At 43.0% G+C, this 142,565-nt stretch overlaps 3 protein-coding genes and 1 pseudogene across 3 annotated transcripts; 2 read left to right on the forward strand and 2 right to left on the reverse strand.

Annotated features, from left to right (window-relative positions):
* The window catches only part of LOC118842094, an 8,752-nt pseudogene extending 6,712 nt beyond the window's left edge, over nt 1-2,040 (forward strand).
* Nucleotides 2,041-34,101: 32,061 nt separating this feature from the next.
* Nucleotides 34,102-43,387, forward strand: FABP6 (fatty acid binding protein 6). The gene is made up of 4 exons (XM_036752726.1): nt 34,102-34,233; nt 38,108-38,283; nt 39,053-39,142; nt 43,265-43,387. Exons 1-4 carry the CDS (start codon nt 34,167-34,169, stop codon nt 43,316-43,318), a joined length of 387 nt encoding a protein of 128 aa, XP_036608621.1. The 5' UTR covers nt 34,102-34,166; the 3' UTR covers nt 43,319-43,387.
* Nucleotides 43,388-49,309: 5,922 nt separating this feature from the next.
* CCNJL (cyclin J like) lies at nt 49,310-100,498 on the reverse strand. Its single transcript, XM_036753020.1, has 6 exons — nt 100,327-100,498; nt 99,823-99,936; nt 71,311-71,521; nt 54,864-55,163; nt 52,651-52,810; nt 49,310-51,655 (listed from the first exon to the last, which is right to left on the reverse strand). The coding sequence occupies exons 2-6, from the start codon at nt 99,883-99,885 to the stop codon at nt 51,223-51,225; spliced, it is 1,167 nt and encodes a 388-aa protein (XP_036608915.1). The 5' UTR covers nt 99,886-99,936; nt 100,327-100,498; the 3' UTR covers nt 49,310-51,222.
* Nucleotides 100,499-111,406: 10,908 nt separating this feature from the next.
* On the reverse strand, nt 111,407-125,749 carry C1QTNF2 (C1q and TNF related 2). The gene is made up of 4 exons (XM_036751633.1): nt 125,566-125,749; nt 121,285-121,333; nt 113,477-113,729; nt 111,407-112,298 (listed from the first exon to the last, which is right to left on the reverse strand). Exons 2-4 carry the CDS (start codon nt 121,285-121,287, stop codon nt 111,685-111,687), a joined length of 870 nt encoding a protein of 289 aa, XP_036607528.1. The 5' UTR covers nt 121,288-121,333; nt 125,566-125,749; the 3' UTR covers nt 111,407-111,684.
* Nucleotides 125,750-142,565: the final 16,816 nt, after the last annotated feature.

Genomic DNA, 142,565 nt, shown 5'->3' on the forward strand with positions numbered 1-142,565 from the left:
ACAAAAAGATACAGGAATAGCGAGGCAAAGACTATGACCCAGAGTCACAGACCTCATAAGCAGCAGAACTGGGATCTTACTGCAAATCCAGTGCTCTTTCTACTTTTGCCTTTTTGTTGTGCTGTTTTGGCAGTGGGATCCTAGATGGGGGCTTTTCTGCTTATTAGAACATATTTTCCCCTACCACCTTCTCAAACCCCAAAGAATGCAATGAGATAATATGATAATAATAAGCGATAATAGCCAGCATTTATATATCACTTTAAGGTTTTTCTTAGTGCTTTCTAATTATTACCTCATTTGATCCCTGTGAGGTAGGGGCTATTATTGTCCACATTTTACAGATGAGGAAACAGGCTGAGAAGTTGAGTCATTTTTTGCAGAATCACATTGCTTGTAAATATTTGAGGAAGAATTTCAGCTCCAGTTTTCTTGACTCCAGTTCCAGCATTCTATCCACTATAACACATTTTGTTCTACGTAACATATATTAAAATGGTTTTGAAAAGATAAAATATGACTATTTAAAAATTTAAATATAAAGGAATATGGAGTAAATAGTAATTATATAAATACATATTTCAATAATTCAGGGATTCATGATTTCATTACTATGGGTACCCTCTGCAGTGACAGAGATGGCCAGTCTTCTAACAATCCAAGAGTTACTATTGCCACAAAATTCAACACGCTGATAGCCAAACTGCTAATGAGACCCTCCGTACTTAATAAAGCTGACCCTTTGACACTAGGCTTTAATTAATCCTTGGTCCCTTCCTCCAAACTTTTTCAGCTTGGTCAAATCTGTCAGGGCTTGTGCTCTGCTGACACTTTGAGAATCCAGGATCACTCCCATACCACAATGATGTATCAGAATAGAATCTTGGTGGAGTTCTATATAACATATAACATTTTATATATGCCTGTCATCTCAGGAAGCTAGCTCAACATATCACCAAAGTCCACCCATTTCCCCCCACATACACACCTAGGGAGACCATTCACAGTGTAGAACTCTGCCCAGGACCCGGGAAGTAGGCTCCCCCTAAGGATGGATCTACTTCAGGGTCAAGCTATGGAGAACAGCTTCCTCTGGAGATTCTGTTTTGAATCTCCCAAGTGTTGATGGCCTCTGAGGGAATTATGTTCTTCTTCCCCTGCCTCCCACTCCCATAATATGGCAAAAGCTTTCTCTGGCCCCACCTTGGGCTTCCTGCCTAAAGGGTCACTCATAAAGGGAAGAGAAGATTCTCAGCTCTCTGGAGTGGCTAGGGTCCCACAGGTTTTCATTACTCCGGGAGATCTTTCTCTCCCGCTCAAAAGATGATGACCTTCTGGTGCTGAAAGCTGTCAGTGTGTCCTGTTTTCACTTCACATCTCTCCTGCTTTCCCATTGTCAGTCTGGGACAGCAGAGGTCTTGGTTACTATGCCCAGGCTAGACAGCCTCAAACTGCACACCTCCCAGTTGGAGTCAGCAGCAGTGTGTGGCCTTCTGAAGACTGAAGGCACACAACTCTGGGAGCTGTGACTGACATAGTAACCAAATGACTGCCATCATAGTCTTACTGTCCAGCGGCTGCTGCCCCCAGGTCCAGCTCCTGGAGATGGACACAGGGATAAAGTCCAACATTTAGTGCATTTAGCTACACATTAAGGCATGGCAGGTTGGCTGTCCCCAGCTCTAAGTACTACAGCTAACGGGAGGGCATGTGATAGCCTAGGGGCCTGGATTCCCAGAACTGAGGGCTACCTCTGCCTGGCTACCTCCAGCATCACCTCTATAAGCAATGAGGCCCCATGATGTCTGCTATACTGATATACTTGCTTTGGTTGTGGACTACCTTGCCCCAGTTGGCCTGTACACCTTTCCCTGCCTCGAACTACTAGGGCAGCTACATTTAGGCCTATATGGCTCAGTTATTGGGGTGGCCCTACCCAAGGAGGGAAGTCCCTTGTTTATGTGGAAACGGCATCAAAAGCTACAGGAGTTAGATCTGAATGACCAAAGAGGACTTCAAGCAGGACTTGGCAGTTTTTAAAAATACAGGCAGTGTTAGATACAGTGTAGATAGAACATAATCCCAGAGGGAAGGCAAGAACATATGTCTCCTTATATATTGTGGGTAACATGCTCTGTAAACCTTAAAAATATAAATAAATATGTTACTACTAAAAAAAAATACAGGCTGTGGATACAGCTCCATCCTTCACTCTCTTAGCCATCAGGGAATGCAAGTTATTGGGCAGTTATCAGGTCCATGATGTGTTATAAGGGCTGCCTGGCCCTTTGCTGTGTCAATCTGTCCTCATGCTAATATCTGTCTTTGGGTCTGAAGAGAAGGCAAAGACCCAGTGGTGGCTAGACCAGCTCATCACCATGCCCCAGGACCCTCTGCTATTTCCTCTGCCTCTGTATTCCTTTCTAGGGGTCTCAGCTTGAGGGCGTTTCCTATTTCCCCTCTTATTTTCATACATACTTATTTTCAAAATATTAAAGATTTTGTAAAACTAAAATGACTTTTTTTCTTTTAGTTCACTTTTATAAGATTTGTAAGCTCTAAATTCCCCCCCCTCCCCCATCCCCAGATGGCACGCAATCTGACATAGGCTATACATATAAAATTACTTTCTAAAAAATGACCCTTCCTAGCTCGAGAAGGCAGACATTTCAGGAAGCTGAGGGCAATGCTTATAACTCAGATAGGAGACAAGATATGTCGTATCTAGGGCAGTAGGGGACCGGCAGTCTTGGCTGTTCCTCAGCCCTCCCTGCCCTAAGTATTCAACTATCTTAAGAGTCTATCCTATTGGGGGCCATGCCTGCCACTGCCAAGCCTCACCATGGTTTAAAATTGACACAGTCCTCCTTATTAATTTCCTGTTCCTAGTCTCTAACTCTCAGCTCATTAGCTGAGCTGAGATTATGAATGACCCTTAAGCACATCCATCACATTTTCCTAGCTCACGTTGTCAGTTCTCTCTACTTCCCTAGGTCTTTAATAACATTCTTCAGATGTCAAAAGTTGAGGGCAGAGTGCCTTTTTTTTAAAAAAAAAAAACAATTAAATTTATTTCATTTTCAAGAAGATACTCATTCTTTCCCTTCTCCCTCTGGCACCATCACCACCCCCATTGAGAAAGGAAGGGGAAAAAAGACCCTGCTACAAACATATATGCTCAAGCAAAAACAAATTCCCACCCTAGCTGTGTCCAAAAAGATCTGCATTCTGGGTCCATTGCCTTTCTATCTGGAGATGGGTAGCCTGTTTCATCATGAGTCTTCTGGACAGATGGCCGGTCATTGTGTCGATCAGAATTCTTAAGTCAGATTTAGTTGTCTTTATAATATTTTCATTACTTCATACTTGTTCTCCTGATTCTGCTCACTTCACTCTGTATCAGTTCATACAAATCTTAATGTTTCTCTGAAACCATCTCCTTCATAATCTCTTTTAACACAACAGTATTCCATCTCATTCGTATATACCATGACTTGGTCAGTCCTTCCACAACTGATGGCCACTGAGGGAGGTGACTTTCCAAAATTCTGTCTTAAGTTTGTGCTATCTCAATTTGCATAATAGTGATGAACATTTACATGACTTCTAAAGGTTTACCATTACTACTATTAATAATACTCTTCCATTACTCCAGGGAATACGTTATTTTATCATTGTGTGTCTCCTTGTCAGTTTATGTTGTTTTTGTTCAGTCATTTTAGTTGTGACAGACTTTTCATGACCCCATTTGGAGTTTTCTTGGCAAAGATACTAGATGGTTTGCCATTTCTTTCTCTAGCTCATTTTACAGATGAGGAAACAGGCAAACAGGATGAAGTGACTTGCCCAGGGTCACGCAGCTAGTGAATGTCTGGGGTCAAATTTGAACTGAAGTCTTTCTGACTCCAGGCCTAGAGCTCTATCCACTGTGCCACCTAGCTACCTATTCTCCAAAGCTGCTAATTATCTGTTCATATTCAAATCTGATGGTCTTTTCGCCTCCTTAATCTTTCTCATCCTATCTACTGCATTTGCCATGGTTGATCATCCTCTAAGAACTTCTCTCTAGATTTTTGTGACCCTACTGTCTCCTGGTTCTCTTCTTACCTGAGAGCTACTTCTCAATCTTGGTTGTTGGATCTTCATCTAGCTCACACCCACTAACTGTGGATTTTCCCCAGGCTTTTGTCTTCAGTTCTCTTGTCCCTTTAATTTTTTTTCCTAGTAACCTCATTAGCTTCCATGGGTTTAATTATCATCTCTCCGCTGATGACTTCCAGATCTATGGATCCAGTTCCCTAAGCTTTGGTTCTGTATCACCAAATTGGATATTTCAAATGAGATGTCTGGAGATATCTTAAACTTAATGTACCTAAAACAGCTGAGGCCTCACCTTCTGTATGAAGCCTTTGCTAATCACCTCAAATGTTAATGCCCTCCCTCCTAGGTTATCTAGCATTTAACTATTTTGTATATATTGATATGTATTTATTTTATATTTATGTTGTAGATCAGAAGTGTAAAACACATTGCCAATAGCACTTCCAAGTACAGCCAAACTTTATCAAAATGTAATTGGGAAATATTTTACAAAATAAATAGATATATAATAATAAATAAAAACAAATACAAAAATAAGTCCAATAGAACATAGATAATGTTAATATGTGATTTTTAAAGTCAATATGCACCAGCAGGGATCCTTATGTGTGATTTAACCTGCATTTCTATTTGAATTTAATGTCGCTGTTGTAGATACTTTATATGTCCTTGTCTCTCCCAACAAATGTAAGCTCATTTAGAATAGAAATTGTTTCATTCTTTGTATGTATTCATTCTTTCTTCTCTCATTTCCGTATCAGAGATAACACTTGAGCCTTTGATGGTATATGGATAGAGAGCTGGCTTCAGAGTAAAAAAGATGTGGGTTCAAGTTTGACTCTGACACAGGAATAAATGAATAAATTAGCATTTATTAATTAATGTAATGTACTCTATTGTGCCATATTAAGGCTGCTAGATCCCACAGTAGATAGAGCACTAGGCCTAGAGTTAGGAGGAAATTATTTCAAATCCGGCCTCAGATATTGATGTGTGACCCTGGGCAAGCACTTAACTTTTTTTGCCTCAGTTTCCGCAATTGTAAACTGTGAATCATAATAACATATATTTCTCAGGATTGTTGGGAGGATAAAATAATATTTATAAAGCTCTTAATGTGGTGCCTGGCACATAGTAGACACTTTATAAATGCTTACCTTCCTTATTCCCCTCCCTCAAGGGAATGGTTTCAAAGAAACCTAGGAAGAGCTATATGAAATAATGCAGAGTGAAGTGAGCATAACCAAGAGAACAGTTTATACTATAACTACAACATTGTAAAAATAAACAACTTTGAAAGATTTAATAATTCTGATCAATTCATTGACTGACTGTACTTCCAGAGGACAGGTGATGAAGCATGTAACCCAACTCCTGAATACAAGGTAATGAACTAAATATATAAAATGAGACACACAATTTTTGGACGTGGCCAATATGGAAATTTGGTTTGCTTGACCTCACATATTTGTTAAAAGAGTTTTGTTTTTCCTTTTGTTTCCCCCAGTGACTGGGGTAGGCAGACATGAAAGAGAAAATGCTTGTTAATTGGGAAAAAAGTAATAAAAACAAGGAAAAAACATTTATTAACCACTTGTTATGGGCAGACACTGTATTTAAACACTGGGGATGCAAATGCAACCAAGCCAAAATAGTCTCTGCCCCTGAGGAACATTCTAATAATTGGACACAGTGTATATAGGAGAGTTGGAGTTGGAAAAATGGAGGCGTGTATATGCACAGTGGGTGTAGTTTAGACACATTGAGGAGGGGCAGGGTGTTTGGGAAGGAACACAGAGGCCTAGTGGCCTGATTTGAGGCAAGATAGGGTGAAAAAAACTACAAGAACCTGGCTTCCTGAGCTGGAATCTGAGTTCTTGTGAAAGGAAGAGGAATACCAGAATGTAGATGACATAGTTTGAAATTGGCCTGGTTGGGCCGAGTCACTAATCTCTCAGAGCCCCTAGGCAACCTACTAAGACAGAGGTTGTTGCTTTTTTAAAAATTTTATTTCCTCCCCAATTACATGTAAAGACAATTTTTAACATTCATTTTTAAAGAATTTGGAGTTCCAAATTTTTTCCCTCTCTTCTTCATCTCCTCCCTCCCTAAGATAGTAAGCAATTTGATATAGGTGATATGTGTACAATCATGGAAAATGTATTAAAATTTATGTAAAACTTACTAGTCATGTTGTGAAAGAAGAAACAGACCAAAAGAAACAAAAACGCCATGAAAAAATAAAGAAGGCAAAAAATAGTATGCTTTGATCTGCATTCAGACTTCAGTTCTTTCTCTGGAGGTAGAGAGCATTTTTTATCATGAGTCCTTTGGAATTGTCTTCTATCACTGTATTGCTGAGAATAGCTAACAAAGATAGAGATTCTTAACTTTTTCTCATAGGCCCTTTTGGTAGTCTGATAAAGCCTCAGAATAATGTTTTTAAATACATAAAACAAAATACACAGGATTACAAAGGAAATCAATTATATTGAAATACAGTTAATCGGAATGTTTTTAAAAGTTTGTAGACTTGTGAGTTAAAGTCCTGGTTAGACAAGGAGGAATAAATGGAGTTAGCCTTGCACCCTGGTCTTCTGTGTGTAATGTAAATAGGATGTGAGATCCTTAAGGGCAGGGACTGTTTTTGTCTTTATATGCCCAAGCTTTCGGTGCCTAGTAGATGGTAAGTGCTTGAGAAGTGCTTGTGAATTAAATCATCATTATGTATATTTGTAATATAGAATGCCAGTGATGGATATATTTGCTGAGTAAGGGGACTGAAAAGAAATTCAGACTTGCAAAGCAAATCCCTACATTCGTTGATAGAGGGAGTTTCTTGGCTAGGAGTTCCCTATAGTGATGATGGGCAGCTAGTTGGTTCTGTGGACAGACTCATCTTCCTGAGTTCAAATCTGGCCTGAGACACGTATTAGCAGTGTGATCCTGGGCAAGTCACTTAACACTGTTCGCCTCACTTTCCTCATCTGTATAATGAGCTGGAGAAGGAAGTGGCAAACTACTTCAGTATCTTTGCCAAGGAACCCCAAATGGGGTCACATGACTGAAAAATGACTGACCTGAACTGATATGAATGTCAGAATCAGAAATTTATACTTAATTTCGTAGGAAATGAAGAGCTACAGAAGGTTTTTAAGTACAGGGGTGCTCCTTAATGGCCATATCCCCCTTAGGGAAGGGAGTGAGGGAATAATCATGTATAGAGAACCTACTATGTGCCAGGTGCGTGCTAAGTGTTTTAGAAATATGATCTCATTTGATCTTTGTACCAACCCTGGGGTGTTTTGATGCTGTTACTATCCCCATTTTAAAGATGAGGAAACTGAGGAAGAAAGAGTTAAGTGACTTGCCCTGGGTCACAGAGCTAGGTAAGTCAGGTCTTCCTGACCCCAGGCCCAGCACGCTACAGTTATCCCTTCCACATTGACACTTTTTCCTATTGTGGTTTTGATATATATTGCAAGTGGGAGTAAGAAATTGAATGGGAATTTGGGGAGAGATTTTCAGAAGGCCAGGAGACAACACAGAAAAAGCATTTTTACTTAACATTGACCTACATATAGCCTATGACCAAATATTCAACCCAAATTTTACAATAAGGTATTGTAAACACCCCATAAAAGAAAAAGAAAAAAATTCAAACCTTGTCTGGTAGGAAGAGAGGGCCAAAATACATTTTACGTGAGTTTTCCAGATGGAGGGGGCGCTGCGCCCTTAACCCCTGCAATGTGGAAAAGATAACTATCTACTTTGCCACTAGCTGCCTGTCCTCCTACACAGGATGCTCCTCTAACGGGCACTACAAAGAGACAGCAGGAGCAGGGGACAGCTTGCTCACTTCTGAAATAAAACATGATACAATAGGGGGGACTCCCTTACCCTCTAGCGAAAAGGTCAATGGATTTGGAGTCTCTGAGTAGATTTGGGTTTGAATTCCTGTTTTGCAACTTACTAATTGTGTGACTTAGTTTCCTCATTTATAAAATGAAAGTATCTGACTAGATCAGAGAATTAATAAACAGTGATTTAGCCCCCTACTACATGCCAGGCTACAAAAACAAGAGTGAAAACAGTCTAGCCCTAGCTCAGGTGCCTCCCACTTTGTAAATGCTTAATTAATGTTTGTTGATCGCTTCTATTGGGGAGATTGTACACACATGCATAAATATATAAAAATGCAAACTTAGGGTGGGAATTGGCCCTTGAGGATTCAGGAGCATGCCAGTTGGGTAAGACTGTTCCTTGAAGTGCCCAATGACTGACCCTGTCATGAATCAGATTTTCCCCCCTCCTCCCCTTACCCAGAATATATTCAAAACAAAAACAAGGTCATTAGAGAAGGGGGAGCAGGAAAGGCATCTTGTGTAGAAGGTTGCCTTTGAAGGAAACAAATGATTCTAAAAGGTAGAAGTAAGAAGGGAGCACATTCCAGGCATGGAAGATCCCCGGTCTGGGTAAAGGTGCAATGAGGGGAGATAAGAAGTGGGGGGACAGCGAGAAGACCTACCAGTGCATGCAAGGGAAGTAACTGGGAGCCAGAAGTTTGAGAGGCTATCTAAGGTCTAAATCCTACATTCCTACGAATGAATGAATGAATTCCTGTGAACGCACTAGAACTTGGCATCTATTGTCTCTGTCTAAGTGGCAGTTTCTATGCACCCCCACTAGAGGGCAGCTGGGTTGCAACATCACCACTATTTCTGTTGTCTGCAGAGCCAAGGTGGTGGATACTCCCTGAGCAAATTGTAGTTTGTTCTAAAGACCTGTCTGTTTGCTTTTCGTATCTTCCTGCCTCAGTCTGTCTCTGTCTTTCTCCTTCTCGTTGCTCAGTCCATTTCTCTAGCTCTTGCTTTCATTTCTCTCTGCACATATTTGTGCCTTGGTTTGCCTGTCTCGTGATTTGTCATTCCTCCATCTAGCTGTCTCCTTTTCATGGGAAACTTGATTACTCTTGGTGATGTAACAGAAAGAACATTGGGCTTATAAAAAAGACACGAGTTATAGTCCTATTTTTCCACCGAACAGATGCCTGAATGCAAACATAATCACTTTTTAATCTCTCTGAACCTCAGTTTTCAAATTTGTACAATGGCCCGTGATGAAATATGATGGTTGCGGTCAAGACGATATGAGAAACGGTGCTCTGTAAAATAGTTTGTACATGGGAGCTATTAGGAGATTAGGAGTTACTTCGGCAGATTATAGACTCCTTTCTTACATTTCTCTTGTGCTGTGCTGAGCCCAGAAAGCCTTAGATCAAATAAAGAAAATATTTGTGAAAAACCTACTGTGTACAGAGGGCTGTGCGAGGCCACAGAGGCAGTCTCTACCCTTGGGAAGCTTGCAGGCTAGTAGTTGGCAATACAGATAACTAGTAAACTATATCATATAAACATATTAAAATTCGAAGGAGAAGATCATGAACAACTGAGGCATCAAGGGAGGTTTCCTAGGGGAAGTGATATCTGATTTGGGCCTTAAAGTATTAGTAACAGTTCAACAGGCAAAGGTAGGGAAAGAGGATAGAGAAAAGGCACAGAGGTGGGAACAGAGCTTTCTTGTTCAAGGGGCAAAATGTCATCCTATTTGCCTGGAGCATGGAGTCCATGGAGAGGAGTAATATGGAAGAGGGTGGTGCCCTATTGTGTAAGGCCTTGAATGCCAGGCACAGGAGTGTGAATATTACTAAGGTGCAATAGACAGTCATAGAGATTTTTGAACAAAGGGGATGAGATAACCAAATTTATGGTTTTAAAAAAAGATTATTCTGGAGGTAGAATAAAGGAGAAATTAACAGAAGGGAGAGGGCCTAGGTTCATGGATCTAGAAGGAACCTACAGCCATCCAAGTTTAACCCTCTCATTTTGAAAGGAATACAGGGAGTCCCAGAAAAGTTGAAATGACTTGCCCGATATCACACACACAAAAATAAGTGGTAGAGGGAATATTTGAATCCAGGTCTGCTGACTGAAAGTCTAGCTCTGGTTTCCACCTTACCATTCTGTCTCTAGGTAGAAAGGTCTGTAAGAAGCTATTGTGGTAGCACAGGCAGCTGGCAACAAAGGTCTGAAGCAAGATGCTTAAATGGATTTGAGAAAATTTGCAGAAAGATCAGCTAGGTGGTTGCAGTGGACAGAGCCCTGGGCCTCGAGAGAGAAAGACTCATTCTCCTGAGTTCGAATCTGACCTCAGACACTTACTAGCTGTATGACTCTAGGTGAGTCACTTAACTCTGTTTGCCTTTGAGTTAGAGAAGGAAATGGCAAATCACTCCAGTGTCTTTGCCAAGAAAACCCCGAATGGGGGCATGAAGAGGCTGGCACCACTAGAAAGTGACTGGACAACAGCATTGGAAAGGATCTGGTAACTGATGGGACAGGAGAGGTGAATGATAGAGAAGAGTCTAAGAAAACCCTACTGCTATAACTTGGGGGTGGGGAGATAGCCATTAGGCAGATGTTTAGCTAATGAGTTCAGTTTGGGACATGTTTATTTTGAGGTGATAGTGGGCTATCCAAGTATAGGTGTCCTAGAGTGACTTGGAAATGTGGGTAGGGTACTTTGAACAAGTCAGGGCCGGAGATAATAGATTTTAGTCATCCCCATGGAAGTGGTAGCTAAAGTCATGGATGTTTGTCTAGAGCAGGAGTGGGAAACCTGAGGCCTCAAGGCCACATGTGACCCTCTAGGTCCTCAAGTTCGGAATTAGTCAAAGGGTCGTACTTGAGGACCTGGAGGGCCACAGGTGGCCTCAAGGCCACAGGTTCCCCACCCCTGGGACTCTAGAGTGTGGATATGACTCATTATTAGAAATGGAGTATAAGAGAGAGATTTGTATGACTGGACAGCTGGTAATCCCCAAGGCCTCTTCACAATTCCATGAATATACCATATGTTCATTTCTACCTTATACTGTTTGTTCAATGTTTCCTCTGGAATCCCTTCTCCTTCTTTCCAACTACCCAGATCCCAGTGTCATCTCCTCCAGGAAGCCTTCTTTGAATACCACCAGTTCATCCTGATCCCTCCTTCCAGAAACTCCTATAGCAACTCTCATTTGTGCCCTCAGACTTTTCAGTAGATGATAGAGACAGACATTAGCCCCCTATACTGTTACACCCTATCTCCCAGTCCTTGAGGGTAGAACTTTGCTTTATAATTTCTATCTGTCCTGTAGTAATTGGTGCTAAGCACGTATTAGCCCCCCAAAAATAACCTGTTGATTTGCACTAGCAACACAGTTTGGGTAAGAGTTGTTTCTGGGGGCTTGTTGCTTAATTGAAATCCAATTCAAATCCATGAATGGAAAGATAGAGTTGCTGGCTGAACCTGGAGTCAGGAAGCCCTGAATTCAAATTCAGTCTTACACACTTATTTATTGTATGGCCTTGGGCAAGTTTCTTAACCACTACTTGCCTCAGTTTCCTCAGCTAATAATAGCATCTCCCTGCCAGGGTTGTTGTGAGAATAACAGAAGGTAATTTTTTGCCAAGTGTTTTGCAAACTTTAAAAGCCCTTAGTAAATAAATGCTAGCTATTAGTGTCAGGGTAATGGGTTGGGGGTCCTAGAGGGGAAGAGGTTTGAAATCCATAGGCCTGACACTGACCTTCTGATACTCACCGTGCAACATGACAAGTTTGGTAAATCTTAATTTAGAAAGGTATTTAGGAATGTAAGTTCTTCCTTTATAGAGTATAATTTCTGTCAAGAAATATTCCTGTTCTTCTTTACTGGTTGCAGGGGTGGTAGAGGGAAAATTGTGGGGCTGGGTTTCCTTGAATGAGGGCAGCTTCTGTCTTTGTTTGTCCAGTGACTTCTTGGGCTGGGTATTCTTCGGCAACACAGGAGGGACTTCTGGTGTTGCTTGTGGCCTTTGACCTTCTGGGCTCTTCCTCTATCTACCTACTTGGCAAAGTTGCAATATCGGAGTCCTTCTGTGGACCCCTGGGAGTATATCACATCTAGAAAGTGAGTGAAGGAGAAGAGGGCCTGCCCCTTCTCTTTCTCCTATCTCCTCTTCCTCTTTCCCTCTTTTTTTTCCCTTTTCCCCTCTTTCTTTTCTTTTATTCTCCCATCTTGCCTTTCTCTTCCCCTTTCCCCTTATTCGCTCTCCTTTTCTCGCTGTCTCATTTTCTTTCTGTCTTTGTCTCATTTCATTTTCTCTGCCTTTCTGTATCATTCACTTTCTGTCTCATTTTCTCTGTCTCTTCCTCTCTTCCTCTCCCCTCTCCTTTCCTTCCACTACAGTTTCAGAGAAAGAAAAAGGGAGGAGGCCCTTCCAGGAAGAGCAGCAAAAACAGAAAGAAGCTCAGGGCAGCTGTCTGACTTCTCAGGGCACAGCAGAGCCTTATAGAATACAGATTAGCCAGCGAGGCTCAGCAGTTCCATCCCAGGGGATGCTGGAGAATGGTCTGTGGTGCTCCTGTTCATAGGTCTGCAGAAAAAGAAAGAGGTGGGAGTCTGCCAGCCAGATTCAGCAGAGCCATGCAAAAGATGCAAAAAGTAGAGATTTCACTTCAACCTTGGTGTTCTGGGGTGGGGATAGGAAGGGGAGGAGTGAAGTAAGGTGCTTGTAGGGCCTTATGGAGTGTGAAGAGGAACTTGGTACTGTCCACCAAACACATCTTACTTTCTCTGTCCTTCAGCTCTTAGCTTGAGTTATTTCTCTATCTGGGATGCCTCTGGCTCTCCTCTACTCTCTCCAGATTCTACCTCTCTCCTTCCTGATGTCATGATCCTCTCTGAGAATGAAGGACGAACAATAACAATCCTTCAGGACTCATCCACCTGAAACTGCTCCTCTTCCCGGCCCCCAGTGGTCTCTAAACTTAGTGTCTGCACCAATAATTTGACTATTAATCACATAGTACCTTGTTTCATCTGTTGTATGGTCACATGGAACTAGAGAAAAAGACATGGGTTCGAGTCCCACTTTTGACACGTACTGACTGTGCGGTCATGGACAAGTCATTTAACCACTCAGGGCTCCAGCTAACTTTTTTCCTCCACTTAACAATATTTATTTTTTTCCAATTACACGTAAAAATGGTTTTCAACATTCATTTTTTCTTTTTCTAAAAAAATATTTATTTTTAGTTTTCATCATTCACTTCCACAAGATTCTGAGTTCCAAATTTTCTCCCCATCCCTCCCTTCCCTCCACCCCAAGATGGCATGCAATCTGATACAGGCTCTACATATATGTTCATATTAAACATATTTTCACATTAGTCATCAACATTCATATTTATAAGAATTGTGAGTTCCAAATTTTTCTCCCTCCCTCCTTCCTCTCACCCTCTCCAAGACAGCAAGCAATTTCAGGTAACTTTCTAAGACAGTAAGCTGCAGAGGAGGAGATGAACTGTACCAGTAGAATGAGTTTTCTCTCCTGGTAGTTCCCACTACAGATAAACCCACAATTCAGGGTTCTGTCCCTTGTGCTGTTATTTTATTTTTTACAGGGCAATGGGGTTAAATGACTTGTTCAGGGGCACACAGCTAGTGACAAGTTCTGAGGTCAGATTTGAACTCACGTCCTCCTGGTTCCAGAGCCGGTGCTCTATCCACTATGCCACCTAACTGCCCCTATGCTGTTATTTTAAAAATGTTTGTTGATTGCTAGATTAATTGAAATCCAATACAACATTAGTAATAGAGGCTAAGTACCAAGAATTGAATTCTAAAGATGAAATTACAAGAGAGGCAAATAAAGTATCTGATTTCAGTGTCTGGAAGACCTGTGTTCAAGTCCCACACGGTTCTGACACTTAATGGCTGTGGGTCTGGGTAAGTCACTTTATCTCTCTATGGCTCAGGCACCTTCCTAAGGGTCTGCATTGGTAGAACTCTGTCACTGAGAGCTCCCTACACTAATGAGATCGCAGGTCTAGTTTAAAAAAAAAAGTCTAGCCTCCTTAACTGGACTTTAAATTCCCTGAAAGCAGGAAGAGTGCTAGTGAATGTATATGACTCTCTCAGGGCTCCTAACTTGGCGTTTTCTATATATTGTGTATCCCATGTATGATACGTAATTACTTTTGATATGTGTGTTAAAATTGTATCTTGTTCTGGTCCTCCTGACCACTTTCCCTCCTTCTAGTCAGTATAGTAAGTTTCTAAGTAACCAGTATAAAGGAAATAGCAGGAAATAAAATTGCAAAAGGGAACCTAGAAGTTACACACAAACCACCTCAAAGATCAAAGGAGCATAATTTACAAATTGTATGAGATATTAACCAAAATTCACATCCTGGTCATATATGATGAATCAGCAGAAGCCATCTAGGTACTTCTGTCAGGGTTCTGGTCAATTCCAGACAAATACCAGACTTCCACATTCCAGACCAGCAGAACATCAAAAAGGTACTGAGAACTTTGAAGTTTTACAGATAACTTTCAGCTGATTTGGATATGTTAATGACCTAACTCTAAGGTAGCACAGATAGGAGTTGGTCTGTTTCCAAAAAAACCCTATAAAAATGAGACCTCGAGCTCCTTTCCTCCCCACCCCCAACACTCCTCCTTTTCCATGGGTCCATGCTGCCTAGGGCTCCCAACCCAAATCCATGGTTACATGAGTAATAATCTCTGCCTCTCCCCGTCCCCGTTCTCTTTCCCACATTGCCTACCTCCCTTCACCATCCTGTTCCCTGTCCCCACACAGTTATCTGCCTCTGTACCAGCTTTCACCACTTGTCCTGCTTTTATGGTCTTTTTACCCCCATGCTCTCTGTGTTTAATTAAAATGTGATCTCTGCCCTGTTTCCTGCTGCTAATTGTGGTCGTTCTCAGAGAGTACCCAGAGAACTGGGTGTGCCTGCCCCCATTTTATAATTTCATAAATTATAAATTCAATATGTTTGCTGACTGATATAAAATAGACAATGAATGTCTGTTGATGGATTAATTCTATTCAATACAGTAAATGTCTAACAAGAATTTATGTTTTGTACAGCAGTGGACTCGCAAGGCCTATGCCAGTAGAGGGCTAATGCCAGCTAATCTCATCAAGCTAGAAGAGGCTCCAATAAAGCATCGTCCATCTGCCATCTGAGGACCAGCCTAGCACAGTTCAGAGCCTCATCTCCAGGCTGACTGCAGAGCAATGAATTTTTCTAGCATAGATTTGTGGAGAGTGCTTTTCTTTGTGTCCCCAGCTCTTAACACAGTGTCTGGCACACAGTAGGTGATTAATGAATGTTTATTACCTGGCTGAGAGGTGGCCCCTTCACCTAGGAAATTAAAGATGCTTGAAATACTAAGGTACTGAAGTACGACTGATAGGCTCACAGCAGTTAAAAATGGTACAGGTCCTGATCTCAAAGAGTTTACATGAGACATTCAAGAAACTGCTTCATTCAGTGTTGAAGAATTCTTCTCCTTTATTTGAGGGATGGAATGCTAAGCACTAAAGACCTTAAATAGGGTCAGGAGAGCCCCAAACTCACTCCCAAAAGGTGATCATTGCTATTGTTTATTTGTGTCTGGCTCTTCGTCACCCCATTTGGAGTTTTCTTGGCAGAAATACTGGAGTGGTTTGCTGTTTCCTTCTCCAGCTCATTTTACAGATGAGGAAACTGAGGCAAACAAGGTTACACAGCTAGTAAGTATCTGAGGCCTTATTTGAACTCAGGACAATGTGTCTTCCTGACTCCAGGCCCAGCACTCTATCCACTGCGGCACCTAGCTGCCCAGAACGTTATAATAACAGCTCCCATTTCTGTGGTATTTTTTTTTTCTGTGGTATTTTAAAGTCTACAAAGGGCTTCAGGTAGAAAGAACTGAATTCACTAGACAACAAGGGCACTATAGATACAGCTGGGGGTCTATAGCAGGGACCACGGAAGGATCCTACTTCGTGGATCAGAAGCATGGATCTCCCCCTCCCCCGCCTCTTTGTAAATAGCATTGTATTATTTCCAATTGTATACAAAGATAGTTTTCAATACTCATTTTTTAAAGATTTTGAGTTCCAAATCTTTCTCCCTCCCTCCCTCTATGCCACCCTCCCCAAGATAGCAAGCAATCTTATATAGGTTATACATGTGCAATCACGTTAAACATATTTCCACATTAGTCATGTTGTGAAAGAAGAAATAGAACAAAAGGGGAAAATCACAAAAACAAAAACCAAAAAAAGGTGAAAATAGTATGCTTCGATCTGCGCTCAAACGCCATAGGTCTTTCTCTGCAGGTGGATAGCATTTTCCATCACAAGTCTCTTGGAATTGTCTCAGATCACTGTATTGCTGGGAAAATCTAATTGATCAGGGCAGCTGAGTGGAGCACCGGCCCTGGAGTCAGGAGGACCTGAGTTCAAATCCAGCCTCAGACACTGGACACGCTTACTAGCTGTGTGACCTTGGGCAAGTCACTTAACCCCAATTGCCCTGCCTTCCCCCCTCCAAAAAAAAAAAATCATAATTGATCATCATACAATGTTACTGTTGCTATGTACGATGCTCTCCTGGTTCTGCCCATTTCACTCATCATTGACTCATGTAAGTCTTTCTAGGTTTTTCTGAAATCTGCCTGTTCATCATTTCTTATGGTATTCCATTCTATATATATATGCCACAACTTGTTCAGCCATTCCGCAATTGATGGGCAATGAATCCTTCTTTATAACATCCCCAAAGGGTACTTGTCCAGGCTCTCCTCATTGAACACTTCCAGTGATGAAATGTTTACTACACATCTCACATAGCCACCTAAGTTCTATTTGTTTGCAATCTGCTGCCCAAAATTGCTGAAATCTGTGTCCCTATAACTTCCATCCCCAGACTTTAAGTCCATCCATTTGTGGACATAGAGAATAAGTTAATGTCTCTTCCACATGGGAGCCCTTTAAATAATTGAAGATGCAATCATAATGTTTCACACACACGTCCACGTCCCACAAGACTCTCCTACTTAGTGGCTCCTCGCAGTATTTTCCTCTAAATATTAGCTGAGTGACTCTTTCTCTGAGTTGGAGAAGGGTGAATGATGAGACTCAATCTCTAGAAGAGCAGTCTATGATACTAAAACCCAAATAATTCTATAATGCTAGCTTTTCAAATCTATTTATCATTCCATTCAGCCTTTAAGAAATGTTTATTATTTTATACAGAGGTCAGGTCCAAGGGTGTGAATCACACATATAATGTCGGATTTTTTCAATGTGTTGATCGTTATACTAAACTTTATTTTTTTCTTTTTTTAAAAAAAATTCTTTGTTGTATAGGACGGTTCTCTGGGAATGGGGTAAGGAGTGTTAGGTGATGTAAAAAATAAAAGATTTCAATAAAAAAGTTAAAAACAAATTATTGTCTTCATTTTACCAAAGAGTCTAAGAGATGTTTATGAGTTGCCCCAGATCTCCTTTGTAGGAAAACTGGGACTAAAAGCCATTGAGTGCTTTGACAAACCTCTACCCACCTTCATGAGTCAGAGCTGCTTGGTGTACTGGTCGCCACTCTCCTCCCCTTAGATCCTCCCCATATTCACTAAGTACTCTATGTACTCAGATGAATATGAATCTGAGGCTTTTGTGAGGTGAGGAGTCAAGGCCCAGACTCATCCCTCCTTTGTCTTCCCTCTCCCTTTCATTTTTTCTCTTCCCCACCCTTTCCTCCCTTCCCTAGATGGGTTGAGTTTAAATATGCCAAGGTCTTCCCCTCCTCTTCCTCTCCCCATCCCAGTTGTAACTGCTGTCTCTGTAGTTTTGTGTCATAGGATAAGGGCTGAGCAGTGAACTCAGCTTGGCTTTGAGCCCAAGGCCTTTCAGCCAAGGACAAGATCCTGGTAATGATTAGATCATTAACTCCCAGCAGGTTTTGCTATCTCAGCATATCAGCTTAAGCAGATGCAGCCAAGAAGTGAAAACTTAACACCACCTCCCCAATCCCAGTCTGAACTGATGTATGCACAAGTAAGCTATATCGATATAGATTTGTATGCACATCGGTCCCCCTTTCCCCATAACACTGTACATGCACATGCCACACACATACACATGTAGAGGCCGGCACATACAGCCTGTGGGGAATTCAGAGAAAAATAATAGGACTCATTGCCATCATGGAGCTGTAGCAAATATGCTCTGAGTTCACTATTCCAGAAGTAAAGGATTTTTCCTTCTCAAGATTTTAGGGGTAACCCTGAAAGATTGGGGTGTCAGCTCAGGCCCTGTTTGGGGTATGTTCCTCCTCCAGTGCTAGCCACAAGTGATTAGAGCCCTAATTTTATTTAACCAATTAACATTAATTAACTTTTAAAAAGGCATATTTACATCAAAGATATAACAAGAATAAAAATACAAATGTTTTCCCTTAATAACTCAGAGGCACACTCTTCCCTATATCACTTTGGTCCCTAGGGAAAGTAGGCTCAGATTTAAAGCAGCTTCTACATAGCCTTGGTCCTACCAAATTCATGTCTGAGTGTGGTACTGCTGCCAAATGAGTCCTCATCTCAGCTACCTGTGGACAGGGTCCCTAAGGGTGCTTCCTATTCCTTGGGGCATTGATGCTGGGCCTATGGAAAAATCAACAAAAACAGCAAACACTTGACTCCTGGGTGCCTAGACTCTCAAACTCTTAAATGACTCACTTTCCTGACCTTTTGAAACCCCCAAGGTCATAGACTCCCAATTCACCTCCTTCACCTAAAATAAAAGAACAAATGCTGAGACAAAGAAGCAGAACCCACTTTTACGGAGCTGTATGTTGGCCTTTGGTGAGGAGAAGACCTGAGACCATTCTCTTCATTGTCTCTTGCCAAAAGTCATCTATCAGGAAGAAGTTAGCCAGAGAAAACATAAAAAGAAGAGAAAGAGCCTGAGGCCGACTAAGACTTTTTGAATGTCTCAGGTCCATCTCCACAACTTCGACTAATTGTGAGGTTGGATTCGACACATAATTAGCAGACCAGAACAGGTTACAGAATGTCTATGAACAATCCAAAGGTCTCTAAGACACTTCCATTATATTTCAACTCAACTGTTCCAGAAGCAGGTTCCTCAGACTCTCCCACGTAGGGAATTTCATCAGCAACTCACCTCACCCTTTCACAAGGTCCCCTCCCATCTCCCCTTGTATGAAGGGTCCCAGACTGGTCTGCCTTCATCTCCCTCCCAGTCCTTTTCCTGACCTCGTGGACCTCAAAATCATGTCTTTGCTTCTGTCTTTCCTAAGCCTCAACTTACCTAAGCACCTAGAGTCTCCTTGCCTTGAAACAGCTTGCCATTACTTTGGCCCAATCAACATAAAATATTGTTCCACAAGGCCCACACTACTTTCTTGGAGCCTCTATTTTGTGAAGGGGCCAAGGTAGGCCTCTTCATTCCCGTCTTAGCCTTGGTAGACTTCAAAATCATGTCCTCTGCTGGATACCTTTTATCCCACAACTCCCCCCTTTTTAGCTCCCTTTTTTATGTTGTCTTTCCTCATTAGAATGTAAACTCTTTGAGGGCAGGGAATATCTTTTTGCTTGTATTTGTGTACCTGGAGCTTAGCACAGTGCCTGGCACAAATGCTTGATTTCTTTCTTCCTTTTTCCTTCTTTCTTCCTTCCTTCCTTCCTCCCTTCCCACCAGCTCACTTCCCCTTTTACCCCCAATTAGTCCTTTTTCTTTCCTCAGTGGTCAAGTAGAACAAATCAGAGAATCAGACTCACAGATGTGAGAGTTGTGAAGGACCTCAGTGGCCATCCAGTCGAAGTCATACTTGAAAGGAATCCACACTGCAATACACCTGAGGAGAGGTCAGCCAGTCTCTGAAGACCTCCAAGGAAGGGGGATCCATCACCCCTTGAGACAGCCTACTTCACATCTAGGCAGCTCTAATTACTAGGAAGGTTTTTTTTTCTTAACATCAAGTTTAAATTTGCTTTTTTGTAATTTCCATCCATTACTCCTGGTTCTGCCTTCTGGGGCCAATGCTTCTTCCACATGACTGCCCTTCAAATACTTGAGACAGCTCTCATGTCCTCCTGACTTGTCTCCTCTTCAGGCTAAACATCCCCCTTTTCTGCAACTGATCCTTGTATGATGGGACTCAAACACTTCATTTTCCTGTTTGCTCTCCCTTGGATGTCCTCCAGCTTATCAATATCCTTAACCTGTGGTACCCAGAACTAAACACACTATTCCATGTGACTTCTGACAAAGGCCAAGTGTAGGGAGACTATCACCTCCCCTTTCTGAGAGCTATGTCTCTGAGCTATATCTGACATTGGGAAGTAATCAGCCTACTGCATGCTCTGGTTTGTTTGGGTGATATCCCGTGCAGCTCCCTTGGATCCCTTGCCTAAGATACCTGGCGCTGCCTCTGATTTCTACCACCTATAGAACCAGACTCTCCCCAAGACTCCTCCCAGCCCTAATTTTCTGTGTCTCTAAGTCTAAATGCCTGGCAAGTTTCTATATACTTTCCTTTCCCTTGTTTGTTGTTGTACAGTCCTTTCAGTCATGTCTGACTCTTTGTGACACTTTTTTAGGAATTTTCTTGTCAAAGATACTGGAGTGGTTTGCCATTTCCTCCTCTAGCTCATTTTACAGATGAGAAACCTGAGACAAACAGGACTAAGTTTCTTATCCAGGGTCATAAAACTAGTGTCTGAGGCCAGATTTGAACTTAGATCTTCCTGATTCCGGGTGCTGTGCTCTATCCACTGCACCCCAGCTGCTCTTCTATTGGTTATTTGGCCACAAAACAAGAGGTCAGCAAGGGAGATGGTTTTGGAAAGGAGTTGCTCTTTGGGGCCACTGACCTCATTTCCATTCTCTAACATTTAGAGGCAGTATATCTTTTTAGTGTTTCAAAGTATCACATCACTTCAGGTGGGGAATTGGTGCCCAGGGAAATCAATCCATTCTGACTGTGTCACAGAGATAGTGGAGGCTGACTCAGGAAGTATAACTCCTGGCAGGGTGGTGTACCTGGAGGAGGGCTATGACAGGAAGAGCTGAATGCTCTGACTCAACAGAAACCCCCCGGTTTTTCAATAATTCAGGCACATGTGCTCTGCATAATTACTTTTCTCCTGCTTATGAGCTTAGAGGAATACCACCTCCCAATAACTAGATACTTAATAAGGCTAAATTGTAATGAGGGTTCTGTGGAATTACACATTACATTAACACCAAATGAGTTTATTAGGAATTCATTAGGAATGACTGCTGTGGTGGTCACAAGAATTCATAATGGTTAGTCAGACACAATGGAGAGGGGCTGAATCATTGCGCAGGGAGTGGCATGGAGACCTCTCCAGTTCCAGCTTGGGCCAACAGTCTCTATTTCCAGGGTCACAGGACTGGCAAGGAGTTTCCAAAGTTAATGCTTCTTGGACATAGCTAGATCTACTTTCTTCTGCCCCTCTTCCTTCTCCCCAGTCTAGCCCTGACTAGTTCCCCTTCCCAAAAGGAAACAAAGAGGCCTTATCATTGTTTACCATTCCTAGCCTTCCAGGTCGGTAAGTCCACAGGTATTTATCAAGTTTCTTCTCTATTTCTAGCCCTGTGCTTTGTATCATGGAAGATTCAGAGAAAAGTAAGGCACGGTCCCTGTCCTCAAAGAATCTGCTCTCTACCTGGGGCGATAGGACACAAATACATAAAACCTAAAAGGTAGAATATAATTTAGTGATAAATTGTATGGTGCAGACTATGTGCTGTAGGAATCCATTAGAGAAGGTACTTCATATAAGCACAAGATGGGAAAGACATGGCTGGGTAGCATTTCACTGGAAAAAGATTGGAGGGTCTTAGTGTTCTGCAGACTCAGTGAGTAGACAGTGTGACAGACCCTAGCATGCTAATAGATTTGTAATCTTATGGAAGTGGGCTTTCTCTCCAGTTACTCAAATCCATTCATACCTGCCTATCCTTTTGTGAATCTTGTCCATGTCATTCCATCAATCACCGCCACAGACCCTCCAAATTCTCTTCATGTTGCATGTATGCTTGTGGAGCATGTGGACTGGCTATCAATTATTCCTTGCTCTTGTGATAAGACCAAGCCATTGTTTTTCCTGGTCATACCATTCTCTGATGACATCCTTTACACCACTTCTCCTGCATAATTTCTTATTCATAATGTATTGTAGCCTACTTAAACCCTCCATGCACCTCTCCATTTCCCTTTAGGTGAACTTCAACTTTCTCAACAGTAGCCCTCCAAAAATATTGCAAAATTAAACCACATTAAGAGATGTATGTGAAGCAGTATTGTTGATAATGAGAATTGTCTTTGGGTTCAGGAGTACTTGGGCTCAAGACCTGCTTCTGACAAATACTAACTGTGTGTAAGAACAGTGCTACTTGCTGCTACTGTAGCTGTGTAAGACCAATAACACCAGTGCGCAGGAGGGCTGTTAGCACTGGTTCTTTGATCTGCTTTTCTAAGGAAAGCAACTTTAAGGGGTTTACAGTCTCTCTTTAATTAAGCATGCATATATCATTCACTTAGTTCAGGGGAAAAAGTCAGCACCCTGAACTTCAGAGAAAACACAAACAGAAATTACAAGCAGACATTATATAAAAAGAGCAAAATAACACAAATCAGCAGACAGGCTTCTAGCTGTCTTCCAAGACATTATATACATAGTTACCAGAGAGAGAAGCACCAACATCTGGGTTTTTCAAAGCCGAAGGGCTCCAATGGTTATCCAGAGTCTCATCTGGTCAAATCGCATGACACTCTTTCAGTGAGTGAGCCCCAAAGCAAAATGCTAATCTCCAAGCATATATTGGCTTCTTCAGGGTCAGAGGGAGTCACAACCATTTGACTCAAACCCATGTGACCTAGGCCTTCCTGTGACTTAAGCAGGTCATCAAAGATTCCCAATTAAATCAAAGACTCCTGATTGAAACAAAAGCAAAACTCAAAGACACTTGATTGCCTTAGTGCTGAGAAGCACTCCAAAACAAAAGACAACAAAAAGTCCCACTTTACTTGCCAGTACACTGTGTGACTATGGGCATATCACTCAACTCCTCAGTGCCCCCAGAAAATGCTCTAAGATTATAAGTTATAGACAGGTTATATATCTTTATAGGTGGAGGTAGGCTCTATACTGGCAGTTTTATTCACTGATGATACCACAGACTTGCTTGCCATGTGGGCTCCCCTTCCCCTCTCCAGCAAAAAAAAAGGAAAAAAAGAGGGAGCATTGTGTCTAGAACTAGGGAAATCTCTCTGTACCCTGACATGATCAGACAACACCTGGAATACTATGTTCAATTTGAGGTACCACGTTTCAGGAAGGGCTTTGAAAATTTACAGAACGTATCAAGATGGCAGAGGCATTCAAGATGGTGAAAGGCCTTGAGAGTCCATGTCCCAGGAGGACGGGTTGACCAAAATGGTGGCATTTAGCCTAATGAAGAGAAGACATTGGTGGGGTGGAAGGAAGGTTAAGGGTAGACAGGGGTAGTGGAACATAGTGATTCTCTTTAAGTGTTTGAAGGGTTGTTATATGGAAGATGACTTAGACTTTTTATGCTCAGTCCCAGAGGATAGGAGTAGCACTAAATGGGTGGAAGTAACAGAGATGTTACAACTACGTAAGGCAAAGCTTCTTAAGGATTAAAGTGATCCCAGAGTGTTATGGGCTACCTCCCTGAAGGCCTTCAGGCAGAGGTCAGACAGCCAGTTGTTGGGATTCTTGATCTCCAACAGGTTTGAGCTAGACATTTTCTGAGGACTCTTCTAAGGTGGAGATTCTAGGTAGGATTCTGTGAGTTGGTAAAATTGGGCCTTAAAGGGTGAGTATGCTCTTTAAGCATGACTTGGGAAGTTATATCAAATAAAAAATGGGAAGAAAATCAGGTTCGGGAGGTGGGGACATCAAGAGCAGAACAAAGGCTTCTCTTTTTATGGCTCAGAGACAAAGGTTGGGCATGAATCGAAGGCTGTGAATTTATAGCTCAACTGCTAAGGGTTCTTAACCTGGGGTTTGTGAACTTGGATTTTTTAAAAAAAAATCTTGATAACTGTATTCCATTAAAATTGTCTTCCTTTGTAATCCTATGCATTTTGTTTTATGCATTTAAAAAACCTTATTCTGAGAAACGGTCTGCAGGTCTCATGAGATTGCCAAAGAAGTTCAGTAAGGAAGTTTCCACTCATTCTTAATTATCCTTTGGAGTTAGTGGGTTCCCCATTACTAGAGATTTTCAAGGGAAGACTGAATGGTCATTTACTGGGGACACTATAAGAGGCATTCTTTCTAGATGGGGTGTGGGTTGACCAAGATGACATTTAAGAACTCTTCCTGCTCTAAGATTCTCTGTTCCTGAGAGCCACTATTAAGTGATGAATTTATAGGAAGGCTTAATCTCAGTTCATTTTTCTCTGCCAGAACTCAGCCCTCCCAGCCGAGATATGTAATTTTATTTTATTTTTTTTTCAATTAACAAAAATCTACCTTCTCTCTGCCCCCCCCCATATTCTCTCCTTTTCCCCAGTGAAAAAGAAGGGGAAGGGAACAAGTGCTTATTACGTGCCAAGCACTTTTTAATAAATATTATCTCATTAGATTCTCACAACAACCCTATGATATAGGTATAATTTTTATCTCCTTTTTACAGTTAAGGAAACTGAGGCAGGCAGAGGTTAAATTACTTACCTAGGGACTCAAAAACTTGTGGAACCAAGTGTTGTAAACTAAAAATAAAAAAATAAATTAAGTATAATTACTTATCCAAGGTCACACATCTAGGAAGTATCTACCACTAGATTTAAACTTAGACTATCCTGACGCCAGGCCTGGTGTTCTATCCACTGCGCCAACTCATTGTCGCTAACAAAGACCTTGTAACAAATACAGTCAAGCAACAGAACTTTCTGCATTGGCATTGTCTAAATATCTTTATCTATATCATCTATCTCTCCATTTCTCTTTCTATATCTGTATGTCTCAATCTGGACCCTGAGTCCACCTCCTCTCTGTCAGGCAGTGGGTATCAGCCTTCGTCATCAATACTTTTAGAATGAGGGCTGGTCATCTATTGCTTTGTTCTTAGTCTTTAAGTTCTCATGTCTTTCAAAGCTGTTTGTTTTCCACGATGTCGTTGTGTAACCAGAATGGCCTTTGTTTTCTTTGAGTGACTCCTTTTATCTCAGTGAGCTTTACTAGGTGCTAAGCCCCAGACCCAAACCCCATTAGGTGTTAATGTAATCCATATGGATGTGAACCTCCCAGGGTCCTAAGGGGAGGGGCCAACTCAAGAACCAATCACCAGAGCCTGAGCTCTGGTGATTCAGATGATGTTTAATGTCTGAAGCCCTGTAAGAAGGGAGGAGAGAGCCATTGCTGCGGGGCTCTGGAGATGGTGTTGATGAGGAGACTCCGGGCAGCTGTAGTTAAGGAGCCCTCCAGCTTGTAAACCCGGATGTTGAAACTTTGTTGAACTCTGGTAACTATCTGTTGGGACTTGAATCAGACAAAGTCTGTTGATGTCTGTAATTTGTTTGCATTTTGTTTTGAAGTTCAGGGTGCTGGTTTTTTTCCCCTGAACTAACTGAATGATATTTGAATTAAAAGTAAGCCTGTCAACCCCTTCACCTTGCTTTCCTTAATTAAGCAAATCGAAAGAAACTGTGCTGTTGGCAGCTTTCTGGGTGCTGGCTGTGGGTGAATCTTATACCCCCACAGAAGCTGCTACCCGGATTGTTGAAACACATTGTTACTGTATAAATTGTCCTCCTGGTTTTGCTCCCCTCACTCTGCTTCAGTTCATAAAAGTCTTCCAGGGAATGTACTCCATGTTACCACACTATACTAACCTTGGATCGTAGCTCTATGTACCTGCTAGGCCCTATCTTCAGAGCTAGGTTGTAAACTCCCTGAGGATAAGGTTCACCCTCCAGAGCCTATCTCAGTACTCTGAACATTCAAGTACATGGTAAATGAATGAGTCAATGGGTATCAGTCTAAATACAATACCAGGTAATCATGTAATGAGTTCCGATGCCTAGTATGAAGAGGGAGAGTGCTGGGCCTAAAGCTCCGATTATCAAGTTTAAATCTGGCCTTAGATACTTACTGGTTTGTGACCCCAGGCAAGAAATTTAATCTCTGCCGGCCTCACTTTCCTCATCTATAAAATTTGATGTGAGGAGAAAATGAGATAATATTTGTAAGTCTTGATGCGCCACCTAAATCCCATTACTAGTAATCTAGTTGGTGTTTTCATGTAAGGGGACTGGCTTGACGTGCTCAGCTGATGGAATCGACCCAGTGAGAGGCTACAGAGCCTGCTTCAGGGAGAGTTGGGGTGAGTGGAATGGAAGGCCTGGCACCAAGGCCAGTCCCACTACACTTGCTACAGATCTCCCTCTCTTACGGTAGACCAACCAAGGATTCATCATACTTCTCAAACATCAGCCTCTTGAAGGAATATCTGGAATGAATGAAAGAAAAACATTTAAGAAGTGCCTAATATATTCCAGACACCAAAACAAAAGTGAGACAGTCCCTGCCCTCAAGGAGGAGGCGGTAGACAACACATACAGAGGAAAAGGGGAGTTTGGGTCAGTGGATTTACAGGAATGGTGACTGAAGCCTTCAAAAGTGTATATGAAACTTTTCCCGAAAGCAATGGGAGGATTGATTCAATTACTCTTCTCCAGTTATGCTGGAAAGGATGGGGTGGGGTGGGTGGGCCATGCACAGGCCGTAAAAGACATCAAGGCATCTCTGGGGGATGGAAGAATGGATGGCATGTGAAGCATGGTCTGGGTCCAGCTAGATATGGTGTTGCACTCATTGAGGACTGCTCGGCTGCAAGGTGGGAACTCCAAAATGGAGTGGATAAACTTTTCCTGAAAAGTGAGGTTTCATCTCAGAGATTTTGTGTGATCTCTGGTTAGTTTGTGTGTGTGTGTGCGTGTGTGTGTGTGTGTGTGTGTGTGTGTGTGTGTGTGTGTGTGTAGAGGGTGGGATAAATGAACCATAGGCTAAGGTGATGGATGGCAGAATGGAATGACCAGAATTTCTGTTTGGGGGGTAGGGAAGTTGGTTTGGTCAGTCTATGAAAAGATAATTATTGAGTGCCTTCTTGGTGAAAGATACCAAGCCAGGAGTGACCCCAGGAGAACACAGATCTTGCAGTTCTTCTAAGTTCACCCATGTCACATGTTCCTAAGCCCCACAAAACCCTGACGCCTGGGTTTTGATTCTCTTTTGTTAAGTGTTGAAGCATGCCCTGAAAGTTTTTATTCTTTCTACTCTGCAAGAGTGGCTGGAAGAGGTATCTGTCAGTCCACTCCTCTAAGACCCCACTCATCGTCCAAGAAATATAACCCTAAACTGTCTCTCCCAAGCCACCACATAGAGCATATGTGTGGATTTTCCCCTAATAGAATGTAAACTCTTTGAAGACAGAGCTAGTCTTTGGTTTTGTTTTGTTTTTTAATATCCTTAAGGCTTAGAACAAGACTTTGCACATAATATTCACTTAAATTTTTTCATTCCTTTATTCATTTGCCCTGCCCAAGTTTACAGTCTAACCTTGGGAAGCTAGGTCTAATCTGTTCTAGGGAGGCACAGCTGTTTTGGTCTTCATCAAAAAAACATCTTAGACTTAATCTTAGACCTTAGAGGTCATCTACTCCAACCTTTTCATTTTACTGAGAGGCAAAACGATTATGTGGTTAAGTGGCCCAGGGCCACATAGCTTATCAGTGGCAAAACCAGTATTGGGACTGAATTCTATCCTTGAACTAACCGAAGCACATAGAAGGCCAGTGATTTGCCTGAAGTGACACAAAGAGTAGATGGCAGAACCAGGGCCTGAACCAGCCTCCTGACTCCTAGGTCACTGCTCCTTCGTCTACACCACACTGAACTTGGGTACTATTGTACTCGATCAGTTATAATTGCCACATAAAACAATAGGTAACTAGGAAGGGTTGAGTTCATCTACCTGGCTACTGAAATTCTGTGGGATGGGAGGAGGGAGTGGGAAGGGAAGGGGTGGGAATGAGGTCTTGAAAGCAGACCCTTCTAATTCTCCAAAAGCAGAGCAAGAATACAGCTGAGTTATCATTGATACTTGATGCCCTCAGGAATCCTCTCCACACCCACCTCAACCTTGAACTTGAGAGTACCAACTGAAAAGAAAACAGCTTTGACCTTAGGCTCAATTCCAATTAATAATGACGGCAAAGAAAAAGAAGGAAGTTGGAAGGTGGGAGAGAGGAGTGTGTGGGGAAGCTAGCCATGGCTTCTACTATTCGTCCATCATTGTGCTTTTCATGCAGACTCCTAGAGCCTGTTCCAGGAGGATCAAGTCGTATCAAATATTTATTTAGCACCCACTAAGGCAGGCTTTTTTTTGACTTTTTGGTATATCATGGATCTAGTTTGCAATCTGGTGATTCTTATGGACTCCTTCAGCCAGTCAGCTAGCTTTTGAAGTACCTACTATATGCCAGTACAGTGCTAAGGTGGCAGGAATAGCAAGGCCAGTGTTGTTGGATTGTAGAGTATGTAGAGAGGACTAAAGTGAAGAAAGACCAGAAAGGTTGGATGGAAGGCAGGTTGTGAAGGGCTTTAAATGCCAAATGGAGCATTTTACATTTGATCCTAGAGATTAGAGGGAATCACTGGAACCGATGACATGGCTGGACCCATGCTTTAGGAAGATCACTTTGGCAGCTGAGTGGAGAATGGATTGGACTGGGGGGAGACTTGAAGGAGAAAAACTAGTTAGGAGGCTTTTGTAATGGTTCAGGTGTGAAGTGATGAGGGCCTGCAACAGGCTATATGAGGGGAGTGAAGGGGACATGTAGGAGAGATGTTTTGAAGGCAGAAAAGGTAAGAAAAGACAATAGATTACATAGGTGAAGTGAGTGTGAGTCAAGGATGACAATAATAATAGCCTGGGTGATTGGGAGGGTGGTCGTGTCCTTGTCAACAATAGGGAAATATGGAAGAGAGGGGAGTTTGGGGGCAGGAATAATAAATTCAGTTTTGAACACTTTGAGTTTGAGATGCCCGTGGGACATCCAGTTCAAGATATCCAAAGGGCATGCTGTAGAATTAGAGCTCAGTAGAGAGGTTAGGTCTGGATATGTAGACTTGAAAATTATCTGCAGAAATTAGAACTGAACCCAGGGGTGTTGATGAGATCACCAAGCAAAATGCTATAGAGGGAGAAGAGAAGAGGTCCCAGGATAGTCTTAGGGGACACCCATGGTTAATAGGCATGGCCTGGATGAAGATCCAGCAATGGAGACGAGGAAGGGGTGTTCAGATATATGGGAAAGGAACCAGGAGATAGCAGGAATATGAAAACCTAGAAAGGCAAGATAATCCAAGAGAAGAAGGTGACCAACAGTGCTAAAGGTTGCAGAGAGGCCAAGTAGGATGAGTATTGAGAGAAGGCCATTGGATCTGGCAATGTAGATATCGAGATCGCTGGTAATGTTGGACACAGCAATTTCAGTGGAACAATGAGGTACAAAGTGAGATTGTAGAAGGTTTAGTAGAGAGTAACAAGAGACAAAGTGAGGGACCCCAAGTGTACACAGCTTTCTCAAGGGGTTTAGTCAAGAATAAAGGCCAGAATAAAAGCACGGAGACAGGAAGAAGGTACTGTGGAAAAGATGCTGGATTTGGGATCAGAGGACTTGACCCCAAAATCTTAGCAATGCTGGTTCTCAATTATGATCATTTGATCACTCTGGGTCTGTTTCTTCATGTGTAAAATGAAAGAGATGATCTTATGAAAGGACAAGCTTTGACACTAATTATAGTAACTGACATTTAACTCACTTTGTTGTTGTCTTTTTTTAGTTGTGTCCAACTCTTCATGGCCCCATTTGGGGTTTTCTTGGCAAAGATGCTAGAGTGGCTTGCCATTGCCTTCTCCAGTTCATTTTATAGATGAGGAAACGGAGGCAAACAGGGTTAAGTGACTTGCCCAGGGTCATACAGCAAGTAAATGTCTAAAGCCAGATTTGGACTCAGGAAGATGAGTCTTCTTGATTCCAGGCCTGGCACCCACTGTGCCACCTAGCAGCCCATTACCCCACTTTAGGGCTTGCAAAGGGGGCAGTTATTAACTTCTCAGTGTTCCCTGTCAACTTTCTAAGACTGTAGATCACAGAACAGTACCTGATCTATTGTGATAGAGGAAGATCCCTGGCTAGTAGTTCCCAATACCATGTCCTTCCCAATACAATTACTTATTTATTTAAAACCTACTGGGGTGGCCAGATTGCACAGTGGATAAAGCACCAGTCCTGGAGTCAAGAGGACTTGAATTCATATCTAGACTCAGACACTAGCTATGTGAACCTGGGCAAGTCACTTAACCTGATTGGCTCAAAAAAAAATAGAAAGAAAGAAAGGAAGGAAAGAAGGAAGAAAGAAAGAAGAAAGAAAGAAAAAGAAACTACTATGTGCAGCCTATTATGTGAGAGGCAGCATGGTGTAATGGATAAAAAACAGGCCTCTGAGCCAGGAAAACTTGATTTCAAGTCCCCACTCTGGAACACACACTGGCTGTGTGAACCATGGGAGAAGTCAAATAATAATAATAATAATAGCCACTTTAAGGTATACAAAGCACCTTACAGTTATTATTTATTTGATCTTCCCAACAACCATGGGCGGGAGGTGCCATTATAATCCTCATTTGACATATGAGGAAACTCAGGCAGGCAGGAGTTAAGTGATATGCTCAGGGTAACACAGCTAGGAAACGTCTGAGGCTGGATTTGAACTCAGGTCTTCCTGACTCCAGCTCTAGCACTCTGTCTACTCTTGACACCTAGCTACATGTTCTTGATAGCTCTCTAAGACTTTAAATTAGAGACAAGGTGAATTGATGCTACTTGCACTGCTGGAGGGGGTTCCCTCACTATGGAATTCTCTCTATACTAGAGAAATCACAACTATGGATACTATCCCTAATACATGTCAGGACCCATGAAGGGTAATGGGGATACCAAAATAAAACCAAGAGTCATTCTGAGCCTCAAGAGGCTTACATTCTACCGGGAGTGGGTGAGTCCAGATAAAACTATATATTATAAGGTAATTTTTGGAGCTGCACTAACAACTGGGAAAAGCAAGAAAGGCCAACTTGAACTAAGCCTTGAAGTGAGGCAACCAGTGAGGAGGCTATTACTTTATTCTCAAGAGAGACTGCAGCGAACAAGTGAGACCACTAGGTGAGTAAAAACAAGGGAAAAATGAAAGATTGTGGAGGTAAAATCGACAGGATTTCCAACCTGATTGGATATGGGGTGGATTGGGGTGGAGATGGAGAGTGAAGACGGGAGCATGGTTCTGAAGTTGTTCACACAGGTAACTGGATGGTAACTACCGTCTGGGAGTGTTCTCAAGAGAAATAAGGAAATTAGGAATAGGGATGAATTTAGGGAGAAGGATGAGTCCTGTTATTGATGTGGGCAAAAAAAGAGTTTGCAAAGCACTTTACATATATTGATTTGTTTGCTCCTCAAAACTCTATGAGATAAGTACCATGAGAATTATTAGAATTCAGAAGAAGAGAAAAGGGAGCATCGGAGTACTTATGATGTATCTATTGTGACAGAGGTAGCATTGGAGGGGGAATTTGAACCTTTCCCTTTTCTGATTTCAGGCCCACTGTTCTTTCTACTATACCACTCTTTTTCTCAATCAGCACTTGATTTTACATTCAGCTCCAGAGTAGATGCTGCAGTTTACCTCAATTGTATTTCTGTCCAATTAATGATATTAAATGTCAAGGAATCCTACTTACTGTCTGACTGACTGAGATCTCCACAATTCTAGATAAACTCATTTCTTTAGGTTAAGTGGTCAGGGGAGATGCCTACTAAACCAATGGTATGGTACACCTAGACAGGTATATAATAGCACAGTCCCTCTTGGTGTTTTGTCCATTATAAAGAGTTCCTTATGTTGGTTTTCTTAGTACAAAATAAGTCCCTTGAACCTGTGCCAAGTTTTCATAGTTGGGAAACTGAAGAAAGCGGCAAAAATGTTAGTTCAGAAAATCCCTGGGACCCAACAGGTGACTAGGAAGGAAGCTGTTTTCCAGGACTTTTGTCAATACCCACACACCCACACCCACACCCACACTCACACACACACACACAAACACACACACACACACACACCCCACACACACAGGAAGTCATTCTTACTCTACTCAACGCTGGGGAGACCATGTCTGGAGTTTGGAATTCACTTCCAGACATCACATTTTAAGAGGGATGCTAATGGGCTGGAGTGTGACCAGGACAATAAAGAGGCTCAGGTATGGTTGATGGAACTGGGGATATTTAGCCTCAAAAGAGAAAAAATTTTAGAGAAATGATAGTTGTCTTCAAATATCTGGAGTATTGTTGTGTGGAAGAAGGTTTAAATTTACTCTGTGTTGTGCCAGAGATTAGGACGAATAAGACAAATGTGTGGAAGCTACAGGAAGGCTAATTTTGGATCAATGTGAAGAAAGATGAAAAAAGTCAACCATTAGAACTGTCCAACAATGAGGCTCCCTCTTGAGATAATGAGATCCACTTCGCTGAGAATGTTCAACAGAGACTGGTTAAGCATCTGTTAAGGGATGGGAATTTAGACTAAATGTCTTCCAATGGTTGGAAGAGACCATAGAGATTCTACAGTGGAGCTCTAATTACTTACAAACTTCTAGAAGCAGGGGAGAAAAAGTACCAAGGATTTTTATCACTATTGGTAATTAGAGCAGTAACATCTTGTGTTTGTGGAATGCTTGCTTCTTGTTTGATCTTCACAGTGACCCAGTTTTGGGTCTGGGCTTATTTATTTTTTGGCTGAGAAGTATGATTTCATTGAGTGGGGAAGTCCCCATGAGAAAGCTCCGTGTACCAACGCTGATCTGCTCAGCAGCGATTGTTCCGCAATTCAATGTTGTCAAGAGTTGCCTGTCATCTCAGAGAGGATAAGATTTTGTTTAGGGTCACGAAGTCAGCATGTGTCAGAGATGGGGCTTGAACTCAAGCCTTTTTTACCCCAACATTGGCTCTCTATCCAATACTACAGGCTGCTACCATTTGGAGATTAACCAAATTTTGTTTTAATTTTTTTAAATCTTAAAATGTTTATATTTTTAAATTATATGTAAAAACAATGTTTAACATTCACTTTTTAAAATTTTGATTTCCAAATTCTTTCTCGCCCTCCTTCCCCTCTTCTACTCCTTAAAAAGACAAGTAATTTGATATAGATTATGCATAGAGTCATGCAAAACATATTTCCATATTAGCCATGTTACAAAAAAAGACTTCCCTCCCCAAAATTAAGAAAGACAAATAAAGAAAAAAATATGCTCTGATCTGCATTTAGGCTCCATCAGTTCTTTCTCTGGGGACGGATACCATTTTTCATCATAAATCTCTTGGAAATTAGCCATATTTTAATTTTTTGTTTCTTTTATTTTTTTCACATTTTAAAGATGATGAAACCAAAGCCCAGAGAGCTCATGGTCCCATAACCCTATAACTTGCTCCAGGCCAAGGTTGGTGCACCAGAGCCAGGACTATAGAGAACCCTCCACTAGTGTTGATAGTTGCTTGGTTGGTTGCTACTGTTGCTTGGTGTTATTTTTGCTCAGTTGTTTCTCAGTTGTGTCCAACATATTCAATAGAATGTAGATTCGTTGAGACAGGGACTCTTTCATTTTTTGTCTTTGTATCTCCAGTATCTAGCAAAGTACCTGGAACATAGTAGACAGTTCACAAATGGTTGATGATTGACACTGGTCTCCATCTAATGCATTAAAGCAAATGGATCTTCCAAGGCCAAAGAAGAGCAGTGGGAATTCAGCCAAACTGTAGGTTCAACAACCTCAGGATTGAGGACAGCTTTTTTCCTCCTTTTGATTGACCTCCCATAAAATCCAGAGGGTAGGGTGGGGAACCATGGGGTGATTTGGGGGTTGGGCAAAGGCTTCACACAGAGTTTATAAACCTCTAGTGGGGAGTCTCTTCATCGAGTCTCCTCCTAAGGTGTGCGTGAGGTTGCTTTCTTCCTCCTGTCCACCCGACTTTGCTTCGTCATGAGCTTCACTGGCAAATACGAAGTTGAGAGTGAAAACAACTACGAAGAGTTCCTGAAAAATTTGGGTGAGTGAGCTTGTCTGGTGCTTTTTCTGATAAAGTCATCCTGGGAATGGGGAATAACAATCCCCTTGCCCCTAGTTCGTAGGGGGGGCTTGGTATTTTTCTCTTTTTTTAACTTTTTTTTTGCTTGGTATTTTTCAAACCACTTCTGCACACTTGCTTTTTTGTAGCTAACCTGGGATCTAGGCAAGGCAGCAAGTACCCATTTAACTGATGGACGGATTGAGGCAGAAAGAGAACTTGGGGAAGTGAATGGAGAGCTAACCTCAGATTCAGGAAAGCTTGGATTTCAGGTCTATTTCTGATACATATTGTCTATGTGACCCTGGGAGTTTATTTAATCTGTCAGTAATCTTAGGTAAATTTTTAAGACTAGAAAGTACAGATGAAATCATAGATATGGTCCAGGCGGAAAAGGGAGTGAATTAGTAGTGTAATTGGGATTAAAACCCGGTCTCCTGAATTGACTCTGGTACTCTTTCCTGTATATTGCACCTTGGATCCTGCTCTGTTCTAGATACTGAAGAGGAACAAAGAGAGATGTTCCCAAACTTTCCCTGTTTACAGGCTCTTGGTGTCAGTAGTTTGTTTTTTCCACAATGCCCCTAGGCCAAAAGAAATACCTGCCATTTCCCTTATTAAGTAGTTAGGTCCAAACAACTTAATAAGTGTTTATATCCTAACTACTTAATAGAGGCTTAAAAATACCCATAAAATGAAAGAAAAAAGAATATTTTAAACCTATTCATAAATTGCTACAATTAATTACTCATGGGATATATGTGCCCTTTGGGCACTGCACAGCTTCTCAAGTCTTGGAATCGTGTGAGCACTGACAGCCTCATTTTTTCTTCCACATTGATTTCCATATAGTACTTACTTTTTGATCATAGTAACCACCAAAATCCATAGAGATAACTGGTTACTCAGTGGATAGAGCACTGGGCCTGGAGTCAGGAAAATCTGAGCTCAAAACTGGCCTCAGACACTTCCTAGCTGTGTGACCCTGGGCGAGTCACTTAACCCTGTTTGCCTCAGTTTCCTTAATCTTTAAAATGACCTGGAGAAGGAAATGGCAAACCACTTCAGTACCTTTGCCAAGAAAAACCCAAATGGGGTCACAGAGGGTCAGATACAACTGAAAAATGAGTAAACAACAACAAAATTAAAATCCATCTTCACAAAGGTAGGTGATCATGACTGGAAATAGGGTTTGCTGAGCTTTAGCATTTAACAGTGGACTGTGTTTCCCTTGGGAATTTAAAATATCCTGTGTCCCCTCTCAGTTTGGGAACCCTAGAACTAAGTCCAGTGATTGGTGGACACCAATCCCACCTTCCAAGTATTTAAATAAATGGTAAAATGCTATGGAGAAGCACAGAAAATTTCCTATGGTAGCCTGGGGAGGTCTTTGAGGCCCAGCAGGAATGCTGACCTTGCTACAGGAAGGAAGACTGGGCTATCAAGCCTCAATATCATCCAGCCAGGTAGGGGAAGAGACAGGAACGCTGATGGAGTCTCTTCCTCTGTCCTCTATCCATGCTGCCTTTCATGCTACAAGATTAGGGTTTTTGTCAGATGTGAGAAGGACCTGGGGTAGGAGTCAAGGGGCCTGGGCTCCACCTTGAGTTAGTTAGCTGGGGGTCCTAGGTGATTCCCTTGACCTCCCTGGGCCAAAGTTTCTGTTCTACCTCACAGGGGGGAGGAAGCAGATATGAAAATCCTATGAAAAGCTAAAAGCCTTCCCCAAATCTGAGGTGGTATTATTATGGGTCTTTGTGATGAGTCAGTGCTAGGTAAAAGGAGAGACTGCTAAAGGACTTTGGAATGTTTGCCGGCTACTCTGGGGAGTAACTGATGCTGTGGGGATTTTCACCTCAAAGAGTTAGCTAATGGCAGGTGCCTTGGCCTGGCACTGCCTCAGTCAAACTGAGACTTGTTAAAGACCTTAGCTTAAAAAGGCCAAAGTCTCCTACTGCATCCTGGGCCATCTCCACTGGACCCAGAGCCACTGGACCCAGATGGCTCTGGAGAAGAAAGTGAGGCTGGTAACTTTGCACACTCAAATCTAATTCACTTGCAAGTCATGGCATCACCTCCCTGATGTCTGATCCTCTTCAAGAACAAAGGACAAACAATAATATCCCTTCCATGTCAACACGCCAATCAGCATTTATTAAGAGAGCCCTGGGCTAAGCACTGGGCATACAAAGGAAGGCAAAAACAGGAGCTCACACTTGGATGGGGGAGACCACACATACCAGCAACATGTGTTACAGAGTAAATTGGAGATAATCATAGCAGGCACTTAGAATTTGTTGAATTAAATTGAATTGCCTACAGGAATCCCAGGAGACAGCATAGTGTGGGTGCCCAGCTCTGTCTGCTCCTGACTCACCCCCCCCCCTCCCCCGTGACCATGGGCAAACAAACCTCTTCTCTGACCATTAGCTTCCCCACCTATAACATGGAGGAACTGGACTGCATCAGGGGTGTCAAATTCAAGTAGAAATGGGGGCCACCTGTTGACTTAGAAAAACACAAATGAGTGTTATCTATGTTGTATTGTATTTCTATTTATTTTGTTAAACATTTCCCAATGACATTTTAAGCTGGTTCTGGTGCACTCAGGAGTTTTGCTGGCTCCAGGTTTAAAGACGAGATGATCTCTATGGTCTCTGAAGGCTTTCCAAGTCTGTGATTCCTTGACTGTATCTTCCCTTTGATTGTGGGGGGCAGGGAATGAAGCCTGTTTTGCAGAGTTTTTCTTTCACCTTAGGAGGGCAATCAGTCAGTCAACAAGCACTTATTAGTTGTTTTCTGTGTCCTGGGTATTGTGTTAAATGTTGGGAATTTTTCATTTTTTAATCATACCTGACTCTTTGTGACCCCATTTGGGGTTTTCTTAGCAAAGATCTTGGAATGATTGGCTATTTCCTTCCCCAGCTCATTTTACAGATGAGGAAACTGAGGTAAACAGGGTTAAGTGATTTGCCCAGGGTCACAGCTAGTAAGTGTCTGAGGCCGGATTTGAACTCAGGAAGATGAGTCTTCCTGACTCCAGGGCCAGGGCTCTTCCCACTGTGCCACCTAGCTGTCCAATGTTGGGAATACAAAGACAAAATGGAAGATGTTCCTGCCCTCGAAGAACTTGCTTTCTCTTTGGCCAGACAGCAGGCACACATAGATACATAAGCACCATATATCCAAAAAAGATGTGGTTTTGGTTTTGGTTTTTTGTGTGTTGGGGAAGGTCGGGGAGAGGAAGGCTGTAGCAATTGGGATGAATCAGGAAAGGTCTTATATAGGGTGCTTGAACTAAGCTTTGAAGGAAGCCAGGAATTCTAAGAATTTGGAGGTGAAAAGAGAGTGCATTCCTGGCATAGGGGACAACCTGTGCAAGGCTGTGGAGACAGGACATGGAATGCCTCATGTGAAGAACAGTGAAAAAGCCAGTTTGACTGACTATGGAGCATATAGAGGGGAGCACAATCATCCCCATAATAGCAGATGGCATTTATATAGGGCTTACACTGCACCAGGCACTGTGCTAACTGTTTTACAGTTATTGTCTTATTTGATTCTCACAACAATCCTGTGAGGTAGGTATTATCATCTTCCTTTTGCAAATGAAGAAACTGAGGCAAACAGAGGTTAAGTGACTTGCCCAGGGTCACACAACTAGTACTCATCTGAGGTCTTGAGTTCAAATCCGGCCTCAGACATTTATTAGCTGTGACTTATGGGGGTTAAGTCCCCAATTGCCTCAAAAAAAAAGGAATCAAATGAGGAAACTTGCTGGGTTCCTAGGGAAAAGGGAAAATTTCTTTTCTTTTAGAAAATTCATTGTAAACAGCAAATGTGTGGGTTTTTTTAGGACTGTCCAGTGAAACTATTGAAAAATATAGGAACTTCAAGACAACTACTGAGGTGGTTCAGGATGGGGACAACTTTACCTGGATCAATACCTACCCAGGTGGTCGAACTGCGACAAACAAATTCACCATTGGCAAGGAGAGTGAAATGGAGACCATGGGAGGCAAGAAGTTCAAGGTGAGGGATGACAGGGCCACCCTAGGGGCATCCTCCCTCCCACAGCGTAGGGAGCTCATCAGGGGCTGGTGTCTTTCCATTGCCAGGGACACGCACATTCTTATTTTCCTAATTCTCTGAAAGGTCAACTTGCTCTGTTCCTATTTGTCTCAGGCTCCAGGATAATTGTGAGGGTAGGACGGGGGCCTGGGGCATTAATCAAACCAGATTCATAGATCTGTTGAGAAGTATATTCCAGGAACCTCTATGAATCCAAGCTGTACCATTGTTACTTACTGTGTCCTGGCTATGATTGGCTCTTATTCCCCGGGAAAGCAATATTTGGGCAGTTGGTAGCAAGGAGTGGGGGGGGGGGGGCGGGGAATTTATCACTATCCCTTCTTCCCCCCAACCTATGTTCCCTCAGTGTTGCTCTAGGACAGGGGAGGGGAGCCTTCGGCCTCGAGGCCACATGTGGCCCTCTAGGGCCCTTGACTAAATTCAAACTTCATAGAACAAACCCCAAATTTCCCCACCCCTGCCCAAATACCCAAGGCTTGCTTGCTCACCTCATCTTAGAGATATTTAATGCCTCTGTCTCCCTGAGCTCCCCTCTGCCAGACTTCACCCTAGAATTCACTCCCCTAGACCTTCTTCTCCCATCCCATGCTTGCTTCGCTTTTCATGCCCCTGCCAAGAAGTTACCAGCTGCCTCCCATAGGGCTCTTACAGTTTGGTTTGTACTTGGAGAAACTCAGTGATTTGGGGACTGTGTTTGCTTTTATCTCAGGCCACAGTGCAGAGGGAGGGGAACAAGATTGTGGCTACCTTCCCCAACTATCAACAAAGCTCCGAGATCGTAGGGGGAAAACTGGTGGAGGTAAGTCTGGGGTTCACCTCAAGAAATTCGTGGTGGTCCTTGAGCTGTTGGCAGCTCACAGAGAGTGGCCAGTATAGAGGCCAACTTTGAAGAATTTGTATCAACTGACATTTCTATTTTTTTAAATTGTGTCATTAGGTTTTTTTAGTCATGTTTCCTTTATTTTTTTCCAGTGTTCATTTTTTTCTGTAGGATTTGTTCAGTTTCTTTTCTTTTCTTTCTTTTTTTTTTGGCGAGGCAATCGGGGTTAGGTGACTTGCCCAGGGTCACACAGCTACTAAATGTCAAATGTCTAAGGCTAGATTTGACCTTGAGTCCTCCTGACTCCAGGGTTGGCACTCTATCAATGAATTTCTTTTTCAGTGAATGAAGGGGCCCTTCTCTGGGAAAAAACTGGTACCCTTCCTATTTGTTATCACAGGCTCTAGATCAGCAAATTTTAACCTTTTTGCATATCATGGGCTGCTTCAGCAGTCTAAGGAAGCCTATGGACTCCTCAGAATAACGTTTTTAAATGCATAAAACACACAGGATTACAAAGAAAAACAATTTTATTGAAAGGCTTATCAAAATAAATATATTTTTAAAAGTTAACTGACTCTAAGCTATGAACCCCCAAGCTAGAAGGTACTTCAGAGACTATCTAGTCCACTCCTTTATTTGACAGATCAGGAAACTGAGGCCCTGGGAGGGAAAGTGAACTGTTCATGGTCACACAGGTAGTACCAGAAACAAGATTTGAACCCAGGATTTCTGACTCCAGAGCCAGCACTCTTTCTGTCCCCTCTCTACTACTCCCCAATGCCACACTCTACTTTCTATTCTCTTTTTTAGGAATTCTCAGACAATTCTTGCCTCTCCCCCCAAGCCCTCCTTCTTATAAGAAGGGGGAGGGAATGCTGGACTGCTCAAGATGAAGTAGAAGGAGGCATTTTCATTTCCTGCTAGAGGGAGGCCTTCAGTTCCATTGCACTTTAGAAAGACTCCAGAATGCTTCCTGATTTTTCCCACAGAGCTATCTCTTTCGTTACTCCCTCTTTCCTCTTATTTTCCTCTCTGTTCCTTGGATGTTATGGCTGAAAAAAAATTTACATCCATTCTTTGCTGTTCCATGTTAAGACATTCCTAGTGCAAACAGACATTTCCTAGCTGTGAGACCCTGGGCAAGTCACATCACTCTGTTTGCCTCAGTTTCCTCATCTGTAAAATGAACTGGAGAAGGAAATAAATGGCAATCACTCCAGTATCTCTGCCAAGAAAGCCGCAAATGAGGTCATGAGGAGTCAGACACAACTGAAACGGCTGAACAGCGGTGCAAATTGGCCTACTGTGATATGCCTTGCAATGAGGAGCTTGGCCTGTGAAATGATCTCAATACTCCTGCAGACAGCAGGCTGTGTTGTAAGTCTGTGTTTGGCCCAAGCTGGGTTCCCTCAAAAAGACCAGTGGTAGTGGTTTCCCCGGGGCCTTGGGGGTCAGGGAGGAAGGAGCTCCTGTTAGGCTGAAGATTCCAGCCTGATGGACATAGAAACAACACTGGATTGGGAGCTGGGGGATTAGGTCCAAACCTGACTCTTCAATTTACCACCTTTATGACTTTGTGCAGATCACATGACATCACTGTGTCTCTCTCTCTGTCTCTGACTCTGTCTCTGTCTCTCTCCTTCCTCTCTGTCTCTCTCTGTCTCTGTCTCTCTTCTCTCTCTCTCTCTCTCTCTCTCTCTCTCTCTCTCTCTCTCTCTGCCTCAGTTTTGTCCCCTGTAAAATGAGGGGGTTGGATCGATAAGAGGTTGATTCCCAAGATCCCTTCCACACCTAAATCCTAAGATTCCTCTAGTAGACTAGGGGACAGAAGGGAATGCCATGATTCCACCAGTTTGAGAATCAGAGTCAGGGTTAGGGAAATCATTGGACCATAGATCTGGCACTAGAAGGAACCTCAGAAGCCATCTGCTCTATTTTGTTGTTCAGCCATTTTCCAGTCATGTTTGAGTCTTCATGACCCCATTTGGGGTTGTCTTGGCAAAGATACTGGAGTGGTTTGCCATTCTTTCTCCAGCTCATTTTACAGATGAGAAAACTGAGGCAAACAGGGTAAAGTGACTTGCCCAGGGTCACAAAGCTGGTAAATGTCTGAGGCCAGATTTGAACTCAGAAAGATGACTCTTCCTGACTCCAGGCCCGGCATGCTAGCCACTGCGCTACCTAGCTGCCTTCTTCTCTCTTCATTTTACATATGATAAAACTGGGTTCCAGGGAGTATAGGTAACTTGTTTGAGGTCAGCCAGCTAGCAAGCACAAGAGGCTGCATTTGAACCCAGGTTCTTTGCTTTAAGAGCCATCCGTCTTTCCATTCTATGGGATGCAGCATGGCATGATGGGCAGAGTGGTATGCTGGGAGTCAGGAGTCCTGGGTTCAAAGCTCTCCTCAGATACTAGATGTAAGAGCCTCAAGTGAGTCTTCCAGCTACACTTTCCTCAGCCATGAAACAAAGATAATAATACCCACCTCATAGGGTTATTGTGAGGATTAATCGAGATAATATATGTAAACCACTTTGCCACCCTTAGAGGGCTATTTAAATGTTAGCTATTATTATTAACACTGTCTCCTCCTTAATCTTTTTCCTAGAATCAGGACAATAAAGGTGGGAGCTGGAAGGGCACTTAGAGCTCATCTAGTCTATTCCCTTCACCTTTTAAAAAAGGAGGCTGAGGCCCAGCCAGGGAAGAGGCGTGCTGGCATTCAGCTATTCTCACCAGGGCTTCCTGGCCCTGGAATTTATGGGACAGGTCCTGGGATTCCAGGGGAACAGGAACCAGATTTGCCTGAGAGAATGCACTGAAAATCTCCGGCTTTGCCCCTCCCAGGAAGCACCTATTTCCTGGGTCCTGGAGGCATCTAACAGAGTCCTTTATGGCCTTGGGTCTCAGAGTTCAGGTATGCAGAGCCCACCCCCATCTCGGCCTTCTTTGCCAAGGGAAACAGCCGATTTTTGGACCCTGGAGAGTGGGGGCTTTTGGCAGACACATGAAAGGCAATCATTCCTGCAGGGGATGATGAGGGCTCTTACATAGTATTCTTCTCTCATTTAGTCATAGCTCTGTTTCTTTAGAGCTCTGCATTTTAAAAAAGCAAATCCCTGTGAGGTAATATAAGCTGAGCAATAATTATCACTCCCATCTTTAACCTGGGCCTTAGATTTTTCATCGGCATAGGGAACATCTTGTGTAACTTGAGAGATGCCTAGGGACATTGAGAGGATGAGTGACTGTCCCAGGATGGAACAGTTAGTATTCGAGACTTGGGCTGAATTCTCACCAATGTGCCACGACCCCATTTTATAGAGAAGCAAATTGAGGCTGCCCAAATTCCCACAGTTAATGGGGTGGCAAGAGCCAGAACAGTTCCCTAACTCCAGGCCTACTGCTTCTACTTTGCTGTACTGCACTGTTTCTCTTCGACGTCACAAAGATCTTTTGAGGCAGCTGGAGGATCTTAGATTCGGGACTGGAAAGAACATCTACTTGGGGTTATTCCCATTCCAAACTGAGGCCCAAATGGTCCCAGAGCTTGCTATCTATCCTGTACATAGTTTGATGTACATGTATCTATTTGCATGTTGTCCCCCATTAGATTGTAAGCTCCTTGAGGGGAAGGACTGTCTTTTACCACTTTTTGTATTCCCAAAGCTTAGCATAGTACCTGGCACATAGTAGGTGCTTAAGAAATGTTTATTGAAACTGCTATCAATACCTACTCATCCCCGCCTTGACTAAATTTAATAACTAAACCAAAGCAAATCAAAACAAAAAAAGAAATGTTTATTGAATTGAATCGATAAGCAGCCCTGGCTTTGTGTCCTTTCTAGACTCCTCCCAGTCCCCACCCCAAGCTTTTGCACAGAGATGAGCTTCATTTCCGCTGCCCCTAGCTTCCATCTGTTGGCATGCAGTCTCACTCACTAGATGTGCGCTCCTTGAGGGCAGAAGCCCTGTTTTTTCTTTTTTTTTTCTTTTTAAATTCTCAGCACTTAGCACTGTGCCTGGCACACAGGAAATGCTAAATGCTTCCTGACCTCAGCTTTCTAACCTAACTTTGTCTTTTTTTTTTTTTTTTAGATTGCCACTAGTGGAGGTGTGAGCTATGAAAGAGTCAGCAAGAAGTTGTCTTAGGCAACCCAAATCCTGGAACCCTCCTTGCAAGGACAGGGAAGAAAGCTTAAATAAAGCAAGTTTTAAACATAAACATCCAGTGTTTGGGAGTGTTTGGTGTCAAGAAATCAGGAATTTTTGATGTCCAGAAACATGTTGTTTCTGGGTATTAGGGTTGGACAAGAAGAGGATCTTAGGTTTCTGTGGATTACAGAATTGGGACATCTGTCCTGGGACCTCAAAACTCTATAGTCTCCCAGGAAGCATTAAAAGGTAGAGGGAAGGGGGAGGAGGCAGAATCAGGCAGCAGGAGGAAAGTCCTCGCATTCCACAGGCTCATCCAGAAGGCAGGGGTACTGCCGAGTCTAATTCCACCATTAGCACTGGTTTTGGTTAAGGCACCCAGGTGGTTTGCGTTTTAAAAAGTACATTCCTTTGGGGGCCCTTGCAAATAAGAATGAATGTATTAGATTAATGGGGAACGGGAGCCAGGGCAGATATGCCCAATGGAGCTGAGAATGGGGCACTGCAACCACTGTGAGGGGAAAAGCAAGCAAGAAGCCAGAGGGAGACACGTGCTCAGAGGGTTATGGATTCAGAACTGGAAGGGACCTTAGCCCAGTTAGGAGGAAGTGGGCCCCAGGAAGGCTCAGTATTTAGTTCAAGGTCCCACATGTGGCAGAAGCAGGATTTGAACCCTGGCCCTTTGACTCTTTCTTTTGCCCCATGGATCCCTGTGGATTCACTCCACCCTCCCAGGGCAGTCAGTCATGAAGCATTTATTAATGTGCACTACTGTGTGCCAGGCATTGTACTAAGTGCCGGGGCTACAAATACAAACTAAAAGAGAGTCCCTGACTTCAAAAAGCTTAATGAGGGAAGACTACTTATAGAAGGGGGTGCAGTGGATAGAGTGCCATGCCTGGAGTCAAGACGACCTGAGTTCAAATCTAGCCTCAGATGTTTACTAGCTGGGTGACCCTGAGCAAGACACTGAACCCTGTTTGCCTCAGTTTCTTCATCTGTAAAAATGAGCTGGAGAAGGATATGACAAACCACTCCAGTATCTTTGCCAAGAAAACCCCAAATGGGGTCACTGATTGACTAAACAACAACATATAAAGGGACACTGAAAGGCTAACAAGTGGGGTGAGGAAGAGAGACAAAGAAGGGCATGTTAGCTAAGTTCTAATCCTGAGAGTTGTGTGGACTCTTCCCCCAAATGGAGATTTCTGGAAGATCTCACCCATGGGAGAATTGCCTGCAGGCTTCAGGAATGCTTTCTCCAGGAATCCTCTCTCTGAGACTGAACGGGTCATAAGAAACTGACCCAAGAAACCTTGTTTAAAGTCCTAGATCTATCCATTACTTTGGTACTATGGCCAAATTACCTCACCTGTCTATCCCTCAATTTTCTCATCTGTAAAATGGGAGAATAATATTTCCTTACCTGCCTGCTTGGGAGGCAGCATGGTATGTAGAGAAGGAAGGCTGGTGTTAAAAGGGAGATCTGAGTTCAAGTGCTACCTCCCTAGCTGGGTGACCAAAGAGTGCCTCAGTTTTGCTGTTTGGTCATTTTTTCCATTTTGTCTGACTCTGTGACCCCATTTGGGGTTTTCTTGGCAAAGATACTGGAGTGGTTTGCCATTTCCTTCCCCAGTTCATTCTACAGATGATGAAACTGAAGTAAACAGGGTTAAATGACTTGCCCAGGGTCACACAGCTAAGCATCTGACACCAGATTTGAATTCAGGAAGTAGTCTTCCAGACTCCAAGCTACTTAGTTGCCTGTGAGTGCCCTGGACAGCTGCCTAATTTCTAGTATTACGTGTTAAACCATTTGGTCTTCACCACAACTCTGTGAGGTGGGTGCTATTATTAGCTTTACTTTAGATAAGGAAACCGAGGCAGACAGGTTAAATGACTTGCCCAGGGTCATACAAGTTGTGTCTGAGGCAGAATTGGGTCTACTTCCACCACCTTTTTGCCTCAGATGGTAAATCGCAGATGAGTTACATTCTGCCTCTAAGAAGGGAATTTCCATGCCAGGGAATTTCCTATTCTGGTGCGCAGATATGATAATGACTATGCTTTATGTACTTCATAAACACAAGGGATGATGATGTTGTGTTCAGCCGTGGCTCCAGACCGACTTCTAATGTCCTTTGCTACCTGGCCATTAGCTCCCTAGCCCTCATCTTGATGACTGCCACAATTCTGGCTCATTTCCCCAAGAATGGTCCTTCCCACCACCTCTCAAGTTCATCCTTCCACCAAGACTTATTGCTAATTAAGTGAACGAGGTAGGCATTAAATTAAACGAGCAGCATTGTTCTTCCCCCTCCAGATTGAATAATTACTTATAATGAGCTTGGATAATAAGTCTCTAAATAACAGAGAGTTAGCTGTAATTAGGCTGAAAAACTCAAATTCACTTCTTTGGAACAAGGGCAAATACAAACTGCAGGGTGGAAATTTATCAACCTTCTCTCTGCATCCAACTTGCTGTCCCCACCCGTCATTCCCAATCCTACCTGTCTCTAGTAGGGCTGGGAGGCTTCATCAGCCTCCCAAAATGTACAAGGCTCAGAAAATCCTTTTGTGAGGAACTCAGGTGATCATAGGTAAGTTATTTCATCTGATACTTGTTTTGTCAACTGCAAAACAGCTGCTTATTTTGAAAGTTTATTATATGAATGAAATACAAAATGTAATAAAAAAGGGATCTATCTTATTTAATCATATCACTCCCAAGCTCAAGACCCTCCTGTGGCTCCCTATTGCCTATCACAACGAATATAAAGTCTATTAATTACCATATTCTTCAACTGCACGCCTATACAGGATCTCCCAGAACACATCCTTTTTCCAACCAAACTGATCTTCAGTATTGATACTCCCTCCCTGACCACCAGGTGGGGCTCCATTGCCTATTCCAAACACCTTTCAAATCAATACTTTGCAGGGTTGGCATTTGTTTTTGCATTATCAAGTGGGAGGAGATTTTTGCTTTGCTTTGGAGATGTACTTAAGCTAGTGTTCATAACTATCCAAGGTAAATGTTTCCAAGTCTGCCCCAGTGACTCCTATCACCCATGAAAAGAGGCACCTTTAGACCTGCTACAACCTCTCCTAGGTTCTCTTTTCTCATCTTAAAACAAGGGAGTTGGCCAAGCACTAACTGACTTCCTTAGTTCCTTTCCAGAACCACTACCAAGAGGCAGCGTTAGAGGCACATCAGGGTGAAAATGGCTTTGAGGTGAGGGAGATCAAGGACACATCTCATATCCTTCTGCACCATTCTCCTTCAATATATTTGGGAAATATTCTGATATGGAAACAAAAAAAAAATAAAGGAAAAAAGGGGGCATGGCGCAACTTTGAAAATTTTTTTATTAAGTTTTATAGGTACAAAAATTAGTTGGTCAGGAAGTATGCCTAGCAACAAAAAAATTAAGGCACTAAAACAAATAAAACTGGCCTTTACGTAGTTTGCATCGTGCTTCACATTTATTATTTCACTTGAACCTACAGTGGATAGGCATTGTGGGCAACTGTGCAGATGAAGAAACTGAGGCTGAGGTTAAAAGGTCACACAACTGAGTCATATAGGATTTGAACCCAGGTCTTCTTGACAGATACTGAGTTCAATATTCTGTCCACAATTCCACTGGCTTCCAAATTTCCCCAAGAAATGCTACGTACAAACAGTAGTTCTACAGCTAAGATCGTTTTAATGAATACCTTAACCAGTACTTATAATTAAGTGGGTGGTGATAGGCAAATTTGGAGTTGTCGAAATGGTTTTAAGTGTGTGTGGGAAAGTTTCTTTTGCTAAATTATTCTCCCTGGAAATCCCATTAACAGTAGTGATTAGATTAGCAGAGTCCGTTGTATTTTCCTTAGTAACTTCTGACACCTTTCTTGGGCTCTCAGAAGTCTCCTCTGGAGCATCAGTTAGTCAACATTTATTCTGATTGAGGACTGACCTGCTCCAAGGGTTGATTCTTTATCCTGCTGGAGTTTGGGAGAACATGGATTCCCAGGTGACCCAGGCAGGAGGTTTGCACCACAAGGAGGAGGTTGCTTTTTTGATGGAGAAAGTAAGAGGGGGAATCATTGGATTTGGACCAGGAAAGAACTCATCTAAGTCCAATCTCCTTACTTAAGAGATGTGAAAACCCAAAGAACAGAAAGGTGAATGGCCTTGCCCAGTCTTTTTTTTTTTAAAGACATTACCCCAACTCTATCTAGCCCATTGTACTTTTCTCAGTGATGTAGGTGCCCAGCTGTCTCCTTGCACATTGCACAAACTGAAGTGTTGCCTCCCAGCCCTCAAGGACCACCTGAGTTCAGCGTAATGGAGGGATGGGGACTGGGGTGGAAACGAACACAGGACCACTTGTATGACTTTGGACCTTGGTTTTCCTCCTGGACCTAATTTCTGCATCTGTAAAATCAGATCGTTGTACTAGGTCCCCAATTGGACTAGCTGGATTCATTTTAGATCCCGACCAGTACCAGCGTTCTATGCTACAGCAATTCTAAACACCAGCAGACTGAAGAGCTTACCTGGTTGATAAGTCTCAGCTGGGCCCTGAATGTGACACAGCATTACGGAAATGGGCTCATAAAAGTAAAGAATTGACCTGCCTCCTCCTTTCCCCTCTCCCCCTCCTGATTTACTGGATAGAAATGCATTTCCTAGGAGCACACTTACCAGCAGTCAGATAAATAGCTTCCTGGGCACTGCCACATTGCTAATGTGATTTAGGGTTCCATCTGTGAAGCAACACTCCCCCCCCCCCCCCCGACAAACTCCCCCTCAATGCCCTTTGCAGCAAACTGGCTTTCTCATCTCAGGGTCTGTTTCCCCTGAGGTCTCTCTGCCTGAGTCCATAAAGAATCAGCCTCCCAATAGCCAATTACATGGGCTGTCCATCCTTCCCCCAAGAATGGGCAGTGGAGCGGAGCTTTAGGGAATTCTTGCAAATGGAAAGACCCGGCTTCCTCTCAATCTGAGTTGAGCACAGCTGCCCACGAACTGAACAGAGCCACCGGGGAGGACTTGTTGGCCATGATCACTCACCATCCTGGCTGGTATGAGCTATTCATGAAGAAAAAAAGGCTGGAAAGCTGTTCTCCTCCATGACTGAGTCTAACTGGCCTCAGCATACCTGGCATGACCCAAAGATAGCACTACAGGACCCCATTCATTTGGAACCAGTCAATGCAGGCTTTGAGATCACTAGACCATTTAAGTGATCTAGGGAAACTCCTAAGCCAGTTAGTATCACAAACAAAGAGTGGGGGTGGGTGGGTTCCTTTGAGAAAACTAATTCACTATATCACTTAAAAATTTTTAGCACCCAGTTCTCATTTCAAAGATGTGCTAATTACAAATGCTGTGTGCCTATTCACATCTTCACAGTCTCAGCTCAAATGACAATTTCTCCAGGGAGCCTTCTCGGATCCTCTTAGCTAACAACTCCTCTTTCCAAGTTCTAGGAGCATGTTGTGGCTTTTACACATTTTTCTGTTATTTCTTACACCTCCCAATAAGCTCTTTCGGGGCAAGGACCGTACTGCATTCACATTCACACTTTACAGTGCCTTGCACTAAGCAAACACTCAATGGATTGGGTAGTAGGGGAAGGGAGGCCCAGAAAATTGCACTTAGAAGTCAGGCTGACCTGGCTTCAGATCTCACCTCAGGCACTTACTAGCTGTGTGACCCTGGGAAAATCACTTAACTTCTCTGGGCTTTGGGCCTTCTTAGGTGCCTACCAGCTCTAATTTCATGATCCTGTGAAAACTTGCTGAATAAGTAAGTACAGAACCTCTTGGTTCATAGTGCCCCTGGTAAACTCCTACGGTAGAGAGCAACTAAAATAAGAGATGAAAACAACCCAAAGGCCTTTGCTTCAAATACAACCAAAAAAGACTGATGATTTGGGGTCAGATCTGGTGAGGAAAGAAGTCCAAGAAAAGACTGCACAGAGACCGGACAAATCAGGTTAGCTGTTTATTGGGGGAGCTTTTCCTCCAGGGGTCAGTGGGGGAGGGAGGGAGGGAGGAAGGGAGAGGAAGAGTTTCACCAAATGGAAAAAAAAGGTGGGGCTGGCTGCTGGGTTCTGCTGTCAGCCCTTAACCCCATACCTGTTGCCCTGAGAGGATGCCCAATAAAATAGTGTAGAGACCAGGCAAAGCTCACAAACTATAAAAACAGGTCAGAAAAAAACCAACACCAAATTTCCCAGTGCTAAATGGTTGATGTTGCATCACTCTAAGGCTTTATTTTGCTTGCTTTTTAAGTTTTCATCTGCTCCGCCCAACTTTAACCTATCTTTTAATAAAAACTTCACCTTTTCTAGGCAAGGAAAGTAGGATCTTCAGATTAGATTGAGACCAACTTGGTGACCCACCACGGTGGAGGCTGGGTTAGTGGGAGGCTGTTATGGTCTTAAAGAAGTTGGAAACAAGTCACAGATTTCTCCTAATAGTTACTTTAGAAAAGGACCATAATATGTTGCTGGGGGGAACAATATCCAACATCTCATTTTCTCCTTTCCCTACCTTTCTCTCACCCTCCCCCACCCCAAAACCCTCAAGAACACACTGAGCACGGGCCACACAAGTCAGAGTAAAAAACATATTATTGCACATTGTTTATATTGTCATCCTGAGAGCCCTCTCGATGTACACCAGCCCTCTCCAATACTGCCTTTCAGTCTGACCAATCTGACATCAAATGTCCTGACGGCATTCATCCCCTCCTATAAACACACCTCTGCATTTTTCCAAATGCTCCACCTCTTGCCTTTGTACAAACAGAAACCTAGGCCAGGTTCTCATCCTACACAGAGGCAGGAGGAAAAGCCAAAGGACCCTAAACTGTCGCCTACTCTTCAGAGATCTTATCTAGGGGTTGGTTATAGGGGGAAACTCCACTAGGGAACACAGTTTCAAACAAGTCTAGGGGCCATCTGGAACTTAGAAAATGACCTCTGCTAATTATTCCTCTTCCATCTGACAAAAAGAAAGTCTAGCTATCAGCTTTTAGTAAGCAGGCCATAAGACAGTCCAACTTGGAACACTTTAGCATTATGGGCAGTGCATCACTCACAGACAACACATTTTTTTTTCCTAAGGAACCTTCAAGTAACATTAAATCCCTGATATAATTTGTAAACAAGACATCTTACTGAGCGAAAAAGCTAAGTCACTTCAGGAGGCAGCAGCATCTTAAAACACCTACAAGGCAGAGCGACACTGGAGGTTTAAAAACAAAAAAGTTAAAAAAGGGACCCATCCACCCAATCCCAAAAGGCAGGTACTCAGATGTGTTTCTCTATTAAAACAACAACAAACCAGTGACAAATCTAAACAAGAAAAACAAAAACAAACATACATTTGACTTCTAAGCCACCAACACTCTTGGCATTTCCCAGAAGAACCAAAAAACTTCTCAGTGTCATTTTACAGTGGTATAGCTGCCATTGATAAGAAATAAAGTCTTTTTAACAATAAAAACAGCAAACATTCTTTGACCAGTAGTCTATCCAGGGTCAGGTAGCCTGGCCACCAGCTGGGTCCTTCTGATTCCCTGGGGTCCCTGCATTGGAAGACAGATGCAAAGCCATCTCTAAACAACCAGATTTTCAGAGGGAAGTGTTCCTGGTGAGGTATGTTATTGCATTTTTCCACTTCTCACAGTTTTAAAAAGGGCAAAAGTCCACATAAGTCAGTGCTTCAACAAGGCCCTGGGGAGAAGAGGCCCTAAAAATAACCAAGCTCTGTGCTGACATCCCAGCATGTCTCCCACAGCAGCTGACTGCCCGTGCAACCACAAGATCCCTCTCCTTCGTTCCCTCTTCCACTCAGGCCCCGACTGCTCAAACACACAGTCTTAGGGAGGCTTTACTTTATCTGTCAAAACATCCAGCTGGGAAGGAATGATGTGCACTGAAATAGCTACTCCCATAGGCCATGGAGATGCAGTGTCTCGGTTCTGCCCCAATCTGCCTAGGGAGGGGTCCTGGGATGGTGACAGCCTGGACCGCCGAAGGTTGGAGAGCAGAGTAAGGGTGGTACAGAGAGGGGCCGGTGCTCCCGGAGAGCAAGCTCCCAGACTGGTGGGGCTGGAGTGTGTCACGATAGGCTGAGCATAAGTCTTGCACAGGGGCCTGGATATGGGACAGGGTAGCTGGTGGCTGGGGGAGGGGGTGGTGGAAGGCCGGCTGTTGGAACAGCACCTGGGTGGGGGCCTGATGTGTGCTTGGCACCAGCACCTGGGGTGGCAGGGTCAGTGGCTGGCTCTTCACTTTGTTAGCATCCTTGAAGTCATTGTCAAAAGCCCTGGAGGGGAAGAACCAAATGAGAGTCAGGTAAAAGTCTGGCAGTAAAACTAATCACTAAGTATTTTAAACCTGATTATGTGCCCTATAATAACAGCAATTTACATTTATACATTTTTACATTATAAGGCACCTTCCTCATGACCACTCTATGAGGCAATAAGTGTAATAATTATTCCCGTTTTACAGATGAGGAAAATGAGGCTCAGGTTTAAAACAAAGGGGGCAGAGGTTAAAAAAGAAAAGTTCCTCAACTAGTCAAGTTCATAGAGTCAGGTCTTCTGACTCCCAGGTTTAGTGTGTTACTCTGCCACGATGCCTCTCAAGAAGAGAGCTGGCCTCTGCATAAGCCTGAGAAGAGCGGCTCTCCTCCCCACGGTGTCACCAGCCTCGTCTAACCGGTCAAGCGTCCAGGAAGCACCGCCCAGTGACAGTAGAGTCATGGGGGCTGTGGGTGTGGTGGGTGTCACGAACACAGACTCATTCTAGTGCTTTCTCAGGCCCACCACTACGTGGTTCATGTCTACCTTCAAAGCTAATTGACTGGGGGACTTCTTTTTGAAAGTTTTGCTGTCTCAAGGCTTAAGTCGCCCCAGTGATTTTTCTGATCTTTTGGCCATCAATCACTCACCCCCTTGGCCAGCGAGCATCCCAAGGGCCCTTGAAATAGCATCAAAGACTTAAACATTAACCAATCTGTACATTTAGCTTGCCTAAGATGCTGCACTAATTGACATTTCCATACTAAGTATTTTGCAGAGATTCATTTTTTGTTATTGTGCATATTTTGCTCTCTCCCTCCCTCCTCCCCCCCTCATTCTGAATTGTCCTTGCCTCAAAACTCAAAGATTCCTACACAACAGGATGGTATCATTCTAATGCTAAGGAGCTATCGTGTGTGCTGTACTAGACACACCAAGCCACAGACCCCCTAGGCCTTGCCATGGAATCTTAACACATGCATCCAGACATCATGGGATATGGGGTGAGACTTACAATAGCATGACTTTAACACACGCGCTGATCTGCTCCATAGAATAGTGTGATATTCTCTCCAGGTCTCTGGTCCAGGTGGGAGAGAGCTGCAGGCAAATCCTAGAGGCCCCAATGCAAGCTGCAGCTACCATAGATGGTGGGAAGCTGTGAAAAATATGATCTGAAAGAGAAGATTAAGATTTAGAGAATGATGAAAAATGCCTCCACAAGAGTTCTAATCTCCCTCTGCTTCAAGTGCCTGCCTTAGGACCAGTCAATTCCCCTCTTCCCTCTTCACAAGCAGGTGAGCAACGGTACCTTACCTGCCCCCAAGCTCCAGGTGGAGCTCCACCCTTCTTGTGACAGCTCCCCAGGAGGCTGGAGCAAACCAGCAAACTGTCTCATCCTTCTCACCTAAATCAACCATGAAGCACTGAAAGCCTCAGAACTGCTTTCTTTCCACACCTTTTTCTTCTTTCAGCTTGGGACAAGGGCCCAGGGCAAGGGTGGGGCAGCCCGAATCCAAGTTTGGATTCAGTCAAAGGGCTGCATCCGAGGATCTATAGGGCCAGACATGGCCTGGAGGCTGCAGGTTCTCCACCCCTGCCCTAGGGCTTTAACGGTCTCTAAACCCCCTTTGCCCAGGCATTTGATTAGAAACAAGCACCATTCCGGAGAAACAAAAGAACTTTGTACCTTTTGAACAATTTCAAGCTCCATCAGGCAGGTGGAGGAAGGGCTGCTTTTAGGGAAGGTAAGGCTTGGCTTGGCCTTCTGGCTAGTAACTGAACTGTTTTGTTGTCTTACATTTGTGGAGTAATAGAACTCTAATGTGTGTTTCTAATATCTAATATTTGTTTTCTAAACACTGATATCTGAGAAATTGCCTTCTGTGATTTAATGGGCAGCACCCCTGAGTGAATTTTTTTTTAAATGCCAGGACTACTCTGCTTATTAGATGTTTGGGGTGCTGCTACCTCTTTGGACTGATGCTCAAAAAAATTATGAAAATATCCCTACTGATTAACCCAGAGACCCCACTGATAAGCATGAACCTCAAGGAGGTTCAAGAAATAATGAAAGAAATAACGAAAGGGCCTATATACCAAAATATTCACAGCAGAACCTTTTGTATTAGCAAAGAACTGGGAACAAAGTAGAAGACCTTCTCCTGGGGACAGTTAAACAAACTGTGGTCAATAAATAGAACGTACTCTTACTGTAATGTAAGAAATGACAAATATGATGAATTCAGAGAAACACGGGGAGTCTTATGGGAATTGATGAAGAATCAAGTTAGTAAAACCAGGAAAAGAATATAGTCAATGACCCCAACAAAACAAATGGAAAAAACAAAAAACTGAATGCTATGTGATTATAATGACCAAGCCTGGCCTTAGAGAATGTGAGAAAATGTACTTTTCTCCCCTCCTCTGCAGAAGTAGAAGGCATATAGGTGGAGAACACTGCACACACTGTCACACTTGACAGATGTGTTGGTTAGCTGTACTGAACTGATTTTTCTCCCTTACTTTTTCATTTTTTTTTGTTATAAAGACTGGGTCACGGGAAGTGCTGTACTTGAAAATGAAGGTGATATGGGAAGACCTATATGAACTGATGCAAAATGAAGTGAGCAGAACCAGAAGAACCATGTGCACAGTAACAACAATGTTGTAATGATGATCAACCGTGAAAGATTTAGCTCCTCTGATCAAGACCACAATCACAACAATTCCAGAGGACTCGTGATGAAAACTGCTATCCACCTCCAGAGAGAGAACTGATGAATAAAAGCTATCAAATTTTTACCAAGATACTGCTGTCTCCCGAAGTGATTTTACTAATTCCGTCATTCCCTCGCTTTTGGTTTCTCCTTCACAGCAGAATCAGAAGCTAAGGATTTAGATCTATTCAACTTCCCTCATTTTACAGATGAGGACACGAAGACCCAGAAGTGAAGTGGTTTTTGCCCAAAGTCAGCTGGGATCACAGAGTCAGAGCTGGAGGAGATTTTAGAGGACATCCAGTCAACCCCTTGAGCCATGGTAGTACAGAAATCTGGGACTCTCTCCTTACATGTTGACTCTTTATTCTATGACTCCTCATTTTGCCCTAAGCTGATGCCTGGCTATCATTCCATGGGGCCTTAATCCACCTCTACCCTGGGATAGAAGCCTTGTGCCAACCCTCTGGCATTCTCCCAGGCCCTAGGTAGACTATCACCTCCTTACCTTGTAATGAGACTTCCAGAAAGTAGTGGGCATATTTCTCTAAGAAACCTTTGGTTTTTGAGAAAGAGAAGATCGGCCAATTGTTGCAGAGGTCCTTCTCGCTAAGAGAGAACAAGAGGTAGTAATCCACATAGTGGGCTGGAGTCGGCATGCAGAGGTTCCATCCAAAGGCCTCCAGGAGGAGCAGCTCTGTCTGTAGAAGTTCCTTCTTACTCAGTACCAGTTGGTGGCTGCACAAGAGGCCCAAGCTGTTCATCTGTTCTAGTTTTGGCACTCGGTCCTCCTTCTCTTCAAATTTGCCTGGGAGAGCAAGGGAGGAGGTGGGGTGACATGGACAGACAAGAAAGTGTCTGAAACCCTCCCAAAAAGACCAAATGAAGACTCATTATGCCCAGAGAAGCCATGAAGTACACAAGGATTTAGGCATGGCTTTAAAATGGGTTGGTGCCATAAAGCATGAAGGCCAGGGGGAAAACATGAGGAAGACCTACCTGGGATGTTTAATGTGCGAATGCTAGCTAGGAAAATTACTGCTTCGAGCTTCCAAAAGTCACTATTCTCCCCCCACCCTCACCTCCCGCCCCAATACATTTCCAGAAACCATAGCAAATGGAAATTCTGACCACATATCCGACCCAAGTAGCCAAAAATGTGGGGAATTAAATGTTACTGTGTGTGTATACATATATATATACATACATACATATACCTACTGTGTGTATACACACACACACACATACACACACACACACACACATATATACACATATTTATAGGTATTTTCCAAACCAGACCCATCCTGCTTGTAACTTCATAAGTATAGAAAAGTTCGGATGAGGAACCTTCTCAACCAATGCTGGTCTGTACCTTCTTGAGCAACTTAATAGTCTTTGGGGGTCACGCAGAGCAATGACTTGCCCAAGGTGACATAGCCAGCACCTGGCAGAGGGGGACTTGAATTCTTCCTGATTCCAAGTCCAGCTCTCTACTAGGCCATGTTGCTTCTAGTATAAATATTATCATCTTGGGCTTACTGATAAGAAGAATGAGGTGACTTGTCCTGGGGCATCAAATAGTAAGGGTGCAGGTGCACAATGTGAACCCAGGGCTCTCTGACCTCCAAGTCCAGTTCTCTTTCTACTGTTCTCAGCCCCTGAGTATAAGAATTTATTCTGTTCCAAAAATTCTGCAGAGTATGACTTCACACATATTAACAGGTACCATATTGCTTGTCTTAATGGGTGGGAGAAAGGCTGGAAGTGGGGAGAGAAAAGGGGGGAGAGAATTTGGAACTCAAAATCTGAAAAAAAGAATATTACCCCCTCCAAAAAAAATCCATTTTATGGATAAGGAAGTTTAAGCACATGGAGATTGAGTGACTTGCCAGGGCTACACAGCTAGTGTCTTCTGAGGTAAAACTCGAACTCAGGTCTTCCTGACTCCAAGCCCAGCTATCTCTCTACCTACTACTCTGTCCCCTAGGTAACTTGGGTTATAGATTGTGTTTTGCTTATTAGTATACTGAACCATGTTGTATATTTTGGGGTGCTAAAGATTCTTCTGCTGTCCATTACATGGTGTAGTCACTGGGCATTAGCAGGGCTGTTTGAGCTTTATCACTTGGGCTTGGATAAGTCATGTTTTAGGCCTTACTTATCTTCTCCATGTCATCTTACAGGGAGAAATGTGTGGTTGCTGTTGTGCAGTTGTGTTTGATTCTCCCTGACCCCATCTGGGGTTTTCTTGGCAAAGATAATGAGGAGATGTCCCTTTCCTTCTCCAGCTCATTTTACAAATGAGGAAACTAAAGCAAACAGGGTTAAGTGACTTGCCCAGGATCACACAGCTAGTAAGTGTCTGAGGCTGCATTTGAACTCAGGTCTTCCTGACTCCATGCCTGGCAATCTATCCACTGCTCCATCTAGCTGTCCTTGAGATTGTGTGGATCTTCACTCAATTATTCCCCTTGCAAACTCAACTCGAATCTATATGTTCACCCTGAATCATCCATCACTTCCTCATCGCCCACTGACTTGGGCTCACAACTTCAGTGTCCTTTCTTCACTTTTATTCCAAATATTCAACAGGTTGCCAAATCTTGTCCTTCCTTCCTTCACATGGGCACCACTCTAGTCCAGGTTTTTATCACATCCCACCTGGTTTCCTGAAGGAGCCCCCAGTGGGTGTTCTCCCTACTCCAATTCACTCTCCATTCTGCTGACAAAGTGAATTTTCCAAAGGGCAGGTCTAACCATGACACTTGATGGTTCAATGGGCTCCAGGGGCTCCCCATTATCTCCAGGATCAAACAGAACCTCCTATGGGGCATGTGAAGCTCTTCATAACCAAGCCCCTTTCTACCTTTCCAGTTTCCTTACAGATGGATCTACTCGTTCCATCTTGAATGATACTGTCTTCCATCTGTGCTTACTGGCCATACCTGACAGAGATTATCTTCTATCTACCTGGTTATTTACACACTGTCTCCCCCACTGAATGCTCTTTAAGGGTAGGTTTGCCCCCCCCTTCTATGTATCCTTAGAACTTAGGACAAGGTAAAATATTGCTCATTGATTTAAAAAAAACCCACAAAACTTTTACGTTATTTTGTTTTTTAATTAACCTGGATCTATTTGACTCTCCCTCTCACCTAATTTAAAAGCAAGAAAAAACCTTTGTAACCAATATGCATAGTCAAAAATTCCCACACCATCCATATTTAAAAATGTGTCTCATTTGCAACGTGAATCATTTGGAGGCGGGGAGCATAGTTCATCCTGCATCCTAGCAATCATGGTGAGTCACTGCACCGCTGGCTTCCTTCCTCTTTTCCGCCCTAGGTGCCCATAAAACTGGACCGTGCCAGCAGCCTCTCAGGAGGCTTATCTTCCCTCAGAGCTGAGCTTAGCTCAGGTGCCATCAACATCAAGCCAGCTGCCCCGAGCCTGCCAAGGGTAGTTAATGCTGTCTCACTCCTCCAATTACCCTGCATTTACTTATCTCTGAACATGCTGTCTTCCCCCAATAAAGCAGACGCTCCTTTGAGAACAGAGACTGCTTTGTTTTTGTCTTTGCATCATCAGCAGTTAGGAAACACAGCCTGGTGTTGTAAATAGTAGTGCTGGGCGACGGGGTCCAATCTAATCTGACTGAATCCAATATTAGGAAAGTAATGATGGTTAATAGTGATGGTAACTAAGTAGCGCAGTTGATAAAGTGCAGGCTCCATCTCATCTTCCTGTGTTCAAATCCAGCCTCAGACGTTTACATAGCTGTGTGACCCTAGGAAAGTCACTTAACCCTGTTTGCCTCAGTTTCCTCATTTGTCAAATGTGCTGGAGAAGGAAATAGCAAATCACTACAATTTCTGGGGAGTGGGGGAAGACACATGATGGATGGGGACCAAATAGGGGCAGCTAGGTGAATAGAGCACTGGCCCTGGAGTCGGAGAACCTGAGTTCAAATCCAGCCTCAGCCATTTGCTAGTTGTGTGACTCTGGGCAAGTCACTTAACCCTACTTGCCTATCCACCCCCCAAAAAGAAAATCCCAAGTGGGGTCAACAAAGAGCTGGACACGACTGAAAATGACTTAACAGCAACAACAAACACTATGTGCCACGTGCTTTACAATCACCATCATCATCGTCATCTTAATAGCTAACATTCATATAGACTTTACCATGTGCCAGGCACCATGCTAAGTGCTTTACTATCATTATTTCATTTGATCCTCATAACAGCCCGGGGAGATAGGTGCCATTGTTATCCCCATTTTACAGATGGGAAAACCGAGGCAAATAGAAGTTAAGTGACTTACCCAGGGTCATAAGTCTGGCTACACAGGCAAAAATGCATATTTTCAACAACATTTTATTTAACTGAAATATTAACAGACCTTAGCCCCCTTAACTTCTTTTTCTGGGGTATGCTAGAGGAGAAGGTGTACTCAATGAAAATCACAGCTGCAACACACTTGATTGAACACATAAAGAGTGAATGTGCTAAAATTGAAGGCAGTGTGGAGTTACTGAGTTATTGCATCGAGTTCACATGAATCCTGCAAAGCGCATCAACCTTTGCATCACAAATGATGGAAATCATATTGAAGATGTTATTTGTTAATAGTCCAATTAAATGTTCAAAATTTCATTCATTTCATTTCTTGAAAATGTGCATTTTTGCCTATGTGTCCAGACTTCAGGAACACCCTGTAGTAAGTATCTGAGGCTAAATTTGAACTCAGGTCTTCCTGACTCCATGCACTGTGCTGGGCAAATTGTCCCTGACCTATAAAGGAGTTACACATTCTCACGGAGTAGGATATAAATAGATAAGTATATGCAGGGAGAGATCTCCAATCACTAAGAGGAATGAAAGAAAGGGCTCCCTTGGGAGATGGCACCTTCAGAGCTGAGCCTTGAAGGGTGGTCCCACCACCTTTTTGGTGAAGAAGGAGTGCATTACTGGCAGAAGGAACAGCCCATACAAAGGCCCCAAGGCAAGAGACAGAAGAAAGTGGGGGGGGTGGTCAGGGAATCCAAAGTGGGACAGTTAGGCTAGAAAGTCCATGAAAGGGGTGGGATGCACAATAAACCTCTTTTGCTGAAGCCACGGGCAATGAGGTCGAGAACAAGCCATCTACCTTCCAGCCCTCTAGACAGCTCTCTCTTAACGGCGCCTCTTTGGCAGCTCGGTAAAAACCTATGGAACCCTTCTCAGAACAGCTGTTGCCTAAGTTCATAATTGAAGAAAACACTAAATTTTAATTGGAAGTTAGTAAAAACAAGAAGGCATTTTTTCTCCCCCATTTCCCACTCTCTGAAATCTATCCAAGGTCTTGAGGTTAAGAATTTCTCTGCTCTAAGACCAGTAATCAGAAGACTAGCTGGGGATTTGCAGCAGTGATTGATTAAAAACGCTGAACTTTGGAATGACCTGATGAAATCACCGGTCCACAGGCCAACCCAAACTGTGGATCTTCCCCTGATCCAAAAAAAAAAAATCCCCAAAACCCCAGCACATAAACACCTAGAAGGCACCTTGAATATCCATCACTTTGAATTCAAGGTCTCATTGTTGTAAGGGATAACTCTAGGTTCTCAAAGGCTATGACACAGACTTCTTCCATCAAGCTGGCAAGTCCTAATAGGCACAAAGGCCCAGTGACAGACTCTATTTGTGGACCAAGTATCAGTGAATCAGTGATTATTTCATTTGTCCACAGGAAATCCTGAAAGCCTACTAAGATGCAGGAGCTATACCCACAGGTACAAAATCAGAGATCTGGGAAGCCTGTACAATATAGCCATGTCTACACATTAAACAGAACACATTCTGGGAGTCCCAAATGCCCTTATGGTATCCACAAAGATTAGACAATGAACAGGGGGTGGAAATTCTAACAGCTCTTTCTCTCTCTTCTGCTTGCCTTTTCATGACCCAGTGAACCATACTGTCCATGGGGTTTTCCTTCTCCTGTGGATTAAGGCAAACAAAAGTTAAGTGATTTGCACAGGGTCACACAGCTAGTAAGTGTCTGAGGCTAAATCTGAACTCGAGTCTTCCTAACTCCAGGCCCAGTGCTCTATCCAGCCATCTAGTTGTCCCCTTCCTTCTTACCCCTAAGCAATCACTCTGGGGTCAAAAGTTCCCATTGCTAACAGTGAATGAATAGACGGTATCTTTCTTCCTCTCTAACTCTCATCTTCAGGCTCCTACTAACAAATTTTAAGCTGACCCTATAGGTGAAAATTTTAAGGAAGACTTCCTTGTGCCTTATGCTCCTTGTTAATCATTGGCCAATCCTTCATTTCCTTCTTCCGGATATGAGAGAGAACTACAATACAAACTAGTTTATATTCCCAAGTAGAAGCACAAATTACACTTCACCAAAAGCAGCTGCTGGCCTCTAATAAAAAGTTCAAGCTATTCAGCAATTGCCCATGTACCCAGCCTTCATGTTTTCTCTTAAACCGGATAATCATGAGACCTTGAACTCTTCCAGTGCTTTTAAGGCTGGCACAGTACCTTCTTCAGAAACACCTTGTGATGATGGTAGTACTAATAGAATTGTCTATGTTTTACAGATGAGCAAACTGCCAGGTCAGTCTCAGAAGCAGTATTTGAACCCTGAGGCCCTTGGACTCACGTTAAGCACTCTATGTACCAAACCACAGAAGCAGGATGGAAAGATAACTGGGCCGTGTGTGTTTTAGCCCGGCTGGGATTCAATACCATTTACCAGGACCAACTCCCAGACCAAAAAAAGAGCAGTCTAACTACATCTAACTCAATCACAGTTGAGAATATTTTCCATTTCAAAAGGTCCTTAGCGTGTCTTCCTTAGCCTTCATCCACAATAAATATGAAATACACTCCTCCCTCAAATCGAAAAGAAGGAAGACTGATACCTAAGTTTTTGCTCTTAGTGAGGGAAATATCTGGACCAGATGCCAGGGAATGTCTCCACATCTAACTATGTTACAAGGGCCTGGAGGTGGGAAGGAAGAAGGGCCCCTGCACCTTGGGGAACACAGGGACATAACATCTGAGCTGGAGGCTGCTAATCTACCCTAACCCAGGTGGGAGCCAGACCCATGCCTGTTGGCTATAGAGATAGCAGCTGGGGTCCTGCTGTCCCTCTCTGTTCCCAGCTGTTGTCTAGAAGCTCACCCTTTGCCAACCCAGAGTTCATACGATCTTGGAATAAAATTAAGATTCAAGAGTCAGGGTATGACTCTGGGAGGCAGTCTGGAGGAACAGAAAAATTCGGCCACAAGTCTCCCCCAAGAGTTATAAATAAGCTCTTCCTTGTCTTACTCTGTTCCTCCCCCCAATTCTGTTCTCAGGCGGCCGACTTTAAACATCAAACAATGCACTTCCCTTTAAGGGATGCAGTCTGGGTGAGTGCTATAATTAGCTGCTTGGCTTCTGCACATTTACAGGCATACCGCTCCCAGCTCCCCGCTCCCCGCTCCCCCCTCCCCTTCTCTTTCCCCCAGTCACAATCATGAATCAGGGTGAGAAGCCCATTGTCCAGGCTGTACAAATCTGACTCAGCTGTCTCTGCCTTATCTCCAATCTGCCCAGACACCAGATGCAAGAAAAATTCTTTAGGGGAGTCATCTACAAAGGGGTCTTGGGAGGGTCATGTGCATTCTAAAACACCAAAGAAAACCATAACTTCCCCACAGCCACACTCCTTTCTCTTCCTCAAATGTGTACTTTAAGGGGGTGGGGGGTGGAGGGGAAGGGAGATTTCCAGATCCATATATCCTTTCCCAACCTAGCTCCCTGGTCCAGGACAGAGTTATTGCAGGTGCTGACCTCAGTATTTTACAAACACATAGTGAGTGATCCATCAAGCAGAATTCCAGAGGCCAGTCAACTATGTTGGGGGTAATGACAGTAACAAAGACATTTCTTTCCCTGGATCAGGACTTTGTGTTTGGAATTCTGCTTCAAAAGAGGAAGTGCTGGTTTTGCTACCTTTGTGGGGGAAGGGGGAGGTGGTAGACAAGGGGGCCCTTGGAGACTTGCAAAGGCAGGAGTCAGCCAACTTTCCTGACTTCACAGAGGGTAAGAAGACCCCACACTGTACCCTAACCCCTGGTCGCTCTAAGCACTGAAGACATGAGCTATCCACAGTGACCTTTGCACCTGGGTCCTGAGAATGAAAAATTAAACTGTATTGGGGGCTTAGACCCACTATTCCTTTGGGGGTAGTTTCAGCAACTTAATGCTCCCTTTTTGGAGAATACTATTGTCCTTCTAGAATCACAATGGCTCAAAACACACCTTTCTCACTCTACTCCCTCTCTGTATTTGAGACACTGGCCTTCCTGCCGTTCCTCACAGCCTGTCTCCCAACTCACCTCTCCCTCCACCTCTAACACCTGGTTTCCCTGGCTTCTTTGAAGACTCTGCTCAGATGCCCTCTGCAAGAGGCCTTCCCAGGTCCCCCCAGCTAATAGCACCCTCCCTCTGAGATATCCTTCTATCTATCTATCTATCTATTGCTAGCTAGATGTCGGATCTCTCTCTCTCATTTGTATATAGTTGCTTGCATGGTTGGCCCCCAACTGGAGGAAGCTGAGTGGTGCAGTGGATTGAGCAATGGGCCTGGATTCAGGAAGACGCTGAATTCAAATTCGGCCTCAGACACTTGCTGGTGGTATGGCCCTGAGCAAGTCACTTAACCTCTTTCTGCCTTAGTTTCTTCAGTTGTAAAATGGGGATAATAGTAGCACCTACCCACTAAGGCTGTTGTGAGAATCAAACAAGGTAATATTTGGCACATAGTAGGTACTTAATTAGTTCTTTTCTCCCAAATGGGAGCTTAACACAGTGCCTGGCACATACTGAGGGCTTAATAAACGCTTGGAGAGAGGTCAGCTAGCTTAGTAGGGGGCTCAGTAATCAAGATACCTAGATACTAGTCCTACCTCGGCCAATAATTAGCTATGGGAACTTGGGCAAGTTATCTCACATTGCCCCCAAAGCCTCATTTTCCTCATTTGTGAAACGAATGGATTACATTAGAGGATCTGAAGGTCCCTTCCAATAGGATCCATAGATTTAACACTGGAAAAGACCTCAGAGGCCATACTGTTCAATCCTCTCATTTTACAGATGAGGAAATTGAGACCTAGACATGTGATATGATTTTCCTAAGGTCACACAGAGGCAGTAATGATACTTTAAGGGGGAAAAAGGGGGAGACAGGGAGAAAGGGGGAAGAAAGTGAATGAGGGAGGAGGGAAGGGGGAGAGAGAAGAAGAGGAAGGGGAGAGGGAAGAAGAGAGGGAGGGAGAGGGAGAGAGAGACAAGAAAGAGAAAGACAGAGGAGAGACAGAGAAGGGGGGGGGAGAGAAAGAGAGAGAGACAGAGACAGAGAGACAGAGAGAGACAGAGAACATTTCCCAAGGGAAGACCTCCTACTACTGAAGGGGGCCTGCTTTTCTGATGTTAATTGCAGTTTTTCTGGGCTCAGCCACAGAGGCCAGTGGCCTGAAAGGGCAGGCCAGGATAATGCCTCTTTAGCCTGACAGAATCAACTCTTCAGACTCAGACAACCTATTTCCTGAGGAAGTCAGGGACCAGAAAACAGAATGAGGACCAAGACCCACAGAAATTGTCTCTGGACAACACGGTCACTATTTCAGCATGCAGGGAATCACAAACACGCTCTCTGTAGCGGTGTGCTCTACAGATCTTGACTTGGGAGGATTAAAAGCCTACTCATCACAGAGGCTAACGCAGTGCTAGGAGATAACCTGGGTTGGAGTCCCTGACTCAGTAACCTATATACACAGTGTGAGTGAATAAGTCATTACCCTCAAAGCCTCAGTTTCCTCACCTGTAAAACACATACTGCTTTCTCCCAGATGGAATTACCAAGATCTCAGGGGCAGAGAAGCCTGTGGGCTACAAGAAGGGGGTTAGGGGTGGGATGGGGGAAGAACAAAAAGCCCAAACAAGGTTCCCTTTCTTGTGGCCATAGAACCAGTCAGTAGGAGGGAAAGAGGAAAAGGCACTAATGCCCTCCAGTGGCTTCTCTTACAAATCGGCCAGGGCTTGCGTCCCCAGGTCTTTGTGGCTTCCTTTTTTCCAGGGGCTCCGGTCACTGGGAGGTTAGGAGGAATCTACTCTAACTGAGCCACGAACATAAGTCACTCTTGAGGGATTAGGCCAGCCAATGTATTTTTACAAAGAACTGTTTCTTGGACTTGGCACAATGTCTGCCTGGAACTATTTGCCAACAGAACATTGGTTCCTTTTTTTTTTTAAAAAGCAAAAACAAAACAAAAATAAACCCCAGGAAGCAAATTGCTTTTATTTCCCCCCTCCCAAAATTTTGCTGATTTTTTTTTACATCATTGTCACTCCCCAGTGTCTCTCTTATCTCCCGCTCCATTAAAACTTAACCTGGTAACAACCACTCTTATTTTTCAAAACAAAGTAGATTCCACCCACATAAGTTGGCTGGTTGCTGCTGGCGGCCAATAGGATGGACAGCTGACTTCGATTTTTTACCAAAGATATCTACTTGACAAGGACGTGGAGTGATTTGTAGTTTCTCAAGTAGGAAATTCTGAAAATCTATTCCACATTGGAGGCAGTCTTGCTATGGCTCATTTGCCTAGAGGTTTCTCTAATACCTGGGAGTATTCCCCTAATCTCAGGGGCAGAGGAAATGCTTGGTATATATACCAACCTGCCTTGGCTTCTCAGACTATGTCTCCTTGTTTGCTCTGGCTTCTCATACTGTGTTGCCCCTGAACTGACCCAGATTTTGAGCTGCTTGTGACACTCTCCTCAAATGACCACAGCACAGAGAGACTGAAGGTCACTCATTTGGCTGGGATCTGGAACCGCCAGAGGTCAGCCCTGAGTCCTTTGTTTGGAGAAGGGAGATGAATCTTTTTCACGGTTAGGGTTTTACAGTCATTCCAGTTTGAAAGGGCAAAAAGAGACAAATGCCACCAGCAAGCAAGTTCCACAGGACTATTCAAAGGGGACATGATAGAATGCTTTATAAAGAGACAAGTGGAAAGCCAGAAAAATTCTGCTGTGTTCTCCCCTCTCCCTCCTCCACAACGGAAGAGAACTGTGGCTCTTCCAGCTAAGCCACCCATCACTGAAACAGCCCAGAGGACAGGCTGCCGCCAGCATGGTGGCCCCTTTCAAAACTGGGTTATGATTTAATGCTCATTATACTAGCAGAGACCAAGCACCAATGCTTTGCTCCAGGCCAGCATGAGGGGATTGGACTAGGTGGCCAAAGGCTCCCTTCTGGCTCCAAATCTAGTTTCCCTAAGAAGTACAAAAGACAAGGAGCCTGGGGGGTCCTTGCCTTACTCTGACTCTAAGTTTCTGATCTCTCAGATCCCTGATTCCTTAGTACCTGTGCTAACTTAGAGAAATGAAAAGCTTACTCAGATCTCAGCAGCTCAGTTTAGATTAAATCAGGCAATGGGCTGGTTGTTTCCCTCTCAGACGGTGGTTATCTCTGATACAGGCCAAAGGGAGTAGGCTCAACTAAACCCCACAGAACTGGTCTGGGATTAGTTATGTTTTGTAATACTACATTAGAAAGTTTCTACATATCACCTACGGGGTGAGGGATTTCATTGGGAGTATTGTATGTGGACGTATGTGGCTTCTGAGGCAGTGATACTATTAATTAGCCTGTTAGGCTTGGAATCGGCAAATTCAGGCTTTCAAATGCTATCTCTGACACACATAAGATGGGGATCTTGGGCTAGTCACCTAGCCCTCTATGTGCCTCGGGCAACTCCCTAGGATTTACCTACTAAGCCATAGGTAAGTCAGCATAAGGATTCCCCTCCCACACACGAGTGGGAAAAGTAAGAGCCAAAAACCACAGAAGTGGTTTTTACTCAAAAGTAAAACCCCATAAATTGAAAAGCATTTTAATCAACCCCATAAGCAGAGACAGAGGCAGCTTTGAAGTGGTCACTGTGTGCAGATAACATCACAGGAAATAAGAGATAACAAATCTACAACTTGGAGATTGCAAGGACACAGCTTCCATTCTTGGATCAGTCTCTTTGCATAAAATGTGCTGGAGTGGGTTATCCTCTAATGGCCTTGGAGGCCAACACCCTTCTGCTGCCCAATGTAGTAAGCCTGAAATTTTAATATTCCTTCTGGTCTCTTTAATAAATATGATGAAAACTAGGGTCTGATGTTAAAAGCCCTACTGCTACACTATTAAGAGCTATAAAAAATGTTCCTACTTTTTGAACCAATGAGTCTCAAACCCTGCCCCAAGCACAGTGCCCAGCACACAGCAGGCATTTAATAAATGCTAGCTAGCTTCCTTCATTATTCTACCAACTTTATTCATAATAGAAAGCAATTAAAAATAGCCCATATGCCTAATGACTAGGAAACAGTTTATGAATCTAATGGGAATACCCCATAAGAAGAACAAATATGAAGGTTACATAGAAATGTGGAAAACCTTATCAAGTAATAATGCACAGTAAAGAAAAGAAGACTAGAATATACATGCTAATTACAGCTCTGTTGGCAATATACAACCACAATATAACCTGACAAATATACAGGAGAAAGATCTGAAACGAATGGATATAAGAAAATGGCATCTTTCTTTCTTTTGTGAAAGTTAACATTTAAAAAATTGTAAATAATTTGATGTTTTATAACATGATTTTTAGGGCAGCTAGAAAGCCCAGTGAATAGGGTGCTGGGCCTGGAGTCAGGAAGATCTGAGGTCATCATCTCACCATCAAATCTATCCTCAGACACTAGCTGTTTGACCCTGGGCAAGTCACTTAACCCGGTTTGCCTCAGTTTCCTCATCTGTCAAAAGAGCTGGAGAAGGAAATGGCAAATCACTCCAGTGTCTTTGCCAAGGAAACCCCAAATGGGGTCATGAACAGTCAACCTACTAAAAACAACTGAACAACAAAAAGCACATGATTTTTTTAAAATGAGTATTTCTGTTGATTTGTGACTAGGTTTAACATTTAAAAACAAAAACCCCTACAGGTGCTAAACTAAACATCTCTGGGTCTGAAGCCATCTCCCCTCACAGATTTCGTGTCTGTCACTGTCATTTTCTACATAAATCAAAGGCATTTTCAATACAACATAAAAAGATATGCCCCTGGACAAAGGACCTAGGGCAGCTTTTATCAACCTCCAACAATTACAGCCCCAGAAACAACCGACATTGTTCCCATAGTTCACCATCATCCCTTCAAGGAAAGCTACCATAATCTGACTGAGAACAACCCATTAGTTCATTCCTATCCACCAGAAAGGGATTAAGCTTGCTTTCAAGTCCTTTAGGTCTCAAGCCAGGCCTCCCACAGCAATCAAGGTGAGGAAGGGGGAGGGAAGAAGGAGAGAGGGAAGTTTATTGGGAGAGGAAGATAGGCTGCCCCTGGAGGCTTTAGAGACACTGACATACCAGTCAGACAGGCAGTAACTTTTATAGGAATCTCTGTCCCTGAAGATCTCCTAATTGAGGGGATATTAACACTGTTATTCTGTTTGAGAGCTCACCACCACCCCCAGTTCTTCCCCCTCGTGCCCCTTCAAGTCAAAATAAGGTGACACATGAATCCAACTTATCCAAAGACATAATGGAAAAGCAGAAACTTCCCTGAGACCAAAGAAAGGGATATAGGGGTGGGGGACACACATTTATCTTACCAGCTGCATTTAGGAGACAGGTTTTCTACCCATCAAATTTTAAGGAAAAGGGGAGGATCTACTTAGCTATCAGGCTTATGTGAAACCACAAGCAAGTGAGGAGTAAGACCTTTTAAAATTTCCAAGGACAAAATCATTTGCTGAAAGGTAGATGGGGAAGCTCCACCTCTCTACCCCTGGAACATGTGCCCAAGTCCACTGAAGCCACCCATCATTTGGTGCAGAAGTCAAGAATGCCTTTCTACTGTTTCCACATGGCAATATAACCCCACATACTAAAGAACCACACTGGGTTCCATTTATCATGGTCTAGAAGTAGGGCCATTTTAGAGTATTGCAGTAGTGTAGCGTAATACATAGAGTTGGCAAGACTTGGGTTCCAATTCTGCATTAGCTGCATGATACTGGGTGAGTTTCTTGTTCTCTGGACCTCAGGCTCTTCATCTGTAAAGGAGGGATAGAGGGGTGGGGGGCTGGGTGTTGGATGATCATCTCTAAGGTCCCTTCTGATTCTACATCCAGAATCTCTAAGAGTAGCTCAGCTCTAGATTTCTGCCCTGTGTTAATTTCTGACTTGGCCTTGTAACCCTTGGCTACTTTCTAGGAACAGTATTTCCCTACTTTTGGCAAACCCAATGCAGAAAGTTTGTCTAAGGGAGGGGTATAGCTAGGAAGGGAAGCTAGGTGTCTCAGTGGACAGAGTGCTGGGCTTGGAGTCAGGAAGACCCATCTTCCTGCGTTCAAATCAGACCTCAGACACTTACTAGCTCTGTGATCTTGGGCAAGTCACTTAACCCTGTTTGCCTCAGTTTCCTCATCTGTAAAATGAGCTGGAGAAGGAAATAGCAAACCACTCCAGTTATCTTTGCCAAGAATACCCTAAATGGGGTCATGAAGAGATGGGCATGACTAAAATGAATGAACAACAACACAGCTAGGAAAGGCGCCAGAGGAACAAGGAAGTAAGAGTCATGTGGCAGAGTGGAAAAAACAATGACCTGGAATTTAGGAGACCTGGGTTCTAATCACAGGACCACAGATTTAGATTTAAAAGGGACCTTAGAGGTTGAGTCCAACCCTCTCATTTTACAGATGAGAAAAAATGAAGCCCAGAGAGATTGTGACCAGATCACATACCTGGAAGGTGTCTGAAAAGGGACTGAATCCAGTCTATCTGACTAAAGTCCAGCACTCAATTAACTTTCCCACAACATCATTCAGAACTTATCCTAATTTTGCCATTACCTAGATGTGCATTATCAGGTAAGTCACTTCCTTATCTGGCCTCCTCACCTGTACAATGAGGACAGTACTACTCGTAATATTTAATTCATACCTTGTAGGGAGAATTAAATGACACAAAATCTGTAAAGCCTATTTGCAAGCATTATAAAGGCTATATAAATTTCTGATGTCATTCATCATTATGTGTAAAATTAATGTGTTCTAGATCTCCTAAGTTTCCTGTAGGTCTGATTCTACTGGATGCCTCCACCTTGAGACCCAAGGCTAGAGTCTAGAGGGAGGCAAACCAGCTATTTATTGTTTGTCAGTGTTTTCCTGAATTTCCGCAGGATTCACTCCTGAGGACCTGCTATGCCAAGAGGCTTTCTTCCTATCCTTTATGGTGGACTTCTGGGAGAAAAGAGATTTAAAAGGTGCCTTTCATGGCCAGACTAGCTAAAGGATGCCTCTATAAAGGATCATGATCTGACAGCCCTTGGTGGGATGGGAAGTACCTGAAGCCAAAAAACACAATGTCTTCCTGAAAAAAATAAAAGGGAAGCTGAGCTCAAAACTTCCTAGTTGATAGCCTGCAGATCCATGTGGGAGCAAGACAGTCTGGGGAGGCAGAAGGGAAAAGGCATGAATAGGATTTCAGGGCTGTCATGGAAACTTTTCTTTCCCTGGGCAATGGCAGCATATGGCAGGTGCCCCCCCCCGCCATGTCAATTTCTCCTGCCTCAGGCTGGCTCCAGCCTTCAGCCACGTATGCATACTCTGTCTTCCTTTCAGTCTGAAGCATCTCCCCCTACTCCTTTCCTCCCTTTCCCCTCCCCCTTTACTCAGCCACAGTAGCAACATACTCCCCCCTTAGCTTCACAAACAGATGCTCAGAGGGAAGGCTCATGTAGCCCTGCTGAAACTTAACTCTGTCCCACCCCCTGAAAACACTATTCTGATTCAGCCCCCAATGATGGCGACGAAGAGCTGCTCAGACTGACAGCTGCTGCATGGTCCAGGTGGTGCACCCTGGCTTTTACTGATTAAGACACAGGCAAGGAGGCCAGGCTCATTTCTTCCTATGAACGGGAAGGACAGGAGGGGGAGGGGAAGAGTGAGGAGAGTTAGCTGCTTTTTGGTTTAGAAACACATAATGCAGCTCTATTTGCCTAAGTCTAGATCCTCTCCAATTTGCTCTGTCTAGCAAACAAGACTGCTGTCTAGAAATTTCTCTATGTCAAAGACGGAGGGCTGAAGACTAAAGAAATGGTATCATAAACAGATGTGCAGAACCCATCTCTTTCAAGAAAGGGCTCACCAACCATCCTAGTGGGATGGACTCCTGTCCTTATACTATATTTGTTTGTTTGTTCAGTCATTTCAGTTGTGTCCCACTGTTTGTGACCCCATTTGAGGTTTTTTGGCAAAGATACTGGAGTGGTTTGCAATTTCCTTCTCCGGCTCATTTGCCAGGTGAGGAAACTGAGGCAACCAGAGTTAAGTGACTTGCCTAGCCAGTAAGTATCTAAGGGTAAATCTGAACTGAGGTCTTCTTAACTCCAGGTCCGGTGCTCTATCCACTGTGTCACCCAGTTGCCCAGATGTTCAAAGATGCCCCATATTTCTAGTAATATTTTTGGAAAAGTGTAAACTCCACCAGGGACCATGCCTCTGTTACATGGTAACGTTCGTGGTAGGTAATCAGTGAGTTCTTAAAGATGTTTAAGAAGAGACCAAAGGTTCCTCCCCACTCCAAGTACTCTAGCTAATGTTCCCATTCTCCCCCTACTCTGGGCCCAAGTGACTATGGTATACAATCCTCTCCAATCAATTACTTTATAAAGTCATTCAAGGGGCCTGAATATTGGTGATTAAGTATGTGAGGGAGAGAGAGAGAGGGATAGAGTGAAGTGAGGAGAGGAAGTATTGACATCCATTCCCCTTCCCCCCCTTCCCCCAAGCCCCAGGGAGAAGGACAATGGGAAAGAACAGAAGAGAGAGGTTTCCACTTACTTGCCAGCAAAAGACAGGCGATGGCCACGATATGCAGCTGCTTTGCAGTCACACTGTATCGATCCATGAAGAGGTCCAGCAGGTAGACAGCCAGGTGTCTGGCTGTGGGGCAGATCTTGCAGTGGTTGCTGAGGACAGAAACCAAGTCAACAAAATACCTTCGGCTCTCAAGGAGTGGGGATTGGGCTTTGTAGACTGGCAGCTTCAGCTCCTGGTGGAACAATGAGAGGGGAGAAGATGAGAATCCTGGGGTGTTTATTGAAAGCACCCAAAGTTTAATTTGCTGCCTGTTCACAGGGAACATCCGGCAAGCTGATGTTTTATGAATGAATGATGAACAACTAGGACCAACAAAGACTTTCTGCTTATTATAGTAAATTTCTTATCTGTGGTAGCAGGAGGTGGCATGGAGGTAGTTAAATGACTAAGGTAGATTTAGAGTCAAACAGGTCATAGCTTTGGAACTGGAAGAAATGTTAACAGTTCATCTAGTATAACACCTTTATTTCACAGATGAAAGAATTAAGATCCAGCTTAAGTCCAAGGTCACCCAAGTGGATAAGTAGAAGAACTGGGATTCCAACCCAGGTCCTCAGCCTCCAAAGCCTCTTTTCAATGCATCAGAAATTGTAAGAGTATTTGGGTTTAGGCCTGGATTTTGTAGTGAAAGGACCTGGCCTGACTCCTAGCTTTGCTACTGACTAGCTGGAGAACCCTGGGCATATTGCCTAGCCTTCTTCATTTGTAAACCATTCCACTCAACCACACCACCCCCCTCCATCCTAGCACTATGCAAAGACAGTTTTGCCCTCAAGAAGCTCACAATCTAATCCAGTGCTTCAAATCTAACACTCCTACCCACTCCCACCAAAAATATTGGTTTGGGGAAAATAATCCATTTTTTGAGAGAAAGGCAAAAATCTGTCCTAGGAGAGGGAAAAGAGGACGAATATGGGAAAGGATTAGGGGAAGAATTTTGTATCATACAGGCCACTGTGCCAGGTTATAAATCGATTATCTTCCAAACCAAGCCATCACTCTGGCCTAGGTGTTGGGAGAGGGAGAGCCAGGTTCCAGTTCTAGCTGCCATTACGTGATCTCTGGCAAATCAATTTCCTTTTATGGAACAGCTTGGTGTAGTGGATGGAGTGCTGGATTTGGAATTGGGAGGAGCTAGGTTGGAACTCTCACTCTACTACCTACTGGTTGTATGATCTTGGGCAAGTCACTTAACTTTTCTGGGCCTCTGGGGTAGCTAGGTGGTACAGCAGACAGACTCAGGAAGAACTGAGTCTTAATTGACTTCAGGCTGGGCACTCTATCCACTGTGCCATCTAGCTGCCCCATACATATGTGTGTGTGTGTGTGTGTATGTATAAAAAATATAAAATATATGTACATACATGATCCCCAGTCCCCTTCTCAGTGGAAGACAGAAATATTTTTTTTCGTTTTCTTTGTAGCTTTGTAGCTCCGGTACTTGCCCAGCATGTAGCAATCACTTAATAAATACTCACTGACTAATTTATTGACTCTATACGGGCTGAGAGCATGTCTTACCTACTCATTTTTTTTAATCTCCTCCAGCACCTAACTTTAACAAGTAAGCTTATTTTTGTTGTTGGTAAGAAGGGATCTTTGTACACATATACAGTAGGACTGTGGCTGACCCCCTGTAACCTGTGACTCATGGCAATTAAGCATTATGATAAAGGTTTGAAGATAATTCATTGAAACTATACAAAGTCTCCCTTATAATAGCAACAGACTAGAATGTTTTTATGTATCAAGAAAGATATGTAAATATATTTATACCCTGCTAGATTGTAAGCTTCATGAAATCAGAAGATTGTATGTAGCAAGTGAATTCAACACACTTTCAAATTTATTAAGCATTAGGCACTGGTTTACAGTGACAAAATTAAAAATAGTCCTTGCCTTCTATTTTTACCTACCTAGCACAGCGTGCTGCACATGTTAGGCACTCAATGTCTGTAGAAACTGAAGAGCCTACTTAAATCTTGAATAAAAATCTGTCCTTTCAACTCCAATCTACAGACACCATTACAAAAACTATGAAACTCTGTTTCCAGTGGGAAAGAGAGGCACCAGTCCAGGGATGGTTACCTGTCCTCATCAGAGCTTACTCAGAGTCAGAATGTTAACAGGAGGGATATGGGAGAGTCCTACACCCCTCCTTCCCATCTTACAAATGAAGAAACAATCCTGGGAGGCTCTATGACTTCACCAAAGCCATACAACTGGTAAGCTGGGCTGGAGCTCAGGTCTTCTGATTCAATATTCATTTAGTGTTCTTTTCACAATACCATGTTGTCTTTTCTGTAGAGGGCTATATATTTATTTATCCAAAAGGGAAAACAAGTTGGGTCATCAGAAAAAGAAAAAAAGAAGATACCATTTTGGTTATTGATAGGTCAACTCTGGCTTCTTGACTTCAACCTCACATGCTGTAAAGGTTGAGGGGGTTCTTAACTTTTTTGTGTGTCATGGATACTCCTCCCCTTGGCAGTTTGGTGAAGCAAGCTAAGAATCAACTCAGAATGAGGATTTCAAATGCATAAAATAAAACACATAGGATTACAAAGGAAACCAATTCTATTGAAATGCTATTTTATTGAAGTATTTTAAAACCAAGTTTCTGGGCTTCATTCAGGTTTAAAATCTGCCCTAAGGTCCATTTGGCAGGGTTGGGTTTCCAGGCCCTAGCCAGGACAAAAAGTCACAGAGGCCTTTGCTCTCTAGAGTTTGGGCCTTTCAAGTATTCCTGGACTTCTAAACCAAGTTTCTTTGAAGACTGTCTCAATTCAAAAATATTTTTTTTTCAAAGCAGCCTGGATTTGAGAGACAATAGGATAGTTCCTCAACTCAGTTGGCCCTCAAAGCAATTACTAGGATTAGAAGGGCATTTAGCAGTCAGCTACCAGCAAATGTAGTAACCAGAGAAGAACAAAGTGACCAAGCAGAGCTTCCCCCCGAAAAGGCTTACACAGAGGCCCTCAGGGTCAAAGGTGGGAGGGAGGTTACTGGAGGGAGTGGGGCACTAACAGAGACTCATAGATTTCCTATTCCCTGTGCTGGTTAAAACGGATTTCTTCATTGCATCTGATTAAATTTTGGACACACTTCTGAAATGACCTCTGCCCACAAGCTGGGTCTCAATGGTCTTTTCTACTGCTAAGATTTCTTGGGCAACTTAGTCACAGATACCTTCAGAAAGGGATGAACTCCCACCTCCTGCAGGAAAACTTCTGCACCTGGCTCTCCATATGAACCGTTTTACATATAAATGAACGAAAAAGCATTTATTAAGAGCTCACTAAAGGCAAAGCACTGTGCTAAGCTCTGGGAACACAAATAATAAAATTAAGACAATCTCTGTTCAAGAGGCTCATGTCCTAATTGGAGGAAACAACATAAAACACTCAGACTGCTGCAAGGCTGAGGAAGGAAAGGCAAGAAGTCCTAAGGGTGCCACGACAGGCAAATGGGAAGGCCCAGAGGTTCTCAGGTTAACAATTTATTTAGCTATCTCACAGATAAGTTTAATCTCCATAGAAAGACATTTTGGAACCCATATATTGATAGGAAACTTGAAATGGGATTATTAGATAAAGAGGCTGGTGCAGTACAAGAAGGATCACACAGAGCATCAGAGTGCCTGCTTTGGAATTTTGTCCCATACCATAAGTGACTTAGACAAGTCACTTAACTTCTGGGCCTCGGTTATCTTCTCCCTTTCACTGAGAAGGAATCACCTCCTCTATTTATCCTTCAGGGTGGTTGGGTGGATTTTCTCTCTACTCTGCCCCTCCTTAGGATGTTGGCCACTTACATAGGTTCGATCATGTTTCCTACAAAGATGATTCCCAGATTTATTTGTCTAGCTCTAAATTCTCTCTTGAATACCTTCCTGACTTGTAACTTCAACAGCCTGCTGAACATCTCTACCATCTGGAATGTAACATTTCCAAAACAGCTCCTCTCCCAGTGACCCAGACTCAAAACTTTAGGAGTGATTTTTGATTCTTCCCTTCTTACTCATTCTCCATGAAACGATCAATGATCACATCCTGTCTTTTTTACTTCCATAACATCTTTTCCAATCTGTTCCTAACTTTCTATTCAGTTACTGTCCTAAGGTCAAGACCTCATAACCTCTTATTAGGTCTTATTATTTGGGGGTTTTTTTGGAGGGGGGAAGGCAGAGCAATTGGGGTTAAGTGACTTGCCCAAGGTCACATAGCTAGTAAATGTGTCAAGTGTCTGAGGCTGGATTTGAACTCAGGTCCTCCTGACTCCAGGGCTGGTGCTCTACTCACTACATCACCAAGCTGCCCCTTATTAGGTCTATTATAATAGCCTACTAACTGGTAGTCAATCTCTCCCTTCTATAATCTATCCTTCACACAACTGGCAAAAAAAAAAATCTTCCTATAAGGCATTGGCCAGGCCACGTTCACATGAAAAAATTATCAAAGACTCCCCTGGGTAAAAACAATACAAAGACCTTAGCTTGGTATTCCAAGGCTCTATACAATCTGGCCAAAACCTACTTGTGTGGTCTCATTGCACATTACCCTGTTTGAACTCTCTGGATTCAAACTTAGACTACCAGCAAATTAGGGCTGTACTCTACACACCTGGAATGGAATCCCTTCTTCATTTCTGCCTTTCAAATATCTTACCTTCCTTCAGGGCTCAGGGACCACTTCCTCTATAAAGCCTTCTGTATTCAAGCTCAAAGAGTTTTCTGCATCCTCAAATTTTCCTAGAGCATGAAATCCAGGCATCCCTTTTGTCCCCCACTCAATGCCGCCATCACTTCCATCTCATGTATTATACTTATTTGTATTTCTATTGATCCTCCCAGTAAAATGAAAGCATGACTTTTTCTTAATCTCTATTTTAATCTATTTAACTTTAATCTATTTTAACTTCTGACACACAGGAGTGTAAGAGTCAAGGTGGGTAGAAGGTGAATCAGATTTCAGCCTGATTAAGAGAAAACTTGCTAAGAATCAGATCTATCAGGTTATTACCTTTGGATAGATCTACTGGAAGAAGTTAGGACACCATGTTGACTGTATCCATTACAAGTTTATGTTATCTAATCTTCAACTTGGCCTTCAAGGGATGAAGCACCCTCCTAGTCAATTTTCTATCTCTCTCCCCAAAGAGGCTGTTCCAAACCTCAAGCCTCTCACAATATCCTGTCCCACCTTCAGCTAAGGACATTGCCTCATACTTTTCTGATAAAATTGAGGCCATTTGCCTCTTCTCTACATCTCAAATTCTTGGTTTTTTTTTTTGGCTACATTCTTTAATGAAGAGGTAGGAGCTCTTTTACTTGCCAAGGCTAACATACACATACACACACAGACGCAGACACATGCACACACAGACACACACACCCCTTCATCCATCTTCTCTTCAGCATACTACCATCCTTCTAATCCCCAATCAATCACAACTTTGAAATTATCGTTTACTCCTCACTCTGCCTCACCCCATTGGGTGATCTCCATCTATCCAAATGCTTGACAAACCTTGTCATTTTTATCTCAACAATTACCTGTGGCATATATCCCCTTATTTTTATTCACTAGGCCACTAACTCACATCCCTACTCCCTCTCTAATCTTCAATTTCTCCCTATCTATGATACTTTCTCGGTGGCCTAAACATGATCAGGCTTCCTCCCATCCTTAAAAAATAATTCTTAGCATGCCCTCTCAAGCTAATCCTTTCCAGATCCTAGCATCCCCTCATAATATGAGACATCGTATTATGTCTTTTCTGCCTTCCTCGGTCAAACTATTAGAAAAAATTGCTTGCCTTCCTTTACTTCCTCTCACTCTTCAGCTCCCTGCAACCTGGCTTCCAATCTTACTTGCTGACACTGCTTTCTCCAGTTAGCTATTATCTCTAACGACCTATTCTGATGGCTTTTCCTTAGCCCTCATTCTGGAAATCTTTGAAGCATATGACACTGGTGACCACCCTCTCCCCCAGGTTCTCTTTCTTTGGGGGTCTGGGTGTCACTACTCATGTAGTTCTCCTACATTTCCGAATGCTCCTTCTTAGTCTCTTTTGCTGGAGTCACAACAAGTTCCCAAATTGTAAGCGTACCTTAAAGCTCAGTCCTGGTCCTTCTCTTATTTGACTATATTTTTCTCACTCAATGATGACTTTTCAAATCTATGCATAAAGCCCTGGATTACCTCCTGAGCTCTTGCCCCACCTCACCAGCTCTTTGTTCATACAGGATACCTTATAGGGTATCTTAAACTCAACGTGACCAAAAAAAAAAATCATTTTCCTCCCAAAGACATCCCTATTTCTGTCAAGGGTACCACCATTTTCACAACTTTGTAATTATCCTTGCCTACTTAGCCAATCAGCTGCTAAATTTTGTCATTTCTATAACCACAATATCTATGGCATCTGTCTCCTCTCACAACTACCACCCTAATGCAGGACCTAGAGAGTAATGCAATACACTCCTAACGGGTCTACCTACATCAATTCTCTGACCAGGGGTGGGGGACTTGTGGCCTCGAGACCACATGCGGCTCTCTAGGTCCTCAAGTGAGGCCCTTTGAACTGAATCCAAACTTCACAGAACAAATCCCCTTAATAAAAGGATTTGTTCTGTAAAACTTGGACTCAGTGAAAAGGCCATACTGAAGGGCCTCGAGGCCACAGGTTCCCCACCCCTGGGTCTGACCAAGTGACTCCTCTACTCCAGTGGCACCTTATTACCACTAGGATCAATGATAAACTCCTCTATTGAGTACTGGAAGCCTTTTACAACGTAGTTTTCCAGGCTTATATTCATGCACTCTATGGACCAACAATGGAGGAGGAAACAGAAAAGCACTCAGTATCTTTAACAAGAAAACCCCAAATGGGGTCGTGAAGAGTCAGACAGAAGAAATGGATTGACCAAGATGGCCCCCCCCAATGTTTCCCAAATCTGCAATCAACCAACAAGCATTTCTTCAGCATCTATGTGTCTGCGCACCTAGTGCTGTGCTAGATGATGGGACCAAAAATGAAACAGTGTCATTTCTTCCTCACTTGAATCCCCAGTCTCCTTTAAAACTCGGCTGAACCACCACCTACATCAGGGCTGTCCAACCTTAGGTTTTTACTGAAACAATAGATAATACATTTTGATCTGCCATTTTAGTGACAGCTCTGCTAAAGCATTTATGTAAATTGCTATGCTAGCAGGCGGTCATAGAAATCTCACTGCAGGCCGAGTTTTGGACAGCCCTGACCTACGTGAGGCCTCTCCCAGTGACTAAGCCCCTCTTCCCTCCCCAATTATCTTGTATAAATGTCCCTGTCTCCTCAATAGAGGGCAGGCTTGACGGCAGGGACATTTTCCATTTTATCTTTGAATCTCCGGCATCTACCAAAATGTCTGGCATATAGCAGATGTTTAATAAATTTTTATTGATTGGACTCCCCATCACTAGAGGTCTTTAGTGAAGACTAAATGTCTTGAAGGAGATTCCTATGCGGTCTCACCTTGATGACTTTGGAGGTCTTTTCTGTAATTCATGTGTACAATGAGGGCATGAATTAGATCAGTGGTTCTCAAAGTGTCATCCTGAGACAGGAAGGGTTGGGTGTGGGGGTAGACTCCCTTTCAGGGAATCCTCAAGGACAAAACTATTTTCATAATATGATATTTGCCAATTCCTTGTCCAACTACACATTTTTGTGAGGCTGAAATTTCTTAAAATACTTCAACTAAAACAACATATCACAATACCCAGATGACATTAGAGAGATTTGCAAAAATATGCTAAAACAATACCATTAATGCCAATATTTAGTTATTTTTCATTAAAAAATGTTGTTAGCAAATAATTGGTTTATTGTTATTAAATCAATAAATATTTTAAAATATTTATTAGTTTTAATTTTGAATATGGCAAATATTAACAGATATAACCCACACAAATAAAACACCTTCTGGTGTCCTCAACAATTTTTTAAGAGCATAAAGGGATTCTGAGATAAAAAATTTGAGAACCCCAGCACCAGATAATCCTTTCTGAGCTTTAAAAATCTATAATAAGCAGTTGTTGTACAAGACCCAATAGAAATCTCTCCTTTAACAATCAAAATGTTCCTGTTGAATAACGCTATAGTGACCACCAGAGGCCTAAAAGTTCCCTACGCTGGGCCAAACTCCAAATCATTTCTCTCTTCCACTTCTTATATTTTGATTACACTGGTCTCTTTCAGCTCTTCTTTTCCTGGTTCCCATAACCAAAGTATCTCTAGATACCACCACCCCCCCCCCAGGATAGCTGCCATAAATGGATAAATTGTTTGTTTTCCTCATGAACTGCAGAAGTTTTCTGAGTAAATAGAGGAGATTTGGAAAGAAGACAGGCTTTTTACACGAACAACATTCATTCTGGATGAAAACCTGGGAATGCAGATATCTGGATGTATGACCTGAACTCCCTTTGCTTGACCTCAGCTTCCTCCCTGTAAAATGAGGGAGTTCCCTTCCACCGCTAGACTATGATCCTATCATAATAACCCTGTATATTACCCAGCTCAGGGAATCAGCATTTTTGAGGCTCAAGAGTATTCAGAGGTGGAAAGTGGGGCCCATTGTGGTAGGCCTTTCTTTTTAAAAAACAAAACTCATCCACTTCTATCCCAAAGCTTCTTTCTTTACTGTGTCCAAGTATCCAGGGGATAACCTTAAGTGCATGCATGGCAGCTGAAGACAAGGGAATTCTAACCGACTTAAAAATTCTGTTTCAGGCTCTAAAATGAACAAGGGCATGTAGGTGTGTGAGCTGCGCTGTCTCTATATGTTCCAGTATTAGTGAAGGCTGGGATGCCTCACATTCCCCTCTTCCCCCCCAGTCAAGGTTAGGTACATGGATATTCTCTTTTCCCTCCATCTTTAGCTCTAAGCACTTTGATGCAATCAATACTAATTACCAGGGCCTAAGAAAGGGCCAATCAATACTGTCCTAGTGCCTCCATCAACATCTTTGGGACTTCCCAGCTGTTATCTCCCTTCCTTGGCCCTCCATTAGCTCCCCCATTGGAATGTAATCAAGGGCAGGGATAACATTTGGATCTTCAAATATATCCCCAAAGCACAGTGCTTTGCACTTAGTAATACTTAGTGAATATTTTTTCGTTCATTGACTCAGCCCTCCAGTCCTCAGACATATAGAAGAACCCTCCCTTCTCACCTTGTTTTTTCTTCTAAACTCGTGAAATTGGAGGCGAGACAAATATGAAACGTGGATGTCAAATACCAGAGCGCAGTATAAAATGGAAAGATCATACAATTTGGTTATCAGAAGAGTTGGCTCTCACACTTTCTACCTGTGTGACCTTGGGCAAGTCACAAACTCCATGGGCCTCAGTTCCCCTCAACTATAAAATGAAGGGGTTAGACTAGATGACCTTTAAGATTCCTTTAAGCTCTCAATCTGTAACCTTTAGGTCAGGAAGCTATTTATGAAAAGATGTGGAAGAGGGGAAAAAGAAAAGAAAAAAAAGAAAAGCATTACTTCCAAAGAGCTCATAGTCTAAAGGAGAAGACAGCATGTAAAAATAGAACATTCAAGATATATACAGAGTAGATGGTAAGTGAGTAATTTTAGAGGAGGCCACTAGCAGTAGGAGACAGGCTCGCAAAGGCCTCCTCAGAAGATAAGATTGGAGTTGAATCTTTTTTTTTTAGTAGGGGGGAAGGCAGGGCAATTGGGGTTAAGTGACTTGCCCAAGGTCACACAGTAAGTGTGTCAAGTGTCTGAAGCTGGAGTTGAACTCAGGTCCTCCTGACTCCAGGGCTCTACTCACGGTGCCACCTAGTTGCCCCAATTTGAGTTGAATCTTGAAGAAAACTAGGGCCACTAAGTGGAGGTGAGAGAGCAGGTCATTCCAGTCATGGCAACAAGGAGTGAAGGCTGACGCTGAGGTAGTAAACCTAGGTGAATGAGAGGATGGACAGTGGTACCCTCTGAGAAAGGGAGTCGGAAGAGGGGAAGGTTTGCGAAGAAAGAAAAATAATGAGTTCCATTTTGGATATGTTGAGTTTGACATGCCCATGGGTCCTCCAGCTCAAGATGTTCAGCAGACAAATAAATAGTGGTGCAGCACTGTAAAGAGGATTTTCCTTGAAACAACCAAATGAGGGAGGTAATACAGGTGCTACTAAGTCCATTTAATAGGAGATTCTACCAATAAGTCCAATTAATAGGTACTGATTTAATAGGAGAGTCTACCAATAAGTCCAATTAATAGGTAGTGATTTAAACTCAGGTTTCCTAATTCCCAAATCCAAGGTTCTCTCTGTTACACTATACCAGGTGACAAACTCTCTGCTCATGTAACTGGGAAATATTTAAACAAAATAAATAAAAATACACTACAACAAAGACAATGTTAATTTGTGGTTTTCTAAGTCAATATGCCTCCACAGGGATTCATTTGTATTTCAGTTTGACATCACTGATATAAATCCCTGTAAAGTTACAAATGAAAGACTCGCAAAAATGAGGTGAATTTGCTGAAGGTCCATCGCTCATTGGTAAGACAGGCAGAGGTGTCAGAGGTCAGATTTCTTCATCCCCTACTCTCTGGCCATATCCCCCCCAGATAATCCAACCAAAGTGTTGCCCAACCACCCCCATCCCCTCCCACCCCCAATGGTGATGCTTCTCCCAACTAGACCACTATTTCAGGAAGGTCCCAGTCATAGATGTATATTCTCCACTTTCCCCTCTTCTGTAACCATGAACCCCTATGTTTTCATTCACCATCTCTGTAACTTTGTGAACCAAAATTCCCCTCTCCCTGGCCACCACTCCTCTTCGTGCGTTGTCTTCCCAATCAAAATGTAAGCTTTTGTATTTGTGTCTCCAAAGCTGAACACATTTTTTGGCACGTTGTAAGAAACGTTAATAAGTATTTCTTCACCCCCAGGTCCTCTGACTCAGGAGCCAGGGTGCTTTCTACTTTACCAAACTCATTCTCAGACTATGGAAGGGTCTATCAAACCATCTTGCTGGGGGAGAAGTTGGTTCTTTGTAGCTCTGAACTTAAGTACTAAGCTCCACCCCTCCCCCCCTTTCACAACTTTAAAAATGTTTTTTCCTTGCTTCCAAATGAGCGCAGAGAGGTTACAAAACTGAAATGAGGTCAACACTTAAGTACGACGGGAAACGTTCTTGCTGTCATTATCACCTGACAGAGAGCCTCAGCACAATAAAGAAATTCAACAAAACAACACTTATTTGTTGGGCAGCCCTGTGGCATCATCGCTAGAATCCTTGGCTCATAATCTAGTAATACAATGATTAATGTATTTGCTTGAAGATTTACCAAGAAGCGCTGGATAATTAAGAATCGGTTTCCATCCACAGACCGAGCCGCATAAGAACTTCTACTCAGACACCGTACACTAACTGAGGGTTCCAGGCCCCACTAGATAATAAGCTTCAGGAGCGTGCCTCTTTTTGTATCACCGGCACTTAGGGCAGTGCCTGGCACATTTGCTGTTGTTTGGTCATGTCTGACTCTTCATGATCCTGTAGCGCACCAATACTGGCCATGGGGTTTTCTTTCTTAGCAAAGATATTGGAGTAGTTTGCCATTTCCTTCCCCAATGGATTAAGGCAAACAGGTTAAATGACTTACCCATGGTCACACAGCTAGTACATCTCTAAGCTGGATTTGAACTCAGGTCTTCCTGACTCCAGGCCCAGCATTCTATCCACTTAGCCATCCTGTTGCCTCTGCCTGACACAAAGCAGGTACTTAACAAATGTGTTTATTGATTGATTGAGAGGGCCAAAAAACTATATTTGAAAGGCTGGTGCCTGTGAGATCACAACAGTGCCTAGAATGTTGATTTCCACAGTTCCGTCCATCAACTCCCTTTTCCTAGGATTGGAGGATTGGCTCTATTACTGAAGGTTAATCAGGTTAGAGAGCAACACCAATAATTTATTTTTCTTTCTTAACCTTTGGACAAATGTTTCCAAGAATTAAAAGTATTATGTCCCAAATCCCCATATAACATTTTAAAGTTTGTTTACAAAATGCTTTCCCTACATGAGTTCATTTGATCCTCAGAGTCCCAACAATTGGGCAAGAGCAGCAGGAATACTCACAGGTAAGAAAATGGGGCACAAAGGTACTGTGATTTGTTTATGGTCAAATTGAATTCAACTACTCCATGCCAAGCTGTGTGCTTGATATGAGGAATTCAAGACAAAAAAAAAACAAAGAAAAAAAGGAAAACAGTTCTGGTCTTTAAGGAGTTTACTGGACAGACAAAGTAAATTAACACCAGGGCCTAGGAAACCTAATCCTCTGACTCCTAGTCTAGGATGGTCGCTCCCAACCCCACAGACTCCAAGAAGACTCTTCAAGAGGTCCTAGCTACACACACACATATCCAAGAATACCCAGGGTTCTTTGCACTTTGGAGTTAACACGAGACACAGGGGATGATCAATCACATACTGGAATCACAGCATTCCTGGTCATTCCAAGTGATTCTGCTAGAGCTATATAACATGCTAAAGTTCTGTATCAAAACTGTTAACCTTAAGCCTACCCTCACACTAAAGATGACCTCTCATCCTTTGGCCTTCATTCTGAATCCCTCTTCCAAAGAGACATGGTGTACAGAGCATTGGAGTCAGGAAAACCTGTGTTCACAATGACTACTGTAACCACAAGCAAGTCCCTTAACCTCTCAGTCACTCAATAAACACTTATCAAGGGCCCACCATGTACCAGGCACTGTGCTAAACTCCAGGGATACATAAAAAAGGCAAAAGATAGTCTCTGCCCTTGAAAAGCTCACAATCTACTCTCTGAACTTCAGTTTCCTCATTTGTCAAATGAGGATGGTAAGGCCTATAGTCCCTACAATCACATAGCTGTTTTAAGGCTTAAGATAAAGCAGGTTAAGGTGAAAGGTCTGTGTATAAAATGCAAGCCACTATCATCATAAAAAAGTACTAAACTTCCCATGCAGCTCTAAATTTTGTGTCACACTTGACATTTGCACAAGAGCTAGAAATAAAAGTAGGAAGAGGGTGAAGAAAGAGCATGTGCAACAAAAATGTGGAAACTTTCAGATTAAAGGTAAGAAAAACTGACTTGTCATCATTAGAGCAGCTTGTGGTACACTGTGTACCCACTGCCCCATGTAGGCTTGCATCACCCAGCATGACACTTCTATAAAGCAAGGTGGGAGGAGACTTGTTCTCAGTAAAGAGTTATCTCTGCCAGGGCACGATTTCCACATTACAGAGCATGTTTTAAAAAAAATTTCAACACCAAATAAAGCAGGCATATACAAAGAACAGAAAAGGAGGATTGCATATGAAACCACAGGTCTTTATTATGTACAGCTCATTGTTCTTTTTAAAGTCTATAGTAAGTTCAACCTGTAGCTTTCAAAACTGTCCTTTGGGTTTCTTTCTGACATTCCTACTGGTCTCTTCCCAACATTAAAAAAAAATGATGTCTTGATGACCCCTCTTTTCTTTTTCCACCTTATCCCTATGTCTCCCAGCTCCCTTAAAAAACAGAAAAAGAAGAAATGATTAGGACAACTTTGAGAAGGCATTCTCAGGAGTGTCAAGAGCAGTGACCTGAGAGTCAGACTTGGGTTTGATTTTTCACCACCACTTGCTATCTATGTTGGGGGTACAAGTCACTTCCCCCCTTCTGTTTATTTCTCCACTGGTGAAAGAGAGATAAGAACTTGTCTGGTATATTTTATAGTGTTGAGAAGATGAAAAGAAATAAAGCATTTTAAAACCAGCTGTCATGTGCCATATACTGGGGATATAAATCCCCCCAAAAGCAAAATAATACTTGCCTGATTTTTTTATAATGTAAAAATTCAAAAGGCCTTTGTAAACTGCTATTGTTACTCCAAGAGATTACTGGCCTCATAATACCTTTTACTTATCAGGCACTTAAATTAATTCAATTCTGTTATTATTGCTGTTTATCCTTCATTTTCAAAGAGAATCAGTGACCACATGGAGTGACATCTGGACTTGCTCAAGAACTGTACTTAAGTGAGGCAGGGTGGCACGGTCATCAGCCTCGCTCTCTCTCATCCAGTCATCCAGGATGCATTGGATGACCTTGGAGTCTGATGTCTAACCAAGCTCTAAGTACTCCACTATGCCTGCTTCATGGCCACTGGAACAAATTGTTCTCATCCACCCATTACACCAGGGGGAAAGTCTTCTCATTCTTGGGCCCGACACTCGGTAACTCACCAACAGGTTTGAAGCCTGTCGGTTACCCCATCTGCCAGGGTGTGGCTGCCACACGTGCCACAGCTTCTTGGAGCCACAGGGGAGAGTTGAGTGCCAGATAGACACCAAATGTGTACGAGCAGCCCTGGAAAGGGCTCCGCAAACCCACACACCAGAGGTGCTGGTCCCCCTTGAACACCCCATATGCCCCTAATTCCATCCTATAGACACACTAAATGACTTCCTTCCTCCCTCTCAATCTCTGCTACTGATAGAGAGGGCAGGAGCTCCCATAACTCTACTCTCATAGGATCAATGACATCTGAGAAACTGCTAACAAGGCTTCGGGGTCATCTTTGGCCACCGACTCAAGTTGTGTGAAAACACAGGGGCCTCTAAGCCCATGACCTAGAGCCTCCTTCTAACCAATAGTAAATGACCCAAACCATTGGAAACATAAGCAACAAGTCCTCTGTTTACTTTTTCAGGAAATGTCTCTGTATTTCCTTGCATTAGAAACCTAATGTTTGGAACCAGGCCAAGTTATGCTCGTTGGTCCTAGCAGGGATATTAAATCTTCTTCTGGATGTTCTCCCAGAGGCAGAAATTAAGTATATTTCCAGACCCCAGGGGAACTGTCCTTAAAGGCAGCCTTAGTGGAAAAAGCCTTAAATTTGGGGTCTGGGAACTTGTCCCGACTCCCAATTCTGCCTAGCTATGTGACTTTGGGTAAGTCATGTAGTTCCTCAGGCTGTTTCCTCCCCCATAAAATGAGGCTATTTACACCACCTACTTCACAGGGTTGTTGTAAGGGAAAGTATTTTGTAAGCTATATAAAAAAAATCACTATGGAAATGAGTTACTTTGCTTTCCAGAAATCTCATTATAACCAATAATAAAAGGACAATAAAAACGAATGCTGGACTTGAAATCAAGGGAAACATGGATTTGAATTCTGCCTCTTACAGTAATGAACTGGCTTAACAGGAGCCTGTTTCCCATCTGCAACACGTGAACCAAACTGATAGTATTTAATAGCACAGGATTATTGTATTTAACAAGTGGTTTGTAAACCTTTAAAACATTATGTAAATGTTAGGTATGATTGTAACAATTCTGATGTCTTAAGTTTGTATCTAAACCTTTACTGAGAAATCCTTTTCTCCTCTCAAACATTTTAGGACTCAAAGCTCATGTAGATCTTTACTCTTGTCAGAACTCCTTCTGTATTATTCTAAAATTAAAATTTTTGTTTTAGCATTAAACACTAACAAACATTAACTTTTCAATACTCAAGAAACACAAACATTTCAGTATAACAAAGAGCAGAAAATGGATAAAAACTGTGACCATCTGTGAGTCTTATGGTTTTATCTTCCACATTTTCATAGGACAGCTTATATCCTACTATCAGGCACATTTATATCAATCCTAATGATTACATGTGTCTTCTATTCATTTAGAGCATAGGAGTTCTTAATTTGGGGTCCATGAATTTAAAAAAATATATATTTTTATAACTATTTCAATATAATTGTGCAATGCTATGCTTGTTTTATGAATTAAAAATCCTTATTCTGAGAAGAGTCTGGGTCCATAGGCTTCACCAGACAGCCAAAGGGTTCCATGACATCCAAAACCCCTGAACCAAAAGGGTAAAGGCTACTAGAGGCCCAGGTCTTCTGCAGCTTCTTTGTGGCCTCTAGAGCCCCTGAGTACAGTAGTATTACAACCATAGCGAGTTAACAAGTTTGCCAATATGAACCTCCCTCAATATCCCCATTTAAAAGACATGGAAAATAAGGCTTGGAGAGGCTGGGAGAATTGTCAGAAGTCCAGGTGATAGAATCTAGTGTCACATTAGATCTCAAGGATCCTGACTTAGAGCACAAGAAATAAATGAGTGCCGGGAGCCCTAGCAGGGGAATGGAGGTAATCATCATTATTTTCAAAATAAGAGATTACATTTATATGACACCTACTATGTGCCAAGCACTGTGCTAAGAGCTCTATAATTGTTACCTCGTTTAGATCTTCCCAACAACCCTGGGAAACAGGTGCTATTATGATCCCCATTTTACAGAGGAGGAAACTGAGGAAAACAGAAGTTAAGTGACCGGCCCAGGGTCACACATCTTGGAAGTATCTGAGGCTGGATTTGAACCCTAGTCTTCCTGACTCCAGGCCCAGGTGCTGTCCAATGTTTCCAGTGGTAGAAAAGGACACAGGCAGCAATGCAGCTGCAGTAGAAATAGAGATATTTGCAGACCAGGTCTTGTGGAAAGGAGGGGTAGGAAGAGCTGCTGGGCCAAGGAGAAGGTAAGGCAGAGGAACAGCAAGGGACAGAAACACAGTGTGGAGAAACAAACCTGGATCTCGCCTTTACTACACTGTAAGTTTTATGGATGCCTAAGTGAAGGAGAAAAGGGGCCCATTCTTTATTGAGGACTTTCCCCTCCTTGGGAAGGTTTACCCTCTAGTTAAGTCTAGAGTCTGAGGTTCCTGGAGAGTGGGGGCTCTAAGGACAGAGAGGGTTTTACTCTCCTCAATGGACCCAAATGCTTTTTTTTTTGGGGGGGGGGCTAGGGCTCAACCCCAAGGTGAGCAGAGGCTGATTGGAGGGAGGAGACTTACCTAGAGTATTGCTGCGAGTCTTGTACTTTATGTTCTGTTCTCACATAAAGTCATTTTTATTCAGTGTATTGTTAACCCGAGTGCTTGTGTGGGAGCTTACAGCCTCTGCTTTTTATTGGAGACATATATGTTGGCCGAATTCCAGTTTTCTCAAGAGAAAATTCTGGCTGGGGAGTCCAAGTCGAAGAATTATTATTGAGAGGCCTCCAAGACTGAACCCAGTTCACATAAGCCTACAGCCTTCCTTTCTGGAGCTGGGATTACAATGTCATCAAGTCTCACATTTTGCTTGAGCAATCAAGTCTTTGTGGTATTGTCCCAAATCAAATGCTTTTTACAACATCCACAAATAGCGAATATTGAAGGAAAAAATAATTATTCTATCAAGTCTTGTGTTTTTCTCTTATTTTCCACAGACTGTAAGTATATGCCCATAATTTCTTCCCTCAGCCTTGTTCCAGCTCCCTCCCTGTTCTCCACCCCCTGCCCCCCAAAAAACCAACAGGCATATAATAGATATTCAATAAGTATTTGCTGAAATGATCTAAATTCAGACCATACAGAGGCGTGGGTGGCCCTCTCTGCTGCCAAGAATGTGAAAAATCTAGAGTAATAGCTTTCTAGAGAACACTTCCTGTGACCTATCCACCTGCACGGATGGCAGCTCCGGAGGACAGCTTACATTTGACTTTGAAGGATTCAGTTACAAAATAAACCATATAATTACTCAAGGGGGGTGGGATAGGAAAAAGAGGCTCTGACCTTAGCTGGCATGAAAAGGCATAAGTATAGCTAAGAGGTGAATAAAGGGGAGAGTTTGTTTTCTAGTTCATGACTGATAGAACTTCAAACCACCCACCCAGCCTCTTCTCCTACAAACAGACCACTGAATCTGGTTCCATCTCACTAAGGAAAAAAACAAAACAGTCAAACGGTTTAGAAGTGTCTTTCAAATACATGGAATTTTTTTCTCAATCTTTTTCTATGTGAGAACAGCATGATCACCCAAGACAGTAAGAGCTTACCCTTATTTAGGACCTCATAATTTATAAAGTTAGGGGAGCTAGGTGGCACAGTGGATAGGACACTGAAGACTCATCTTCATGAGTTCAAATCTGGCCTCAGACACTTACTAGTGGGGTGACCTTGGGCAAGTCACTTAACCCTGTTTGTCTCAGTTTCCTCATCTGCAAAATAAGCCAGAGAAGGAAATGGCAATCTCTACTCCAGTATCTTTGCCAAGAAAACCCCAAATGGGCTCAGAAAGAGTCAGCCATGACTGAAAACAAATAAACTAATTTACAAAGTTATTAAAGGAGATAAATCAAGTATTTTACAAATCTTAAAGCACTAAATAAATGCTAGTTTTTATTATATCACAAAGAACATTTTTTAAGAGACTGGATCTCTATCTGTTTAAGGCAAAATATAGTGGCCACTCACAGGCCAATCCCACTACTGATCTGCATGGGAGCTCTGACCTGTTCCCTTAAAAAGTCTTTTTCTCATAGCTACCTCCACCCCTCTTTCAATGCCAGACTTAGGGAGGAACAGGTTGGCTACTTCAAGCTTAGAGCTCCTGAAATCAAGTGATTCTCCAGCCTCAGCCTTCCCAGTAGCTTTGTTACAAAACCTCCACGGAGTGTTGACCAAGTTGCCAGATAGATTGTCTTGATCTTCCCATTTACAGAAGTCAGGATGATAATGTCTACTTGCTTCTTGGTGCCTAACTGAACAGCAGCGGAGAGCCCGTTACAGGTCAGTATTTGCCTTTGAAATGGGCTCATTTGCAAAATTCCCAATGCCTGGGCTATAATGCCCTTGGAATAGCTATCCCACAGTTTGTTATTTGACATCATCACATAAACTGACAAGTCTGTGTTAAAAGCACTAAAGAAAAATACTCTTCATTTACTATTCCCAGGTTCTCCCAGAGATAGGGCCACCCAGACTTTCACTGGGTAAAATCCTGTCTTGGTTGGGGGTGGGGTCTTAAGAAGGGATGGAAAGTAATGAAAAACGTACATATGGAAAAGCAGTTCAGAGACCTTCTGGGTCAGTTATCTAATACAGACCTGGGCCAAGAGGACCCTATGCAAATTCAAGTTGATGAATGGGAAAAGATTAAAAAAATGAAAACAAAACTAGGAGTCCTAGAACCCAGGTTCTGATCCTGGCTCTGCTGCTAACTTGCTGTATGACCTCAATTTTTTCTAGTTCTCCAAACCAAAACTGAGGTTTATAGATACATTATGTTTTGCTGATTCCTGACTGATTCAGAGAGCAGGGGAAGCCAAAGCACGGGTAAGTACAAATTCAGCTGAATGAAATCTCTACCAACTGAGGGAAGAAAAACACAAGGATATTCTTAATTAGCTACCCTACACCTGAAGTACCAGAATTCTCAAATTGGCTACAAAGGGCCTTACCAGTTCCACTCCATAAGACTACCTTTGCACTTCAGGTAAGATGAAACCAGAGGCCTGCTATGGAGCAGAATTCATTTAGTCAGAAGCTCCCAGGAGGCAGGGTCCTGTTTTTGGAATGTTATCATTTCATAGGTTTGCAGAAGCCCATGGGAGAACACTGCCCAAGAGCAGATTATCTGAAAACCTTTCTAAGCTGGAGGTCTCTTATGAGACTAATATTTCTTAAATCACTAGGCAAAAGATCCTTACACATTCTTCCCAGAAAGGTGGTCATTTTCTAATTGGAGGGTCAGATAAAACTCAAGTCTACCCACCAGCCTATTCATTAGCTACTAAAAAGCTTAGTGAAAGAAACCAAAGCCACCTAAGAAAGTCAGCATTTTGTTTTATTTTCCAAAGTGTGTGTGTCTTTCCCTTAGAGTTACTTACTTAAGATCCTTAAATTGTACTTTGGTCCTGACCAGTGCATCTGCTCCTCCTCTAATAAGTAATTTTCTAATTACACCCACCTGCTGAGAGCAATATCTGATAAGGGGAAAATCACTTCCTTCTGGAAGCCTAGCAGATATTCATTGAGCCCTGTGTGACAAATTGCAAGCTTTTATTCCCAGGTTACTCAAGGCTAACCTGTCATCCTCTGTCAGGCCTTGTGGCTCGAGTCCTTTCTTTAGAGACCACCTGCTGCTAAAGGCCTAAGCAAGACAAAACCGGCATTGAGCATTCCTGGGAAGTTTCTTTCCAACCTTTTCCTCAGAGACTAGCCAATCAATCTAGAGAGGACAGATATAGCATTTAAACTAGTCCTAACCTACTTTGGGCCAAAATAACCTTGTCATCCTTTGAGCTCACTGTATTTAAAATCGAAGCTTTCAGGGCTTAAACTGTTTCAGTTATGTGGAACTGCTAAATGCTAACTGTTCTTGGTAATTCTATTCTTAACTAAATGCAAACTCATAAAAGGCATGGTGACTTCATATGGGTAACTTCAAAAGTCATCCAGTTCCAACCCCTAAATCTTATGGATATGTAAACTGAGGCTCAGAGAGACTGTAATTTGTCCAAGGCCACAGAGGTACTGAGGAGCAGAACAGAGTTCAAGTTCAGATTCTCTGACGGCAAATCAGACCTTTTTTCCACCACCCTGCTCCACATATTCATGAAACATCTAAATTTCTTCTCTCTACACTGAGGGGGACAGGCTAGATGACCTCTGATGTCTCTTTGACCTATAGATCCTATGAAATGCTACACATAGTAAATCACTAGAGATACAAGTGTTGCCCTTAAGGAGTTCATAGCCTGACTGGGAGCTGGGTATTAGATATAATACAAGTACAAGATATGGAAGAGAATGAAGGCAGGTGAAAGTTGAGCAAAGTATTGAAAGATTTGAGGAAGGAGGGACCTTTCACTTGGGAATAAGACTGACCCTCAAGAAGCAAGGGACTGATTTCAGGAAGAGATGGTTGAGGAGGGGAGAGCTAATCCAAACATGGTAGTCAGGGGGCATAAGTGAAGTCACAGCGACAGGAGATGGTGGCATGATAGGAATAGAAAGAAGTAAAAGCTGGATAGGTAAGCTGGAGCCAGAATGCAGAGCAAGAGTCCTTAACCTTTTTGTGTCATGGACCCTCTTGGCAATGTCTATGGACCCATTCTCAGAAGGTTTTTAAACAGTCTGACAAAGGAAACAGATTGTATTGAAATACAGTTATCAAAATGAAAAAAAAAAACAGGTTATATAAAGCCTCACTATCTAACAAAAAATATCCGGGAAAACTAGACAGCAATATGAAAGAAATTAGATTTTGACCAATATCTCATACTTTATATATCAAGAAAAACTCCAAATGGATCTATGACCTAGATAAGGTCACATCATAAGCAAATTAGAGGAATAAGGAAGAAATTACCTTTCTGGATCTATGAATAGGGAAAGAGTTAATGACCAAACAAGGAACAAAGGATCACAGAAGACAAAATGGACAAGTCTGATTACATAAAATTAAAAAGTTTTTGTACAAATACAACTGAGAGGGGAAACAACTGGGAAAAAGAAACTGCATCGAGTTTCTATCATAAAGACCTCAATTCTAAGGTAAACAGGAACTGATTCAAATTTCTAACAATAAGACCCATTGCCTAATTGATAAGTAATCAAAGGATATGAACAGGCAGCTCTCAAGGAAAGAAACTCAAGCTACTTATAGGCATACGAAAAAATGCTACAAATCATTAATAATTAGAGAAATGCAAACCAAAGCAACTCTGGGGCTCCACATTACACTGGTCAGATTGGCAAAGCTAACCAAAAATGCGAATGACAGATTTACTTTAAATACATTGATGCACTGCTAATGGCACTGTGCACTGGTCCGGACACTCTGGAAAGCAATTTGGAATGTTCCCTAAAAGTTAATAAACTGTGTCCTCTGACCTATTAATACCTCTAGTAGGCAGTACCCCCAGAGAGATCAAGGAAACAAGGAAAGGTAGCATTACGTACAAAAATATTTATAACATCTCTTTCTATAGTAGCAAAGAACTGAGGGTGCCCATGAACTGGGCAGTGGCTGAACAATATGAATCTAACGGAATACTATTCTGCTATAAGGAAAGTGACCGTTCCCGAACGAACTGGGAAAACCTGTATATACAAACTGACGCTAAATGAAGTGACCAGAATCAGAATAATTTACAGTGTAACATCAATATTATAAACACTAACAATTCTAAAAGACTTAGAACTCTTGTGAACACCAGGATCAGCCACGACTCCAGACGACTGATGAAGAACACTGTCCACCTCATCAATCGAGATTTATTAAGCACCTACTACGTGTCAGGCATAGAGGTAATGGACTAATATGCAAAATGAGAAACGTATTTTTGGATGTGGCCAACGTGGGAATTTGTTTTGCTTGGCTATGCTTATGTGATAGAAGGGTTCTTTCTTTTTCAGTGGGTGGAGGGTGGTTAAAAAAAAATGCTTGATAATGGAGGGGGCATTGCTTGAAAAAATAATTATTTGGAAAAAATAAAAAAGCTCATAGACCTCAGGTCAAGAACCCCTGTAAAAGGTCTAGAATTTAAATTTTATTCAGAAGACAAAGGGCAACCACCAAAGGATTTTGAGCAGTAACTCATACTCATAAAGCACCTTAAGGTATCAAATATGCTTTCTTCACAAGAACCCAGCAAGACAGATAATTCAAGTACTATATGCATTTTATAAGCGGGAAAACTGAGATTAACTGACTTACTCATGATTTCATACAGCAGTCTGTGGTAGGATTTGAACACAGGTTTTCTAACTGAAGTCCTAAACTCTATCCATTACACCAATTCAATCTAACAAGCACTTATTAGGCAATTGCTACACGCTAGGTGATGGGGATAAAAACCTAAAACAGGAAAATAGTTGTTGCCCTTGAGGAACATATTTACATTCTATTTGGAGGCATGCAACATTTACACAGACAATATTTCTAACGCCTTTAACAAGATGCCTGGAATATAGTAGGTGTTACATAAATGCTAGTTATTATGTGCAAGTTAATTTGAGAAGGGAAAGAACCCTTACTCCCAGAGGGAATCAGAACATAGTAGACATTATGTAATTGCTAGCAATTATTATTATCATTGTTATTATTAGCAAGTTAACTCGAGAAGGGGAAGAACCCTCACTCCCAGGAGGAATTGGAACATAGGCACTACATAAATTCTAGCTACTAGGGTTATTATTATTGTGTGCAAGTTAATTTGAGAAGGAGAACCCTCATTCTCAGGGGGAATCAGAGAAAATTTCACATCCTCAGGACAACCTCAGTTGAGCCTGGAAGAAAGCTAAGGATTCTGAAACACGAAAAATTGAGGAGGGAGTGCTCTGCAGGGATGGTGGGGGAATACAGTAGGGGAATCATAAAGCAAGCCAGTTCAGAGGGTACAGAGTGACCGAAAGGAAGCATGTGCAATAAATGTGGAAAGGTTGGCCAAAACCACACTGGAAGGGCTTAAAATGCCAGGCTGAGAAGTTGGCACAGTTGCTTTGACTATAACAACTGTTTTGAAAACTTGAATTAGGGAACATTCTGAGCATAATGCTAACTTACAAGAGCTTATTTAGCTCTTCTCAAGAAACAGGGGGAACACAGAAAACTGAGATCCTACCTATGTCCAAGATAAAGTGCCATGTTTATCTTATATCTTCTGATGCAACGGGAGCTGTAGGCAAAGGACTGGTGTCTCACCCTTGCCATGCACAAGCTGTGAGAGATTTTGCCAGCCTGGACTGAGGGAATTCTCTATCACTTTAGTCTTCATCAATTCATACAGGTCTTCCCATAGTTCTCTGAATTCCTCCTAGTCATCATTTTATTTCTTAAGGTATAATGATAATCATTCATAGGCCACAATTTATTCAGCCATTCCACTGCATTCATTTTGCTTCCAGCATTTTGGCTGCCACAAAGAATGCTATGAACATTTTTTAAATATATGGGGTCTTTCTTTTTGTCACACTTACTACACACATTAACAGTGAGCTCAAAAGGGAGTGAAGAATTTAGTGCCTTTTCTTACAGAATTCCAAATTGTTCTCCAGAACTGTCTAATCAGTTTATAGTTCAATCAAGTATGGACTAAGTATCCTTGTTTTCCCACAGCCCCTCCAATATTGACCTTTGTTGTCTTTTATCTTTATCAGTTCTAAGGAGTTTGAGGGTGTTAACAGCCTTCCATACACTTACTGATTGTATTAATTTCTCCTTTTGAGAACTGTTGGTTCACAGACCATTAGAGACTGACTGACCATTAAAGAATAGCTTTTAATGTATTTTAAATGTCTATTTACTGTAAGGAGGGAAGTGACACAGACTTGTACTTCAGGGAGAGTATTTTGGAGTGGAGACTGGAGGGAGGGGAAAACAACAGAAGTATAGGCTAAATGGGGTTCTAACGCACTAGTCCAAGTGAGGAGGACTGTAACTAAGATGTTGGCAAATGCTCCACAGTCAACAGCGCGTGGAGGGAAGGACACAGATGTGAGAGATGCTGTTTAGACAATTTACAAACCCTGCCAAATGACTAGATATGGAGCTAGTAAGGGAGAGTGAAGAGTCTAAGATGACTCTGAGGTCTCAAATATGGGGGATTGGGAAGGTTGGGATGTCTCTAACAGAGATAGGGAAGTTTGGTGGAGGGGTGGATTTAGGGGAGAGGAATAAGGCTGAGTACCGTGCTAAGTGCTTTACAAATATTATCTTATTTGACCAGGAGGGGCTAGAATCAACCATTTTGGACACATTGAGCTTGAGGAAACTGGAGAAATCCAGGTGATATCTAGCAGACAGTTGGAGATGCCTGACAGGAGGGTTGGGTATATAGTACTGGTAGTTATCTGAAGAGAGATTATCGCTGGACCCATGAAAGCTGAAAAGATTTTTTTAAAAGAACCTTTTTTCCCTTCTTCTTTGCAGAAGTGAGGGACCATGGAGGTGAAGCACTAATTATAAAATTAGAGTTTTTTTTAATATGTTGGGTAAATTTTACAGATCTTTTTTTCTTTCCTCTCTTTTATTCTTTCTTGTAAGGGATGGCTATCTGGGAGAAAAGGACACAATGTGTGGATGATATAAAAGTCAAATCTATCAACAGAAATCTAGAGATTTCTAGAGAAATCTAAGAAGACAAAGCCTTGGAGGATCTCTATAGTGGGGTGGTAGGACATACATGATGATTCAGCCAAGGACACTGAAAATCAGAGAGAGGCAGGGAAGAAGACCAAGAGAGAGCAGCATTACAGGCGGCAAGGTGAGAGAAGAGAGTATCCAAAAGTAGGGGAGTAGCTAAGTGTCAAAAGCTGCAGTGAGGTCCAGAAGCATGAGAACTGAGAAATGGACATTAGATTTATCATATAGTTTATTGCTAATATTGGGGAAATGGAGAAGTTTCAGAAGTGAAGGCAATTTCAGAAGGCAAAAGAGTGAAGGCACCAAGTACAGATAACTTTTCCTGGAAGTTTGCCCAGGAAGGGATAAAAGATAAGGATGGAAAGACTGAGGGGTGACAGCATTAAGGGGAGTTAAGGATGAGGGAGCCAGTAAATAAGGAGAAACTGAAGATGAAAGAGAATGGATGATCAAAGAGTGGGCTTGGGAGGAGGAGGGAAAACAATGAGTTATTTTGTACTTATTGACTTTGGAGGTTCTGCAGGACACCCAGGTGGAGATATCCACTGACATCAGAGTGGAACATTAGGAAAATGACTCTGGCAGTGGTATGAAGGAGAGACTGCAAAGGGCATCCACTCCAAACAGGAATATCATTAGGAGGCAATTAAGATCACCTAGGTAAGGTGAGAGGGGAGACTGAAGGACAGTGGTTGCAGTGGGAATACAGAGGAGGCACTGGATAAAAACGTGTGGAGGCAGAAATAACATTAACTTGGCAACTGATGGGACATGTGGGATGAGGGGCTGGGAAGACTCAAAGCGACCCAAGGTTAAACAGACAGCCCTGGTGTGACTAGGAAGGAATCCTGACCTTGCAGAAAATCCTCATTCTAATTCTCCCCCGTACATAGCAACACTTTGCAGAATCAACCAAAATTGTGAGAAAGTGCCTATAGACTTGAACTCCCAAGCTTTCTAGGCACCTCCTCATCACAATTTCTTATCCAGACTCAGTGGAACGGGACAAGGACCACCTCCTCCCTCCCCTTCCCCCAACCCAGAGCACTGAGCTGGAAGAAGCTCTGGGGTCCCAGCTCTCCCAAGCACAGAGCTCAGATGTCAGCCTCTCAAGCCTGTTCCTAATCACAGTCAAGTTAATGAGGCCAGAGACGGAGCCAACAGAAGGAGGAATTTGTGTGTTTAAAGCATGTGACCATCAGGCCAAGGTGAAGCACCGCCCTACTAGTCTGAACAGGAAGGAGGGTCAGGGAATCTGAAAAGGGTCTCCCAGAATGGAAGGAAAGAAAGAATGTTTCTGATTACAGTGGCCAGTCAATTCCCCATTACCCCAGCTGATGAGAGAATGACTAGCTTAGGTGGTTAGACCCTGGTTCTACTGAGGCCAAGGTCATGGGACTAATCCCTGTGTGGGCTACTTTGCTTCACTGTCTTCCAGGAGCTCTGGTGTGACTATTTATGAAGGCACATTGACCTCATCTGCAGAAAATTCTTATTCTAATTCTCCCCTTCATGCAGCAATACTGAGCTGATTCAACCAAAAATTCAGTTTTAAAAAGGGCAAGGGCCAATGTGTCAGTACCCCTAATATTGCAAAATGTGCTACTGGTTGCTCCAATTATAGCATTAGGTATCATTACTTAAAACAGTGGCTTACATAATTCTTCCCCATTAGACTGCAAACTCCTTGAAGGCAGGAACTGTGTCACTTAGTCTTTATATCCCCAGTATTTGGCATACATAGCCCTTGGCAGAGTGTATGCACTTAATAAATGTTGGTTGTCACTTAATATCTTTGAATCTCAGTTTTCCTCCTCTATAAGACTAAGTGCAGTACTAAACAGCCTCTAAGGTCCTTTCAACTACAACATTCCATAGAATGTGGCTTTTCCAAGAACAGTAAGAGTTGGATGGTCAGTGAAAACTCAAGATGGGGAAAGATTCAAATGCGTAAACCCTCCAGAAGAAGAGTGGGACATCCCCTAACCCCTGGATTATCCTCACTTTCCCAACCAAAGCTCAATGAACCGATTCTTCCTTGCCTTTTAGCTTCCTGTGTGGGGATGGGAGTTGGATTAGAAGAATTCTAAATTCCCTTCTAGCTCTAAATCCATGAGCCACCTAAGGAGAGAGGGAACCATAAGGACTAGATCTGTGATTTCATTAATATGGGGTAACTCCTGGATAAGGAAATTCCCTCTACCGATGCAGGTTGGTACTTTCTCTGCCTATATTGCTGCCTGAGGCACTGAGATTCATGTGTAATGTCAGAAGTGGAACTTGGACCCAATATTCCACAATATCTTTTGCCTTATTTTGGTATTTTAACATCTGTTAAAAAGGTCTGAGGGAAAGAATTTACTGGCAATAAAGAAACCTAGGGATGTACTAATAATGGTGAGGTCAATTTTACATAGCTACTCTCACCTGAAATGCTAGAATGAGCTGTTGGTTCACTTTTTAACTCACAGAGTTTAAGGTACTGATACCAAATGGGTGTCAAAGAGAAATCACAACTAAGGTTGCAAAAAAAAATTCCAAGACTTCCCAACACATAGAATTTAGACAAACATTTTTAACTGGTTTAAATAAAACCGCTCTTCAAGTAGAAGAAAATACTCAGGAGCTCCTATCCCCATTCTCAAGTCAAATAAGGGAAATCTGTTTTTATCAGGCCCACTGGAAGTCAAAGGCAAGGTTAGATCAGGAGACTATAAGTTCTATTTCCTGAGAAGGAGGGCACTGGACTATGCCATTAGGGGAAAAAAATCCATTTTTCCTCACCAATTACTTAAAGTCTAGTAGAAAAATCCTTTATCAGTTTTAAATGGGGGTACTAGCACAGACAGGTGCTTCTAGCATATCTGTTCCATTTTAGCTTTCCAATGCCCATATGGAGATTGGGGTGGGGGTGGAGAAGAGAGGGTGGGATAGAGATCATATTTCATCTTGCTGAATGTTTGGTTACCTTTCCCCACCTGCTTCCCCCTTCTGCCACCGGGCTTTGTGTCTCCTCTACTAACAGCCTAGCTTTCTTTCCCCCAAGGCGTCTGCAGCAGTCAATTTAATTGGCTTGTGGGTTGGGTAGTCACCCCCAGTATGCAGACTCGCATCCCACGGCGATTAGTTGTTTTTTAGGAGAGCTTTTTTTTTTGTTTTCTTTTTTGCTTTCGAAGGTCCCTAATGTGCAAACATCACGAGTTATCAATATGCACAAAGGTCTGGCTAGAATTTCACCAGACAGTCCCTTCTGCCTCATTCGAGATCTTGGACAATAAATGAGCAGGTCGGAGACCACGAATAAAAGAGAAGTCGGAGTTCAGAGTTCTCACCCGGCAGAAGTGAGCTCAAGGACGACCGTGGGAGGGCGAAAGGGAGAGCCAACAATCCAGTCACCCCAGAAGGGCTGCTCAATAAGCAAAGGCGGGAGGGGGGCGGCAAGAAACTGACCTTTTCTCTGAGCGTACAGTGGATATCCAATGCCAGGTGTCCTTCCCACCATCGCTCATCCATCCTCGCTTCTCTCTGCTGGGGTTCGGGGCTGCCGGGGATCTCAGGGCGCACCTGGGCAAAGAGAGATAACTTTAACTGGGGCTGTGGAGCGCCCCAATTCTCCGGTCCCGAGCTCCTGCCCCCGCCCGCAGCCCCGCCACCTTCTCCAGCCTGTGACAGCGCGGCCGTGCACTAGAGGTCCTCGAGCCCCTGGAAGCCTGGGCACCTTCCCCCGCCCCCCCATTTCGCTACCTGCAACGCCCTCTCCCCTCTGAATCTCCTCTCCAGGGCTCTGGGATTTTTTCTTTTTTGCAAGTTTAAAGTGGGAAGAGAGCAAAGAAAACTTGCCCGGTCCGTTAGCTGAGCCCCGGGCTGGTGCTCCGGGCAGCTGCTCTCCCCGCCCCCTCGGGCAGCCTTTGTCCTACTCCCACATCCTGCCCCGGGAGCTGAGGCGAAACTCACGCATCCCTCCTCAGCTGCAGGAGCCGGGGGCTGCAGCCGCGGGCGGGCAGCCTCCCCGCCTCCCGCTCCGGGAGCTCAGCACTGGACCTGGCGCCGCCCGCCCCACGGCTGGCTCCGCTCCGCGGCCGCGCAGGGCCGGCTCAAATGCCAGCCGGTGGCCGCCGCACGCCCAAGCCCACTTTCGGCGGCGGTGCCTCAGCGCACACCGGTCCCGCGGCAGCTGACTCCCAGCCCCGGCAGCCGTCGCCAGGGACCTCCCTCCCTCCCTCACTGGGGGAGTTGGGGGCCGCCCCTCGCGCATGCGCCGCCTCTCCGGATTCCCCCGGGGCTGATGGGGATTGTAGTCTCTCTTCCACCGCGCCTCAAGCGCTCTCCCTCCTCCCGGCCCCGCCCCTAAGCTCTCTCTCGCCTTCCCACGCGGCTTTAAGTTTTAGTGTCGTTAGTCTTAGGCACTGCTCGGCCTTGTCCCTTTCCTTCAAGCACTAAGCTTCCACTCTAACCCTTGACCCTCAGGCCGTTGCTCCCTTCCAAGTTTGCATTCCCACCCTGGGTAGAGGAGGGTGGCATAAACTTGCTGACCTCGTTTGGGAAATGTTCCATTGCTGGCTCCTGCGGCTCTGGGGAATCGCCAGTCCAGGACGGTCTAAAATGTGTCTGAAGTCCTTTCCTGCTACGATTAGAACTGGAGCGTGGCGGGTGTTGCCTTCTACACGCTCAAACAGCAATTTCTCGGTCAGTGACACCCCTTGGAGCGCCCCCTCTCTTTTTCCTTTTGATCTGGACGTCGGATTTCATCTACGGGCAATTAATATTTTAAGAGAGCTGCCTGGGGGAAAAAGCTTCCTCAAGGTCGTTCAGCTTGTAGGGGGTGGAGGCAGAACTTGCACCCAGATCTCACGGACTCCACCCCACCTCCAGACCCCTCCCTGCCGCTCTGTACGAGACCCTACCCTATGACAAGCGTCCACTCTGCTGGGTGCCTTAACGCAATTCTTATATTAGAATTGTTAATCACGGAATCACTAAACATACCACGTGGCTACACATTTTAATGACTCTAGCGGATTTAAATACTTTGAGGTATAAGAGAAGAAACCTGGAAACCCAATTAAAAGGACCCTACCGGACCACCCCTCTCCACTCCCCATCCTCATTCCTGTCCTGCCCATTCTTCTCACCTCCTCACCCTAATAATGGTGGTGGAAAGGATATCTAAGGCTCTGTCAGATGCTGGTCAGGCTAGCTTTTCCTTGAAAAGGCCTCAAAGTTCAGTTGGCTCCGGGAAATAGGTCTCAGGCCATTGACAGGGCTTCCAGGTCTCCTTCAATTCAGTTCAGTTCAATAAACATTTATTAAGCGCCTAGTATGTGCCAGGCACTATACTAAGCACTGGAGATACAAAAAGAGGCAAAAGACAGTCCCTGTCCTCGAGGAGATCACCATCTAATGGGGGAGAAGATGTAGAAACAAATATATACAAAGAAAGCTATATACAGGATAAATAGGAAATGATTAACAGAGGAAAGGCCCTAGGATTAAGAGGGGAGAGGGAAATCTTCGGGTAGGAGGTGGGATTTTAGTTGGAACTTGAAGCCAGAGAGGATTGTAGTCAGATCATTCATGGAGGCAGAGCATTCCAGGCATGGGGTGAGACACAGAAAACACCTGGAGACTCCGGAATACAAAAAAAAAATACTGAACCCAAAACCCACAAAGGGCTCCTTGTTGCTTGACTGATCCACCACCATGATCAACAGCTCAGTTGAATCCAAGAGGTAGGTATCCTGGATGAGGATCTGGGTTGAGAATCCTTACCCTAAGTGAATCTTTTGTTAACTATCCAATATTTGGAGTATTTTGTGCTGAGGGACCAAATCAGAAATGAGGCATAGAAATGCCTCATTTCACCCTGACCTTCCTTGCATTCCATTAAATCTTATGGAAGGCCCAATTAATTGTCAAGAAACTTCACGATACACACACGTATACTCCTTCATATTACATTTCCTCTCACACTTACGTCTCTTCGCAATCAGGGAAGTCTGCTCAGTCATTTTTTTCAGTCATCTCAGCCTCTTCATGGCTCCATTTTCTTGGCAAAGATACTAAGAGTGGTTTGCCATTTCTTTCTCCTAGCTCATTTTACAGATGAGGCAACTGAGGCAAACAGGGTTAAGTGACTTGCCCAGGGCCACACAATAAGTATTTGAGGTTGGATTTGAACTCAGCTGTCTTCCTAACTCCCAACCAAGCACTCTATCCACAGTACCACCTAGATGCCCTTTGCGATTAGGGGAACTCCTTAAATCGGACTTAAGATCCTGTGGCTCTAGCCACCCCCGCCAGCACTGGGTGGCTGCCACATGCTGGGCCAGAGGGGGGAATTTTGATGCTTCTTCACCATCATCACTTGGCTACTTCCCCCTTGAGATTCCCTCCATACAGATATGTTGCCCTACCCAGATAATGGTGGCTTTTTTTTCTCCTGGACCCGAGGTCTCTATCTCTCCTTTTTCAAGGAGTTCAGTCCCTGGCTCAGTCTTCTCTTCATTGTCTTCATTTATATTAGGGAATTTAAATTTATATGTTAAATATCATTGGGTCCATGACAAATTAATGTTACATCATTTCATTTGGGTCCTCGCTGCTGCATGACAATCTTACTCTTCCCTGATTGAATCTCTATTCCATTCTCAAATCTCTTCTGCTTTCCTCAAGCCACCCCATGACCCTTTCCCACATTCTCATCCTTTGGGCCTTGCTTCATGCTTCACTTAAAAAACATTTGAGGCCATCTGTCACAACCTTTCTTTTCTCCCCAACTCTATATTCAAAATCACCTCAACCTAATTCCCTTCCAGATCCTCCCTTCTTCATTTTTTGAAAAGGGGCTCCTTCTTACAAATACCTGCCCTCCTCCCTTGTGCCCTTTTACATCGTGCCAGGCACTGTCTTAAGGGTGTCACAATTATTATCTCATTTTACCCTCACAGCAACCCTGGGAGGTAGGTGCTACACCCATTTTACAGATAAGGGACCTGAAGCAAACAGAGGTTAAGTGATTTGCCCAAGGTCATGCAACTAAGGGTCTGGGGTCAAATTTAAACTCAGGTCTTCCTGACTCCAAGACTAGCACTATTTCCACCACCCTAGTAGTGAGACAGGAGTGGTGGCCCAGATAGGGTACTTAGGATGGTTTAGCAAGTTTCAAGGTTTCTCCTCCTTCTCCTCCAAGTACTTAAATCTGCTAAAGTTCATCAATACATGTGGCTATGTAGTATGCTTAGTGAGTTTTGTGATCAAGATTGTCCGGTGGGCAAATCTGGACACATTGCCATCTGGACTCTAGGAATTTCAGGGCTTCAACTAGGCAACGAAGAAGGCTAAACCAAAGGATCTTCAAGGTGCCTTCTGGCTCTAACTCTCTGATCCATAGGTGATGGCTCTCCTTTCCATCAGCCAAGGCAGCATGGTACAGTAGAAGGAATGCTGCAGTTCGAGTGCTTTCACTAGAACTTACTATCAGTGTGACTTTGGGCAAATCACTGCCTCTGTAAAATGAACAGCTTGGACTAGATGGCCTCTAAGTTCCATGAACCTGTTCCACTTTCACAAGTACATTTCTCCATTTGAGATGTTAACATTTATTTGTGAAAGTAAAAACAGAAATGGGGCATGTACTCTCAAAATACCTCTGTAAGGCATTTTGTCTCGTGTAAGGGATATGTATGCATGTTTAGTATATTGTGGGTGGTTATTGGCTTGGTTTTCCTGGACCTGTGATTTTGTTAGTATAGGGAACACTGGATGTAGAGATCCTCTTCATTGATGCTGAGCAGCAACTGACCTATAATTTACAGTCTTAGAAAGTTACCCAGGTGCCAAGAGTTGAAATGACTTACTTGTCCAGGGTCTGACAGTTAGTATGTGTCAGAGGCAGGAGCTGAACCCAGGTCTTTCTAACTGAAGCCCAGCTCCACTATCCATCAGCCAAGTTGCCTCTGTTATTTTTATTTTTATCATTTCATTAATTTTTATTTTATTATTTATTAATTTTACCATTTTATTTTTATAATGATCTTCACAGCAGCCTTCTAAGGCAGGTACGGCAATTTAGCATTCCTGTTTTGCAGATTAAGAAAGTTATGCCAAGAGAATGTAATCATTTTGCCAGAAGTATGAGAGCTGGGAATCAAATCTAGGTCCTTTGACTGCAAGTCCAGTTTATTTTCCCATTCCTTGATGCTGTATCTCCATAGTGATGGCAGGAGAGTACAGGCTTTTGCCCACCGGACAATCCGGACACCGACGTTGCCTCTGGCATCCAGATGGCAATCACATCATTCTGTGATTGATTACTCCAGCCTAACAATTGAGTTGTTACCCTGCAGAGAGAAGGCTTGTCATAGGGTAGGGTTGTGGGATAGAGGAGCAGGGAAGGGGGCGGGAGAGGGAAGGGCTTGTAGACTCTAAGAGCTGGGTGCAAGTTTTGCCTTCCACAGCTACTAGATGAGTCACCTTGGGTGAGACTTTTAGCCAACTACTAATAGTAGTATTGATTTGATAGCTGGGCCCAGAACTAAAGGTTAAAAAAAAAGTAGGAGTACTGATGACTGCTCAGCAGGCAGAATGAGATGGAAAATAGAGTCTTGGACCAGCCAGATATAAATGGTTCACTGAGTTTATAATTAGGTTCCAATTAGTGGGGCTGTAGGGGCAGCTAGGTAGTATAGTGAATGGAGCGCCAGGCCTGGAGTCAGGAAGGCTCATCTCCCTGGGTTCAAATCTGGCCTCAGATATTTTCCTAGCTGTGTGACCCTGGGTAAGTCACTTAACCCTGTTTGCCTTGGTTTCTTCATCTGCAAAATGAGCCGGATAAGGAAATGGCAAAGTGCTCCAGTACCTTTGCCAAGAAAACCCCAGATGGGATCGTGAAGAATTAGATAGGACCGAAAAATGACGGAACAAGAGACTGCTTCGGGAGATTTCTTTTTCACATGTAAGGGACCTAACTGTATTAAGCCACCAACCATACAGCCAGGCTCATGTGCTGGAGTTCCAAAACTGAATCCTTCAGGGACTGGGGTTGTTTTTCTGGGGGTCTTATACTTCTTCTAGTACTGGTCTGTGATGCTGTTCAATGCTGAGATGAATCATTGATGAGTCTGTCTGGACCCACCCAGGAAGCTGGGCTTTTGGTTTACCAAAAAGACCCCAATACAGGGTAGGTTTTAAACCTCTAACTCGATCTTTGTTATAGCCCTAAGGGAAGGAGGCTCTACAATAAAGAGATCTCACTGGAAATTAAGGGTGTAGGGTGGGGTAGGGCAGGGAGCATCTTTCCTCCTCTCCCTTCTCTCCTTCCTCCCCTTACCCCTGGGCTGCCTGGATCCTATGGGGAGGTGAGGTGGGAAGAGCCCTCAGTAAGAGCACTGCCTTCCCCTCCACCCTTTCTCCTTATCCTCTGAGGACTTCCAGACCCCATCCAGGGTGGCTGGGCAGGGCTTCCCTTGGATGCACTAGAAGTCATCCACTACAATCCTTCTGGTTTTTTTTTTTTTTTTAACATTTTTTATTTTGAGTTCCAAACTTTCTCTCTCCCTCCAGTCCCTCCCTGACTCATTGAGTAAGCACAAAATATGATAGCCATTATATATGTGAAGCCACGTAAAACATTTCCATATTAACCATGTTGGAACAAAAAAAAAAGGAAGAAGAATAAAGTGAAAAAATAAGCTTCCATCTGCACTCAGAGTTCATCAGTTTTCTCTCTGGAGGTGGATAGCATTTTTCATCACGAGTCCTTTGGAGTTATTGTGCTTTATTATATTGATCAGAGTACCTCAATCCTGAAAAGATGGAGGATCAGCTGGCCTTACCATCTACCCTGCCACAGAATCACAAGGGTCTCTAGGCCATCCTACCTGCCCTTAGGACTCTCCGGCATTTCACTGTCTGATTTGAACTCTGCAGCTGAACTCTTACAAGGGCTGTCTACCTCGATTAGAATGTGACCTCTTGCTTCTCTGTTTGTACACCCAGTACTTGGCCCAGTACTTAGCACATAGAAAGTACTTAATACATGCTTTTTTCATTCATTCATTCATTCACTTATTCATTCATTCATTCACTGTTGAGGAGGGGAGGCTGTCTTTAGTAGGAGACTGTTCTTCGTTCTCCCAGAGCTTTGGAATGCTATGGAAACAGCCACTAGGAACAATGGAAGGGCTGCTGAGAACTGGCCAGACCCGGGCAGGGAGAAATGAAAAGAGGTCATTAACTTCAAAGTCTCTGAGCCTCCCAGCCCCTGGCTTCCCCCCTCCTACCACAGCAGACAATGAACAGGAAGGGAATTCTAAACTGGATAGTAAAAAGTGGCCAGACAGTTGGGGTCTGGCTGAATGGCCCTGAGCCAGAAGTTTCTTTAAACTGCTGTCGGCCTGGCTCTTCCTGAGTCATCTGGGATCTTCACAAGGTCATTTCAGCTGGTTCTGGCTTGGCAAAGACACCAAGTGAGTGGAGATCAGGAATCAAAAACCTCCAAGCTAGAGGGCTTGGGTGGGCTGAGGACACGTCCCCGAGGTGGCTTTCCTGCCCCCCATTAGGGCAATCCCTTAGGTTTTTATAGCACTTATACTTTTCAAAACCACTTTGATATCTATTATCTTATTTGGACCCCTATGAGTATCAGAGCCGAAGACAATCATAAAGAACAGCCTTTATGTTTTTATGATAGTCTGCAGCCCTTAACTTTAGTTAATACCTGAGAAGAGAGCTTCCTAGAGGAGCAAGCATGTGAACAAGGCTGTGCCTGCTACATACTCTGGCACCTTCATAGGATCGACGTGGAGTTAGAACTGGAAGATGCCAGGATCACAAGATTACAGATCGAGAACTGGAAGGAATCTTGTTGTTCAGTGGTTTTCAGTCAGGTCCAATTCTCTGTGATCTTATTTGGGGTTCTCTTAGCAAAGATACTGGAGTGGTTTGCCATTTCCTTCTCTAGATCATTTTATAGATGAGGAAACTGAGGCAAACAGAGTTAAGTGACTTGCCCAAGGTCACATAGCAATTAAGTCTCTGAGGCCAGGTTCGAACTCAGGAAGATGAGTCTTCCTGACTGTGCGGAAGGCACTCTATCCATTACACTACCTAGCTGCCCAGAAAGGACCTTAGAGGCCATCTAGTCCAAGCTGTTCATTTTACAGAGGCAGTGACTTGCCCAAGGTCACACCAATAGTAAGTTCTAGAGAAAGCACTCTAACTGCAGCATTCTTTCTATTGTACCACGCTGATGGAAAGGAGAGCCATCACTTATAGATCAGAGAAAGAATTAGAGCCAGACGGCACCTTGGAGATCCTTTCATTTAGCCCTCCTCGTTGCCTAGCTGAAGCCCTGAAATTCCTGGAGTCCAGATCCAATGCTCACGTAATATTTGCCATCAACAGGAGCAGACTAGGATGACCCTTAGCATCCATGACCGACAAATCTGTTGCTTACTCCTGTGCCTTGCATCCAGTGCCTGTTCAGCAGGCTGCTTCTACCAATTCTATCTTATTTATTATCCTCTCGACGCATCAGTGCTCTGGTTTCAAGCCAGAAATGAAAGGAATTGTCTAGCTCAGTGACTCAGTTTTATAGAGGGGCTTGACTCTCTTTCCTTTTGCCCAGGCCCTTCTGAAATCCATCTGCCATTTCACAAAAATCAGAAGCTCTTATGATGCATGGTTTCTGGCAGCTCAACCAAGGAAAGGTGATAGACAAAGTGATACTAATAAGTAATAGTTTTAATAAACTGTTGTGTTTTTTAAAGGCAGCCTGGGAAGCTTCCTGGGAGAGCTCTTTGTGAGCTCTGTCTCTGGGGAAAGTCAAGGTATAAGAATGTGTGTGTGTGTGTGTGTGTGTGTGTGTGTGTGTGTGTGTGTGTGTTCAACAGCCACAGTTCCTCAGAGCCTCAGACAAAGAGAACAGAATGCAAATCTGTTCATGAACCTGTTCCACTTTCACAAGTACGTTTCTCCATTTGAGATGTTAACATTTATTTGTGAAAGTAAAAACAGAAATGGGGCATGTACTCTCAAAATACATACCTCAGTAAGGCACTCTATCTTGTATAAGGGATATGTATGTGTTTTTAGTGTATTGTGGCTGGTTATCAGCTTGTTTTTTCCCAGACCTGTGATTTCGTTAGCATAGGGAACACTGTATGTAGAGACCCTCTTCATTGATGCCAAGCAGCAGCAATTGACTTCTAATTTACAGTCTTAGAAAGTTACCCAGGTGCCAAGAGTTGAAATGACTTACTTGTCCAGGGTCTGACAGTTAGTATGTGTCAGAGGCAGGAGCTGAGCCCAGGTCTTTCTAACTGAAGCCCAGCACTACTATCCATCAGCTAAGTTGCCTGTTATTTTTATTTTTATCATTTTATTAATTTTTATTTTATTATTTATTAATTTTATCATTTTATTTTTATAATGATCTTCACAACAGCCTTCTAAGGCAGGTACGACAATTTAGCATTCCTATTTTGCAGATTAAAAAAGTTATGCTCAGGATGTGTAAGCGTTTTGCTGGAAGTATCAGAGCTGGGAATCAAATCTAAGCCTTTTGACTGCAAGTCCAGTTTATTTTCCCATTTCTTGATGCTGTATCTCCATAGTGATGGCAGGAGAATACAGGCTTTTGCCCACTGGTATGTGCCTTCTGATATGGGGGATGTCTCTCCCATTAAAATGAATTCCTCAAAAACAGGGATTGTGTATCTTCCTTCCTCTGTTCACAGTGAGCATTTGGTGTATCTTAATGACTAACTTATAGACTTTCAGCCCAAGCCCAAGTAACCTAATAATGGTTATCCAACTTGTCTTCAGCAGAAACAAAGAGCTATGTTTTGGAATTTAATGAGAGGGTTGGATATGTCAGAAGCCCCCCACTAAATCCATCTGCCCATTTATTATGAGATTTCAAGAACTGGAGTTATATCTTCCAGCATAACCTTGAAGACAGTTGATACCCATAGACTAGAAAATATCCCTGCCTAGGCTCCTGCCTTAAAAATGTCATATTTCGAGTCTCACTTTCCATTCAGTGGCCTCGTTCCAGGAGGTTTTTTGCTAAAGGTACTCATAGTTCTCATTTTACTATCTCGCGTCATGGAATATCAGAGCTAGCAGGTACCACAGAGAACATCCACCCCCCTCATTTTACAGATGACCGACCCAGAGAATCAAAATGACTTCTTCAATGTCATCTAGGTTAAAGAAATGGCAAACCAAGATTCAAACTCAAATCAGCTTACTCTAAATGCAGTTTTTCTTTCCATTAAAATTACCTGCTGCTCATAAAAATGATTGGCCCTAGTTTAAAAGCAAAGCTAGCTAATAGCAAAGAGAGACAGAGAACTGGGATGTCTTGATTGCCTTGTACTGGACTAACTTCCCCTTTGATTTAGAATTTAATATAAAACAATTTAAAAATATGTTAGTGGTTAAAAAATGGTGGAGACTTGTTTTTCATGGTAGGGAACAAAGTCACACCATGCCTTTGGGCCAGAAATCTCATTTGCTTTCAGTTCTGCACCCAGAAAGGAATGGCAAGAGGACCGCAGGGCAATGAGAAATGAGGCTCTAGGCGTGGGTCCAATGAGCCTTGCGGCATCTCTAGAATTTTGTGTGGTGGCAAGTCGCCCCCTGGAGGGAAAATGTAAGACAGCAGGCCGAATATAGCCCACCCTATAACCAAAAAAACACCGCTGGGTGATGGATGTTAAGAGTTTTTCCAGACTGTTTGTTTTCCAACACAAGTGATTTTTTTTGACTGGTAAAATAACTGATTTTTCTATCGAGGGGCACTCTGCCTTCTGAAGCCTTAGCATGGCTGAGGAAACTATGGTGAATGGAAACCGGAGGAGGAAAGCGTGAATAGTAGGAACTCGACACTTGGGGGAGGAGAGTCAGTTTTTTAACTGCAGGCATTTTAAGAAGTAAGGACAAGTTCTGTGGACTGGAAAACCTTGCAGCAGCATCCTGAAGGCTGGTGATGAGAAACACCGATCTAATCCATTGCCTCCTTTATTACTGGGTAATTTTGGGCCAGTGATTTAACCTCCCTGGGCCTCCTCATCTGTCAAATGAGGTGGGATATTGTCCCTCTGTTGTCCCTTCTAGCTCTATATTCCATAAGATTTCTGCAGAGAAGGAAACTGTGACTTAAAGAGATTAAGCAAAAAACGTTTTCCTTTTTAAAAAGAGATTAAGCAAGCTTGCTTAAGATCACATAGCTAATTGGGGACAGCCTGTCTAAAAGCCAGATTTTCTGGCCAGTACTTTTCTCACTACACCACTGAATTGCAGAGAATGTAGGGCCTTTTCCTGAAGTGCTAAGGGCCAATAACCAACCAGTATGGTCACAGATGTGACCTATGTGAGCAGAACCATGGAGTCCTGTGTTGGACTTCACCACACACACACACACACACACACACACTCTGCTAGGTTAGCCAACAGTGAGATTATCCTTCACCTGTGTCGACTGAGAAGCAGTATATTCTGTGTATTTTTCCATGTCCCGACATGCCTTAACCCCACCTGAGAGGTCAGGGAGGGTCAAGGTAGCAAAGTGGAAAGAGGGCTGGGGCTGGAGTCAGAGAACCTAGGTTCAAATTCCATCTCTGATATTTACTTACTATCTGTGTGCCCTTGGACAAGTCAATTAACTCCCCTGGGTCTCAATTTCCTCATCTGTAAGTTGAGGGGACTGGACTAGATGGCCTCTGAGATAATTTCCGGATCTAGCTTCCTCCAGAGGCCATGAGCAGAATGGAGTCGAGATTTCTTTGTAGGTCACAAACACCTTAGCATTGGCCTCACTGAACATCCCTGCCTTGGGACTGGCTTGATCTTGACCCAAGTAGCTTGCTTACCTCAGTCTCATCTTATTCTTGAGGTCTATAAGAAGTCAGCTGGGCTCAACATTTAAATAAACTTCTTTTCTTTTTTATTAGTTGAATAAGACATTTTGTTCCATGACCTCCCCAAGAAGTCTTTCTTGATGCTCTGGGGAATATTAGAGAGGATATAGCTGCCTGCTAAAACTCATACAGACCCAAGCAAACTTCTCAGTCCACTTTTGAAGGATATCCCTACAATCTGGAGAAGAATGGGACTAAGGACCCAGTGAACTACTCAGATGCTCAAGTTTAATATTGTGGGAGAAAAGATGCAGAAGGGTTTAGTTAACTCAGCAAGAACTTGGAATGTTCATCACATTCCAAGGAGCCTTTGCAAAGCCCAGCCTGAGATCGGTTCTCACTGGCTCCCTTCCTCTGGGTGATGGTTTCCCTTTCCCATCAGCACCTTTTATAAGTCATTGGGACCATCCTGGTCGGCATAGATGAGGAAGCCGGTGAATAGGCTGTCTGTCCAGTAAGGATCATAGAAGAGTCCATTCTGCTCTGAATAGAAGATCTGCAGCCATACTTCATCTCCCTGCTTCAGGGCTAAGATGGTGGAGCCAGATGCAACATCGTGGTTGCCAGTGTTGGCATCAAACGTCCGGATCCGGTACTGCCCATTATGCACCAGCCCGATGGCCAGATGCTTATTGGCCAGAGTGATGTCATAGGTGAAGTAGTAGATGCCAGGAAAGCCACAGACAAACTTGCCACTGGACACATTGTAATGGCCACCCTCATTCATCAGGATCTTGTCAAATTTGATAGGTAACCTCTCCCTGGGGTAGCTCTTGGTGACAGCCACTGAGAATGCAGACCTGGCCCTGTTAGCACCACAGGTGCAGGGCCCTGGCATCCCTGTCTCCCCCTTCTTCCCCTTGGGTCCCTTTTTGCCAGTGGCCCCATGTTTCCCTGGGGTTCCACTGATTCCCTTGGGACCCCTGGGACCAGCTCGTCCGATTGCCCCCGCTTTGCCCTTTGGTCCTGGTTTCCCCGGGTTCCCTATTCGACCCCGTGCACCTGGAATACAAAGCAGCATAACATCAGCTTGGAGATATTCATTCACTCAACAACCACTGTTTGCAGACCTGGCAACCATGCTAATGTGATACTGGCTGGAATCCTACTAATAACTAGTGTTTCTGTAGCACTTTATATTATCCCATTTATTCCTCACAATAACCCTGGGAGGTAGGTGCTATTTCTAACCCCACTTTACAGATGAGGAAACTGAGGCACAGAAAGTTTAAGTGACTTGCCTAAAGTCACACAGCTGGTAAATATCTAAGGTCATGTTTGAATTCAGGTCCAGCACTTTGCAGTGGCAGAAGATGATCTCTTTTAACCTTTTCATTTCACAGATGAGGAAGCTGAGACCTACCCAACATACTGAGAATGATGGGAAGTACTTTCTCAAGAGTCAATAGTCTTGGGTTGCTTTCATTTAGGGCACAGGACAAGGAGAGACTATCAGGAAACAGAATCTCTGCCTGGAACACTTGGGTATACATAGCATATAATAGTAACAGCTCCCATTTATATAAAGGTTTATGTTTTACAGAGCACTTTCCTCACAAAAATCCAGCATTATGGTCATCCCCATTTTACAGATGGAGGCATTGGATTCCAAGATTCCTGCTGTCATCACTATACTATGTTTCCTCACATTTGTCCAGTAGTTTGGACTTTTCAAAGAGCCCATCTCTATTTCCTATCCGCTCATTTCATTTGGTCCTGACGGTGTTCATTCGAGGTAGGGCTGGTATTATTATCCCCAAATGACAACATGGGGAAACTGAGACACCTAAAGGTTAAGTGATTTGCTCAAAATTACCCTGGGATCCAACTTCACTTACAGCCAGTGTCTATCAGTCAACAAGTACTTATAAAGGGCCTGTTATGTGCCAGGCATTGTGATAAGCACTACATGTTCTTTTCCCTACATCATACTGCCTCTATGTATAGATGTAAATATTTAAAATTGTATTTTTAGCTAAAGGGAGCGGATATGAATTTTATTTTGAGAGCTTCATGACATTCCATGAGATAAATGGAGACACTCTGAAGCCAAGTTTCGAAGCCAGGACTAGGGATCGCTAGTTGGGAATAGTATTTGTAAAGTGTTTGCAGACCTAAAAGGAGCATATAACTGCTAGATATTATCATCGTTATTATCATTATTTTGCCTTCTCCCTTACCTTCTTCTCCAGTCTCGCCCTTTTCTCCATCCTTCCCATCCTGACCATCTTTGCCTGGGAAGCCCATCCTGCCCACCATTCCTGAAGGTCCTGGGGCTCCTGGGAGGCCAGGGGGACCTTGGGGCCCTGGAATGCTGCAGATGAGCCTGGGGGGATCATTCTGGAGTTCCCCTTGGGCGAAGGCACTGAGGAGTTGGTTGGCAGCACAGGGGATGGCCCAGGCTAAGAATACCCAGGAAATCATGCTGGCTACCTGCAGGGAGGCAAGGGAGCTGATGAGTTTTGGGTGGTCAGCCAGATTATTAGAAGAAAGAGCTGTCCCTCGGGTACGGCAAATTGGGCATTTCCCCCTGGGATTGTACTAGTGGTAGGGGACTAGGGTGGAGTAGGGAGAGAGCAGAAGGGAAATGGACGCACCTAATACCTGTGGCTAAAGGAATTCATCCTTTTGTGACTCTTGCCTCCCACAACACTACTGCCCTCTGACTGAAGAACCTGATGCCTACGCCTTTGTTTCCATTAATCCAGACTGCTCTTAATGTGGTGGAATAATGCTTAATGATGATGGACCCCGGCTCCTAGGAAATGAGATACTATCGGTAACATAGGAAAATAATACCAGACTTCCCTTTTTCATGGGGTTATTATGAGGATGTGGAAAGCACTGTGCAAATATAGGGCAAAGAGTGGAGCGACATTAGGGTCAAATATCCAAAGTACTTCCTGCCGCAGAGCTGACTATGAGAAGCTTGCCCAGGGCAGGAGAGTCAGGACCTGTTACAATGCCCATCTCAACGTCAGTGCCATCACCATTATTATCATTTCTGACATTTACATATTGATTTAAGATTGGCAAAGCGATTTACATACATTATCTCATTTGACCCTCACAATGGTCCTATGAGGTAAGTCCTGTTATTATCCCTATGAAACAGATGAGGAAAATGAAACTCAGAAGGGGTAAGTGACTTGCCCAGGGTCATACAGCTGAGGGAGATTTGAATCTAGGTCTTCCTGACTGCAAGTTCTATGTACTATGACACACTGTCTCTTTCAGCGTTTGAAATGAGGGTTGATGATCTAAACGCTTAGCAATAACCTGATTTGACATTTTATCAGGCTTTCCACTTTACGGCATCTGGTTCTCCTTAGCTCAGGCTCTCTCATTTCTCTCGGGCCCGAGTATCCCTGTCCGTGGTTGCTAGGCTTCTTCTCCAGGGAGCAGAGAGGCTACTAAACCATAGTAAGACATCAGACAAGTAATTTCCCTTCCGGAACTGACATTCTACATCTGATGTGCCTTCCCCACTTGCCTCTGCTTCTTTTCTGGTCTATTTGAGTCTTCCGTGTTCCCACCGGGCCCCATTAGCCTAAGCAAGTTCTTCAGATACTCCTTTCCATGGTAGGTAGCACTGCATGAGACTTGGAACGGGAGAAAGCTGGTGGCAGCCAGTCAGGTCTGTTTCTCAGTCCTCTGTGCTTGGGGCTCCATGTTTCCCTTTTTCTGCTTCTATCTGGCTCTTGTCCCTTTCTTTTCTCTTCCCCTTCACTATAGGACCTCATCTAGGCCCCCTAACTTTGTCTGGCTGTTGTTGGCTACAGGCTGACTCCGCAACTGCATTTTTAACTGTTGAGAGGGAGAAGGTAAAAAACCAGTTCTTTCCATGTGGCCAATAGGTATGGGACAAGGGAGAGAAAATCTAAGAAACAGATATTGCCCCTATCCGGACTATGGCCATTATCTAGTACGGAAAATGAATAGGTAGGGGAATGAATTTGGAGTCAAGGGCTTAAATCCTAACTCTGCTATTTATTATGAGTGTGACTTTGGGTTAGAGGCAAGGTAGCAGCATAATATAGAGTGAGCTGGCCTTAGAGTCAGGGGAACCTGGGTTCAAGTCTTCTGACACATATTGTCTGTAGGACCCTGGGCAAGTCATTTCTCAGCAGAGTCTCCTGGAGTCAGTTCTAACTGCCTTGTAAGAACTTATTGTTAAATGTTCAGTGTGAGCATTTACATCTTAAAACCAGCAAACTATAAATTAGGGTTTGATTTATTGGTTTTTTGATTGTTTATATTTAAGAATTTAAATATGTCTATATTTAATAGTTTAAGAAAAAATATTTAAGGATGGAGAAAATGTTAATACTACAGATTAAATTTAAAAGTATTGCAGAGGTACTCCTCTCTTTCCCCCCAAAAAGCTAGTTGTTAAATATTTGTCAACACAGCATCCTAGGTTCTAAGACTTTATATTGCAAAGCAGATGCTGACCTGCATTGGTAGATACAGTTTCCTCTCTGAGAATTTTCTATACCAATGAAATCAAGTTCGCTAAAAAAAATGACTTCAGCCAAGGGAATTCACCTTTCTGGGCCTCAGTTTTCACATCTATAAAAGTGAGGGAGTTGGTTTTGATGATTTCTTTTCCAGCCTAAATCTTACCTTCCCCATCAAGAAAGGAGCCTTTCCCTTCTTGATTCATATGCCCTGCCTGGATCATCTACGAATCCATGTTCTCCCAGACTACAGCAGGTAAAAGAAACAACCTTTGGAGCAGGTGTGGAAGATAGAAAACCTGCAACTTACTAACTTACTGGAGTTTAAAGAGAGAGGGAGACAGAGATAGAAAGGAGAAAGAGACAGAGAGAGATAGAGAGATGGAGAAGGGAACGCTGAAAGAGAGAAAGATCTGTTTCAGCTTATTTCTCTTCTTTTCCTCAGATAGCTCCCCCTTGCTTCTGTTCAAAAAAGGGCATACTACCTTGTTTAATTAATTACAATTCTGCTGAAAGCAGCACCTTCTTAACCTCTCTCTTTGTTTGTCATATTTAAGATACAAAAGAAAGAGTGGGTGCCCTTCCTTCTTCCACCCACCCCCCCAAGCCTGCTGAGTTGTGGTCCTTTACTTTCTGGGAAGGAAAGTGGCAGGGGACTGTTTTCTTTAAGGGAGAGGCCAGCAGGTTTAAAAAAAAAGCTAATGATTTGGAAACTAAAGGTCCCAGTGGCACTAGAGGACCCATGGCACCAGGTACAGGGATTGTTTTGGAAGTGAAGAAAAAGTTAGAGTTTTCTTCTTAATCTGGAAGACGGGGACAAGAAAAAATAGTCATCCTCAATGCCAGAGTACCTCTCTCTCTCTCCTCAACCCTTCTCTGTACACCTTGTGCTCAAGCCTCCCAAATACTCTTCCTCAGATTTTGCTGTTGGCATACCCTTCTCTGATGTCCCGCATCATGAATTCTTAGGGTTTTAGTTAGTTCCAAGTTCCTGGCACTTCATGGTGGCAAGCCGACTTATTAACACCATTTTGTTTGGACTCTTTTGGGATGTTTTTCAATAGGTTTAGAACCATAGAATCTGAAAGGACCTAGGAGGTCATCGATTTTGTCCTCTTCATTTTATAGAAGAGGAAACAAAGGCCCAGAGATAAGAAACTGCTAAGTCAAGGTAACAGAGACTGTTGCTTATAATCACCCTAGTAGAGTTTAAAGTATATAGGCTCTTTGGAGATGGGGGCTGTTTCTTTTAATTTTGTCTTCATATCCTTAATGTGTAGGCCTTTTTTTTAAACTGGACCTGTGATTTCAATGATGAAGGGAACTTCCTATGAGGAAATCCCCATTGGTCATCCCCTTCTAGGCAGCTTAGTTGCCTATGGGCATTGAGTTACCTGGGGGCACTTGACCTGTCCAGGGTTCTTCAGTCAGTATGTATCAATGATAGGACTAGAACCCATGTTTTTCTGCCTCCCAGGCCAGGTCTCTATCTGTTGCACCAAACCTAGAACCAAGTAGGTGCTTAATAAACTGTTGAATTATTTTCTGAGAACCCAGGTCTTCTGATACCGAGACTTCTGCTATTATCAGGCACTCAATACCTAATGAGAGAGTGGAAAAAACACAGGATTTGGGGGCCAGAGGACCTGGATTCAAATCCTGGGCTTCTTGCTTGATATTATCTGCCATCTTACTGGCTACTTACTTATCCCCTCTGTTTCTGTTAAACAAAGGATACTGGATTAGATGATCTCCAAGTCCCTTTTGGTTCTGAATTCTGTGACCTATGAACTGTTGCTTTCCCAGGAGTTAAACTTAGGCTAACCATGTGGTTGGTTGTGGTATCCAAATCAGGGCAAAACCCAGTTCTTGTACCCCAGAAGTTTTCTTTCTAAAGATGACAAGGCAGAGAGCTGATGATAGTTTGACACCTTACCCCAAACTAGTGGGCTTTTTTTGTTTCTCCTTTTTGCCTTTAGTTCTCTCTGTCTCTCTCTGTCTCTGTCTCTCTGTCTCTGTCTCTCTCTCTGTGTCTCTGTCTCTCTCCCTTTCTGTATGTGTGTGTGTGTGTGTGTGTGTGTGTGTGTGTGTGTGTTGGGACAATGGGGGAGATGTGGGCAGAGCATGGAGGGGTTCTTTACATTCTTCCCACCATGGTGAGAGAAGTCCTTGTTTGGTCAAACTCCAGAAACAGAGTTGTGGAATCTTAGTTTGGCTAAACTCCCAAGACTTTAGCTTTAAGTTTTGCTCCTCTTAAGCTTCAAGGGTTACGATCCGTAAATAAACTTGGAAGTTCAGAACTTAAAGGAATCAAACTATGAATTACACTTTTTGGGGGGGGTGGAGCTGGGGAGTCAGGAAGTCTAGGCATGGGATTTCATCCACATGGGGAACTCCTTCCCTCATTTAGATCAATAACTCATCTGTGACATTCTGCCTGGGGGTACTGAGAGGTTAAAGTGATTTGCCCGTGGTCACAGAGCAGATGTCAGAGTCAGGATTGGATTCCAGATCTTCCTGCTTCCTAGGCTTCCCCTCTATACTCTCTCCAAAGCTGCCTCTCAGTCTAAAGTTAAGGAAAGCAGGTGCTAACATGCGCTGGTAAATGGAATTTCCTCTCTTAGAGTTCCAATGAAATCTTAGGTCCAAGCCAAATAAAGGCGATGCCCTAAATCTCTAGGGTCCTTTCCAGCTCTATGAGGCTCTGTCTATATGATTTGTCTTTCTTTGGAGAGGAGCCTAGCCCAGAGTATTTGGATTTATTTTCTCAAATCCTGGAGCACTAGAATTAGGGAGCCCCACCCCCTTTCTGCAACTTGAGAGTCAAATAAACATACACTTAAGGTATTAAGCTTGTGGAATCTTAAGAGAAAGTCCAGGCTGAGCTGGTATATGGTTTCAGAAGAGTTTTAGACAAATTCTTGGAAAACAGATTGATAATGGAGTACTACAGCAAACTAAGATAATTATAATGACTCACATTTCCATAGGGCTTTATGGATTTTAAAGTGCCTTTTCCATCTAATGGGATAGGTGCAGTGGACAGAGTGCCTGACCTGGAGTCAAGAAGACTCATTTTCCTGAGTCCAAATCTGGCCTCAGACACTCAGTAGCTGTGTGACCCTGGACTAGTCATATAACCCTGTTGGCCTCAGTTTCCCCATCTGTAACATGAGCTGGAAAAGGAAATGGTAAACCACTCTAGCATCTCTGCCGAGAAAACCCCAAATGGGGTCAATATGAGTCAGACGTGCCTGAAAAACGGCTGAAAACAAGAACTATAAATAGTATCTTGCTCCATTTATAGATGAGGAGATAGAGGCTAAGTGGGCCTTGAGTCAAGTGACTTGTCCAGGGTATCTCTGCCTTTCAAGATTGAAACCAAGGATGGCAACTTTGTTTTCCCACAACATGGCCCCTGGGTGACTTTGTCACAAAGTCCTGGGCTAAAGGGACCAAAGGCCTGACTAGTATGATAATTATTGTGTTCTTACTGTAGAGTTTAAATGAATGGATGGACAGAGGGGTAGGATGAGGCATGCTTACATTACAGATGTTGGAACTGACTGGGAAAACCACTTTGATAGGAGTAGGAATTCCCTAATGCAGAACACTCCCATACCCTCATGGAATTCCAAGAGGCAAATTAAAAGCAGAGTTCTCTCTTTGGGCCTCAGTTTTTTTTTTCTCTCTGAAATGCCAGGAGAAAACAGAGGAGAGATGGGATCATCCTGGGCCCTGACAGCTTGGTCATTGAGTATTCCTTATTTTCCACTTCACAAACCCTACTATCCCTTCCTTCGGGAACAGATTTCAGATAGTCTCTGGCACCAGAGGCTGCAGGTTTTGCCAGCACTAAAATCCACATGATCCATTTGCCAAGAAACCAGGCAAAACATGTTGACCTAAGCTGACATTTTACTGGCTAAATATGGGGGAAAAAATAGGTCACTGTAAGAAACCTAATAGCCAGAGTTGTAGGCAGAAATTTTGCACTAATAGGTTCCAGAAGTAATTACAGGACACATCAAAATGTAAGTTCTAAGGGAAGCTACTTCGAGCTGGGCCCAGCTGTCCCTAACTACTTCAGTGTAACCATGGTTCAGTGTCATAGGTCTAGAGCTGGAAGGGATCTCAGAGGCCACCTAGTCAAATCTCGTTTGTTGTTGTTGTTTAAATACATGAGGAAAGTGAGGCCCCAGGAGGTTAAGTGACTTGGTCCAAAGTCACACAACACAGGCAGTGAGCATCAGAGATAGAACTTGAACCCAAGTCCTCTGATGCCAAACAGAACACACTACCTTCTATGACAGGCTTGCCAAGGTGCCCTAATTTCTAATTTTATGCCTTTCTTTGTATCCCCAGAACTTAGAATGGTGCTTGGCACACAGTGGGTAGATAATAAATGCTTCTTGCCAATCAAATTTGAAATCTCCCAAAGTTGTAAGGGACCTACAGATTTTTAGTCTAAAAACTTATCTGAATAGGAATTCCATCTACGACATCCCTGACAAATGGTCATTCAGCCTCCGCTTGAAGACCTCCAGTTTTGGGAAACTTACTACCTCACAATTCAGCCCATTCCAGATTTTGTCAGTTCTAATTATTAGAACTGTGGTTGCATCATTGTTGTTATTGTTTTAGCTCATCCAGACAAAATCTACCTCTCCGTAATTTTCCCTTATTACTCCTAATTCTGAGCACAAACAGCTCACATCTTAATCCCTCTGACTCTGCTACACTCAGGTGCAGGCCCTCAGCACCTCAAACCTAGACTTTCGTCACCCTGCTCATGGGTTTGCCTGTCCCAAATCTTTCCCCACTCCAATCCATGTTCCATTCAGTCAGTAGAGTGATTTTTCCTAAAGTGCAGATCCAATCATGGTGCTCGCTGGGGCCCAATAAACTCCAGTGGCTCCCTACTGCCTCCAGGATCGAACGCAAAAATCTTCTGTTTGGCGTTCAAATCCTTTCCTACACTAGCCTCCTCCTCCCTTTCTGGTCTTCTTACACCTTACTCCCAGACACATACTCTTTGATTCACGACATTGGCCGTCTTTCTGTTCCACAAACAAGACACTCCATCTCTCTGCTCTGGTCATTTTCTCTGACTGTCCCTTAGGCCTGAACACTCCCCCTCCTCATCTCTGCCTCCTTCCTTCTCCGGCTTCCTTTAAGTCTCAGGAAGCCTTTCCCATCCCCTCTCAATTCTAGTGCCTCCCTTCTATTAATTAATTCCTATTTATCCTGTATATAGTTTGTTTGTACATATTGTTTGCTTGTTGTCTCCCCACTTAGATTGCGAGCTCCTTGAGGTCAGGGACTGTTTTTTGCCTCTTTTTGTATCTGCAGAGCTCTGCACAGTGTCTGGACCATAGCAGGTACTTAATAAGTGTTTATTGACTATTATGCAGAATAGCTTTTTAATTACTTGAAAATAGCTCCTATGATTTCTCTAAGTCTTCTCCAGATGAACCATCCCCAGTCCTCCCGTAGAATTTCTTGTAACTGGGGTTGAATTGCCTTACCATCTTGTTTGCCTTCCTTTGGACACGGTCCAGCTTGTCAATGTCCTTCCTAAAATGTCAGAGGTCACAAATAAGTTCAGAGAAATTCAGAGTTGGGAGGGACTTCATAGATTATATAGGCCAACCCTGAATAGGAACCCCCTTCTATGACATTCCAGATGAGTAGTTATCCAACAACTTCTGGCTAGAAAGGTTAAACGATTTGCCCAAAGTCACGCAGTAAATAGCAGACGCAGAATTTGAACCCAGATTCTATGACTCCATGTTCACTCTGGTGGGAGTGAGGCGACCAAGTTTTGAAACCTTTCTTTGTACAGGAGGGGCATTTCAGTGTGGCAGAGAGATAACTGGCCTTGACAGTCGAGTCCAGCCTCTTTCACATTACTGGCTGTGTGACCCTGGGCAAGTTATTTAACTTTTCAGGGTCTTTGGGAACTTTCTTTCTTTTCTAAAATTCAATTTTATTTTATTTTCAGTTCCAAATTCTCTCCTTCTACTCCCTCCCCCACCCACTGAGAAGGCAAGAAAAATAAAACCCATTACAAATATGTATAAAAGTGCAAAACAAATTTCTGTATCAGCCATGTTCCTGGGGGGAAAAAGCAAGAAAAAGAAAAGAAGAAAACATGCTTCAATCCACACTTTGAGTCCCTCACTTCTCTTTCTGTGGGTGGCCAGTATGTTTCATCATGGATCTTTTGGAGTTGTGGCTGGTCATTGTGTGGATCAGAGTTTCTAAGTCTTTTGGAGTTGATTATTTTAATAATATTTCTACTATTGTGTAGATTTTCCTCCTAGTTCCCCTTCTTCTTTTGCATCATTTCATGCAAACCTTCTCCCTGGGAACTTTCTATGACTATAAGTTGCAGGATGGTTGCTGACCAGCAAGAACTCCCTGAGCTGGAGAGTCACAGGCCAAAAAAAAATAATCTGTTCTTTATCTGGATTTGGAGGTGGAAGGGACCTTAGGGGTCATCTAATCCAACCTCACTGTGAGGGGAGAGAAACCTTAGGCATATCACTGCCTATGGAGAAAAGAAACTGGATGGGGGGGTGGAGTGGGGGTGGGACAGGATGGGGTGGCAAATTCTAATTTCTCTGGTATATCTGATGTGGTGACAGGGCATCTGGGTAGAGTTTCTAGGAGGAGTGCACAAGATCAGGGAGTACAAGAAAAGAGGGAGGTCGAAGAGACAGAGTGGTACTATTGTTGGGTGTTATAGCTAAGTAGGCATGCTTACTTAATACCAGGACAGTGAATGCAGACATGGAGAATGGACAAGAATAGATTTAGAACATTATACATTGGATAACAATAGATGCTATTTTCAATTTCTACTGCTAATTTTGCCATTAAACCCAATATAACTGTCCAATGCTATAACATTAATATCTTCAATATGAGTTTTATTCTCAGCACATTGCCATTAATTATCATTTTTAAAAAGCCATTAAATGGATAATGGTGAAAGGTAGACATGGTTAAAAATAAAAACTAAGTTTACGTATTTTTAAAAAGGATTTTTGAATCACAACATTATAAAGAATTTAATAATTCTCCCTTTCAGGATTTGTATCGTTACAACAGTATTCAGAACTTGGTTCCTTTAATCAATTAACAAACATTTGTTGTGTTTGCAGTGGGCTAGGACTTGTGCTAGATAGATGCTGGGGATACAAATACCAAAGCGAAACAATCCCTGCCTTTGAGGAATTTATTTTCTTTGGGGGAAGACAACACATACAAATATAGATATGTCTAAAATATGTACAACAATAATTTGGTTAGGGAAGGCATTAGAAGCTGGGGGTGGGGAAGAAGGGAATCCCAGCTGGGAAGTACCAGGTTTCCAAGTAACAATTTATTTAGGTTATTAACTATTTGACGCCTTTGGCTTGAGAAATTTATAAATAAATATAAATTTTTATTTTACTCACAAGTAAAAAGCCATACTAAAATCAAATTATATCTATGTATGTAAATGTGTAGGTAAATGTACGTAAATGATGAGGAAATGAAAGGAGGGGGTGGAGAAGGGGCGCAGGGAAGGGCTTTGCATCTTTTAGCCTGAGGTCTGGAAGCATAAGTGGGAGAGAGACCCAATACTTAAATCCAGTTCTTTTCTTTGAGGAGAATGGATTTTGAGAAGCTCACAAATCTCACCTTGTACAAGTCACTCCCTTTTTCTGTGCCCCAGTTTCCTTCTTTGTAAAATGAAAGAGATGGACTAAATGATCTCCAATTTTCTAAGATTCTATTGGGAATTTTTAAAAAGTCTTTGGATTTCATCCTTTCATGGAATTTAGAGCTGGAAGGGATTTTAGGGACCATGTAGCCCAACCTCTTTTCTTACAGAAGAAACAGGAGCTCGGAGAGTTTAAATTAGTTGTTCAAGGTCATGTAGAAATGAGTCTTAAAAGTTGGAAGAAAATATTTCCCCTTAAATAGCATTTCCAAGTCTTTTATGACCTCCCAACATCAATATTGAATGCTTCTGTATGTTCAGTAAGGCAAGTGGAATTGAAGCAGCAGAGGTACGTGTGTGTGTGTGTGTGTGTGTGTGTGTGTGTGTATAGGGATACCCTCATGGGGGCCCAGGAGAGAGGTGGCAAGGTGACAGAACTTTGGGGGTGGCAGCTTGTGCATTGTCGGTGGTATGGGCTGAAAAGTCAGGTGTAGGGACATTGGTCATAGAGGAAGTGTGGCCTTCTGGGAAGGAAGCACAGTAGCCTGAATGTCAGTGCCCTGTGGCAAAACTCCATTTGTCTCATGTTAGTTATAGCACTATCCTCTTCACATATTGGCTTGATATAATAATAATAATAATAATGATTAGCATTTAGTGCTTTAAGGTTTGTAAAGCACTTTACAAATATTATCTCATTTGATCCTCAAAACAACTCTGTGAGGCAAGTGCTATTATTTATCGCCTTCATTTTACAGATGAGGCAACTGAGGCACAGAGAATTTAAGTGACTTGCCTGGGGTCACACAGTTAGTAAGTGTCTGAAGCTGGACTTGAACTCAGGTCTTCCTGGCTCCAGGCCCAGCACTCAACCTATTGTACCACCTAACTGTCTCGCTTTTGCTTAGGTTGTCAAGTTTCGCATTATTTGTGTCTGTACACTTTTCAATGATTGATGCACGTCTGTATCAGTGCTGTCTGTGGGAGGCTGTGAGCTGGTAATGGGTCTGAATGAATGGGGGGAATGTAGAGACAGGAAGGTATATCTTCTCAGTCCCCAAACCACTCTCATGTGGGGGTGGGTGTCAAAGAGAACAAGATGCTGTTTAAGAACATAACCTAGGGTGGGCAGCTAGGAGGTTGAGACGCAAAGCTGAACGGCCACTCTCCATGTGACCGTATCACTTCTACACAAAAAATAGAAGTCCCTTAGGGACAGAGTCTTGTGAATAGCATACTTAGCAGGGCGAAGTCCAAAAATATGGAGATTAACTCAGCAGCCACTGCTCTAAATCTTGGTTTGAGTATTGGGGTGGGGGTCTTTAGGATTTGGACAGATGCTTCAGGAGGCTTGGAGCATTCTATGGGGGCCTGCAAGCAACTACCCACCCACAATAGCAACCGAGGATCAGAGTCCTAGAATGGGGAGTCTTATGCAGGGCTTAAGGATTCCTGAAAGGAAAGGGGACTACAGAAGGGAGTTGGTGAAGGCATTTGTACCCAGATGTCAATTCTATTTCAGAAGCAAAGACTGCATGTTTAAAACTGACCAAAGCTGACAGCATCATTCAGTAAAAGGAATGTTAACTCAGGAGTTGGGGGATGGATGTGGCTTCTAACCCTGGATTTGCTGATAATTAGCTATGAGTCCTTGGCAAATTGCTTAGCCTCTCTGGGCCTCAGTTTCCTCAGCTACCAAATGAAGGATTTGGATGAAAGCTTTAATTCTCTACATCTTGACAGGATACTCCTATTTTTGTTCCTCAGGAAACAGAATTTTGAGCAGTTTCTCTGCCCTTCCTAGTCCCTTGCATGTCTAACAAGTCACGGTCCACATCTCCGCAAGCTTAAAATTCTCCCAGCAATTAAGGTCAGGACAGAGAAGATGCTAGCAGTTTAAAACTGCCGTCAGAATCTAGATCCTCCAGTTCCTCTCTCCAGCCCCTCAACACAGACTTTGCTTATAACTTTCATTGTGACTAGGAAACCTCCCCCTTCTGATGAAGGCCTAAGTCTGGAGGATGAATGGTCAGGGCAGGAAGGGTCCATTTTTGGTATAAGTGAAGGGTCAAAGGTAAATGGAACTGACACTTACCAGGACTAGTCTCTTCCAGAGGATCCCTGGGGGTCTCAGGCATGCATGGTGGCACGAGGCCTCAGTGCCTGGGCCATGGGGAAACTAGGCTGCTGCAGACAGCTCTTCTCCCGCCCAGGCCGTGCTGCAAATGACGGCCCACAAGCTTTTGCCACGGCTGCCACTGTTTCTCCAAGTCCTGATGTTCCCGGCTTCTCCCAACAGTGCTCACAGCTCCAGCCTCTGGCTCCTTTTGCCCAAAGCATAGTTTTCCCATCCTGTAATGGGATTGAGCAGCTTCCTTCTGGTCACGTGCCCCGGCCAATCACACACATGTGCTGGGGCTTGGGGAACATTCTCCCTTTGTTTTTGCAGTAAGTTGGAAAAAGCTTCAGTGCATGTGGCAGCCAGGCTTCTCGCCCTTGGGAAAAAGCCCCTGTGTTTCTGCGTGGGTGTGTAGGCATCACTTAGTATGTATGCATCTTTATGTGTATGTGTTCGTGTGTGTGTCTGGGCACGCCTGTCTGTGTTTGCCTATGCTTACATGTGTCTGTGAGTGAATGGGGGTGTGCTTACGTGGGTGTGTGCATCTGGATGGGAGTGTGCCAGAGTGAGCTTATGTGGACAAGTTGGCATGTTCTCGTTTCATCTCTCCTTTCCTTCTGCTATCACACAGAGATTTAGTGTGAAGTCAAGAAGCAGGAGCAACTATCATGGGTGAAGGAGATAAGTACCTGCTCAAAAAATGCCTGGCTCTCTGTGACTTATAGAAGAATGGCTTAGGTGGACATAGCTCCTTGAAAAGTTTTGTAATATAATTACCATTTCTCAGGGCTCATAATATGCCATAGAATCAGTGACCATCCTCAAGCTTTCAGTGTGTTCAGTTGTTTTCAGTTTTTCATTTGACTCTTTGTAACCCCATTTGGGTTTTCCTTGGCAGAGATACTGGAGTGGTTTGCCATTTCCTTCTCTGGCTCACTTGACAGGTGAGAAAACTGAGGCAAACAGGGTTAAGTGACTAGTCCAGGGTCACACAGCTAGTAAGTGTCTGAGGCCAGGTTTGAACTCAGGTCTTCCTGACTCCAGGTCCTGGGTTCTATCCACTGTGCCATCTAGCTGCCCTATAAGCTTATCAAGCCACTAAAACCTTGTCTCTTCCCCAATGTCCTTGGTTACCTGGCGCAGCCAGGTTCCCTGCTACTGTATATCTGGCCTTGGCTTCTCTCCTAAGCTCCAGTCCTGCTTCATCAGCTGCTCATTGGACATTTTGAACTGGATGTCTCTTGGGTCTCTTAGATTTTCCAAAACAGAACTCATTATCATTCCCCTGAGCCAGGGGTGCACTGACACATGTTTAATAATTAAATCTATGAAAAAAATACAGCAAGACGTGCTTTTAAGTTTAATCTAGACTTATCGCTTTCAAAAGTCGAGACCACCAATAAAACAATAAACCAAACCCTGTTTTGTTGCATTTGCTGATCTCTATGTGTAAATGCTCATACTGCAGATTTAATAGTGGGCTCTCCCAAAGCCTGTTTAAGCCAGATTCAATACATCCCCCCTCAAACCCAGCCCTCTTCTATACTTCCCTATTTCTGTTGAGGGCTCCACCATTCTTCCTGTCCCCCAGAATCACAATCTGTGAGTGATCTTTAACTCACGCTCAATGCCAATAATATTCAATCAGTTTCCAAGTCTTGTTGGTTTTACCATTATGATGTGCGTTTCCTCTATCCTTTTTGTTTCACTCGCATGGCCACTGCCTTGATTCAGGCCCTCATCACTTCTCCTCTGGACTATTACAATAGCTTTTTGATTTGATTCTCTGTCTCCGTTCTCTCCCCTCTCCAAGCCATCCTCTATGTTTTCCAATGTGATAGTCCTGGAGTATAGGTCTGATGATGTCGCTTTCCTTCTCAATAAGCTTCAAGTGGCTCCTGATTTGCTTTTTGGATAAAATACAAACTCCATTTTAAGGTCCTCTACCACCCGGTTCCAGCCTACCTTTCTGGTATTATACATTACACCCCTTTATGCATACAGTTCAGTCACACCGGTCTCCTTGTTCTTTCTCACACACAACATTCCATCTCCTATTTATTCATTTACATAGGCTATTGCCGATGTGTAACATTTAGAAATTACTAACTGGACTCAGGGATTGGGGCACTGCATCCACTCCTTCTTCATAAGGGGCCCCTTAGCTCTGAACTGAGGTGTATGATCTGGACTGGGTTTATTCTTGAGGGAAGTTGGCCTCTAATGAGAGGGGACAGGACTCCCTTTTCTTATACTCTTCACTTCATTAAAGTCTAACCCAGCATCCTAGGGACAAATCATTTAAAGCTTAGCTCTTGGCTCAAAAGTTTCTTCAAAAGTGGGGACATAAAAAGTGTATTCACTGTTCAATATGGGATAGGTCCTACATATATAAGAAATAGTAACAGATGTAAAAGACTCACAGCATGCATTAACAAAACAACTTAAAATAGAATTTAATAACTTAAGTTATAACTTTTGTAGCACGTGTTCTGGGGTTACTATCATACCCCCTCTCCCTTGCTCTGGCTCATCGGGTCCCCAGAGCATGATAATTATATCTCCTCAGAATTCTAGGAGTAGCTGTGAGGGGATTGGGGTGGTTTTCTAATACCATAGCTTTTCTAATGTATGAGTCCCCACTGGTATGCTTCCCCATTTATTATCAGTTGGTATCAATTAGTCAGAATTTATTAGCTTTTAGAAATTAATGTTTATTAAAGTGGTATGGGGGCAGCTAGGTGGTACAGTGGACAGAACTCTGGGCCTGGAGTCAGGAAGATATGAGTTCAAATTTGACCTCAGACACATACTAGCTATGTGACCCTGGGTAAGTCACTTAACTTTGCCTCTGTTTCCTCATCTGTAAAAATGAGTTGGAGAAGGAAATGGCAAACCACTGCAGTATCTTTGTCAAGAACAGCCCAAACGGGGTCAAAAAGTGTTAGATATGACTGAAACCACTGAACATATAAGAACAGTGGGTTAAAAAAAATCCCCACCAAGTCCAAGAAAAGGTAGCTCAAGCTTAAAGCTTTTTTTCTGGAAGACCTTTTCTACCCTTCGTGGGACTCTCATGAAGTTCCTCTTAGCTCTGGTGTATCTTTCTGCTGGCCTCCTCATCAGGTTCTGAAGCTGCCTTTCCTTGGTGTGTCTAGTATGGCCTTAGCTCTAAAGGTAAATACCATCGCCAGTCTATGCTGTCCTGGGGATGCTACTAGGACAATGATGAGCTCCTTCTGAAGCCCACCAGGTTCTTTTCTGATCAAAAGCAGGTTAGGAGAAAGGCTTCTCTTCCCTCCCCCCACTCCTAATAGCAAGCAATTCACGCTCAGGAGCATTGCTGCAACTCCTTCTTCTAACTTACCAGACTTATGCTGGGTTCTGAACAAACTTCCCACAGGGAGTAACTAAGGTATACATTTGACAATGTTTTGATTTATTGATTGACTGAATTAAGTTGTTCTTATCTGATAAAGGTATCAGAGCTAGAGTACCTTATTAATTACTCTAAGGGTATATGTAGAGTAATTGATTGCATCAAGTTGACCACTATTCTTATACTACTCTTGTGCTTTCTTGGAAGGCTGATACTTCAACCTCATCAGAACATAAAATAGTTTCTAAGGCTGACTGCTCATTAGGGGTTTTACATTTCATCTTGGCCCTTCACTGTCAAAAACAACTCTAGGTCCATTTCTTCTGCTACAATGGGGCAGATTTGGACCTATCCTCTTGTTGGTGTTTGTCTTTTCCAAGAGCACTGGAATGGTTGACATGGACTCTTCCTCTTGCTACCAGTCAGTCAGCTCAGGTCATTGGACCTTTGGTTCTCTCGGGAACTCACAAGGCTATCTTCAAGCCTGGATGTGTACCCTTCAAGAACAATGTTTGGCCACCTTTAACAATTTTTATTTAATTAGTTTATTTATGTTACATTTTGTTCTCTGAGCTGCCTCCTTCCATTCCCTCCCAACCCTGCACTAGAGAAGGCCAATATTTGATACAGACATATATGTGAAACCATTGTAGCACCAATGTTACTTGCAGCTGCTGTGGAGGTGTAAGACCAACAACATCAGCACACAGGAGGGATGCTGGCATAGGTTCTTTGGTCTGCTTTTCTGAAGGAAAGCACCTTAAAGGGGTTGACAATCTCACTTTAATTAAACATGTATATGTATGTATATATATCATTCACTTAGTTCAGGGGGAAAAAGTCAGCACCCTGAACTTACTCTTCTAATAATATTGCTGTTACTGTATACAACGTTCTCTTGGTTCTGCTCATTTCACTCTTCATTATTTCATGCAAGTCTTCCCATACTTTTCTAAAATCATCCTGCTCATCATTTCTTACAGCACAGTAGTATCCCATCACAATCATAAACCACAACTTGTCTGCCATCCCACAAATGACGGGCATCCCTGCAATTTTCAGTTCTTTGCCACCATAAAGAGAGTTGCTACAAATATTTTAGAACATGTAGATTCTTTGCCTTTTTCCCTGATCATCTTAGGAGATAGATCTAACAGTGGTATTGCTGGGTCAAAGGGTATACACAGTTTTATAATTTTTTGGGCATGATTTCAGATAGCTCTCCAATTGACCACCTAGTTGAGAAGAAACAGAAAGTGGAAAAGGAGGCCAGGAGAATTTCAGTGGGTTTGAGGATCTGGACTTCTTATTAGTGTCCTAGAGTATCTTTGGTATAGCAGTGGCTGGCCCTGAGCCAGGACAGACTGGACACGTTGAGGAAAGAGCTTCAGGGCTGGGCAAAAAGCACAGCAGAAAGGTACACCACACCTAAGCAAAACTTTATGAAGGTCCTATGAAGGGGTCTTCTAATGAAAGTACTTTCAGGAAGTACTGGTCTAAGTACCAGTGGTCTAAGAGTTGTTTGAATAGTGTAAAGCCGTGGTGAAATGTAAATTCCTACTTAGGAATCCTGCAAAAGGCAGCCAGAAGCTCTAGTGGAGGTTCGCTTCATTGAGTCCATGCTCCATAAGGGGTCAGTGGCATGGTAGGAGGAAGACTCCAGCCGTTCCTCCACTGCCTTCACAAGAAGTCTAGAGATATAATATAACACTTGCAGTACTGGAGAATAAAAGCAAAGTGGTTGAGATGGAAGCTGCTTCTTTTTTAAGTTGATGCAGCACCCTATCCTCCTGTCCCTGTCATAGGGCAAGGGGAAGACCAAGGAACCACTCAGGGCTTGTTAGATTGTGTCAAAACAAAAAGTCCTTTTAACATTGTGTCCCCACATGGCCGAAAACAGCCAGGGAGTTCATCATCTTTAACGTTCCCAAATATTGAGTTGTGCCATGTGATTGGCTGGAAGTATCTGTCCATCATCTTTTCAATTCTGTTACACCTGGATTTCTCCTTCCTAACTTCTACTTCTACAAATTCCTAGGTTCCTTTAAAGCTCAGATGAAGCTCATTCCTTCTACATGAATCCTTTCCTGATAACCCATAGCTGCTAGTACCTCCCAAATGACCTGACACAGTATTCACTTTGTGCTTATTTTGTATATATTTATTTATATAGGTACATATTATTTCCCCCAATAGAATGTAAGCTTAGAGAGAGCAGGGACTGCTTCAGTTTTGTCTTTGTATTATCTGACAGAGGTGAGGAACCTGCAGCCTCGAGGCCACATGTGGCCTTCTAGGTCCTCAAGTGCGGCCCTTTGACTGAATCCAAACTTCACAGAACAAATCTCCATAATTAAAGGATCTGTAATGTAAAACTTGGACTCAGTCAAAAGGCCGCACCCAAGGACCTAGAGGGCCACATGTGGCCTCAAAGCCACAGGTTTCCCACCCCTGAACCTAGCACAATACCTGGCACATAGTAGAAACTTTAAAAATGCTTGTTACCTGAGCATGGTGGAGCACAGTTGTAGTCCTTGTTCTTGGGGGAAGCTTAGACTGGTGGATTGCTGGAGTTTGGGAGTTCTGAGCTACAGCTGGACTAAGTCCAGTCGGGTGTCCACACTAAGTCTGGCACTAATATGATGAGCTCCTAGGAGCTGAAGATCACCAAGCTGCCTAAAGAGGGACAAACGGGTCTAGGTCAGAAAAACAGAGCAGATTAAAGTTTCTGTAGGATTCAGCATTAGCATCTACACATGCATAGCTACTGCACTTCCATCCTGGGCAACATAGGGAGATCTAGTGACCAGGAAAAAAGAAAAAAATAAAGCTTGTTGGTAGATCACTAAATAGATGTGGTAGGAGCAATATTGGCTTAAGAGATAGAAAACCTGGATTCTAGACCTGTGCAGGTCTGACCATGCCATTCCCCTACTCCAGAAGCTTCAGTGGCTCCCTATTATCTCCTTGTCTTGGTATTTAAAGCCTTTCACAATCTGGTTCTAACCTGTCTTTGCAGACTGATCACACATTATTCCTTGTCATTTATTTCAGCCAAAGTGGTCTATTTGCTGTTCCACGTGCACAGCATTCTATCTCCATGTCTTTGCCTTTGGGATGACCACCATGGAGAGCTCCTTCCTCCTTACCTTTACCTTATAGAATCCCCAGCTTCCTTCAAAGCACACGCCAAGTGCCATTCCTCCTACAAGAGACTTTTCCTGGTTTCCCTTGATCTTAATATTCCCCATCCTACAAGTATTTTTGTATTTGCTTTTTGTAGATTCTGTATTTACTTCTCTGTGTACCTGTTGTTTTTCCCAAGTAGAATGTAAACTCTTTGAGAATAGGGATTATTTGTATATACTGTACAGATGCTACAAATGGACAAGTTACATCCAGAGTTGAATGGTGGGGAAGAAAGAGGGCTGGATTGCTTTTGAGAAATTGCAGAATTCTTTTAATGACCCTACACTTCTCTCTGGAACAAAGGCCCATCTTTTAAGTACCAGGGTCTTGCCAATATGTGACCGGAGGTCATAGAACCCTACAGACTTTGACGAAAGAAAAATGAGTATCCCTCAAAGGACAATGGAATGATGGGTGCATGGTGAGGATGAATAGGCTATAACACACTGTAAACAAGCAACTCCTTAAGCAGAATCAGAGTAAAATATGTCATCAAGGAAGTATGCGATAGAAAAAGAAGATGGATTGGTCACATGGAGAGAGTGGGAGTCAATTCATGTACTCCTCTGGTATACTTGTGATGTCAAGAGAAACCAAGGAAGGCTACCAGTACCAGCACACTGAGTGGGCTTTGGAGAACTTATGGAGGACATGGACACAAAACATCAAGGATATACAGGGTCAGATGGGCCATGATCCACATTGGGTGGATGGCATATCCACAGTGAGAGATCTCATATTCTTTTCAGTGACTGAGCATTCCCAGAACTTAACATAGTACCAGGTGCATGCAGGAGGTACTCAATAGATGGCTACTGAATTGAGCTGGTGGTTCTTACATGACCTTGGGTAAGCTCCTTAACCTCATCCCCAGTTTCCTCCTCTGTGAAATGAATATATCAACAATAATACAAAGGGAAATAAAATGGAAAGGCTGTAGACTTGCCCAAGGTCACACACCTAGTAAAAAACTATCTGGATTTGAACCCAAATCCTGGGACTCCAAGTTGAATCATTCATCCATTATTATTGCATCTCTTCTTGTGAAACTACCAGATGTGATGTGAAGACTCTCTTAGTCTTACTAGTAATGGCTACAGCAATGGTTAATTTGTGCAGCAGATAGATGATGAAGCATGCTTACATACTCATAAATGTTTAACAACCAATTGTCAGGGGAGGGGAAATGTACCCACAAAATACCTTTTTTTGCCTTTTTTTTTGGCAGGGCAATTGGGGTTAAGTGACTTGCCCAAGGTCACACAGCTAGTACATGTGTCAAGTGTCTGAGGCCAGATTTGAACTCAAGTCCTCCTGACTCCAGGGCCATTGCTCTAATCACTGTGCCACCTAGCTGCCCCCACAAAATACTTTTAAGTTTAATCTGCATCACTGACATTTTACCCATCACCTTCTTAAGCCTAGAAATCAACAAAACAATAAATCAAGCCCAGATTTGTAGCATTTGATGATTCCAAGGTAAGAATGCTTACACTAAAAATTTAACAACTGACCCTCAAGAGTCAGTTCAAGTTGGCTCCAGCTTTCATGGTCATGATTCTCACCTCTTGATAGAGAAGTGATGGACTTGAAGTGGAGAATGAGACAAGTTACAGAAGTAGAGAAAAATTGGGAAGAGAAATGAGTGATGCAAGAAAACCATGAAAAACAAGTCAATGACTGGCTAAAGGAGATCCAAAAAAATACTGAAGAAAATATTGAAGAAAACAACACCTTAAAAATAGACTAACTCAAATGGCAAAAGAGCTCCAAAAAGCCAATGAGGAGAAGAATGCCTTGAAAGGCAGAATTAGCCAAATGGAAAAGGAGGTCCAAAAGACCACTGAAGAAAATACTACCTTAAAAATGAGATTGGAGCAAGTGGAAGGTAGTAATTTTATGAGAAATCAAGAAATTATAAAACAGAACCAAAGGAATGAAAAAATGGAAGTCAATGTGAAATATCTCATTGGAAAAAACCACTGACCTGGAGCATAGATCCAGGAAAGATAATATAAAAATTATTGGACTACCTGAAAGCCGTGATCAAAAAAAGAGTCTAGACATCATCTTTCAAGAAATTATCAAGGAAAACTGCCCTGATATTCTAGAACCAGAGGGTAAAATAGAAATTGAAAGAATCTACCAGAAATTGAACTAGCCCCATATTTGAATAGAAAGGGAACTGGATTGGATCCAGGGCCTCTTGAAAAAGATCCCAAAAAGAAAACTCCTAGGAATATCGTCGCCAAATTTCAGAGTTCCTAGGTCAAGGAGAAAATACTACAAGCAGCCAGAAAGAAACAATTTGAGTATTGTGGAAACACAATCAGGATAACACAAGATCTAGCATCTTCTATGTTGAGGGATTGAAGGGTTTGAAATATGATATTCTGGAGATCAAAGAAGCCAGGATTAAAACCAAGAATCACCTACCCAGCAAAACTGAGTATAATGCTCCAAGGCAAAATATGGATTTCCAATAAAATAGAGGCCTTTCAAGCTTTCTCAATGAAAAGACAAGACCTGAATAGAAAATTTGACTTTCAAATACATTAATCAAGAAAAGCATGAAAAGGTAAACAAGAAAGAGAATTCTTAAGGGACTAACTAAAGTTGAACTGTTTTGTTTACATTCCTACATGGAAAGATGATGTGTGCAATTCATGAGATCTTTCTCAGCATTAGGGTAGTTGAAGGGAATATACATATATATAGACAGAGGGCACAGGGTTAGTTGAATATGAAGGGATGATATCTAAAAAAATAAAATAAAATTAAGGGATGAGAGAATATATTGAGAGAGGGAGAAAGGGAGAGATAGAATGAGGTAAATTATCTCACATAAAAGTGGCAAGAAAAAGAAGTTCTGTAGGAAGGGAAGAGGGGGCAGGTGAGGGGGAATGAGTGAATCTTGCTCTCATCAGATTTGACTAGAGGAGGGAATAACATACACACTCAATTGGGTATCTTACCCCACAGAAAAGTAGGGGGAAGGGGATAAGAAAGGGAAGATGATAGAAGGGAGGGCAGATGGGGGAAGAGGTAATCAAAAGCAAACACTTTTGAAAAGGGTCAGGGTCAAGGGAGAAAATTGAATAAAGGGGGACAGGATAGGAGGGAGGGAAACATAGTCTTTCACAACATGATTATTGTGGAAGTATTTTGCATAATGATACTTGTGTGGCCTATGTTGAATTGCTTGCATTCTTAGGGATGGTGGGCGGGGCGGGAAGAGGGGAGAGAATTTGGAACTCAAAGTTCTGAAAGCAGATGTACAGAAAAAGTTGTTTTTGCATGCCACTGAGAAATAAAATATACAGGCAATGGGGATAGAAATCTATCTTGCCCTACAAGAAAGTAAGGGGAAAGGGGATGGGGGGGAGTGGGGTGACAAAAGGGAGCGTTGACTGGGGAATGGGGCAATCAGAATATATGCCATCTTAGAGTGGGGGGGAGGTAGAAATGGGGAGAAAATTGGTAACTTAAAATCTCATGGAAATCAATGTTGAAAATAAAAAATATCAAATAATAAAATATTCAAATAAAAAAGTAAAACATGCTTTTAAAAAGCAAACTGTACATAATACAAGTTCACGGTTTCACGTATGATCCACTTTTTATTCCTCTTTGGAATGTTTGTGTTTGTTGATGACTATTAAGTTCATAATAAAAAATAATATTTTTTAAATGAAAGGGGTTGAATCTCTAAGATCCTTTCCAGCTCTGACTCTTTACTATAAGACAATGATATGAACCTCTGGGTCTCTTTTCACCTTTGGGCATTATACCTGGTTCCTTTCCAGGGGCAGATGGTAGAAAATGTTGTATATTAGTTTCTCTGAAAGAGCATGAAACATTGGAAAGAGTGCAGGTACTGTTCACCCCTATGTACAACCAAATACAGTTATATATACAAATATCCCAACACACAAATACCTCCATGAAACACACCCACATTCATCCATGCATACATGCACACGCACACACACACCCACACCCACCCACCCACCCACACACACACACCAGTCATCTTTGTCCTTTTCTTCAACAGAGTCTCTGTCACTCACCTCCTCCCAGCTCTGGGCATGAGGCTGGCACAGAGCAATAAAGGGACCAAGGATTTATATGGACCCGCTGAAAGCATTTTTGCATCATGATACTACAGTATCTGGAAGCCCTGGTTGGGAAGCAAGGGCCTGATGGTGTCTGTGCTGGACAGTTCTTTTTCTTTTCAACAAGGCTCCCACAGTGTGGAATGGTCTGGTACTGAATTTCACAGGGTGGCTGCACAACAGATGTTAGCCAGATGGCTTTGTTTGGCAGCCAGGAAGAATGGAATGCTGGTGGTAGGGAACAGAGGGTAGGGGCAAAGGCCAACTCCTGTTACAAGATTTTTTTTCTTCCTCCTCTCTGCCATCAAATTAACCATTACTCTAATCTAACCATGACTTGTAAGACTAAGAGACTCCTCAGATCACATCTGGTAGTTTCACAAGAAGAGATACAATAATAATAGATAGATTATTAAACTTGGAGTCAGAGGACTTGGGTTCAAATCCTGCCTGTTATTTATAGATGTGTCACCTTGGGCAAGTCATTTATTTTGGGGTTCAGTTTTCTCATTTGTAAACTTAAGGTAGCAGACTCAATGTAAGTCAGTCAATAAACATTTATTAAGGTGCATACTATGTGCCAGGCCTTGTACTAAGTTCTGGGGATATAAAGAAAGGTAAGAGAATGTTCTCCTAGAGAATATCATAGAATCACAGAAACTCAACATTGTATTACATCGGAAATCACCTAATACAAGCCTTATTTGATCAGGAATCTCTATGGTGTAGAATTGTAGAGCTCATTGAATCATATTTACAGACTTGGAAGAAATCTCAGAGACAATCCATTTCTATCTTTTCATTTTAGAGATGGGGAAAATGAAGCCCAGGGAGTTGAAGTGACTTTTCTATTGTCACACAGGCAGCAAACATCAGAGGCAGGATTTGAATTCAAGTCCTCCAACTCCAGAGGCATTACCCTAGCCTTCAGAAGTTTTCTAGTTTAACTTCCAAATGAGCTTGAATCTCTCTACTAGTGGTCCTACGGTCTCTGCCAAAAGACCTTGAGAGAGGGGAAACCCTTTACATTATCAAAATAGTCACTTTCATTTTTGGACAGCCCTAATTATTGTGTGTGAGGCAGGTAGGTGGTGCAGTGGATAGAGAACTGGGCCTGGAGTCAGGAAGATCTGAGTTCAAATCTGGCCTCAGACACGTAGTAGCTGTGTGACCCTGGGCAAGTCACTTAACCCCTACTTGCCTCAGTTCCTCATCTGTAAAATGGGGATGCACTGGAGAAGGAAATGGCAAACCACTCCAGTATCTTTGCCAAGAAAACCTCCATGGGGTCATGTAGAGTCAGATGCAACTGAGCAACAACCACAAATTATTGTGAAGTTCTTTATAGTCACCTAAAGTCTATCTCCACGGAACTTCTACCCATTATTTCTAGTCCAGCCCTCTCAGGCCAAGTGGACCAAATCTAATTTCCCTGTAATTGCAGTGGAAATGCTTGAGGACTGCTCTTGGGTTTCCTGTTAAGGAAGTTACCTCTTCTCTTGTCTAAAACATATCCAGCAGCTTCTGCTGATCTTCACACGTCATATGATATGAGCTCTAGTTCTATCTCCCTGGTGGCTTTCAGGATGTGTTTCTGATTGTCAATGTCTCTTTCAAAATGTGATAACTAAAAGCATAGCTGGGTTTTGAGCATGCCTAATTTGTTTAACATGGAGCTCTCTGCCGCCCCTACCAGGTGGGTTGGGGTAGCCTCCTTGATTGATTCTCTGTGCCTTTAAAAGTAGCGCCACCAGACTGTTTTGCTCTCTCATTCCGCCATCTTTTTTTTTAAGCTGTGTTCCTAGCTGCTGTGCCCAGAGTGGACGTTGTAACCAGAATTGTCTTTGTTTTCTTTGAGTGACTCAATTTATCTCAGTGAGCTTTACTAGGTGCTAAGCCCCAGGCCCAAACCCCATTAGGTGTTAATGTAATCCATGTGGATGTGAACATCCCAGGGTCCTAAGGGGAGGGGCCAACTCAAGAACCAATCACCAGAGCCTGAGCTCTGGTGATTCAGATGATGTCTGATGATGTCTAAAGCCCTATAAGAAGGGAGGACAGAGCTATTGGTGCGGGGCTCTGGAGATGGTGTTGATGAGGAGACTCTGGGCAGCTGTAGTTAAGGAGCCCTCCAGCTTGTAAACCCGGATGTTGAAACTTTGTTGAACTGTGGTAACTGTCTGTTGGGACTTGAATCAGACAAAGTCTATTGATGTCTGTAATTTGCATTTTGTTTTGAAGTTCAGGGTGCTGGTTTTTTTCCCCTGAACTAACTGAATGATATTTGAATTAAAAGTAAGCTTGTCAACCCCTTCACCTTGCTTTCCTTAATTAAGCAGATCGAAAGAACCTGTGCTGTTGGCAGCTTTCTGGGTGTTGGCTGTGGGTGAATCTTATACCCCCACAGAAGCTGCCAGCCGGGTTGTTGACACAGACGTGGACCCCATGAACTGAACCAGTGACCTCAGTTCCCAGAAATGGGATTGTAGGGGTTTGTTTCTGCTTTGTGCTATTTGTCCTCAGCTTCAAATGCTGGAGGTGAGCCCTGCTGTATCAGCAGTTTGAGTCATGGAACCAGGATTACAAGCCACATGGTGTAGCAGCTGGCCATCTCAGCATGGAAGCCCTGAAAAGTCAGGGTGCCTGGGACTCAAGCCCCAGGGGGAGTTTCAGACTTGAAACTGGGACTGTGTGCTATGGGGTCTGAGCTAAGCCAAGAACCTAATCCCCATCCCCTCCCTCGGGATTGAGGTGGAGTACTGGGGATGGGGGCAGGGAGGAATTATGCCTCCTACACGTTAGGAGGACATATTTGTGATTATCTTTTGAATTAAATACTCCTTTTTGTAAAAGCTCCGCTGTGTTACAATAGAATCCCAGATGTGAATGGTCCAGAGTAAAGAACGAGGGCACTACATAGAACCTTCTAGACACTATGCCCCACCGAAGCAGCCTAAGATTATGTCAGCTGCCTCATAGGAAGCTCTTAATAAAGGCTGCCTGCCTGACTTCTGTGCAATGCCCCTCTAAATGAGTACTTAGATTTGGGAAATGATGTGCCTGCTGACAAAATTATTTTAGTAAGCTCAGCCCGCAATAATGTTATTTTTCTGGCTCAGAGTGGGCAGGAGCCTTGGCCTCTGCTCTCTCTAATGTTATCTAACTAACCACAATGGCATGATCTATGATGATGATGAAACTTCACATTTGTTTTATGCTTAATAGTTGACAAAGAACTTTCTCACGTATTGTTTCATTTGGTTCTTACATCATTTTGAAATAGGTGAGAGTGGGTAGCATTAACTCCATTTTACTGATAAGGAAACTAAAGACCCATGGTCGCACTGAGCCAGGACTTACAGAAGGGATCTTAGAGGTCAGCTATTCCAATCCCCTTATTTTAGTGCCGTAGGACCATAGCCCTATAGGGGAAGGAACCTCAGAGGTCACTTAGTTCCACCCTCTCAATTTACAGGTGAGGAAACTGAGGCCCAGGGACGTGACTGACTTGCCCAAGTTCATAAATTGGTTAAGTATCAGAGATGGGATTTGAACCTAGAGACAGTGCCGTTCCTGATTTTTATAGGTGAGCAAGTTAAATAATTGGCCCAAGTTAGAAGGATAGTCAGTGATTTGAACCTAAGCCTCCAAACTTCCAGCCCTAGTGCCTTTTCCACTGTACCATTTTGCCTTAGATGGGCTTTCAAATGACAGGTTGGGTTTCTTGGTCACAGGCTGGTTCCCCCCCTTGCCTTCCCTCTACTTCCAGTTTTAATGCCAATGTTTTTCTCAACTTTGGTTCTTTTCTTCCAGACAGCTGTGACCAAGACCCATGTTTTCAAAGCCTTGCTTTTCAACATGGGCCTTTGATGCTGCAGTGTTCTTCAGAATGAGATCATTCCAGATGTGATCTCATGGATGTGGCAGTGGTGGGGAGTGTCAGAGGAGCTATGCAGCTGCTCAGTCAGGCCTCTCTGTCCGTGCCTGACAAGCTTCAAAGCTGATAGTCCATAGAGGAAACCGGTGGTCCAATACCATCGGGAGAAAGAGTTGCAAGGCCACTTTTAGTTATGCCACAGAGAAAACAGTGAATTTATAATTTATCCTCATTGGGGTTAGTTTGAGTTCATGAGACAAGATATTCAGAAATCATTCCTTCCTCCCCATTGGGAGGAACTTTATGTGGGGAATCTAGGACATCTTCTGGACCAAAACTGTTTTAGGAAGCTCATTGTAGATTTGTATAGCATTTTTTTTACTTTTCAAAGACTTTTCATAGGTTTACAACCCATTTCCATGAGTGTGCCAGCACACTCTAGGGGGGATTGCTATGATCCCCTTATCCCTTTCCCACCTCCTGCTCTGAACATGTTAAGTAAATCAACACAGGCTGATCCAGAATAATGCGAATAATGAATCTCCTGTAACATCATTCAAATTCATACTGAATATTTCCATTAGGATGGAATTGGTTACTATAGTTTATATAATTAAAACTTCCAACAGTGAGAATTCAGGTATGTGCAATGGTATCTGGCTATACCACCATTGTTTTTGGAAAGGGCATCTCACCATTCCTGTGATTCTCCGGACTAGAACTTTTTTCCCTGCACCCACATCCCTATATGAATCACCTCCCCCTACTAAAGAAGAAGCAAGCCCCTTAAGGGCTCTTGTGTTTCTGTTCACTTTTGTATTTGTATTCCCAGCATTGGTATAGTAGCTGACATATAATAAATGCTTAACAAAATCTATCTCTATATCATTCATTCATTCGTTTCATTTATAAGAAATCTAGCCTTTGCTTGAAGGCTGACAGTGAAGGGGAAATATGGGTTTGTTTTGGGGTTTTTTTTTTTGAAGTGGGGAAAGCAGGGCAATTGAGGTTAAGTGACTTGCCCAAGGTCACACAGCTAGTAAGTGTGCCAAGCATCTGGGGCCAGATTTGAACTTGGGTCCTCCTGACTACAGGGCCGGTGCTCTACTCACTGCACCACCTTGCTGCCCCAATATGTTATTTTCTTAGGTGGGCTTGGTCTATGTTTGGATAGTCCTAATTGTTAGGATGATTTCCTTACATTCAACTTGCAAAAGAAGTCAGGGCAAATATTCATCCTTATTTTATAGATAAGGGGAACTATGCTTGTAACACGCTTATGGTATATTTGACAGGTAAAATCTGAAACAACTGAGGAAACAAGAGTTCAAATTTCTGAGCGTATCAATGTATTAAGCAATGCATGCCAATTGCATAACAAATTGAGACCAGGCCTCCTCAGCTCAACACTGGACCCTGAATACAGGGGAAGACAGACTTTTTATGCATTAAAAGAAAATAGTTAATGGGATACAAACCAGGATACAAGATTAGGTAATCTGATTTTTAATTGGAGGAAAGATTAGGTGCTTTCTGAGTTGGGAGAGAAAGTGATCAGATATAAATCCCTGAAATCAGAAAAACTGGTGTCCCACTTTCCCCAAGTTTCTGTATTCAATTGAAGAAAAAGGAAACAGTAACTGATTGACCAGTTTGGGGTCAGTTCTAATATAAGACATGTGGGTTGCTTGAGATGTATAATTGTGAGAAAACCTCTTGCATCAGTCTTCAGATCTGACTGGATTTTGAGTCAGCATAACCTAGGTCCTTTCTTGGTTAAGGGTCTCTAAGCAATACAGAGGTGGTCCAGCTTCCCAGCCATGTAGGACTAGGTTCAAACAATGCAATAAAGTTTTCTCACAATTCCCATAATTGAATAAAGTTTTCTCACAAGACAGAAATTGGACTAGCCCCATATTTGAATAGAAAGGGAACTGGATTAGATCCAGAAATGAGTCACAATATGGTGTAACCCACAATGTGGGTCACTTAATTCCCACAATTCCCTCACATAGTAACTTACTCATAGGAGGTCTTTAACATCTGTTTCTTGAAGCTGTCAGACTGACCATCCTAAAGCACAAATCTGATCATCACACCCATTGTTCCTCTTGCCCCACAGTTACCCCAGGTAATGGAAGGAGACAAGGACCAGTATGGAAATTTTGGGAGCTATGACTGAAGCAGAATAATTGTCCCGAGTCCTTTCCTCCTCATCCCCAGCTTACGTTTGAGTGATGTTTATTGTATCGCTTTAGGTGGTACATATGATCCGAAATGAAATGAATAAAATAATGCCCTTGTTTTCATTGAGATCTCTGTAAAATTAGAGAGCTGGAAAAGATGCCAGAAATAATTTTTTTCAACCCTTACTTTGCAGATAAGGAACCTGGGTCCCAGAAAGGTAGCATGTCTA

Source organism: Trichosurus vulpecula, chromosome 3 (assembly GCF_011100635.1).
Source record: "Trichosurus vulpecula isolate mTriVul1 chromosome 3, mTriVul1.pri, whole genome shotgun sequence".
Lineage (NCBI taxonomy): Eukaryota > Metazoa > Chordata > Mammalia > Diprotodontia > Phalangeridae > Trichosurus > Trichosurus vulpecula.

What these genes read in the sequence shown, in the direction of transcription:
- CCNJL (XM_036753020.1), bottom strand. Translation starts at nt 99,885, where the DNA reads ATGGATGAGCGATGGTGGGAAGGACACCTGGCATTGGATATCCACTGT. An exon ending in ACTGTACGCTCAGAGAAAAG is followed by an intron (nt 71,522 to 99,822) that starts GTCAGTTTCTTG and finishes TTGTTCCACCAG; the next exon opens with GAGCTGAAGCTGCCAGTCTA. An exon ending in TGTGTTAAAGTCATGCTATT is followed by an intron (nt 51,656 to 52,650) that starts GTAAGTCTCACC and finishes CTTCCCCTCCAG; the next exon opens with GGCTTTTGACAATGACTTCA.
- FABP6 (XM_036752726.1), top strand. Translation starts at nt 34,167, where the DNA reads ATGAGCTTCACTGGCAAATACGAAGTTGAGAGTGAAAACAACTACGAA. An exon ending in AGAGTTCCTGAAAAATTTGG is followed by an intron (nt 34,234 to 38,107) that starts GTGAGTGAGCTT and finishes GGGTTTTTTTAG; the next exon opens with GACTGTCCAGTGAAACTATT. An exon ending in TGGGAGGCAAGAAGTTCAAG is followed by an intron (nt 38,284 to 39,052) that starts GTGAGGGATGAC and finishes CTTTTATCTCAG; the next exon opens with GCCACAGTGCAGAGGGAGGG.
- C1QTNF2 (XM_036751633.1), bottom strand. An exon ending in GGGCGAGACTGGAGAAGAAG is followed by an intron (nt 112,299 to 113,476) that starts GTAAGGGAGAAG and finishes TTTGTATTCCAG; the next exon opens with GTGCACGGGGTCGAATAGGG.